The sequence below is a fragment of the Anguilla anguilla genome, chromosome 17, assembly GCF_013347855.1.
Source record: "Anguilla anguilla isolate fAngAng1 chromosome 17, fAngAng1.pri, whole genome shotgun sequence".
NCBI classification, from domain to species: domain Eukaryota; kingdom Metazoa; phylum Chordata; class Actinopteri; order Anguilliformes; family Anguillidae; genus Anguilla; species Anguilla anguilla.
In genome coordinates, this window is record NC_049217.1 from 1,586,252 (window position 1) to 1,711,168 (window position 124,917).

General features: G+C 44.2%; 2 protein-coding genes across 2 annotated transcripts in view; one reads left to right on the forward strand and one right to left on the reverse strand.

Moving 5' to 3' along the window:
- Positions 1 to 36,224: 36,224 nt before the first annotated feature.
- On the reverse strand, positions 36,225 to 94,759 carry rnd2 (Rho family GTPase 2). Its single transcript, XM_035398914.1, has 5 exons — positions 94,392 to 94,759; positions 93,529 to 93,616; positions 52,894 to 53,003; positions 45,843 to 45,977; positions 36,225 to 37,998 (listed from the first exon to the last, which is right to left on the reverse strand). The coding sequence occupies exons 1-5, from the start codon at positions 94,491 to 94,493 to the stop codon at positions 37,744 to 37,746; spliced, it is 690 nt and encodes a 229-aa protein (XP_035254805.1). The 5' UTR covers positions 94,494 to 94,759; the 3' UTR covers positions 36,225 to 37,743.
- A 15,354-nt stretch (positions 94,760 to 110,113) lies between these two features.
- vat1 (vesicle amine transport 1) overlaps positions 110,114 to 124,917 on the forward strand; it is a 48,452-nt gene continuing 33,648 nt past the window's right edge. Inside the window, exons 1-2 of the mRNA XM_035398913.1 lie at positions 110,114 to 110,812; positions 123,700 to 123,907. Coding sequence (XP_035254804.1) covers positions 110,390 to 110,812; positions 123,700 to 123,907 — 631 coding nt within the window. The 5' untranslated portion in view covers positions 110,114 to 110,389. The remainder of the gene's footprint in view (positions 110,813 to 123,699; positions 123,908 to 124,917) is intronic.

Sequence of the window (124,917 nt, forward strand, 5' to 3'; positions counted from 1 at the left end):
CATCGACTGCACAGAGGAGCCAACTCTTACCATTAACTGCACAGAGGAGTCAACTCTCACCATCGACTGCACAGAGGAGTCAACTCTCACCATAGACTGCACAGAGGAGCTAACTCTTACCATCGACTACACAGAGGAGCCAGCTGTTAACATCGACTGCACAGAGGAGCCAGCTGTTACTATCAACTGCACAGAGGAGCCAGCTCTTACTATCGACTGCACACAGGAGCCAGCTATTACCATTGACTGCACTGAGGAGCCAACAGTTACTGTCAACTGCACAGAGGAGTCAGCTGTTACCATCAACTGCACAGAGGAGCCAGCTCTTACCATCGACAGCACAGAGGAGTCAGCTGTTACCATCGACTGCACAGAGGAGTCAACTCTCACCATCGACTGCACAGAGGAGCTAACTCTTACCATCGACTGCACAGAGGAGCTAACTCTTACCATCAACTGCACAGAGGAGCCAACTCTTACCATCGACTGCACAGAGGAGCCAGCTCTTACTATCGACTGCACAGAGGAGCCAGCTGTTAGCATCAACTGCACAGAGGAGCCAACTCTTACTATCGACTGCACAGAGGAGCCAGCTGTTAGCATCAACTGCACAGAGGAGCCAGCTCTTACCATCAACTGCACAGAGGAGTCAACTCTCACCATCGACTGCACAGTGGAGTCAACTCTCACCATCGACTGCACAGAGGAGCTAACTCTTACCATCGACTACACAGAGGAGCCAGCTGTTAGCATCGGCTGCACAGAGGAGCCAGCTGTTACTATCAACTGCACAGAGGAGCCAGCTGTTACTATCAACTGCACAGAGGAGCCAGCTGTTACCATCAACTGCACACAGCCAATAATTAACCTCATCGAGTCGCACCTGCCACTGTTCTCTAATGTGCCCAATCAAACCCATCTTATCGAACACGATATTGGTGTTGGTGACTCACGCCCAATTAAACAGCTTGCTTATCATGTCAATCCTGAGAAATGTTCTGTTACAGAAGGAGGTGGATTACATGTTAGAAAACAACATTGCTGAACCTGGAGCTCTCCCTGCTTTTTGGTTAATAAACCTGGTGGCACTTTCCGGTATTGTACGGAATACAAGAAGCTTAATTCAGTCACAAAACCTGACTGTTTTCCTCTCCCGAGGATGGACGATTGTGTGGACCACGTGGGCTCAGCTGCCTTTGTGAGCAAATTCAATCTGCTTCAAGCGCGCAAAGGAAATCTCCAACGCTTTTAGTCCAGATAACTTCCACCAATATACCATCATGCCTTTCGGAATAAGGAACGCCCCAGTTGGCTGATGCCAACTTCACCATAATTCTTGCAAAATGTGAGTTCGGCCAGGCTACGGTTACATATTTGGGGAAGGTTGTTGGACGAGGACAGGTATGCCCAGTCGATTCTAAGGTAGAGGTCATTAAACAGTACCCGGTCCCAAAGAGTTGGCGTGAGCTGCGGAGGTTTCTCTGAATGGTAGGCTACTATCGTAGTTTTTGCAAGAATTTCTCCACTGTCGCCTCTCCTTTGACAAATCTACTTAGCCCCAAAACTGTTTTTGTGTGGTCGGAAAAATGTGCTTAATGTGTTCAGAACCTTTTAGTTAGCGCTCCGGTACTCATTGTCCCTGACTTTGCCCGTACTCACCGTCCCTGACTTTGCCCGTACTCACTGTCCCTGACTTTGCCCGTACTCACCGTCCCTGACTTTGCCCGTACTCACCGTCCCTGACTTTGCCCGTACTCACCGTCCCTGACTTTGCCCGTACTCACCGTCCCTGACTTTGCCCGTACTCACCGTCCCTGACTTTGCCCGTACTCACCGTCCCTGACTTTGCCCGTACTCACCGTCCCTGACTTTGCCCGTACTCACCGTCCCTGACTTTGCCCGTACTCACCGTCCCTGACTTTGCCCGTACTCACCGTCCCTGACTTTGCCCGTACTCACCGTCCCTGACTTTGCCCGTACTCACTGTCCCTGACTTCGCCCGTACTCACTGTCCCTGACTTCGCCCGTACTCACTGTCCCTGACTTCGCCCGTACTCACTGTCCCTGACTTCGCCCGTACTCACTGTCCCTGACTTCGCCCGTACTCACTGTCCCTGACTTTGCCCGTCCTCTCAAGCTTGCGCGTGACTTTGGTGCTAGAGCGGCTCTTTTACAGGACCCAAGCGGTGTTGAACGCCCAGTTTGTTACTTTTCCAGAAATTCAACCGACACCAGCGGTTATATTCCACTATTGAGAAGGAAGCACTTGCTCTGATCTTCGCTCTACAACACTTTGATGTTTGTGTGGACTCTACTTTTCATCCCATTACAGTGTTAACCAACCATAACTTGCTTGTTTTTCTTAATTGCATGCGTAACAATCAACATCTCATGCGGTGGAGTTTATTCTTACAGGGTTATGATCTGGACATTCGACACATTCGGGGTCATGATAACATTCTTGCTGATGCCTTATCAAGAATGTGCGAGACTTATAACAAATAAATTGCTGTTGTTTCATGTGGAGATATTTGACGGAATTTATTTGCTGTCCCCCCGTGCCTTTTGTGCCTTGTGATTTGTTGCCGCCGCGTTTGTTTCTGTCTCCCCTACAGACGGCGATAATGACGTCACGGTCCTGTCGCAGAGATGTGGGTCCAAGGACGCGCCTGAGAGACAACGCGTTGCCATCGCTTGGCAACCATTCAAAAGGATGCCTGTTGTGAGCGGCTGGAGGATGGACCTTTAGTCCACCAGTTTGACCACCAGCTTACTCAGCTTAACCAGGTTTGACCAGTCACAGACCAGCTATCTTAAACCATGTTAGAATTCCCAGCTGGGAAAATCTGCATAAAAGTGTAAAATAAAGTTCTGTTCTCAATTGTACTATAAATAAAATACTTTATTTTATTTAGCCATCACAATAATATTTATGGGAGTTACTGAAATGACTAGCTTCTGCCTGGGAAAACCTGTTCAAGCCCCCGAGCTGTAATTCTGAGTCGGAAATATGGGCCTTTTCTCATGGCTCCAATATCTCTGACTGGGTAGTAAAAAATATGGAAGTGTGTGGATGCAGCAAGAAAAATGTCTTCCACGGCTACAAACTTGCCTGGGCGACTAAAAATCATAATATTTTATATGTGTATATTTTGTTTTTGTACATAAGATTTTATGTTTATTTTACACATGACCGCCATAGTGAATTGGGCTGCAGTGTGGTTATAGTGTATCACTGAGTGGATACATTCTCTCTGCTGGGCAGTGGGGGAGGGGCTGCTGCTCTTCTGATTGGCTCATTTATGCAGTTAGTTTAAATTGTTACATTTAACAGAGTGGATCTGGAGTTCAACTGCTGGTAGCCCAACTGTCACTTTTTTTCTTTTTAGCCCAACTGTCACTTTGTTAGCCCTTTAGCTTATTACTTAGCGCTTAGCAATAGCTTGTAATTTAAAAATCACTAAAATTAAAACATTAAAAAAACACAACAGTTATATAGATTATGTTCTTCTGTACTTGAATATGTTTTTCTGCTGGTTCCTAATGTACTCACTCCTGCTTTTTGTGTCTGATTGTCCTCCTATTTTCTGTTGCTGTCCTGTTTGCTAGGTAGCCTATTTGCTGTATCACCTCCCTCTCCTGTGATTAGGGTGTTGTTTCTTCAGATTGTCCTTTCTTTTTCTGAATTTGTTGATTTTCCTTATCTATATGATTAACTATCTTTGTTGTAATTAAATTTAAAATACTTTATCAGTTTTTAAATGACAAACAAAGCCAAAATTTCAAGAGCTGAAGCAGAGCATGACATGTCTCTCTCTCTCCCTCTCTACATCTCTCTCACTAGTTAGCTGCCTAGCCAACGATCTCTCTATCTCCCTCACTAGCTAGCAAGTGAGCAAGTTGAAACTGCAGTCCAAGCGTCATTTTCAGACGCTTATCCCTGTACTCTTTTTGAAAAACGCTGTAGAACACTGGGTGCAATTATAATGCAGTCCCATAAATATATACTTTCCTGTCTAAATTTTAGAAAATTACACTTGATACCAATCACCATGATTAGCTAAGGGCAACTGTCCAGATATCGCTTCATGGTTTCCAACCTAACTTTCCTAGCAGCTGTCTTGCTTTTAGTTGTTAATGACTAGAATACATTTTATTAACAAAAGTACATTTCATATTAAGGCAAGACTATAGTAGGCTATTGATATACTGACCCATCTGCAGCCAATCTGGACTAACCTTGCAGCAGATGCCTAAAATACCTTATAGCCCCAAATAAGATTATTCAGTCAGTCACAGACCTTAATGTTACTTGTCATAAATTGGATTAATGTGAACCAGGTGAAAATCAATACGATCAAAAGACAAAACACACATTAGTTAAGGCTATGTATCTTACATTGCTTCACTATTCTCCATGCAGGCATGCATTGTGACCAAACACAGTGAAAATATAACAATGTCGAGCTAGCACTAGCTAGCCCTGTAGCTAACTACTGTAGCTAAATACTTGACAACCCCGTGTAACTGACATTGTGGTTGCTAATCTACACGCTCCCCTGCTAAATAAATTATTTTCACTATTCATTCTTTTGTGTCCAATGTGAAGACTACATAAAAAGTACCCTTAGTCATCATAGGTGGCCGTATTTTGTAAGGCCCATGAAAATTGTATTTAAGATGTTTAATACCTTTCAAGGCCATTCATTTAAGTAATTTAATTCATGGACTTTTAAAGGAGTAACACGGTGGTTGTTATTCAGTCATTTCAATGTACTTTAAAACGTATTTTTCTAAGCCTAAATTTTCCACTATAAAAGTTCACCCGAACCGTCTGGGCGTGGTAATGAGAACTGTCAGTTAGCTATGATTGACAGACCGTGCCCCGTTACCATAGCTACGCACTCTTTTTGGGAGACTTTTCACTAGCTTAGTAGTATATCAAGTATCGATAGATAGCTAAGGTAAGGACGTTGACTTATATCCAATTATAATTTTTGCTATCTAGCTAGCCAAGTTAAGATAAAAGCACAACTATAACGTCCTCATAAAAGCAAACTAGTTAGCTAACGTTATCGATAACATTGCCTTATGAAAGCAAACTACCTTTAACTACCTTAAATGAATATAACCAGAAATAATCTAATAGTCCTTGAAAGGCACTCTAATTTAAGTGAACCTAACGTTAGTCAAATATTTGCATTGTCTTGCCTGTAAGCCAGTGGCGCAAACTATGGGTCTCGAGTTATCCATGGGTTTACGGGCGTGGAAAGGGGAGTGGTTACTGTGTTCGTGACGCACCAAGTTGACAACTTTCTCAACCGGTTGAAAATAGGACGATAAATTTAAAACGCATATTTCTCCAAAAATACAGAACGGACATATTTAATATTTACTCATTGTGTTTCTTCAATGCCTCTTGTGCAAATAGCACATAAAAGTGAAAAAAGAAAGTGTGAAAATCACCATGGTACTCGTTTAAGACTTATTAAGGACCTGTAGGAACCCTGAGATAGAAATCCTTATTCCTAAAAAGAAATCCATGTTTAAAAAAAAAAAGAAAGAAAGAAAGAAAGAAAAAGAAATCCTTATTTCTAAACCTGTGCTTTTAAATTAGAATCCTTGTCTGTAAAAAAAAAAGCCTCTCGATTTGAAAAAGTACAAAGCTAAATGCAAAGCATATATTGGGACCACGTGCTTGAGTGTGTTTGACAGTGCTATTTTTATAGCAAGGCTAATGAGAAGCTGGTCCATTAACAGGCAGAACTAGCACGAAATTACTGAATAAGCTAAGTTAAGTCAGGTTTTCTAGCAGACATGCAAGCTTAAAGTTAAAGGGCCATTCACAGAGTGGATGGAAGACGGTAGGATGAAACCGGATGTGCATTTTTTTCAAATGAGACAATTATTGTAAGTTGGCACCCACTGAACTGTATAAGCACTAGAAGGGAATCTGCCTTCTCAAAACGGCACTTTTTGTGTTCTTGATGAACAATAGCCTACTGATTTTGTTTCTTAAATTTTGAAAATACTTTGTGTAGTTGGAAAAACAATGAAAGCTGCTTATTAAATGACAATTGGTATCGCTTAAACAGAATAGACTTCTGACCATGTCCTCGGTACTGACTGTTTGCTCGAGTTGCACTGCTACCCAGATTAGCTAGCCTAAACCTAAACTAGCCAGCAGTTTCTCGGGAGAAAACCTCTTAACAGTACACTTGGCACACTAGAGAAAATTGGTGACTTTTTTATGTACCAGACATAAAAATGTAATTCCTTAATTTTACACTAAACCTACAGCCTGGGAGTTGCCTCAAGTATGGTATTTTACCATTAAAATGAATCTAAAACAACTTAAATCTATTCAACAAAAGAAATAAAAGGAAATCAATGTTGTCAAATTGGAATAATACCTTATTTCACTGAGAAATTATGACAATATATAAGACTATTATACAGTATAAGAGCCCCTAAATGAACATGGGTAAGAAAAAACAAATTACTTTTGCAAGATCTCGCAAAACATAACTCGCTCTGGCTAGTAGTGTTGTTGAATTGACTTCATGGCTGTCTCTTGGAACAGTGACAGAACCTAGGAGGCTAAAGCAGCAACTGGCAAATGAAATCATCATCTAGCACTCACATGATTTTTTAACTTTTTATTGATTATTCAGCTGCCAATAGTCACATTAGCCACTTGGCATGCTAACTAGATAATGTTAGCTAGTTAAGAACACCTCCAAGTAAAAACCTACAGCTTGCTAATCAGCTAGCACTGATAAAGCTGGACATCTCACACGCCGGTACTGGTTAGCAGGGTTTTTGAACAGTCTTAATGGCTGTCTCCTAGAACACTGACAGAAGCTTGAAAGCTAGTTTTGACTACAAGCAAGTGAACGCATTGTTACTTTGATTCAGGACTCAAGCATTAGATAACATTAGCTAGTTAAGAACACCTCTGATTAAAAACTTAATGCTTGCTAACAAGCTAGCTAGCTGGGTAATGCAGATACTCATCCTACTCACAGTTCCTGCCCAGCAGTGTTGATGAACTGTCAGAAGCTAGGAAGCTAGTCGCTAGTTAAAACTAGCTTCCTAGCTTGTGTCAGTCTTACAGGAGACAGCCACGAACAGTAGCTAGTTTTAACTAATGACTAGCTTCTTAGGTTCTGTCACTGTTCCAGGTGACAGCCATGATCACGTTAGAGATTTGCTAGTCACTAGTTAAAGCTAGCTTCCTAGTTTCTGTATGTGTTCCAGCCGACAGCCATGGATCCAGTTCTGCAACCCTGCTAGCCAGGACCTGAAGGTGGAATGTCTAGTGACATTGTCCCCATGATGTAGCTCGCTAGCAAGCAATAGGTTTTTAATCAGAGGTATTCTTCACTAGCTAATGACAGCAGGTACCATTAGCAAGCTAGCTAACATTAAAATCAGTGAAAATGCCAAGAGCAATTTTGCTCTTGGCATTTTTACTGATTTTAATGTATACAGTCTACAGTGTAACACTGTACAGTGTTAGTATAAAGTATAATTTAAGCAATTATTTTTAATGATATTTGCAATGAAAAAGATGTTCTTTAATGTCACTGTTTGCTTTTTATTTTGAAGAAGTTTTGGCACTGGTACCATTTCAAAACTATTTTTTTAGCATCCCCAGATAGCCAGCGACTCCGGCCCGGATCTGCGCCGAGTCCGGCCCGGCAGTGCAGACATCGGGCCTGATTCGGCGCAGATCCGGCCCGGAGTCGCTGGCTATCTGGGTCGCTATTGGTGAAATCTAAATGAAACCCATTGTAAGGGTAGCAGGGTCTAGGATTTATCCAGGATTTATATGGCACATAATGGGAACACGAAAAAGGGTCCTATGTTCCCTAACTCTACATATGTGCTCTCCCAGGGTCCTATGTTCCCCAGCTCTACATATGTGCTCTCCCAGGGTCCTATGTTCCCAAGGTCCTAGGACCATGGGAACATAGGTACGCTCCCAGGGTAGCACCCGATGGCCGGAGGCAAAAGAAATGTGGCAAAGCAGAAGTGAGGTGTGCAAGAACCCTAATGTCAGTGTCCATACCAAGTTTCCTAACTCTGAAATGGTTTGGCATTTCTGTGATAAACCGTGTCTACTGCAGATTAATTGGATCATCAGTGAGCCATATTTTGACATAACCAAGATAATAATACCTGTGAGTTGAAGCAAAATACCAAATTTCATGCAAATTGTATAGGAGGAGGACCATTTTAAGTGGTTTCGGGAAATTCAAAATGGTGGAAAATCCAATGTCAGTCTTATGGTTCTTTGAGGCAAATTTGTTCTCTGTGAAGAGGGGCATCTACTGACATTCTTTTCAATTGTCTAGGTCAAACATGGCAGGATCCATCCTTATTTGAGTACAACAGTTGTAAGGTAGTTAAGAAAAAATACTGTATAGAGCTCAGGGAAGCCAAAATGTTATGTCCTCATATGAGGACACAGGGTTTCATACAGTGGCTCTCGCATTGACTGGATCATTACAGCTATGATAAAAACACAAAGGTGCCTATGAAGGCTTGGTAGATCTTCCACACAAATATTTGGCAACATCAGTGCTCTGTGAAAGACCACTCTCTCTGGACATATTTTTACAAAAGAACAGCTGCATTGTCCACTGACCAGTTACATTAGTAGTTTCAGAAACTGGCTTAAAGAAATGAATTAGGGGTGGTGACCTTACAATGTGTCTCAGGTTTTTGATGAGATGGTTTTCATGAATGTCACCACATTTTCTGCAGTGCAGTGTCCTGATATTGTCATGGTTTTGGCTGACGCCACCATTTCTTTTCCTTCCTGCGCCTTTTCTTCAGTTATTACGGCCATTGAGTTGATTGAATTATACACGTGCAAATTTCCTTTTACAATTTGCACCTGTTGGTGTTCTATTTAAACCCTGAGCAAGCCGATAAGCTTTGCTTCAGTGTCACTTATGTTGCACGAGAGCCGGTATTCTGTCAAGCGAGGTAAAAGGTAAAAGGTAAAAGGGATTGAGCTGCGATATTGGATTGTTGTGGCTATAAAATTAGCACAACAGTCTTTAGCTTTTTTAGATTGTTGGCAACAAGCTAGTGCCACAATCTAAGCTCAGTATTCTTTAGGGTTTTACTTTTTCAGCCTCGGTTTGAGGTCTGTTTTCTTTGAGTTGCCCCGTTTTCTGCTCCGGCAGTTTTGTTTTATTTTCATACTCCTTAAGCTTTAGTTCTTTTTTACCCAGTACGTGGGTTGTGTAGAGCTTTTCTTTGGGATACTCTCCCTAAGGAGTATTGTTTTCCTTTCCCTTGTCTCTTGAGACTTTGTGGCTATTTTACCTCTGGTTATTAGCTTAAAGAGAACCCCCTGTTCAGTCGCGGTTGGTCTCCCAAAACTCCAACTCCTTCACAGATATAGCTGTCCATTTTGAGGAAGACTGAGCAGTTCTTTAGTATTTACATCAAGAGTAATAAGTATAAGAATACCAAATTAATTTAATTAAAAGCTGCCAATTTAATTTAAATTTCATTTTGAAACGGCTGCGGTGAGCTCCAAAACATTTGGGACAAAGACATTTTTTTTCTTGATTTGGCGCTGTACGCCCCACCCCATTTTGAATTTGTTATCAAACAATTCACATGTGGTTAAAGTGAAGATTTTCAGCTTTTATTAAAGGGTATTATACATTTTGGTTTTTACCTTGAAGAAATTACAAAACTTTTCATGCAGTTTTTTCAGGACGCCATAACAGTTCGGACAAATCGCCTCACAGGTGTTTGTGATTAGTCAGGTGTGTTCAGTTGCTTGCTTAGTGTGTCTAGTCTTCTACTTGCCTTTGGAGTCTGTTATTGGCATTTGTCAACGCATACCTCCCACAAGTAAGTGAACACACATGGCTGTAATGCCTACATCTATCTATCGAGAATAGCAGAGGGCTTCAGGCTTGCAAGTGCAATAAAACCGATAGTAAGAGTATCAGATCACAAAACAAAGAATTTCAGATAAAATTCAGCAAAAAAAAAAAAGCTAACTATCATAATACATACCAGGCTTAACATATTTACTGGACCTTCAGTGAGAAATTCTACTTATGCTGTCTAGAGTAACCAACCCATTATTTCACTTCACTCAGGTTGACATTGCACTCAATATCAGCCTGTCATCAAGTGCTAACAAAAGACGGTGTTGATCACCCTCCTCAGATCCGCGCTACCCCAGCCTAAATGCCCATGGCCGCCTGCCTGCCAAAACTGAGCTAGCTAACCCGATATGGCAGGTTGCCCATAAAACTCTGATGAAAAGAGATACAGTACAGTGCCAGCTGCATCAAATGTTTAGTACAGTCCCCTTAATTGTACATTGGATTATCGTATAATTCGGACATTTGCACAGAATTGCCAAATCCCAAACTTTCCCGTTCATTCCACTGTAGAGATCGCATGTTTGCATAAACCATATTTTGGATTTGTATCATATTATGTCCAATTACATCACATAACAAGCAGGTGTACCTGACATATACACAGGCCTATGTGTAATGGGCTTCTCCAGCTAATCAACTCTGCTTATGTTCCAGTAACTTATATGCACACTTGCGTAAAGCAATGTCCTGAAGTTTTAAGCATGTGATGCCGTTTTATCCAATAAGGGGCTGCCCAGAAGCAGAAGGCAACAGGTTTTGTACCTGCAACCATAGACATGTCTATGCCTGCAACAGTCTTTGCTCTTACACCAGCATGTATGATACTACACAAGTATTTTGACATTTCTGGGTGACAACATCGTGCTCACGCCCACAGATTAAAGGACCATCCCAAGAATCTGACATTATCCATAATTTTAGGAAGCAAGCTTAACAAAATGTCAGTTTGTTTTTTGTGGCACATATCCAACAGATACATTTGGCAATTTAAGATGGGCAAAATGATTTATTTATTTGCTTGTACAAGAATGCTGCTTAAACAGATATGACTCATAAACATAAATAGGCCTGACAGCTACCATTATTTCACGATGTGAATATGCATGAATACATTTATTCAACCAACCATTTCCAAAGGATGTTTTTCTTACCAACACATTTGATTTCAGATGTTACAATGGGAAATAATAGTTTTTTTTAATGGGAGCACTCAACATTGTTTTATTGTTTATTAGGATCCCCATTAGGTAACGCCATGACGTCAGCTAGTCTCCCTGGGGTCCGACACAGAAATCACAAGGTTTAACAAACAATTGTATACATTATATACATTCAGACATCACATTACATACAAAAGACATGACAAACGACCATGTGTGCCCAAAGACACTACAAACAAAAACAATCAGCAAGCAAGATTAATAATTTACTGTTAGTTCATACAGTTAATTGCATTAAGTACTCTTTTATTGTTTTCTTAAAAGTGGCTCTGGTAATTGTTTTAATAACGTGATTAGGTAAAGAGTTCCATCCTGTAATGGCTCTGTAAATTACAGTAGATTTGAGGAGATTTGTCCTAGGTCTAGGTGGTAAGAGATTTCCTGAACTGGCCTTTCTGGTTATGTTCACTACTGATGTACACTACTTGGTCAGAAAAATACTGTGTCATTTAAGACATTCCTGAAGAAGACCAGAAGACTGGATTGTAATCTGTTCATGGGGAAACAATAACTCAGAAATACTATGCAGTGTCCTTTTCATTAACCTCCTTAGAGTTGGAACAGCAGCTTTTGTAGTGTCCCAATGACAATTTGTGGCAATTAAAAACAAGAAGAACCATCAGGGTTCGTACGGTCATGAAAAACCTGGAAAAGTCATTGAAATTTAAAATGCAATTTCCAGGCCCTGGAAAAGTTATGGAAAATAATATTTTTTGAAAAGTTTTGGAAAAGTAATGGAAATATAGCTAAAGTTGCATCAAATATAATTACTAATTAATCCAATCATAAAAATATGTAAAAGTATGTATAGTAATAAAATGTAAACCTTCGCGGTATTTTGGTGGTGTGAGAAGTTAATTCGGTCCGGCTCAGTCTGTTTACAGGCACGCCTCTGCTGATGTAGCAGTTAGTAAACGTAGGCCCTACTGTGCCGACAATATGCCAGGTGTGCAGCTTCAGTAATATATTAGGGCTCGAAATTAACTTTTTTACTTGGTAGCACTGGTGCTCCCAACTTCAAAAACTTAGGAACACCCACCGAAATGTAAGGAGCACCAACAATATATGCAATAGATTTTTTATTAATAAAAACGACAATATAACAGTACGGTTTACAAGGAACAGTTAAACTGTCACGCATAAAATGTGTCGACTCTTCAAGGAATTGCGTGTTATCCATTCAAACGACAAAGCGCTTCTCGTCACATTAATTCGGCTAATTAAATCAGTAAACTGCATCGGAGAAATTAGCTGTTCCAACCGGGTCGCTACACAAAACGTCCGCTTCAACTTTTCAGCTTTCGATAACGCTAATAAATTGAACATAAACTTTTGTCTTCAGGTAACATTAGTTAACGCGTTAGCTCCCTGTGTCGCGGAGTGGAGTGCAGCGAAAGGGAGTGATTGAAGGCTAATATTAACCTATTTAAAATCAGCATTAAAGGTAAGAATGTCAAGCTCGCGATTGGTTAGAAGGGTCACCGTCAGCTCACAAGGGACATGCTGAGCGTATTAGCGAATGTACAGAGAAAGAGACGTTCGACTGGAAAAAGAAAAAAAAAAGGTCGCACCAGAACAATTATTTGCACTCGCACAAATGCTCCCAATTATATTTCGAGGTCGCACAGATTCAATTTCGGGAGCATATGCGACCAAAATGGTCGCAATTTCGAGCCCTGTTTGAGACATTGACAAAAATGTTAAACTATTCGAATTAAAATATAAGAGAATGTATCTAAGTGTGTCTGTCTGGTGTTTGTTTGTTTTAGAGAGGCACCATATGTTTCAGATGCAGACCTAATTTTACTTGGTGTTATTTATTTATTTATTGACCTTTCAGCATTATTACAGGTTCATAAAGACAGTTGTCATTAAAAACACTGAATTATTTTGCTGTTGCAATAAAACATCAATACTAAGTAGACAAAAAATTTTAAATATTGCAATTATCTAAACTGAGATCTAATCTCGTATCCCAAATTTAAATTTAAAATCCGCTGTCATTTAGGAGTCTGCACATATAGGGGATTGGTGATCTCCTGTATCTCTCAGTTCGACATCTTGGGATGGCCAGTTGGTTTGAATTCCTTGCCTGACGACCTGTGAGCTCCTCCCTGAGGGGGGGTAGCCAGTCACTGAAGTTGGACTTGAGCAGCTTTCTGGCAAAGCCAAGACACAGTTGAGTGCGTCTCTTTGATAGAGTGCACAATCCGAGAGTGCAGAGAGCCTGTGGGTACCCTGAGTACCTCTGGCCAAGTATGATTTTACAAGCCCGTTTCTGCGTGCTTTCCAGCCTTTTAGCCTGGTCTGTAGTGAGGGAACTGTGCCAGACGGGGACTGCATACTCCAGCACCGGGCGTACGTAGCCTATGTAGATGGAAACCAGTTCTGGGTCTCGGACACCAAATTTCTTCAGGCGACGCAGAGCAAAAAGCTTCCTGTTCGCTGAGGTCAGCATGTGGTCCACCTGACCGTCCCAATGCAAATTACTCTGGATGGTGACCCCCAGGACCTTGACAGTGTCACAGACTTCCACGATGTTCTGGTCAATGGAGAGAGTCGGCAGGGCGGGTGGATGCCTCATGTGGGTGACTTTACATTTCTTTGGGTTGAGTTTCATTTTGTGCTCCTCTACCCAGATATCAAGACCATTCAGGGTCTGTTGGAGGGTACAAGGTAGTTGGAGCTGTTACAATAAATAATTTTAAATCGTCCCACTGAGAAAGTCATTTGTTTTGGTCATGGAAATTCAGTTAAAGGTTGTGGAGAAGTCATGGAAAAGTCATTGAAAATCATTGGTGAAAAAGTGTATGAACCCTGAACCATATTTACAATGTATTTGAGATTGGTATCAAGGACATCACTATTTTATATTGGGGAGCTGACAGTCACAAATATCTGAAGGAGGGACGTGCGGACGGGGAAGTGGGATCATCACATGTTTAGGCCAGTGTGTACCTGCTAGCCTGCAGTTTTATGACATATAGATTTATCATTATCTGCTGCATCTACCATTCAGGGAAGAAACAGGAAAAACTGTTACCCACCCAGACGTCACTGCCGCTTGCTGTGAAAAGGGCCATGGCGATAATTTACTTTTTAAATGGCATGACATTGAATAAACTACGTATGGACTTATGATAAGGAGAATAAATACATCTTGTGTATTGGTGACATGGTGACCCTATCCAAATGTCTTAACTTTCAAATGGTGTCATAATGTGAAAAACTTCAAAAACATGCATTCCAAAGTATGGAAGTCTGTAGCAAGACTATAGCTGTGAGTAAGATCAGTCCCACATAAAAATCTAGTACATCCTAAGCAATCTGCAGGTATCTGCAGTGTAAAAATATTTACATTAATTATTTAAACCACGGCAGGTTGTCCCTCGTTGAAAAGTTAACCGTGATTTTACATCTTTGGCATTGAAATTCAATGACAATCTGCAGGATGGTGGATAAGCTCCAAGCCTGTATGTCATTTCCTTCTGTCAGGCCAGACTGTCCTTTGGGGCTGTCAAGATGCGCCAAGAAGGCCCAGAGGCACAGGCTGGTGTGTATGATACAATGATACAGTGAGCATGTGTTTGGCCCCATGTGACAGAAAGGAGAAACGAGGGGAAAGGGAGTGAAAATTGGGGAGGTGGGGTCAACTGGAGGATGAAGCAGTGGGAGAGAGGGGTAGGAAGGGGTGAGTGGGAAGGAGAGAGGGGCAAGAGAAGGAGAGAGGTAGTGGAAGGGTAAGGGGGAAGTAGGCGGCTGTGAGGGCTTTAAAGCAGAGGCCATGTTGCTGAGCAGCAGGTGCTGTGCCAGTCTGGAAGCTTGCCACTTGGCCAGGGCTTTGATTGGCTGGATCCACATGACAGGCGGGAGCCGCAGCCAGGGCTAAAGCCAAAGTGCACCTGCTCCCGCATCACATGACCAGAGACCCGCCAGACCATGTCCCTGCTGCGCACTCTCGCGGCGCTCATTTCTGAAGGAAAGCAAACCCTGCCAAAATTGTGGGTTATCGTTTGTTTGCTGTGACAGCATGGAGTCTGAGCCATTAGCAGGCCTCTCCCTACGGGAGGTTTGACGTGTGGGTTGTGTCTGGGAGTGTGTAAATTACAGTTCTGGTCTGCCTTTGTTTCCCTGATTTCCTTTCATATCACATCACAGGGTGTTTGAGTCCCTGCTGAGCCAGAGCTGAAACTGTATGGTTTGGGTTAGGGTGCCTGCATGCTATCATGGGTGCTTTAAAAACATACAGTTGCCATTCATATTGAGCTGGACCTTTTCTTGCTAGCAACACATAGCACAATGCAAATGTTTCTGTGTAGCGAAAGGGTAGAAACCTTTCTATTTTCACTGTAAAGCACCATGAAGTAATGGGGCATTGACCATGGCCTCTATGAGGTGTTTTTGTCATTTTAAAATTGGAAAAAGCTGACAAATCAGCACTTATGTATTGACCTAAATCTGCAAGCACCCGTGTTTAGGAAGATATGTTTATACAACGGATAATCAGCTGATTGCTAAGTCAGTACATTCATTTCTGATACAGAAAATCAAGTGGCATAAGGGGACGTCAGGTGAAAGACACTTCATCTTCAAGATAATTACAACTGGGACACACCCCTGAATTTGATAGCTTCCCCCATTTCTAAAATTACAAAAACTCACCACCCAGGAGGTCAATGCATTTTTATTTAATGACACGTTGGAGCAAAAGTAGAAAAGTTCCTATTCGAGTAATGGATGGAAAGCAGAAAGAAAGGTTTTAATTCCTTCCTTTATGTGGTACAGTGCTTCCGTGGAAAGGAAACAGTGTACAGGTATATCTAATGCATCTGACATGCCATTGTGGAACGAAGCAACAGAGAGAGTGCTAATCTCAAAAAGCATGTTCACTGCTCAAAAAAAAAAAAAAGTATAGCAAGGCAATCACCAGCATACTACCCAACATCAGCGAAAGCATTTGATTCTCCAGGTCATTTTGGTCAGTCGTTCTTGTTTTAACACTGAAATGTGCCTGAAACGCCGCTACAAAAAATGAAGAGAAAAAATCTGTAAAAGAATGAAATTGCAGGTGTTGTACCCTGGTCTTCAGCACAAAACACTGTTGCTCTGTCCAGTTTTTTTTTTTTTTTTTTGCGCACAATGGTTCTATGCTTACAGCAGATGTTACTTTTAGCTATGATTTTATGTCATTTACAAAGCATATCTCTCAAGTCACATTTACATTCATGACCTTCTTAAACGCCTGTGGCAAGCTTCCTGTTTTACTCACATTGTTTTCTTCCTCTTCCTCTCCAGTACCTTTCCATTGTTCACCTTCAGTTACATACATAGTTTTATAAACACATAAAGACATATTTCATATTGTTAAACAAAGTAAGCAAGTTTTGTTTTTTTATCAGTTTCCTTGGGCCTAGACAGTGCAGACCTACTATGAATGATATCACTAATAGCCGTATGCCAGTTCAGGCATTGTGCTACTTGCTATTAGCACTTGCTACGGTGTTAGTTCTCACTGTCTTCTCCCTCTCTTTCTTTCTCTCTGTCACACAATCTATCCCTGACTCACTCACAATGCTATGAGCATGATTAAAGATGATAATGCCCTGCCAAGATGTTCAAGATCCAAGATCTTGCCAAAATCTCACAAACCAATTCAAGCCATTCCAGTGACCATTCACGCCAAGGTTAATGGAAATGGGAATAATTTTTCATCTTAAAAGCTAGTGAATTGGGCGTATAAGTGTGCTGGCCATTTTTTGATTGGAGAGGTAAGTTCCGGGATATTCAAAATGCATCTTGTTTGTTTTTCATGTGTGTGAACATGTACTGTAGGGTGAATAGATGTGTATGGTATATGCATGTGTGTGTACGTATATGTACGAATGTATATGTGTGTGTGTGTGCATACATATGGTGTATAGATGTGTGTGGTATGTGCATGTGTGTTTGTGAAAATGTGTGTGTGTGTGTGTGTGTGTGTTGTGTGTGTGCATTCATATGGTGTATAGATTTGTGTGGTATGTGTGTGTGTGTGTGCATGTGTGTACATACATATGGTGTATAGATGTGTGTTGTGTGTGAAAATGTGTGTGTGTTGTGTGTGTGCATGTGTGTACATACATACGGTGTATAGATGTGTGTGGTATGTGCACGCATGTCTGTTTGTGTGTGTTGTGTGTGTGTGGCTCATTTACCCTACATCTTGCAAATGAAAGAACACAGGCAGCACTCCTATAACCAGCAGTTTGGACAAAGGCCTCCTTTCACATCATCATTTCTCTATATTTAAAGCACAAGCATAAGGTTTATGCTAATCTACTGTAGCTAGTTAGCCTTCTGCAGGTTTCAGGTGCAAACCACAAAATAGCAGTCTCCGTTCACAGCACCAAAGAGCTGCACGCTCTCAGCTGTGTGTGGTAGCAGGTGCCCAGGCCACTGCCTTCACCGTGTTCAGCATGTTCAGCGGCCTTCACCGTGTTCAGCATGTTCAGTGGCGTTCACCGTGTTCAGCATGTTCAGCGGCATTCAGCGTCTTCTGCGTGTTCAGTGGCGTTCAGAGCGTTCAGCATGTTCACCCTGTTCAGAGCGTTCAGCATGTTCGCCCTGTTCAGAGCGTTCAGCATGTTCACCGTCTTCACCGTGTTCAGCGTGTTCACCCTGTTCAGAGCGTTCAGCATGTTCACCGTCTTCACCGCGTTCAGTGGCGTTGAGCTTGCGGTGGGGTAAGTCTCCGTGAACGTTCCGTGTGCTGGTCTGCAGACGTGGCTGTTGAGTTTGTGGTGTCGTGGCTGTTGAGTTTGTTGCGTCGTGGTTGTTGAGTTTGTGGTGTCGTGGCTGTTGAGTTTGTTGCGTCGTGGTTGTTGAGTTTGTGGTGTCGTGGCTGTTGAGTTTGTCGCGTCGTGGTTGTTGAGTTTGTTGCGTCGTGGCTGTTGAGTTTGTGGTGTCGTGGCTGTTGAGTTTGTCGCGTTGTGGCTGAGTTTGTTGCGTCGTGGCTGTTGAGTTTGTGGTGTCGTGGTTGTTGAGTTTGTTGCGTCGTGGCTGTTGAGTTTGTGGCGTCGTGGCTGTTGAATGTCGTGTCTTCCACATGAGTGATTCACGGCGGTTAGCGGGACAATGCCTCTGAGACGTGGTGGAGGAAAGCGGGAAAAGCAGATGCACTCTGGAGTCTGGTTTATGGCACGCGGTTCAGATACGCTGTCTTTGATTATAACACTTCACATGTATAGCTTAGTGCAGCAGTGAGAGAGAACCTTAGGGGCTTTTGGACAGTTCATTGGGCAGTGGGGTAAATAATGGACTCCTGTGTGTGTGTGTGTGAGAGAGAGAGGGAGTGTGTGTGTGTGTGTGTGTATGTGTTTGTGAAGATACAGCTGAGCTCTGCATGCTTGGGTGAAACTGCCAAATGCATCGTGGGAGCTCATGTTATGAAACTGTAGCAAAGACACGCATGTGTCTTCAGCTGTTCTGAGCCCATGGGCTGCTGCACAGACAGGTGCATAAGCTGTGCACACACACACGCACTCGTACACACACACACACATCCTCACAGACGTAGACGCACATGCATACATAGGCGTACACGAGCACTGGCACACACAAACACCCTCACAGATGTAGACACACATGCATGGATAGGCATACACACACACAGGCATACACATGCACACACACACACAGACATACAAATACACGCACACACATGCATACACATGCACACACACAGGCATTCAAATACACACACACAGGCATACACATGCACACACACAGGCATTCAAATACACACACACAGGCATACACATGCACACACAGACATACAAATAAACATACAAATAAACACACACACAGGCATACACATGCACACACTCACACACACAGAAGCATACACATGCACAGACACAAATACATGCACACACAGGCATACACATAAGTGTACACATGCACACAGGCATACACACGTACATACTCAAACACACATGCACACATACTCCAGTTCCTCCCTGCTCTGTTCACCTCTTATATGTCCTGTTTCTTACGCCCTGCTTCTCAGATCTGCTGTTCTTCTGCTTATAAAGAAACTGGTGTGAACTAACACGGGAGCACTCTCCCCATGAAACTCCATCCTCTGTCGTTTCCACAACACTGAGAGGTTTTATTTATATTTTATAACATCCCATCTGGAATGCTCACAAAATAACCAGCTAGATATGGAGTTATAAATGTAGTTATACAACTCTGCATAACCACCACTCCAGTCTCTTCTCCTCTTGGCTCTTTTAATAATTTCTGCACATTTCATATACATATAATTTTCTTCTCAGTTAGTCATTTGTACATGCATGTATGTTTTATCGGTCACATTATAGCAGGAACTAGCTGAAAGGCCAACTATTGTTCTCTCTCAGCAAGAGAGCTTAAACAAGCTAATCAAACCCAGTGGGTTTGACTGAGAGAGGGACACAGAACAAAAAACATGATGAATGTGTGTGTGGTTTATGGGAATGTTACTGCTGTGGGTGAACTGATGGCTGGACCTGATTTTATACCCATTTTACACTACATGCAACTAATTTATTTTTATTCGATGCATGAAATAAAAACCAACTGACCCTGAGACTATCCAGGATCAGGGATGCAGACCCCTGCATATATGCAATATGTCTTCTGTTCGTTGTATCGAATAGATGAAATTTAGGATAATGGTGATGCCACTAGTCATGGTAGGATCCTCGTAAGAAGGCTTGTATATACAGTCCTCCAGTGATGCTGCAGCTCTGTAGGTTCTTCGTCACTGGGCAGACTCTGACCTCTAAAGTCTCAGCTACAGGACCCAGCCTGCTCCTGTGCTCAGTGTCCTTACTGTGTGTACGTAACGATGCAGGATGAACACGTGATCTCATAATTCTTACAGGGTAGCCACCCCCCTTCACTGAGCATTCTAACCCCGATCTGACCTGGGAGCTGCAGACCCATTCAAACACCCGCTGATGCATTTCACAGGCTGCACGGTGACCTCTGAACTCTGACCTGGGAGCTACAGACCCATTCAAACACCCGCCGATGCATTTCACAGGCTGCACGGTGACCTCTGTACTCTGACCTGGGAGCTGCAGACCCATTCAAACACCCGCCGATGCATTTCACAGGCTGCACGGTGACCTCTGAACTCTGACCTGGGAGCTACAGACCCATTCAAACACCCGCCGATGCATTTCACAGGCTGCACGGTGACCTCTGAACTCTGACCTGGGAGCTGCAGACCCATTCAAACACCCTCCGATGCATTTCGCAGGCTGCACGGTGACCTCTGACCTGTGTAAGTGTCACAGATGTGTGTTCTTTTGATCCTTGGTCCAGGTCTAACATGAGATATGTAGAAGTAGGAATGGAGATCAGCACCTAAAGAGAGAGGTATACAATCTGAGAGGGTGTGGGCTAAGTAATATTTGTGTTTCTTGTACATTTGTATCCTCTTTGTTCACCCCTAAATTGTAAATTAGAATTCTGCCATAAATCCTTCAGCTCGTAGGTCGCCATTGTTATTGCCGTTGCGATGCACTCTGGGTAGCAACGTCAAATGGTTACACGGGTCTCCTGTCCATGGCACTTGTCCATTGAGCGGCATTGAAAATGTCTTCTGTTCAGGCATTTCAATTTGAGTCAGAGCGGGACATTACTCAGGAGCACTGAGGATAACCTTCATCAAATGAATCAAGACAATGAAGATCGGAGGAGAGAGAGAGGGCGTAAAACTAGAGATGGACAGCACCAGCTGTGCAGCAACTGCTTGCCTATGCCAACAGAGATGGAAAAGTTGCCTGTTGTAAAGAACTGCGCTTTCTAGCAGCCACCGTTCAAAGTCGCTTTAGCATATGAGTCAAACTCGTTTTTGGTGAAACTGAAACGTGTCATCATCCCCATTAATTTAATTGATGTAACGATATTGTATATATACGACGTGGATCAATAATAACATTACAATATGAGCATAAACCCGTGATAATACCTCCTTTAAACGCATAATCCCTAATAACACTTGCTGGTACACTAAGATGTTCTTTGAATCCTCCCTCTTCACAGATATCCTGTGGCATTGTATTGATATTTTTCACTCTTAATATCCACAACTGCTGGACAAAACAACTGAGTTCACCTCCAGTGGAACTACTCTACGTCATTACCCAAAGTGCACTGCGCATCTAAAAATGATGGCGATCCCCGTAGGTCAAAATTTCTATTAAATGCTGGGTTTAAAAAAATAAAAATCTTTTGTGTGATTTTTACAACATATTTCCATAGTTGAGGGCATTTACACCATATTAAGCCATTAAGCCAAGTCTTAACAGGCAGGGTTCCCTTTAAGGCTAATTCATCCTTCATTGTATATAACTTTCAACAAGTGTCATTTGACAGAATGACATATTTTCAACTAAAAAATGTATCGCACAACATTGTCATGCACCTCTAGAATTTTGTCATATTGTGGACACCGTCATACTTTGTTGTGCAATGTGATTGGATAGTTTACAAAAGTAAACAAATGATCAGGAGTTTGGCATCTCATTACCATACAGGCAACAGCACCCTCCCTGCAGCCTTCAACAAAGTATGAATACTGCAGGTCCCCTGAGAGATACTCTGCTGCCCCAGTGTTCAATACCACAGGTACCCTGAGAGATAACCCCAGTGTGTAATACCACAGGTACCCTGAGAGATAACCCCAGTGTGTAATACCGCAGGTACCCTGAGAGATAACCCCAGTGTGTAATACCGCAGGTACCCTGAGAGATAACCCCAGTGTGTAATACCGCAGGTACCCTGAGAGATAACCCCAGTGTGTAATACCACAGGTCCCCTGAGAGATAACCCCAGTGTGTAATACCACAGGTCCCCTGAGAGATAACCCCAGTGTGTAATACCACAGGTGCCCTGAGAGATAACCCCAGTGTGTACTTCAGGTCCCCTGGAGCAGGTGACGGAGGGACAGTCGTGCATTGGGGACTGACTGGCAGAGCGCCGTAGTGCTCCTGTCTCACCTCTGTAAATAATTAGTGTAGCTGTCATGTTCTCTCTGTCTGATCGATTTTCTCAGCCTGAATCACTGAACGCTCACATCCTCTTTCATTCTTCACCTGCCACTTTCTCACTCTCACACTCTCTCATTCTCTCTGTCTCCCTCCTATCCTCCTTTACAAAATAACACTTGTGTGGCTTTCTGGGAACTCATTCACGGCAGATTTTAATAGTTGTTACAGCAGATGCAGCACAGAGACACCAGTTACAGAATTCATGTTTTGTCAGAGCAAAAATAAAATCAGAACTTTCTTGAGAAGTCAACATCAGCAGCTGTGAGGTGGTAAATAAAGCTGGTTTCATACATTGTGCACATTTTAGTCCCCAGCTCATCTTCTGCCTCAAATTCAAGTTGAAATTTAAAATGCTTTCATGCCTTTCTTTCATATACAGTCCACATACATGTTGGCATTCACGAACATATGCACGCACACGCGCGCACACACACACAAACACACGCAGTACCAGACCATATATTTCCTTGGTGACATTGGAGTGACTGTCCAGTGAAGTCCGGATGGCAGATCCTGCAGCTGTTGCACTGCTGGTGCAGTTGAGGCAGCAGGGGGCCTCGTGGACACTGGGGCTGAGCAGACTTTAATCTCCCTGCTCTTACATGCCATATAAATGGGCCATGCATTTTTAATCACTGACTTTCTCCAACAGGCGCATTTAAAAATTCCAGCTGCACACATTTGATTTCGTTTGACAAAACCGGAGCATTAAAGATGCATGCAAGGGCCCAAACTGGGGGGGCTTTTCCAGCAGTTTCTTAAATAAGTGTAGGTAGGCATCAAATGCCTGCTGAATCCATATCATTGCTGAATCTTGAAACTGACAAGCAGGCCTGGGTGAGTGTGCATGTGTGTATAGAGGCACACTGCGTGTGTGTGTGTGTGTGTCAGGGGTGAAAGTAACAAAAATTATGAATTAAATTCTGAATTGATTAAATTGCATTTAAATTAAATGTTGAATCAAAATGCAATCCAATTAAAGACTGAATCAAACAAAATGCAATTTAATATTCAAGTGTTATGCTACCAAATTAGATAATCCCTCGGTGAGAAAATAAAATTATTTACAAATCATTTTATCATTGTATCTGATCGCCTTGACATTCATTAATTCACTAGCAGTCCAACTCTAGAAAGGCCGTGTTTTTTACTACCTTAAACCGCCAAGTTAGGATTGAACTGAAAACAGGAGAGTAGATCTCCAGGAGCAGGTTTGGTTACCACTGCAGCAACTCTGTCAATTGCTGGGGCTAGCTTACTGCTGTGTAACTACCTTAGCTAGCTAACCAGCTCAACAATCGGTCCGTATGTTGATGTTGCAAACTTGTTCTGGCTGTTTTCAAATTAATAAGAATAACAATACAATAATAATGAAAACTAAAGCCTCTTAGGGCTAAATGGCAGACACATTGAAACCACACACAAAACATATTTTCCTTGATGGAACCCTAGAAATACCATGCATATAAACAAGTAGGCACAAGAACCCACGGCTGGAGAGTCTTAATCTTGAGCCCAAACGCAAGACCTGAAGATGGCCAAGTGCATAGAGGTAGTTTATGTTGGTGGGTGGGATCATTTGATTGACACTTGGTGAAACTGTGAAACCTGTCATTGAATTTATAAAAGTAGTGTTGAAAGCAGCAGTGAACTGATAAAAGTGATGGTGATTGGAATTGCAGTGAATTGAACTGATTAAACTTTATGAATACACAAATGTTAAGGAAATCAAATACAATGATAAAGGTACTTGTAAATAATTTAATTTTATCACTGAGGCATTATTTAATTTGATACCATTGTTACACTCCAATATATGTCATATAATTGCATTTTTATTTGATTCATCATTTAATTTAATTGCAATTTAATTGATTCAGTGTTTAATTCATAGTTTTTGTTACTTCCACCGCTCACATGTGTGTGTCTGCATGTATATGCATGTGTCCAACCTGGCTCAAATGCTTCATTTTAAATTCACTAACCGTGTATACACTCCAAACAAGATTTTTCTTTCATAGGATTGTAGGATTTGCTTAGTCACATGTTTCCTAGAACATTCTGGGGTACACGTGACGCAGTACTGGGGTTCAGTCGCGGAGAAGGAGCTGTAGATTAGGGCGGCCCCTGCAGCTTTGGGATCTCACAGGTATAGTGACACAAGGCAGGCAAGCTCTGATTGGCAGCTGTGGTGATCACATGGGTGTAGTGGCTCAAGGCAGGCAAGCTGTGATTGGCAGCTGTGGTGATCACATGGGTATAGTGGCACAAGGCAGGCAAGCTGTGATTGGCAGCTGTGGTGATCACATGGGTATAGTGGCACAAGGCAGGCAAGCTGTGATTGGCAGCTGTGATTTAACCTTTTACAGGCAGTTTAAAGCTTTCAGTCTTGCCTGGGCAGCTGGTGCTGTCTGTCGATCTTTCCAGCCCTGCCGTGCTTTAGCCAGATGTGGGTGGAGCCGTGAGTGGGACAGACCACGCCCCTGGCCCCAGACATGCTGCAGAGCTGCTTCTGCACAGATGGGCTACCTCTGAGCCTGGGCAACAGCACAGACCCCCATCCCCTGCTACAACCTATCCCTGCAGAGCTGCTTCAGCACAGATGGGCTACCTCTGAGCCTGGGCAACAGCACAGACCCCCATCCCCTGCTACAGCCTATCCCTGCAGAGCTGCTTCTGCACAGATGGGCTACCTCTCTGCCTGGTCAACAGCACAGACCCCCATCCCCTGCTACAGCCTATCCCTGCAGAGCTGCTCCTGCACAGATGGGCTACCTCTCTGCCTGGTCAACAGCACAGACCCCCATCCCCTGCTACAGCCTATCCCTGCAGAGCCTGCTTCCTGTCCCTCATCCATTCTCCAGTCTTCTCTCTATTGCTTTCTCTCCTTTTCTTCCCCTGTTATTTATTGGCATGCCTCCTTTTCCCCCTGCTTTTCCATGCCTGTCCTTCTCTTTGTCAACTTCCTGACCTCTTCCTCTCTTTTCTGCGCCCTTTTGTCCCCTCCCTCCATTGCGGCCTGATAAACCTCCACCTGCACTCACAGGTGTAGAACTGATAAACCTCCACCTGCACTCACAGGTGTAGAACTGATAAACCTCCACCTGCACTCACAGGTGTAGAACTGATAAACCTCCACCTGCACTCACAGGTGTAGAACTGATAAACCCCATCTCAGAGGCTTTAAGTTATCAGGACATAATCGCACCGCACAATCCTTTTCATTGTTTACAACAGTTCAGGTTGTACTGTTTCAGTAGAACACAAAGACTGTTAACATTACGGTTTGTGTTTGCTTGTATTTCTCATATTCAAGTAGCCTACCCTCACATAGCCTAATGAGCCGTACCCTCTTCTTTAAAAGATTTTATTCATAATCTGTATGCACAAATTGAAGACTTCTAATGGTAAAATAAACTGCAGTTAATGTCAGTAATGTTTCGGGCCACCCTCGCAAAGTTTTTTTGGGTGTCTTATTTTACATCAAAGAGTTTTATCTAAAGGGGTGGGAAATGATCTGGGGCAGTCCAAGCAAGAGGAAAGGTAATCAGAGAGATCCCCTGCCTAAACTTGCAGGGACAAGTCTCTGCCTAACCAGGATTTATATTTATTCCTTATAGCAGAGTCCACTGAGCCAAAGTTAAGATCACTCATTCTTACTTGATCTTTTAATTTGGGTTCCCAAATATTACTTTATTCTTCACTGACATAATACAGAGCCCTAAGACGGATGTATGCTTCAGGGCCTATATCTGACATTTTCTTTCATTTTACTTTAACCATTGAGAACTTTTCAGCTGTCTCAAGTGCTACTGGTATTTCATTACTGTTTCTTTAGAATATGATGGTGTCATCAGCCAGCTGGAAATCTTTATTTCATTGCTATCAATTCTTATTCCACCAAAGGCTTTGGATCATCAATAAAAATAAAATGTGTGCTGTTATCAGGAAGAAGAATGGGGATATTGGACAACCTTGACAAATACCTGTGTTTACCTCATATCTAGGTTAGGTTTTGACAATTTAACACAGCGGTTAGTGCCCTTGCACAGTCTTAATAGACCTAATAAATCATCAAAATTTCAGGGTATCAAAAACAAATTATTGGCTGACAGTGTTGAAGGCTGTAAGAATAGAGGAGAAAGAGGAAGAGAGAGAAAGAGGCTTAGAATAAAAAATAATAAATGCAGCGCTTGTGTGTAGATATTGGTTACAATTAGTGTGTCTTTCTGTCAGGGAAAGAACCCACCAGTCTCAAGTAATTGTCTGAAGTCAGTGCCTAGATTCAGTTGACTGAACAGAGCCTGTTGATTCTAAACCTAACTCATATTGAACCTTAACATCAGAGTGAAGTAGTCACAATAAAGTTTCTACATGCACATTATGCCACAATCAAAGGAAATTCCAGAATCAATTTTTTAAAAATAAGTTCTTGAAATATATCAGTCTGGAAAGGGTTACAAAGCCATTTCTAAGGCTCTGGGACTCTACTGAACCACAGTGAGAGCCATTATCTCCAAATAGAGAACACTTGGAATAGTGGTGAATCTTCCCAAGAGTGGCCGGCCTGCCAAAATTTCTCTAATAAGTCAAAAGTGGGTCCCCTTATGTCTAGCGTAAAGCAAATACAGCATTTCACAGTAAGAACATGAAACGAACAGCCAAACACGGCGGTGGTGTGATGGTGTGGGGATGCTTTGCTGCCCTGGGACCTGGGCAATGTGCCATTATTGAAGGAACGATGAATTCTACTCTGTACCAGCAATTCTTAAGGAGAATGAGTCATCTGTCCATGAGCTGAAGCTGAAACGTAATTAGTTTATGCAGCAAGACAATGATCTAAAACACAAAAGCAAGTAGACATCTGAATGACAGTAAATAAACAAAATGAAAATTTTGCAGAGGACTAGTATAAGTCCTGATTTGAACCCAATAGAGATGCTGTGGCAGGACCTGAAATGAAAACCTCTGCAAAGAAGAGTGGGCTAAAGTTCCTCCACAGCAGTGTGAAAGACTGATATCAAATTACAGGAAGTGTGTTGTTGCAGTTATTGGTGGTGCAACCAATTCTTAAGTTTAAGGGGGCAATTGCTTTTTCACATGGGTGATATGGGTGTTGAACTTTTTTCATTAAAGAAATGAAATAATTTTTTTAATGAGTTTTGTGTTTACACAGGTTCTCTTTGTCAAATGTTTTCTAAATATCTAAAGCCATTCAGTGTGATAAATATGCAATAACAGAGGAACTCAGGAAGTACGCCACTGTATGCAGCAAACTTACACAGATAGCTACAATTGTTACACCAGATTCAAATAGCTAACTTCAGCCTTGCTGATGTTTGCCAAACAATGGTAACAGCTTTGCTAACCACTAACCCGGCTGGATTGTCAGGCAGCTGCACCCCATTATTTCTGTCATGAAAGCCAACTGGAGATGAAGCGACAGCCAGACATTTTAAGCCATCCCTGTCTGCTCCAGGGCTGCCGTCATCAGGGCACAGCTGGGCACTGGAGGAGAGCAGGACCTAGCGGTCTGTGAACTTGTGTTAAATGTTATTGTCCCAGGCCCACAAGTAATAATAATATTAATAATTATACAAAGCATTAAATAGAACAACCCCTAAATGGGTGGCATCTGCATGAAGGGGTTAAGGAGCCCATAGGAGATGCCTTATTAAACGTAACATTCTCATCAGTTTCAGCCAAATAAAACACAGTAATGTACCATGAGTAATCTGTTAACTGAAGCCACTTAAAGAGGGAGAGATCTTACATTCAACTGATCAAATTTAAGGAGCGATTCCTTACTAATAGTACCAGCAATGCAGTAGAATTTAACAATGACAGGCTTTTAATAGCATGGCAAGGTTTACATTTTTGCCTCCGCAGCAAGGAGGTTATGTAATGTCATCCGTCCACCCAATTGTCCATGACAGACATATCTCCAAAAGTAATGGCCAAATTGCCATGAAATCTGCTGTGCACATTTGTGTTCCCAAGAGAAAGAAACTTGTTGATTTTGCTGACTCCTTGACCTTTCCTCCAATACCACCATTAGGCCAAACAAATCCTGAAAAGTAAAGACTGGATTGCCAAGACTTTTTCTGTGCCCATTCATTCGAGGGGAGATTGTTCTGACTTGGCGGATGCCTGCACTCTACTGAGTGCATTCTTTCTAGTTCCTGCAAGCCAAGGATGGACACATTCTTGGACCGTCGTGCATATACTTACCAAAGAAAACAATCATTTGAGCCCAGGAGTATGGTTCAGTGGTGATTGAAGAGCCCAGGAGTATGGTTCAGTGGTGATTAAAGAGCCCAGGAGTATGGTTCAGTGGTGATTGAAGAGCCCAGGAGTATGGTTCAGTGGTGATTGAAGAGCCCAGGAGTATGGTTCAGTGGTGATTAAAGAGCCCAGGAGTATGGTTCAGTGGTGATTAAAGAGCCCAGGAGTGTGGTTCAGTGGTGATTGAAGAGCCCAGGAGTATGGTTCAGTGGTGATTGAAGAGCCCAGGAGTATGGTTCAGTGGTGATTAAAGAGCGCAGGAGTATGGTTCAGTGGTGATTGAAGAGCCCAGGAGTATGGTTCAGTGGTGATTGAAGAGCCCAGGAGTATGGTTCAGTGGTGATTAAGGAGCCTAGGAGTATGGTTCAGTGGTGTTTGAAGACTTTTAGTTGATAATTTCTTTTTTTAAATGGACCAAATTCCAATGTAATTGCTTGGGAGTCTTTGTGAGAGAACGGATGCAACATTCAAGAATATAAATGACAATTGTTGAGTTATCACAAAGTAATGACTTGAAAAAAGAAATCCATGCCTGAAAATGCAGACACATTCGCCAAAAACCCTGCTTGTCCAAGCACATTTCCTCCCATTTCTTCCCAGAAATACTTAAGAGATAATCTTCTCTAAATTCTATTTAAGTGTCCCTCCAATGACTTTACAAAACATTATGAACATTTGATCATATGAACTTATAATTCAGGGGTTTTTTAAATTAAATTTTGAATGAAGATTTTTTTTAAATCAAAGCATTAACCCCTTTAGACTAACAACCATGTTGGTCGCTAGTGAAATGAAAGGTGGTAATGATTCTAGGGGCCCACTGCTAAAAAATTTTTTAAATTGTTTTATTTAAAAAGGAGGCCTAGAGCAATATTCTTTCAGGGATAATAATCTTTTGATTTGCACTCCAATAAGGTCAGAGGATGCTTGTACCAAAAGAAAGTTTTGAATTTTTATTGTGGACTTCTGATATATGCATTGGGGGCTTTCAAAACCTGTTCCTGGAAAAATGCTGCAGTTTTATTGTATCTAAGGGTTGATATTATTACTGGGAAAGTGACAATCAAGAGACAGTAAAAGGTTTTAGCGGAAGGGTCTGCCACAGAACCAATTCCGAGCTGCTTTTGTAAAGATGCTCACAATGGGGCCTTCATGGGAGTATTCATGGCCAGCTGAATAGGTAGAGGCTGCAGGACGGCCTCTTCATTGGTGCTGTTATTTAGACACTAGCCTGTAGGCCCGAGGTGCTAGAGCGTCAGGAGGAATCCTCTATAACTGCAGTTTGCTGTTCAGATGCTGGGGCTTTCTGATGGATGGCCTGTATGGGGACCGGGCTGAATGGGGGTACCAAACAGGACGGCAGCCAGCAATCAGCTTGTGGGCCTTTCAGGGTATGAACACACCAAAGGAAAGACCGAAGGTAGTAAAGTTAATTATACCTCATCCACATAATAACAGCTATGAATACGAACATGCACAGCCGCACACATACGTACACATGCACACGCACACACAGTTACACACACACACACACACACACACACACGCACACACAACCACACATGCACACACATGCACACACACGTACATGCACACACACACCCACACCGACACACACGCACACACAGTTACACATGCTGTCTCTAAGGCCTGCTCAAAGCAACAAAGCTTTACTGATATCCTGTTCTGCTTCTGTGTTGTATACTGTAATCCTCTCTTTGAATTAATGATGTCAGCACTGCTCATTACCTCAGAGATGCCAAACACAGCTGAGCGAATTACCTCCCTGCAGGGTCACAGGGGGTGGGGGCTCTGAGTCTGGGTAACCACAGGCCCAGGGGAGAGAGAGCTCTGCAGAGACACTGTCTGTCTGTGCAGAGTCACTGTCTGTCTGTGCAGAGGCACTGTCTGCCTCCAGAGACACTGTCTGTCTGTGCAGAGTCACTCTGTCTGTGCAGAGACACTGTCTGTCTCCAGAGACACTGTCTGTCTGTGCAGAGTCACTGTCTGTCTCCAGAGACACTGTCTGTCTGTGCAGGGGCACTGTCTGTCTGTACAGAGACACTGTCTGTCTCCAGAGACACTGTCTGTCTGTGCAGAGTCACTGTCTGTCTCCAGAGACACTGTCTGTCTGTGCAGGGGCACTGTCAGTGCAGAGACACTGCTGAGAACTTGATGCTCCACTGCCATCTTTTGTTTGACCTTTTCCTGAACACTCCTTGCTGAATGACGTTTGGTTGAATACTCCTTGTTGAATGACCTTTTGCTGAACACTCCTTGCTAAATGACCTTTTTCTGAACACTCCTTGCTAAATGACTTTTTGGTGAAGTGCTCTCTTGTTTTGTTTTTTTTAACTGTGCCACTGTTGTAAGCCCATGATGATGATGTTTTGTCTCTTCTTATAATTGTTGGTATTGTTGATGGCAGTGTTTTGTCTTCTCTGTTTGTTTGGGTGTCTGTTGTTAGTTCCCTTCAGAGGGACTCCCCCTGCGTGGATCACAGAGCTTTTGCAAATAAACAGTAAATAGTCACTCTATATATAGTCAGAGACACCCACCCCCCTCCTTGCCCCCCAGACCCAGACAGAGCAGATGCATGGTGAGGTCATTGTGTGCCAGATTCCTTCCAGACAGCCCACCCTTTCTCCTAATTCTGTGCATGGCTGGGACCCCCCCCCCCCCTAGTGAGTGTCAGGCAACAGTCAAGCAGGTGGGGTTAATTATGCCCTGACAAAGCTTCCTGTCTGAGGTAGATGAGCCCAGGTGCACTGGGATCCAGGTAAACTTTACACACAGTGACCTGCAGGACCCAGGAGGCCAGAATGCAGTGTCCCAGCAGCACCTTTCCCTGCTCCATGTCAGAATCAGACCGCACAGGTGAAAAGGGTCCTGCTTTGGCTGGGCCGGCATTACTTTTGTCTGTGTACACCACAGCAAAGCTTAGATAGTTTTTATTCTATAGATTAAACTGCTTTCTTCTCACAGTTCTCCAATGAGATGTCTACCTTCAATCTTACATGGTCCCTCTAGCCCATTTTACCAGTTTTCTATGTTGTCATGAAATTAGGTTAGTCGCTTTGTGCACATGCCAAATCTGTCCAATCCTTACCCATTTAGGGGGTACCCTGTTTAAAGATTTATAACTTCAGATGTGAGCATCACAGAGACTTGAAAAATGGCTTAAATGAAAAAAGACATTTGTACCATTTACAATACTAACTGTAATGCAAAATCGAATAATGCAAAAGCATTGTCACACAATGTGGTACAGTACCTAAATGTGTAATCATTAACTCTCATGTTTTTGTACTCTCCAGTATGCAATGTTTCCTTGTACGGGGACGTGACAATAAATATGTGATCAGGCATAATATATAAACCTCACTGCTCTTCTTGAGTGGCTTCATGCCAATGCACTTTGACAGATACAGGCCTTTTCAGTTTACCATGAAAAAAGCACATTACACACATACCAACTAAAGGCTCTGGTAGCAGCACACGAGAGTGCATTCAAGAAGGAAATGGAAACTGACTTTCAAGACAGGAATAGACACAAAATACACATAACACATGCACTGGTACTGGGTGGGTTGTATGATAACAAGGAATATGTACGAGTGGAACATTACTAGCCAAAGTTAAGGTAGTATCAGTGTCCCCTCAAAAATATTTGCTGCCTCTTACTTCATATGGGTTGGACAAATTTGGAACATTCAAACCAATTCCCTGAAATGGAAGGATGTTTTTGTCTGTTCAGTGAAAAAAAGATGACCGACACACTCATGAAGATGGTCTTGAGTGAATGCCGCGTGCACTATAGAAAAACTGGCTGGCTATTTGGATGTAACAAGTTTGCGGTAATTTCTGCCCCAACGAAGTATTCTGGCTTACTTTTCAAAACAGTTCTATGCACACTATCATCTCTAATACTCTCAACTTTGGAACATTGGTACCCCATCCCCACCTTGATAAAATTTAATGTGTCAAATTCCATCCAATTATTTGCCCACTTCCTGATTTTCGCTATTATTGCATATTGTCACACTGAATGGTTTCAGATCTTTAGACAAAATATTAGACCAACAGAAACAGAGTAAACGCAAAACATCTATTTAATGAAAAAAGGTATCAATCACCCATATCACCCTTGTGAAAAATGAATTGCCCCCTTAGTTACTCAGTCAACCAATTAACCTAATTTAATAGATTAGATTCAGCTGATTGAACACAGCTGAATTGCAGTTTCATTGCAGCCAGCCCTCTTGAATCTAGACTTCACATATAAGAACCTTACCATCAGAGTGAAGTAATCACCACAAAGTTTCTACAAACACACCAAACCATGATCATATGAAATTCCAGAAGAGATCAGAAAAAAAGTTGTTGAAATATTAGTCTGGAATGGGGTACAAAGCCATTTCTATGGCTCTGGGACTCCACCAAACCATTAATGTGAACCATTATCTTCAAATGGAGAACACTTGGAATTGTGATGAATGGTGAATCTCCTCAGGAGTGGCTGGCCTGCCAAAATTTCACTAAGGGCACAACAACTCATCCAGGATGTCACAAAATATCCTAGAACAACAATCAAAGAACTGCAGGCCTTTCTAGCTTCAGCCAAGGTCAGTGTTCATGACTCCACAATAAGAAAGAGACGGAGTAAAAAATGGGATTCATGGGAGATTAACAATTCAGAAACTACTTCTAACCAAGAGAAGCATAAATACAAATAGGAAAATAGTATCAATAAAAACACAACAAGTAGAAAATGTTTACAGATAATTAAAAGACAATTCGTAAGTATGTTTTTTGAAGTTTTTTAAAGTTCAGAAATATAATTAGGGTCTAAACTATTTTTACCTAAGTGATTTAATATTTCTAAATTAATTCTAAAAGCCACTACAGGCGTTATATGAGTTTTGCAGATGCAGCTGTTAAATCTTGAATGACGTCCAACTGCCTCTCATATTTCTCCCTTGATGACAAATGATTTCCTCTTGCCATTGATCTTAGACCTTAATTAGGGTTTGTGTTTAATTGTTGGTCCATTGTCATCTGTTTTGCATGATTTCTTATTAAACAGCAAGCTGTGCTAAATAAATGAACCCCTCTTGTTTGGAGTTCAGCAGACAGATGTTGTTGCACTCGTTTGCACATTTCTTTTAAACTTCCATCCACGTTCCTTTCCTTCCTTTCACTCTCCCCATTATTAACTCAACTAATTGTTTTTTAAACATCACACTTTGCCACTCAGTCATATAATTAGTCTCTTGGCTGTGCTGCTTGAGAGTCTACAGGGACCACTGGAGTAAAATAATTTCAATACTGGTGTAAACCCCTGCAAGTCACATGATGAAGTTAGTACCTAGGTGGGCCAGAGAGACAGATTAAACAGGGTTAAACTGAAACAATGCAAGTGCATGTGCATGGATTTAAACTGGTAACACACTCAGCCCACACTCAGCTCACACACTCATCTCACACACAGCTCACACACTCAGCTCACACACACAGCTCACGCACTCATCTCACACACTCAGCTCACACACAGCTCACACACACAGTTTACACTCAGCTCACACAGCTCACACACACTCAGCCCACACACACAGCTCACACACTCAGCTCAGACACACAGCTTACACACGCTCAGCTCACACACAGCTCACACTCAGCTGACACACACAACTCACATACTCGTCTCACACACTCAGCTCACACACAGCTCACACACACTCAGCTGACACACACAACTCACATACTCGTCTCACACACTCAGCTCACACTCAGCTCACACACACAGCTCACACACACTCAGCTGACACACACAACTCACATACTCGTCTCACACACTCAGCTCACACACAGCTCACACTCAGCTCACACACACAGCTCACACACACAGCTCATACACACCTCACACATATAGCTCACACACACTCAGCTCACAAACTCAGCTCACACACTCAGCTCACACACACAGCTCACACACACTCAGCTCACACACTCAGCTCACACACACTCAGCCCACACACAGCTCACACACACAGCTCACACACTCTGCTCACACACACAGCTCACACACACTCAGCTCACACACACTCAGCTCACACACACAGCTCACACACAGCTCACACACACTCAGCCCACACACACAGCTCACACACTCAGCTCACACACACAGCTCACACACACTCAGTTCACACATAACTCACACACACAGCTCAGACATACAGCTCAGACACACAGCTCACACACACTCAGCTCACACACAGCTCACACTCAGCTGACACACACAACTCATACACACAGCTCATACACACCTCACACATATAGCTCACACACTCAGCACACACACATAGCTCACACACCGGCTCACACACTCAGCTCACACACACAGCTCACACACCAGCTTACACACCCATCTCACACACACAGCTCACACACACAGTTCACACACTCCGCTCACACTCAGCTCACACACAGCTCACACAAACACGCTTTCATTTCAAATTCAATTTACACTAGAATGACCAGAAATAAAAAAATCTTCACAGTTACGGACTATTAACAAGGAAGTACCAAACACAATTATGCTCCATATCAACCTCATTATTACCACTGATGCAAAAACACAAGCATTAAATTAGGTGAAGGGCATGCCTTGGCACTACTGCTGAAGAACGCTGTGGGAAAGCGACTGAGTTTCGTGTGAAGATGAGGGATAACAACATCGAACTGGCAGAAGAGGACAAACGGTCTTTGAGAATGAGGTGTATCGAAAGCCAGCAAAGAAAAAGATGAATTAATAATGAGATCCCATTACCACTGGTTTGATTTGTATTGGTTATGTTAGCTGGAACAGGGTTACTTCAAATTGAGAGTAGCCCATTCCCAAAAATAAGACTATAACTATATATATGTATATATATATATATATATATATATATATATATATATATATAATTCCAATAAATAAAAGATTAAAATTCTTAAAGCAGGTGCAGTTTCACATTTTCTGAGTTCTCATGTCAGAGGTTTGCCTGTTTTGAGAATTTCCTGTTTGGCAGAGAAAGCAGTGGTACAAAAGGCTCTCCCTGCTCTCTTATGTGTACTGTAAGGTTCTGCAACAAAGGAAGGGTCTGCACGTAAAATATCAGCCATGACTACTGACCAACCTCACCTGGTATTTTAGTTTTTTAACCCAATTTCATAATTCCAAGTTTGCCTTTTTTAATGAATGAAGGGATTTTTAGCCTCAAATCATACTTTTCCCATTGTGGAAAGGCCCTTCTAGAGCAGCAACATCCACTGCTGATTTGAGAGGGCACTGGTTAGCCTGTGTGGGGTACACTAGTCACCTCTTCTTATTCTGCAGTTCTGCAGCTGAGCAGAGCTACCCCAGAGTGCTTCTGATATACAGCTGGTAAAGACACCCAGCAGTCCAGGAGGACCAGCTGGATCTCCCAGCAGTCCAGGAGGACCAGCTGGATCTCCCAGCAGCCCAGGAGGACCAGCTGGATCTCCCAGCAGTCCAAGAGGAGCAGCTGGATCTCCCTGCAGCCCAGGAGGAGCAGCTGGATCTCCCAGCAGCGCAGAGAGGACTTTCAATTCTGAAAACTTGGCCATCAGGAACTAAAATAAATGGAGAACTATAACCCGAGGACTCTTTTTACATATCCTATAAAATGAGCTGCACTGCTGTACCAGGGGACACTGTTTTATTTCCACTCTGCACAGATACAGTGAAAATACTGCAAAAAACAGCCCTCAAAATAAAACTTTATAAATTCATAACAATAATGATTCCAACAAATTAAATAGACATGGTCTAAAATTTTTTTAAAGTTAACACATAAATAACCAAAAAATGAGATATACTAAGAACTATCAGGAAAGCACCCGCGGTTTCCAGAACCATTTTTGACACTAATCCCACCACATCCTCCAGGGTGCACAATTAATATTCTTCACAAAGATAATCTTTATGTGCGAATTTCACTTGAATAGACACAAGCAGTCCTTTCTTTTTTATTCTTAAACCTTTTTTCACATTTCGGTGAAATTACAGTACAGTCTGTAAGTATTTGAACAGTGACACATTTTCGTTTGTTTTGACACTCCTGCACATTGGATTTAAAATGAAAAAATTAATTGCGAGGATAAAGTGCCAACTGTCAGTTTTAATTTGAGTGTATTTGCATACTTATTTGGTGAATCCATGAAGGAATTACAGCCCTTTTTATACAAACGCCCCCAAAACAAAAAGAATATGACTGAACTGATGATGAAGATGGCTACTGTACAGGCCTGGCAGAGCATCAGTAATTACTTAATATTTACCAGTAATTATTGTATAATTAGCAGCCTGTAATTTAAAGGGTGAGCCTGGCAGTGCAGGCCTGGCAAAGCATCACCAGGGAAGATGCCCAGCTGGTCCTCTTCAGGCAGTCATCAAATGTAAAGGATTTGCAACCAAGAACTAAATATGATGACTTTATTAATGGTAACGTTAACTTGTCAAATTACTTTTACTCGCACAAAATGGGGGAACTATATTTATACATATGTGATATATATGTAAAGCATTGCACTTCCAGCATGGTTCACCCAATAAAGACATAAATACCTTCAAATTAAAAACCTGCACTTTAACGTCATTGCTTCATCCAATCCAATGAACTGGAGTATAAAGCCAAATACCACTGTAAGACATTTCTCTGCTTTTTACACAGATTTTCCCTTCATAGAGTCACTTCTACCCCTCTCTGGATTCCACATATTCCGTCCACTTCGGTCATAATCCCAAAAATTAAAGCCTTCGCGTTTTACCCCCCTCCCAATGTCTGCTTCACTTTCACCCAAATGCCAGCCAGTCAGCCCAAGGGGGCTGTAAAAACAGCACAGGATTTCATCCAATGAAAAACCAAAAAAAATCCAGCATCCATCCAATGAGAACTCAGAAGAGGCCTAGGCATCCAGTTTCACCAGCCCGTCTCTGGGGCTTGGTCATTCCAGCCTCCATAGAACAGTGTAAACAGTAAAGAATGAACCGCACAAAAAGAACACTCTAGAACACGCTTGGCCGCAGCCTTCCGTTCCTCCTCAGCAGTGCAAGGACAAGGTTGAGATGAGCAATAAATAGACCTTCTCAGTAGCACATCTATATACATCTGTACATGTACGTATCCACATGTGAGAGCGCGTTTCCCAGCAGGGGGCGCTCTACATGAGCGTGCAGCTCTTGGCGCGGTCCTTCCGCATGGCGGGCGTGTCGTCCAGCTGCTCAGTCCGGACGGACAGGTGTGACGCCCTCTTCAGGCCGTGGCGGGACTCGCTGCGTTTGAGCTGCGGCCGGTGTGCGCGGGAGATGGACGCCAGCGTGGTGATGTGGAACACGTCCCGCACGCTGTTCTCCGAAACCTTGGACGAGCACTCGGTGTACGCCACCGCGCCCATCTGCCTGGCAAGGGTGCTGCCCTGTAGGGCACATAAGGGGGGGGGGGAGGGTTTTAGGGTAATTCCTGCCAAAAATTACGCAATATGTTGGCCCTCACCTTAACAATAATTTATTTCTCATTTGTTATGTGTGGCCAAGTTCTAAGACTACAGACGGTGATGTCACCCCTGGAGATGAGGGCAGTGTGTGATCCATTTCTTTGGATGGGTACCCTGGCCTTCAGCTCAGCAGGCAGAACTAATCGCTTGCTGTGCTGGAGCCATGGCTCAACCTGCAGTAGACCCACCCCCCTTTACCCACTCAACACTTCAGCTCGCAATGACATGTACAGAGCTCCGCCTCCAAATATGTCATATGGGTATAACTCCACCCTGTTTCCCCAGTATAGTGAATAGATTGAAAAAATTGAACAAAGGCTGCAGTTCAACAGAAACTAGAATGAGACTCCAAACCTTCAGGCTCTTAAATATGAGTGTGACTTCTGAAATGCAGATAGAACTGCCATTGGCACCATTGCACAATATTCTCAAAATAAAATAACCCCCCCATCTGCTTAAGTAAGAGCAGTAAGAGAGTTAAATTCTAATCACATAATCGCTTCAAATGGTCAGATAAATTACAAATACAGATCAAAGATTTGTTATTCCTGAACGAAATGTAGCTCACACTGATAATTCTGAAAGGATGGCCTCAGTTGCCCTTTAATCCTCATTGAAATGCAGTGCTCCTACAGAGAATTTCCAACTGTCCTACAAAGACTGTGGTGCCTCTTCATGATTGCAAGACACGTGTACCGTACATCCTACGGACATTTCTTGTATGAATTGTTTGGTACACAGATGGTCCTATCAATCTTTAGACAGTAATACAAGTCTTGCAAATTACTATTTTAAAGGAGATATTTATCTTCACTAACATTCAGGACTAATACTTTCCTTGAAATCATTGTATATTTTGTTTAATAACTACAGGTTTTGTTGACAATTCCGTGAGATCTGATTAAGAATATTCAAATTTTACCAGCAGCTAAACAGTTAAAAGTTATGTTCAAACATAATTCTCAGAGCTTATCGCACTTGTTGCCAGGTAAGGGTGAAAACCCACAGCATGGACACCCAGGATTTGGACCACCTGCCTGTCCAGCACCAGTCATTACACCCACAAACTGTACCCCACGGGTTATAGCCAATACACAATATTATCATCAGTGATGCTGTGTGCTCTCATTCTGCAGTACCACTGCATTCAAACAGGAGCCGAGGCACGCAGGAGAGAGACAGCTGAGCCGTAGCTTTCAGAAACACAGAAATATTAAACGCGCATCTGTCGCCATAAAACTGGAACAGAAAGATAAGCACGTTGGGTTCACTGGGTCAGGCTCCCCACAGGTCTGGGTCACTAGCCCACTGCTACAGGAGACACTCCTGCTTTGTTGCCACGTGAACGACAGGACTGCTCGGTGCTGAGAAACAGTTCCCATGGAGAAACGGAATTGACCAGATCCAAATGTCAAACTTCCCAATCAGGACCTCAACTACAGCTTAAGGAAAATGTCCAAACAGGAAGGGCCAAATCTCTGCTTGCCGTTCTGAGCTGAGTGAGTGAGTGAGAGGCAGGCAGTAACTGTAGAGGTACAGCAGTAAGGATAACCTCCTGTAATCAGAACCGCCAGCCAGCACTGCTAATGCTATTTAAAACTGTCACATTGTCTTTGTGTGAAAAATGAATGGGCAAAATTAGCTACACCTTCGGCAGGAGTAATTCTTTAAATTCCTCATTCAGCAAGCAAGCAATGTAGACTGGATGAGATGTTATGGCTTAACATAATGAGTGGCAGAGTAATCTTGTTGATCTGATTGGAGAATGTCCGCATGTTCTGAGAAATGAATAGACCGGAATTGAATGGCCTCTGAAAGCCAAGCAGCAAACAATATTAAAATCCCTCTCTCTCTCTCTCTCTCTATCTCTCTCTCTCAAATTCAAATTCAAATTCAAATGCTTTATTGGCATGACATATTTAAAAATATATATTGCCAAAGCGTAGTGATAACAGTAATTAACTACAATAAGAATATATAATTAAAAAGAAAAAAGAAGACAAGCAGAAGACACGCATATATATATATATATACATACACACACACATATACACATATATATATATATATATATATACACATACATGTACATACATACATACACACACACACACACATATATACATACACACACATATATATATACATATACATACAAACACACTCTCTCTCTCTCTCTCTCCCTCTCTCTCTCTCTCTCTCTCTCTTTTGTTTCTTTCACTGTGGTCAGGTAATCTGCCACAGTGTACTCTCTTTTTAGGGCCCGATAGCATTCTAATTTGCTTTGTGTTTTTGTTTGTGTGTCCCAATTGGTGATGTAATTTTCTTTATTTTTTGCTATAATTTGGTTGACTCTAATTAATTGTATAGAGCTGTCTTGATGCTGCTTTGCATTAGGGGTGGGTAGTGAACTAAGCCTCAAGACTAGCTGGCTGAGGTGGCTCTTCTCTGGGCTCATCTCTTGGTATTTCAGGGCCTTGTAATGATATGAGTGGGGGTCGCTGTTTTTGAGGTGATTCCAAAATTTAACTGTCCTTTTTTGGATGTTAATCAATAGTGGATATTGGCCTAATTCTGCCCTGCATGCATTGTTTGGTACTTTTCTCAGGACCTAGAGGACATTTTAGTTCTGCATGCAGGGTTTCTATGGGGTGTTTGTCCCATTTTGCAAAGTCTTGTTCTGTGAGCGGACCCCACACTTCACTGCCATATAATGCAGTTGGTTGAATTACTGATTGGAATATTTTAAGCCAAATTTTGATTGGCAATATAATTTGGGCATTTCTCTTTATGGCATAGAATGCCCTGCGTGCTTTCTTCTTCAGTTAATTTACCGCCAAGTTATATCTTCCTGTTGAGCTTATTTTCAGGCCTAAATAAGTGTAACTGTTAGTGTTTTCTATTGTTTTATTTGCTAATGTGAATCTGTATTTGTTTCCCCGAGGTCTGGATCTTCTTTGAAATATCAGAATTTTGGTTTTAGTCATATTCACTGTCAGGGCCCAGGCTTGACAGTGTTTCTCTACCAGGTCCAGGCTCTGCTGTAGTCCATGCACAGAGGGCGTTAGCAGGACCAAGTCATCTGCATAGAGAAGGAATTTGATTTCTTTATCGTCAAGGGTGAGTCTAGGTGCTGCAGATTGTTCCACCCACCGTCGCCAATTCATTGAAATAAATGAATAGCATTTATCTCTCTCTCGCTCTCTCTCTCTCCCTCTCTCTCTCTCTCTCACACACACACATTTTAATTAAACACAGATTTCTATTAATTTACTAATTTCTGATAAATATCGGGTTCCATAACATGAGTAATAGTTCAGAGTTAGCTCCTTAGAATATGCTGCAGTAATAATTAATAATTATTAATAACTAAATTATACAACATTAAAAATGAATTACTGACAGTTACGCAACATTAATAAATGTTATAAATGTTAGTAAATGTGTTAAGATGTAGGTCAGGGTTGCCAGATTGAGAAATCTATACGAGGAACAGTAGGATCTGTGAAAATGGGTGGATAACAGTCACTACAGTAACCTTGTGTGGGATTTCAACAAATAGAAAGAAACCCTTACCTCCACAGGTGTCCTATTTATCAATATGTATTCATTTCTGATGGAAAAAAGCATTCTCTGGCTTTTATTAAAGTAGTAATTAAATTTAAAGTACTGCCTTTACAGCCTTAAAATGATGTCATATGGTCATTTTTGTAACACTAAATTTGTGCTTAAAAACAAAACTTACTTTTAATTGAACCCTTTACTGTGTATGTACAGCTCAGAATGAAACGTGCATATATCTGTAGTTAAGACCTGGATAGTCTGAGGGGAATATTAATTTACCATGTTTGGAATGAACTGCTGATATTAGGTGTACATTTACAGTGAGTTTAGGTCTCAGACCAAGCGGCCAAAACCACGAGAAAAAGTAGTCACAATAGGTGTTTTCCCTTTGTCTGCTGTCTCCCCAAGACAGTAATATTTCGTGGGTGAATCAGGGACAGTTTACGTCAGTACCGAGTCTCACGTGCTTAATGGACGACTGGACTTCATGTCCCTACTGCGCATTCTCTGGCACCAATTTGTACAACATGGCGGTGTGCATGAATTACACTTCCCAGACTTCAAAACCCTTTTCACCAAACCCATGGAGAGTCAATGGGTGATGTCACAGTGACCTTGTCCATTTTTTCTACTGGCTCAACCAGTGTTAGGCCTAACACTTCCATAACGCACCTGTGCGCAGCATGAGGGGGAATAAAAGCCTGAGTTTATATTTGAGCTCAATTCAGACTTCACTGTTTGTAGGATTTATGCTTCAGACTATTTAATATGATAAGAATTCAATTTGAGGCTGACTGAAAACAAATAGCTTGCACTAGCTTTACACATGATCGGTATCCAGTGGAGAACCTTATGCAATGGAACAGTTTACCAAGGCATATGCCAAAACAATGGCCTTAATGTAGCACAATACAATTCCAGGAAATTTGGCTGAAGGTGCCACAGTAAACTGTCCTTAACTTGCTTATTTTCCAGCTACAGCTTCCTCTAAAATGGCAAGCCTGCTAAATGGAGTGTGAACATCTTTTTTGTTTTTGAGGCTTTTGAGAAGGAGGGAAAAGCTGGTCGGCTTTGCAGCTAATAATCGGTGTCAGACGGCGCCCAAAACAGAGATCCAAAAAGCTGATTAAAATTCATGAAATGAGAGAACGGCTGTTCTCCCTCTAGATTATAGACACAGAGGCAAATGATAAACTCACACCACAGTCCATTTTGCTGTTTGTTTATAACTGAAATTGCCCACATACTAATTAAATTTGCATATTTGGAGGAATTTTCCACTTTACACTTTTGATGCTCATTCCCCAGGGACAACATTACGCCGAGTGTGCAGCAATAGCACAGGAACACACAGGATGTGTATAAACACACAGGATGTGTATAAACACACAGGACGTGTATAAACACACAGGACGTGTAGGAACACACAGGACATGTATAAACACACAGGACATGTATAAACACACAGGACGTGTAGGAACACACAGGACGTGTATAAACACACAGGATGTGTATAAACACACAGGACGTGTATAAACACACAGGATGTGTAGGAACACACAGGACGTGTATAAACACACAGGACGTGTAGGAACACACAGGACGTGTATAAACACACAGGACATGTATAAACACACAGGACGTGTAGGAACACACAGGACGTGTATAAACACACAGGATGTGTATAAACACACAGGACGTGTATAAACACACAGGATGTGTAGGAACACACAGGACGTGTATAAACACACAGGACGTGTATAAACACACAGGATGTGTAGGAACACACAGGACGTGTATAAACACACAGGACGTGTATAAACACACAGGACGTGTAGGAACACACAGGACGTGTAGGAACACACAGGACGTGTAGGAACACACAGGACGTGTATAAACACACAGGACGGGTACAAACACACAGGATGGGTACAAACACACAGGACGTGTACAAACACACAGGATGGGTACAAACACACAGGATGGGTACAAACAGACTTTGTTTTAGAAACAGGAAACTATTTCATATAAAGTTCACAGAAGCATCATTTACAGAATCCATCCATAAACTCTAATGTTGACATCACGTTCTTGACAGCTGACAGTTGTATCGGGACTTGGTCTGAGGTCTGATCTCGAGCCATGCCTACAGGTACATCGCACGCCCACCTGTGTGAGCCACGCCTACAGGCACATGGCACACCCACCTGTGTGAGCCACGCCTACAGGCACATGGCACGCCCACCTGTGTGAGCCATGCCTACAGGTACATCGCACGCCCACCTGTGTGAGCCACGCCTACAGGCACATGGCACGCCCACCTGTGTGAGCCACGCCTACAGGCACATGGCGCACCCACCTGTGTGAGCCACACCTACAGGCACATGGCGCACCCACCTGTGCTATTTTTGCAGCAGAGCCAAGGAAGGAGAGACTGGAGGAGCCATTGGAGAAAATCACAACAGTAAAACCCCAGAAAAACACTGACTGTCGTGCCAAAATAAGGAATTTACATTATTTTAGAAATGAAAGAGGAGCTAAAGGCAAGCCCCAGAAAAAAAATGAAATTTTGAAAGAATACTCCTTACCAGTTATTAGACAGCATCCTACTGCACCACAGCACTGAAAGTTATAGATTTTACAGCTTCCTGTACATAAATAATCACTCGAATTTAGACTGGACTCGAACCCCACTCCTAGATTTGTGTACTACCACTCTCTTTACATCAGGAAATATATCTATGAACAAAAATGTTATTAAAAATTTATTACAGATATTATCTTGGACCTCCACCCAGGACACAAACAAGTATGAAAAGCAGCTCAAACCTTCACCCCCCACCCCCCCAAAAAAAAAAAAAAAAAAACTAAAAAGGTAATCCTGTAGATCTCTACTCAGCCTCCCTGGATAAACCTTCACTGATGCAGTGTGTTAATAATCTTTTCTTCTCTACTCGTCTGTTCAGACTGCCCTTAGGGTACTGCACAGCAAGGAGCAACTGCATAATTCAGGCCAAATAAAAAAAACACTAATCAAATGAATAACCAAACCCTGGCCCTGTTCCTTAACAGCGATTCATGTGATGAATATCAGTCCTCTGGTTAAAGGTTTTTAACGGCTTAATACCTGTATAGAAAATAAGTATTTAATCACATCCATAATTTAAATGGTAGTCCTACTATAAATAATGCAATTATAACCTACACACATTTTGGGGTTATGAAAGTGATTTGTTAGAGGAATAAAGATGCATATACCATTCTTGGCTGGGTCCCCCAGATACACGTTTGCATTGTTTATCTCTCAGCTTAGGACTGTACAGCCCTTCCTGCCTGCAGTCACACAATATTTATACCATATACATGAAATCAAAGTCTTCGGCACATTACAATGTCCCTGTATATCCAATTCCCTTTGATGGTTCCTCCCCTCTCTGTATCACAGAATCCGTCTCACCTGCTCGTTAGTGAAAGGATGTGTCTCACCTGCTCATTAGTGAAAGGATGTGTCTCACCTGCTCATTAGTGAAAGGATGTGACTCACCTGCTTGTTAGTGAAAGGATGTGACTCACCTGCTCATTAGCGAAAGGATCTGTCTCACCTTCTCGTTAGTGAAAGGATGTGTCTCACCTGCTCATTAGTGAAACAATCTGTCTTACCTGCTCGTTAGTGAAAGGATGTGTCTCACCTGCTCGATAGTGAAAGGATGTGTCTCACCTCATTAGTGAAACGATCTGTCTTACCTGCTCGTTAGTGAAAAGATGTGTCTCACCTGCTCGATAGTGAAAGGATGTGTCTCACCTCATTAGTGAGAGGATGTGTCTCACCTGTTCATTAGTGAGAGGATGTGTCTCACCTGCTCGTTAGTGAAAGGATGTGTCTCACCTGCTCATTATTGTCAGGATGTCTCACCTGTTCATTAAAGGTAAGATGTGACTCACCTGTTCATTAAAGGTAGGATGTGACTCACCTGTTCATAAAAGGCAGGATGTGACTCACCTGTTCATTAAAGGTAGGATGTGACTCACCTGTTCATAAAAGGCAGGATGTGACTCCCTGTTCATTAAAGGTAGGATGTGACTCACCTGTTCATAAAAGGCAGGATGTGACTCACCTGTTCATTAAAGGTAGGATGTGACTCACCTGTTCATAAAAGGCAGGATGTGTCTCACCTGTTCATTAAAGGCAGGATGTGACTCACCTGTTCGTGAGTGACGGGGATCAGCCTCTGTTTGGACAGCTCCCGCAGGGTGCTCACATCCGTCCGCATGTCCAGCTTGCAGCCCACCAGGACCACCTTGGCGTTGGGGCAGAACTCCTGAGTCTCACCCTGCCACTGCAGATGGACAGACAGACAGACACAGAGGAGGCACCACACTCTGGGTTAAACACTGATCCACTTCAAAGCACAAGCTCGACCTCACATGAACCACGATCCCTGTGCAGTCCAGTCCCTCTCAGAAAGGATATAAGCACACATCCAAAATGAACCTCATTAAAAGCACACATCAGCAGACATTTCACCAGCGCTAGCTGTCACTCCAATATATTTTTGTTACACTGAACAAAAGAGCAGGTGGCAATAGATTTTTGGATCCTGAAATCCAGGGCTGTACGCAGTGCTAATACGGTCACTGGCAAAGGACCAACTCTGCTGGATCAGCAACCGATCGATTCATCAGCCAGCGCAGGCCCAGTAATGGCACCCTACGTTTCCCCAACGGCGCGTCCTCGCTCAGCGGCTAATGTCCCAGAGGCTCTCCATCCATTTCCGCCAGCAGCTGTTCCAGCAGCTGCCGCCCAGCGTGGCTAACACACGGCAGGGTCACACGGCCCCTATGCCAACTGCCATCCCCTGGCACACGGTCGGGTACACTTAATATGACCAGACACGCGGCTGTAGCTCTACATTAGAAAACTGCTACATGTGGCCAGTTTGGATGGCTGGTGTTGGCCATTGACGGAGGAGTATTCTTGCTGAGCAACACTGAGCCAACTGAGCTTTTTTGCCTTAAAACGTCTGTATCTTGTAATGCTCTGCTAAAGGACCATGAAGAGACACCATCTCTAGATTTTAAAGAGCACACAGAAAAATACTTTAAGACTGCCTTTGAATGACTTGTTGTTTTTATGTTGTTTATGTTGCTTTTTATTGTTAATCATGTTTTCACTACTTGTTTCAGCATTTTGCTATTTTTATGGCTGTTGTAAGTTATATTTTACTCTTTTAATTATAGCACTGTTTTTATCACTGGAATGCAGTTTCAGTGTGTATATGGTTTTATTTATTCATTCATTCTTTCATCTTGGGTTGCAAACCCTGGTATGAAATTAATTCTATAAATCTATACCCGCTTATCCTGAGCAGGGTCGCGGGCGGTGCTGGAGCCTATCCCAGCATGCATTTGGTGAGAGGCAGGAATGCACCCTGGACAGGCCACCAGTCTATCATAGGGCACACACACCATTCCACCATTCACTCACACACTCATACCTATGGGCAATTTAGGGTCTCCAATTAGCCTACCTCCACACAGAAAGGCCCAGGCCCAGGTCCTTCTTGCTGTGAGGCAACAGTGCTGTCAACTACACCACCATGAATTAATTCTAAATATGATTATTATGATTATTATGATTATTATGATTATTATTATTATTATTATTATTATTATTAATAACTATTCCTGTAGTAGGAGTTGCCAACCCTGGCCATGGAGAAGTTCCTAAATGGAAATCCATGACTATACAATTTAATTAATAATTGTATATAATAATTAATAATGTTCCTTTGAGCCAGTGTGGACAGAAAGAGACCTCACGATATAGGTGTGTTAGCAACCACGCCTAAAGACTAATCTAACAAAGGATGTTGCCATTTCTTCCTAATACTGTAAAATTGCCTTTGGTTCCCAACTGGATCTCTGTACTGTCACATTTAAATCGCCCGTCATTCAAGTTTAACACAATCACGTCTTTTATTACTTGCAACCCGCCTTCTCAAAATTTTCATGTTTCTTTGCCAAACTGTCACAACTTCAGCAGAAGTCAACAAAACAACAACTACATGTTGAAATAAACAAGAAAATTAAAGTTATACCAAACCATTATTAAAATGCTTTTTGTGAAATGGAAATGCATTAGTATTATGAAAGCTGTCAAGCCGAGATTATGTCTATATAATGGGTTTGAAATGTCATGTTTCAGAGAATATCCAGGCCCTTGCAGATATGTTAAAAGGATGCAATTGTGTTGAGTAAACACATTGCATGCTGAATACCCTGGGTCCCACAGAACCCCATCCCAACCCCCATCTCTCCCGACCCTCTGTGTCAGGTGGGGTCACGGGGTCAATGGCCTGATCAGCAGGGCCGACTGTGTGACTGCAGGTCTCTGAGGCCAGAGGGGACGGCAGATCTCGGGCCCGGGAGTTACAGGTGGAAGTGCTCCTCACCTACCAGGACGAATGCCAAGGAAGGAAAGAGGCCAGGGTTAGATCTGCAAAGCAGGCCTGTGTCACATGCGTGTTTCAAATACTTTAATGTACTGCCATCTCTAGATGGCAGTACATTAAAAACAACTGAATACTTGAAAATTTTCAACAAAATGGTCTCCCATCCAAGTACTAACTAAGCCCACACTTGCTTAGCTTCAGCCATTCGGCAGGAGCAGGATGCATGGTGGAATGGCTGATGGCCACAAAAAGAGAATTCCCCAGTTTCATATCCCCTCAAAGCCTGAGAGGAGATTAAAGCACCGCCTCCAACCGCTAAGCCTCAAAGGTAATATACAGATCCTGCAAAATCAGAAACCTGCACTCCTACCCTACAGATAGAGTATGCCTGCACAAACCAGTAACAATATTGACCTTGCACATCTTGTCTGTTTTAACTATTTGCGCTGTGGAATATTAATAGACTTTTTGCCTTTGATGCTGCAGCGCTAACATACGTAAGCTCGCTAGCTACTGTGCATGAACTGTGCTGCTGTGGAACACTGATATGCTGCTTCCCTCCTACAAGGGTGATCGACAGTTAACTACCAAAATACAGAAAACACCAACCTTGCTATCCCTCTCTGTGAAGTTCCCGAAATGATGTACTTGATGAAACTACCTCTGCTCACGCCCTAGACTGATATTTTCCGCCACCTGAATCGGACTCACTCATCCCTCAGACTTCTGTGCCTTAGTTACTATTCCTCGCAACACATGAGCAAGTTCCACAGTCTCCGTCCGTGAAGCTCCTGCTCATGCCCCAACAACCACCCCTCTTTCATAGTCACTCAGATCTCTTCTTCTAGCCATTGTTGACAATGGTTAATGAGGCCTGCCCAGCATTTTAATATGGCTCATGTTACCTCAATCCTCAAGAAACCTACCTTAGACCCCTCTGATGTTAAGAACTATAGACCAGTATCACTTTTACCTTATCTGTCCAAAACTCTTGAACAAGCAGTGTTTAACTAACTATTATCTTTTCTCCATCAGAACAACCAGCCTGACCCTCACCAATCTGGCTTTCAAACCAGGCACTCAGCAGAGACTGCCCTCCTGACTATGACAGAGGCACTAGCCACTGCAAGAGCCTCATCCCACTCCTCTGTCCTGATCCTGCTAGACCTGTCTGCATCATTCGACAGTCAACTACAAACTACTCATCTCCACTTTGGCTGAGTTGGGCATTTCTAGGACTTCTCTATCTTGGTTTGCTTCCTATCTTGCAGATAGGTCCTACCAGGTCACGTGGATGAGGTCTGTCTCAGCACACCATCCCCCTTGTTACAGGAGTCCCACAGGGATCTGCACTGGAGTCTCTGCTGGTCTCTATTTACACCAAATCTCTTGGTTCAGTCATTAATTCACATGGCTTCTCTTATCACTGTTATGTGATAAGAGAACTCAACTCTTCTTCTCTTTCCCTCCCTCTGCCAATGAGGTGAGTGAGAGAATATCTGCCTGCTTGGCTGACATCACAGCATGGATGACCTGGTGTTACGGCTGCTCTCAAGCCCCCGCAAACATACAGAAGCCAAAACCAAGGCTTCCCAAAAACAACCAATAACTTTATTCAACTACCCATAAGAGATACTAAAATAGCTGCAAAACACAAGATAAAATCAAGACCCGGCCGTGGTCGAGAGGTGAGGAGAAAAAGCCCCCATCTTCCTGAGAAGCCAACTCCAGGCTTCTTAAAAGGGCACCGCCACAGGTGCTCTCAATTAACTCTAACAAGACACACGCATGTGTCCAAACGGCCAGCGCCCCCACCTGAGGCGGAGGGACGTAACACCCCCACCACCAGCTGGGGACACCAGTCCCCAAAACAAAACAAAGTGAACAAGGGGAGACAAACAAGGGGAGACAGACAGAGAGAAACGCTGCAGGAACTCTACGCGCATCGCACGCATGCGACGCCGCAGGAACTCTACGCGCGTCGCACGCATGCGACGCCGCAGGAACTCTACGCGCGTCGCACGCATGCGACGCCGCAGGAACTCTACGCGCGCTGCACGCATGTGACGCCGCAGGAACTCTACGCACGCCGCACGCATGCGACGCCGCAGGAACTCTACGCGCGCCACACGCATGCGACGCCGCAGGAACTCTACGCGCGCCGCACGCATGCGACGCCACAGGAACTTTTTCACTTGCCAGCCATACAATTGATGCACATCCAGATACCACATCTAGCTGACTGAATTCAAATAGTAATTACTCGAATCCAGACTCAGCCATAGCATAAATGGCAATTCAATTAAATACTGGTAGTGAAAGGATGTTCAGTAAAAGCAAGGGACTATTAGTCTATAGTACCATGTGCAAGTACACACACATTCGAGCAAACTGAACGTTACATCTCGAGGCTCGAGCAGTTTATTGAAGGGTTCCGCAATATAATCGTCTAGGACCGAAGCCGAAGCACTACCAGGCTAACACGAAACGGACAAGGTCAGAGACTTAATATTCGGAAGCCGACAAATGCACGATAGTATACTCCACAATACGGAACGAGAAAGCAATAGACGCGAAGTTCGGAAATCGAAAGACCGTCTGGGCTAAACCAGTCTAACGTGGCCGAACACTAAGCAAAACACCGTGCAGGAGGATCAGCTGACAGACAATTATCACGAAGCAGCGATAACAATAGACTAACCAAAACTTTACGTAGCCTAAATGTTTAGGCGTCCATGTTACTCACAGTTATCAAACTGAACAGCGCTATCAAAAAAAAACCATGCAAGTCAAACGACTCTCTCCTTTTCCCAGATCAATTGGCCCAGCTGGACGAAACAGCTGATACAAATCCAGAGTGATTAAACCAATCAGGGGCGCTACCATTCAACTCTATTGTGGGCTTCCCCGATCCTATCTAACCAAATAAAAAAAATAAAAAATCCTAACACCGTAAACTAGTCTTCAGTGGTTTTCTGCGCTCGGGGCGACTTTGAACGCTAAACTCGTGAGCACTATCAGCAGACCACTTAACTAGTCGACCTCAGTGCCCCGAAGCGTACCCCCACTCATATTAACCACCAAAAACAACAAAGGCAAAACAATAAAGTGACAAGTCCCTTGGACCCGCCCGGCGGCTAAGCTAACCGGGCTAAGAACAGAAAGTTTAAAACTCCAAAGGGTAAAATCCCGGACGAGCTCCCATTTATGTTATGGCTGCTCTCAAACCCCCGCAAACATAACAAAGCCAAAACCAAGGCTTCCCAAAAACAACCAATAACTTTATTCAACTACCCATGAGAGATACTAAAATAGCTGCAAAACACAAGATAAAATCAAGACCCAGCCGTGGTCGAGAGGTGAGGAGAAAAAGCCCCCATCTTCCTGAGAAGCCAACTCCAGGCTTCTTAAAAGGGCACCGCCACAGGTGCTCTCAATTAACTCTAACAAGACACACGCATGTGTCCAAACGGCCAGCGCCCCCACCTGAGGCGGAGGGACGTAACACCTGGTATCACCTAAAGCTCAACAAGACCTCCCTACTATGGGAGCTCTCAATTACTGTCGATCGATGGCACCACAGTGACTGAATCTCTCTCTGCAAAGAGCCTGGGGGTGGTCCTGGATGACCAGCTGGACCTCAGGGAGCATGTCAAGGCAACATCACAGTCCTGCAGATTCCTCCTGTACAACATCAGGAGGATTCGACCACACCTGACTACGTACTCCACCCAGCTATTTGTCCAGGCTATGGAGACCACCCGCCTTGATTACTGCAACTCCCTCATTGCAAGCCATTCTACCATTCTGCTGCCCAACTTGTCTTCAACCTTCCTAAGTTCTCTTACATCACTCCCCTGCTGAGGTTTCTCCATTGGTCACCTGTAGCCGCCAGGATCAGGTTCAAAGTCCTGCAGTCCCACACATACACTGCAGCCAACAGGACAGCCCCCGCCTACTTACAGGACATGATTCAATCCTACACGCCAGCTCGACCACTCTGCTCTGCTGCAGCAGGGCGACTCGCACCCCCTGCCATCCGGGTGAATGGCTCTTGCTCATTTGGTTATTGGTTATTGAATAATAAGCAAGTGATTTGGGCTCACAGTACAAAGGGTATGCATTTGCAGTACTTAGCAGTGGATGTTTGGATGTGTTTCAGCTTAAACTACTGCATATCAGCATGTAGTGAAAACTGACTGACCGTGGGACAGTCGTGGGCTAAACGTGTTTAAAGTACTCTTTAGGTCCCAGTACATTTGAACCACACTGCTGCAGGCCCCTGTGTGTGTGTGTATGCGTGTGTAAAAGAAGAGAAAGAAGAGAAAGAGAATGTGTACATTTGCATGTGTGTAGTGTGTGTGTGTATGTGTGTGTATGTGAGTGTGTGTAGTGTGTGTATGTGTGTGTGTGTGTGTGTGCATGTGTAATGTGTGTGTGTGTGTGCATGTGTGTGTGTGTGTGTGCGTGTACATGTGCGTTTAAGTGTGTGCGCGTGTGTGTGCGCGCGTGTAGTGTGTGTGCGTGTGTGCATGCGCGTGTGTGTCTGTGAGCATGCGCGTGCGTGTGTGTGTAGTGTGTGTGCGTGTGTGCATGCGCGTGCGTGTGTGTGTGTACATGTGTGTGTGTGTGCGTGTGTACATGTGCGTTTAAGTGTGTGCGTGTGTGCCTGTGCGCGTGTGTAGTGTGTGTGTGTGTGTGCATGCGCGTGCGTATGTGTGTGTGTGTGTGTGTGTGCGTGTGTGTGTGTGCGTGCGTGTGCGTGTGTGTGTGTGTGTGTGTGCGTGTAGTGTGAGAGTACCTTCTTGAGCACGCTGTCCAGGGTCTCGGGGCGGCTGATGTCGAAGCAGATGAGCACAGCGTCAGAGTCGGGGTACGCCAGCGGCCGCACGTTATCGTAGTATGAGGATCCTGCAGAGACAGACACCATCTTTAGCAGCCAGCTCCCGCTCTCTGACAGCACTGCGCACAGCCCACTGACTCTGCACAGCCCACTGACTGCACAGCACACTGACACTGCACAGCCCACTGACTGCACATTACACTGACTCTGCACAGCCCACTGACTGCACAGCACACTGACTCTACACAGCCCACTGGCTGCACAGCACACTGACTCTACACAGCCCACTGACTCTGCACAGCACACTGACTCTACACAGCCCACTGACTGCACATTACACTGACTCTGCACAGCCCACTGACTGCACAGCACACCGACTCTGCACAGCCCACTGACTGCACAACGCACTGACTGCACAGCCCACTGACTCTGCACAGCCCACTGACTGCACAGCACACTGACTGCACAGCACACTGACTCTGCACAGCCCACTGACTGCACATTACACTGACTCTGCACAGCACACTGACTGCACAGCACACTGACTCTGCACAGCCCACTGACTGCACAGCCCACTGACTGCACAGCACACTGACTGCACATTACACTGACTCTGCACAGCACACTGACTCTGCACAGCCCACTGACTGCACAGCCCACTGACTGCACAGCACACTGACTCTGCACAGCCCACTGACTGCACAGCACACTGACTCTGCACAGCCCACTGACTGCACAGCCCACTGGTTCTACATATCCCACTGACTCTGCACAACGCACTGACTCTACACAGCCCACTGATTCTACACAACGCACTCATTGCACTGCCCACTGACTGCACAGCACACTGACTCTGCACATCACACTGACTCTGCACAGTCCACTGACTCTGCACACAGCCCACTGACTGCACAACCCACTGACTACACAGCCCACTGACTGCACACAGCCCAGTCACTCTGCACATCACAAGCTCATTTAAAAGGCTCATTCAGACCCCTGTGTGCCCCGCTCTTACAGATACAGTGTAAAGGTCTTCAGCTCTTTTCTGGAGGGCAGAGCAGGGGGTGGGTCAGCTCTTCCGGGGTCAGCTCGGCCGGGCTCAGGCCCAGTTCAAGCCCATCTATCCACTGTTCAGCTAAAATATCAGCTCCGCTTCAGTTCCAAACCCATACCCCTAAATGTGTGCTGAAATCTGGGGGGGCTCTTCCTCCCCACCCCCTGAGTTTTTTTTCTCCCCACTGGGGAGCATTCACCTTGTTCTCCTGCTCCTCAGTAGCAAAGCGTCTTTGTGACAGCGTTTCTGTGAAGAGCGCTGTACTCATAAAAGTGAATTGAATTCAACTTCATTTATGGACGCACAGCTCCTACACAGTAACATGTACAGTGTTAAGATGCACAGCTCCTACACAGTAACATGTACAGTGTTAAGACGCACAGCTCCTACACAGTAATATGTCCAGTGTTAAGACGCACAGCTCCTACACAGTAACATGTCCAGTGTTAAGACGCACAGCTCCTACACAGTAACATGTACAGTGTTAATACCATATGTGCTCTGGGCGAGTTGACTGAACACTGAACATGTTACTGTGCATGGGGCTGGGCTGTTCCTTGGAGGAAGTGGAACCTGTCGTAGAAACTTTAGCAGAAGAGTTTGGGTAATCCCTCAGAGGGGGGAGGGCTCACGCTGACCTTTCCCCCCGCAGTTAAAGAAAGAACCCGCTTCGGCACAATCAGCACACGTATCGATCCGAGGGGGATTAGTCCCACAAGAAGAGCAAAGGGGTGAGAATTCACCGTGTTATCAGACGGGGCGCTGGAAAAGGCACAGACAGCCATTTAACCAGGGCAATGCACCCAATCCAAAATGGAGGCACACAAGATTTTTAGAGATACCTTCACTGAGAAGCCGAGGATCTAAAAAATCCATTCACAATAAGCTATGGCAAAAAGTAATGAAAGTCTTAAAAGATTAAAGTGTGAAGTGTAGATTTAAAGGTTTTTCTCAGAAAGACTGTCAAACATGGATAAGCATTTCCCTCCTACACACATGCACATACACGCACACACTCAGACACATATATACACACACACACATAGGACCACACACACACACATGCACATACACGCACACACTCAGACACAGACACATATATACACACACACATAGGACCACACACACACACATATATTTACATACACACATGTGCGCGCACACACACATTCAGACACACATACACAGGCACACACACATCATAGGGACACTGTATTTTCCACATTTTGTGAGGAAATGATGGTCTGTCTCCACCTCCTAAATATTACACAGAGATACAACCTGTCCTCTCTCTGGGCAGCCAGGTCTGCCGGTCTCAATGGCCAGGTTGTGATCACTGAGTCTCTCTCTCCCTTTCTCTCCCTCTCTCTCTCTCTCTCTCTCTCTCCCTCTCTCTCTCTCTCTGTCTCTCTCTAATGATTGGCTGAGTAAATAAGGATGACTCACAGCACTGGTGCCGTGCCGCTTGGCAAGCGTAACCAGCACCATCCTCCTCTGCTCACTTCTGTTTATCGCACTGAGCGCTGCGCTATGGATGTACACACCCCCCCCCCCCACACACACACCCTTTCGTTAGTGGCAGAGACAGTCCGAGCTCTGACGCAGGCTCAGCCTCCGAGGGCCACCCGCGCCAGCTGCAGCAGCTGTTTCCATTACAGGCATCTGTCACCGCGGCAACCTTGCGCGAACCTGTCGCACGGCTGTGGGAGATGACACGCGTCACCAGCCCCCCCCCCGGTTCTGTCTGGTTACGCACACTGACAGGGGTGCACAGTTCGGTAAGGCCGGTGCGTGTACGGGTTACGGGTTTCGTTCCGATCAATTATTCATGCTTCGGTTTCTAAACCGCTGTATACACCAGCACTGGTTTGTCCCATTATCACTCCACCAAAGATATGCTTCCAGTCTGCAGCTGTAGCTTATGACTCCATAAAAAATGTCAGATCCAATAAATGATTGGCCTCATGAAACAGTTAAGAGCAGAAGCTGGCATCCAATCGCAAGCAAACTGAGACTTTGTTGTACACCCCTGGTAAATGTGATCGATCTCATTAAAAACAGCTCATCAAGGTCCCTGGCTGGTCCATGCACATCAAAGTCTGTTTGAGGAAGAACCAGAGATAACTGCTGAAAGGGGACTTTGATGAAAAATGATGTTAAATTCAACCACTTACCCAGAGAGAATCTTTACAGAAGCATTTGAGCCCAACTCCCTAAACACTGCACTGCACTGCTGCCAGATCAACAGGCAGCACAGCTGATCAGACCCAGCTGATAAGCAGCAGCACAGCTGATCAGACCCAGCTGATGAGCAGCAGCACAGCTGATCAGACCCAGCTGATGAGCAGCAGCACAGCTGATCAGACCCAGCTGATGAGCAGCAGCTTTGATTTCAGGCAGAAGCCACCAGGTCAAACTACTGCCGTGGGCCTTCAGCGTGGGCTCCTTCAGCGTGGGGCTGCTTCGCCGTGGGGCTCCTTCACCGTGGGCTCCTTCGCCGTGGGGCTGTTTCGCCGTGGGGCTCCTTCACTGTGGGCTCCTTCGCCGTGGGGCTGCTTCGCCGTGGGGCTCTTTCGCCGTGGGGTCCTTCGTCGTGGGGCTGCTTCGCCTGCGTTCCCCGGCTCAGCCCTCAGCAGCAGCTCCGTGGCGGTAGCTGAGGATGTGTGCCGCGCGTCCCCCAGTGACCCGGCAGATCTCGACCTCGCTCCTTAACAACACCGCGGCGAAGCAACAGCGATGAAAGACACGCGGTTCAGCGATTAAACGCTCGGCCACAGCAGCCGCTGACCCCTCTCTTTCAATCGCTTTTTCTTCTATTTCAACCCGTTTTTCTTCTCTTTAAATCACTTTTTCTTCTTTTTCAATCGCTTTTTCTTCTCTTTCAGCTGTGGATTTCCAGGTGGGAGACACAGAGAACATTTCTGTAAGTCTTTTCACACTGCACACGCTGCGCGTATAAATCCTTCTCCCTAATGTAGTTACTCAGGCCGGGTGCCGCTGCCTCGCACTGCTCATAACAGCCCGTATTTCAATGGCCGCGTGCCTTTGAGAGCGCAGCACATTGTTTATGAAACACAATATACCAGGGCTGCACCATCCCCAGGTCCTTTCTGAACAGCCAGTGTGTGGAAAACCAGCTTTCAGATCACTCAGGACCCTGAAAGACTCTGAAATGAATGATGGCCCTTCACTGTCTCTCACTTCAATGCGAAGGTCCATCTACCCGTTCTTTTAATAGAAGTATTTGAAATTTCTGTATATATTTCGTATGGCTTTATAGTGAAAGGTGTGCACTGGTAATTTGCTCTTGCACACAGTGCAAAATGGTTTTATCGTATGTTAGAGACAGGTGGCTGAATAAAAAACATCTTCATGGCAACCCACTCCTTTTTATTCTGGAAGTTTACTAATCTGGATCTAGTGACTAAAGATATTCCCAATTTTAGAGAGGGAGAAAATGTTTGATAATTTCATGGTCAGATGTGTCAGCTGCAGTCTACAACATTAGCAAGCAATTCCAACAGGACCATACGCAACTTTTGCCTTACACTTACAGAAACGTTTTGAAGAAGGGCACCCATGTTCCCTCATGCTAGCATTGCTGAGCAGCCAAAATAGAACTTAAAACCACTGCTTTGACTCCTAGTTCTGCACACCTCTAACCAGACTGGGATCAAATGGGAAAAAGTGCTGAAATATCACAGAAGCCAGAATAAATTGTCCATAAGTCATTAAAAAATATATATATTAAAAATTAATATTGCATATACTTTGTCTTTTGCTGGCTGAGCAGCACCAGGGAAGTGTATTCTTATAAACTAGATTTGCACACACTTATTCAAAATGGCCACCGTCTGTCAGAACACACACACGATACAGCAAACATCATCACATTTAATGGAGCACAATCGTAAAAAAAATGACCCCAGTCAAATCATGCAGCAGGTATCTACTAACCAACTAGCAGGCTCACTGTGGGATGCAATCAAACGACGGAATGGGCCCAGTATAATGGTCTAAATAAGGTTCTAATTAATGGATTGACTGGCGTTTAAAAACCTGGAAAACATAGTTAATATAATTTCCCCTTTTCTTTCATTGAGGTAAGGCAAACTTCCAAGGAAAATCTTTTGCTGGCATTAGATTTTATGGTAATGTGATGTTATACTGTTCGGCATACTCATACTGTACCCATTCAATCATTTCTTTATGATTGGGCCCCGTTAAATGGAATGACATTAGCAGAGTTGGGTGCATAAGAAGTGTTTAGGCCGAATGGGTGGGGGCACTGTAGACCCAAGGGGGCTGACGCAATGCTGCCCAGTGCCCACGCTGTTCAGGAGCAGTGTACTGTCACAGCCAATCAAACGGCTGATTTTCAGACCCTCTGGTTGGACAATGCTAAAGGAGCCTTGTCTGTCAGCACTAGAGGGGGCTCCATGGAACTACCAGGTCAGTATTCACTTCTTCAGGTCTCATGGCAATAAATCGTCATACTGCATGTGCACGTCTGCGTGTGCACGTCTGCGTGTGCCCACGTTTCCACTGCGCTACTGACAGCTCCAGTGATGTGGGGTCAGGGCAAACGTGCTAGCAATGCCTGCCCTGTGAAAATCCAGACAGACAACAAAGCTGTGCATGACTGCTCATCAACCTATATTTTCATAATATGTGTTCTGTGCGGTGGGAACCTTCTTTGGTCATATAACGAGCAGCACCTTGCAGTGAGATAAGTGGTTTGGAAGGCAGTGGGTACGGCTCAGCCTTAATTTCTGTGCCTTTCAATCAGCCATTCCCCTTCAATCAGGTTTATCCCTGCTAGCATGCATGTGCAGCATTATCTGTGTGAGAAGAGGTGAGGGGAGGGGGGCAGGGGAGGTGGGGTGAGGGGAGGTGAGGGGAGGGGGGCAGGGGAGGTGGGATGAGGGGAGGTGAGGGGAGGGGGTGAGGGGAGGGGGGCAGGGGAGGTGGGGTGAGGGGAGGGTGAGAGGGGAGGGGAGAGGAGGGGAGGCGAGGGGAGAAAGTGAAAGCCGCTTTGTCTGGTGACAGCACTGCCCATCCTGGCAGTAGGTGCCTGCTATCGGGCCTCTATCACCTGGTGCATGACCCATATCACTGGGGCCTAACTCTCACAAGTGAAGCCAGCTTATCTCTCTGAGAGTCCAGTATGGTAGCGACGTGTGTAGGTCTAATGCCCAGCTACAGTGCCATGAAAAGTATTAGCTCCCTTTCTGATTTCCTCTATTATTGCATACGTGTCACTCTGAATGGTTTCAGATCTTTAGACAAATGTAATATTAAACAAAGGGAAACGGAGTAAACGCAAAACACATTTAAAAAATGTATTATTTCATGTCTGTAATTATAAAGGTTATCAAACACCCATATCACCCAAGTGGGTAAATAATTGCCCACTTATTTACTTAATCAACCAATTAACCTAATTTAATTGATAATTAGATTCAGCTGATTGAACACAGACCAGCCAACCTTGTTGAATCTAAACCTCACTCATATTTAACCAGAGTGAAGTAGTCACCACAAAGTTTCTACATGAACAATATGCCACAATCAAAAGAAATCTGCTGAAATATATCAGTCTAGAAAGGGTTATAAAATCAAGCTCTGGGACCCCACTGAACCACAATGAGAGCCATTATCTTCAAATGGAGAACACTTGGAACTGTGGTGAATCTTCCCAGAAATGGCCAACCAGCCAAAATGACTCTAAGAGCGCAGCAACAAGTCATCCAGGAAGTTACAAATCAGCCTGAAAAAACATCCAAAGCACGGCAGGCCTTTCTAGGCTCAGGTGTATATAGCGACGTGGCCAAAATTGGATTCATGGGAGAATCGCAAGGCAGAAACCACTGCTAACCAAGACAAACATCAATGGTCATCTCATATTTGCAAAAAAAGCACCTGGATGATCCCCACGCCTTTTTGGGATAATGTTCTATGAACAGATGCGTCAAAAGTGGAACTTTTTGGACGATACGGTCCGATTATGTGTGACATAAATCAAATACAGTATTTCACAGTAAGAACATCATACCAACAGTCAAACATGGTGGTGGTAGTGTGATGGAGAAAGCAGTTCTATAAGGAAGATATATTTTGTCCAGCGATGTTAATGACTGATATAAAATTATAGGAAGGCTTTGGTTGCAGTTATCACTGCTAAAGTTGTTGCAACCAGTTATTAAGTTTAAGGGGGCAATTCCCTTTTTCACATGAGTGATACGGGTGTTTGAGAACGTTTCATAATGAAATAAATTAAACAATAATTTTAAAATGTGTTTTGTGTTCACTCAGGTTCCCTTCGTATAATATTGCATTTTGTCTGGAGGTCATGAAAGCATTAAGTGTGACAAATATGCAATAATAGAGGAAATCAGGAAGGGGGCAAATACTATTTCACAGCACCCCAAAACGTGTCTGACTCCCCAGCGGAAGGGAGAAAGGGCACAGCCCCCTCCCTCACACTAAACCGCTGGCCACCAGGAAGCAGAGCTCTGCCAGGGGGCTTCTGGCCGGGTCTCAAACTCCACACAGGCCCGGCGGCCTCTCCCCGTGCCAGCCTTACGCCTGCACCTTCAAACCCACCACTCTGGCGCCCCCCCCTTTCCCCCCACCCCCTCTTTAAGGGAAGGCTTGTGATTGGCTCCGCAGCATGCCTGTGACAGCCTGGGTACTCTTTAAAATGTATCACACAACTGTAGCCTAGGGGGAGAAGCCAAAACCTCCTGTGAAATGGAGAGGGAGGCTGAGAAGCTGGCCAGAAAAGAAATGAATTAAAACAGATGGGTGCAGAGCAGAAGGGAGGGGTGGGCCGAGTGAAAGAAAAGAAAGAGAGTGGCTTAGGCAAAGGCACACAAACAATCCCTCTATAAAACAGAAGATAAGAGGACAGGTTGCACAACCTTCCCAGTGGGGGGCTATGGGTTCTTTACAGGCTGAAACTGCGCAGACCAGCCGCAGGAGAAGGCAGACTTATCGGCATGCTGCAGAGCTGGGGCCGACTCACAGCTCTGGATCCCATTCCAAATCCATTCATGAATAGGAAGTGGAATTTGAATTTGAAATGGAATTACAAGAAGTGCAATTTCATTTAAATTAAAAAAAAAATTCTACCCACTTATGAGGCATTGAAAGTAGTTAGTTTATGCGAATATGTCTCGATCTATATAGCAGTTTCTCCAATATAAATTAAGCCATAGGGACACTTGATCGAATAAACGAAGTCAGAATTACAGGTAACAAAACCCCTCAGTCAAATTTTATCTGAATATGGATGAGAGCTTTCAATTCTGAATTTGTTAAATTATTGCAATAATGTAACTCCTTTTCAGGACTTCCTTAACATCACTGTTAATCAAATCATTCCAAGTATGTACGGCAGGGTGAAGGACAACGGGACTGAATTTAGATTTAAAATAACAAAATAAGATTTAATTAAATTCATTTTAATCTAACAAAATCAGAATTGAAAGCTCTGAAATCATACAGAAATGTGATTATATTGTGATAAAGCCAGATGATAAAGGGGCACTATAGTAATTCCGAATCGGGATGCTTATGTTAAAGAATGACTAAACCAATTGAATGATAGGCTAGACATTGCTACTACAAATTACACGGTGACCCCACATTGGATTTTAAAACTGAAATTGAGATCGGGAGGATTTTCTGATAAAAAATTCCCAAGACGACCAGTGTTTTACATACTGCCCAACATTCACAAGTCATTAAGCAGTCCAATGGGCTGGCCCATTATTTCTGGAATTGGATTATTATCACAACCAATATTCCTCCCAATTTAGAGATTTCCACATACTTTCTCCAGTGAAACATTTGCCTTCATACTAAAATGATGCCAATGACTTTTTGAATCATCTTAATTAGGTGAACAATTTAACTGAGGTAACATTTATTGTGAGCCGGGATGTGTCTAATCTGTATACCAATATTCCACATAATGGGGGATTAGATAGTTTGAGATACTACCTTTCCCAGAGCACAACCGAAATATCCACTGATTATTTGTTGAACTTGCACACAATTACTGTTCATTTCCTGCGGAGCATTACATGCAAAAACAAGGCACAGCAATGGGTAGTAATATGGCCTCTTCTTATGCAAATTTATTCATTGGTAGATTAGAAGAGATTGGGAAGGCAGGTATGCCATCCAGCCAAGTTACGCCTTGGGGGGGGGGGGGGGGGGGGGGGCAGGTTCAGCATGCCCCATACCTATACAGCACAGAGGGTTTGGCATTTTTCCACAGTTCCACAGACTCTCAGCCCATAAAAACATTCATTTCTGTACCTTTCAACAGATAAAATTCACAAACAACGCCACACGTCCCCACACTGAAGCCCCAAACTAAGGTGATTTGGCATTTTCTCCTTCTTTCACTTCATCTTTTTCCTGCCTGATTACATCATCACAAATGCTGCAGGCCCACAAATAATATGTCTCCCTATTGTACATTGAAGATACATCAGCCAATAAAAACATCAGATGCACACGTAAAATTACATATACACTAATTTAAAACAGCAAAACATTCACATATATATTTCTTCTTCACTAGTAGCTGACCAGATAGCACGTCTGCCTGTGACACTTTTGTATTTGTGACAGCCCAGGTTCGAGCCCCCCTCAGACTCATGAAAACCTCTCAATCATTACATTGCCTTCCTGGGTTACTACAAATTAAACATATAAACTATTGCTTTTGCATCTGTATAATCTTTATGGGGAACTCGTTCATATTTCTGAAATACAAATATAATACACCCACACTTGAGACAGTTCCGCTTTTGGCATTTTTACCGTGTTTAACGTTAGCTACCTTGCTAACGACACGACAGACTGACTGTATAACAGTACACAAGGCTGTCAAATTAAACGCTATAATCAGCGTTGCACTTTGGTCCAATTCAGAACTGATCCCAATCCTGCTCATGCATGCGTCATCAAAGACCTTGTTAGTGTACAACCACAGACAACTACAGATAACATTTAAACCATTAAGGACTGGCCCAAAAGCATCACCACCAGTAATCAAGAACAGTAATCAGGAACACCTGCTCTCAAAAGGCCTACCAGAAATCTCATGACTTCTGTCTAGTGAAACCAGTTCCATGCTTTTATTTTCTGGTTCTGCACACAAATGATTAAAGTAATGCACTCATGTAACATACATATTAAGGGCGTTACAAAAATGTACGTACTATGCACATTTCAGAATACAACTAAATAGCATCTCTTTCAGTAAAAATTTCATTCAGAATTTTCTTCAACATCAAAGTGACCACCTTACCCCCTGGAGATTCATGACTACAACAAAGGCATCACTTCTCCGGATTTAAAAAAAAAGATCTAGCAGTCTGTAAGACAAACTGTGCAGAAAAGAAATGAATGCACTTACTCATCCAGGACAGAAGCACAGGAGCCTTAATAAGCATTGCACAGCCTGCCACCCAAACTGCCTCACTTCCCAAAGCACCGAGCACACGTCTGTGTTTTATGGCTTTTAGAAACAAGAACGAATGTAACGGAAGTTCAGGGCAGATCAAATAAAGTATAGTCATCTCAGAACGTACAGTCCGTACATCACGGACAACTCTGCAGGGTCTGCAGTGGCGCAGAACAAAAGGTCATGGAATTCAGAGAGTGGGGGGGGGGGGAATTCAGAGAGTGGGTAGAATTCAGAGTGGGGGGGAGAATTCAGAGAGGGGATAATTCAGAGGGAGGAGGAGAATTCAGAGACGGGGGAGAATTCAGAGAGAGGGTGAGAATTCAGAAAAAGGGGGAGAATTCAGAGAGAGGAGGAGAATTAAGATAGGGGGCAGAATTCAGAGAGAGGGGTTTGGAGAGGGGATGAGAATTCAGAGAGAGAGGGATAATTAAGAGAGGGTGAGAATTCAGAGGGAGGCAGAGAATTCAGATAGAAGGGAGAAATTCAGAGAGAGGGGGAGAATTCAGAGAGAGGGGTAAAAATCCAGAGAGATGATGAGAATTCAGAGAGAGGGTCAGAATTCAGAGACAGGGTGGAGAATTCAGAGAGAGGATGAGAATTCAGAGAGCAAGGGGAAAATCCAGAGAGAGGATGAGAATTCTGAGAGAGGGGGGAGAATTCAGAAAGATCAGGAGAATTCAGAGAGAGGGGGAGAATTCAGAGAGAGGGGAAGAATTCAGAGAAAGGGGGGGAGAATTCAGAGAAAGGGGGAAAATTCAGAGAGAGAATGATAATTCAGAGCAGGGGGGAGAATTCAGAAACAGGAGGAGAATTCAGAGAGCAAGGAGAAAATTCAGAGAGAGGAGGAGAATTCCAAGAGAGGGGGGGGAATTCAGAGAGAGAAGAAGAATTCAGAGAAAGGGGGAAAATTCAGAGAGAGAATGATAATTCAGAGAGAGGGGGAGAATTCAGAAAGAGGAGGAAAATTCAGAGATCGGGGAGAATTCAGAAAGAGGAGGGAAATTCAGAGAGAGAATGATCATCCAGATAAAGGGGAGAATTCAGAGAGAAGAGGATAATACAGAAAGAGGGGGAAAATTCAGAAAGAGGATGAGAATTCAGAGAGAGGGGGGAAAATTCTGAAAGAGGAGGAAAATTCAGAGAAAGGGGGAGAATTCAGAGAGAGGACAGGAATTCAGAGAGGAGGATAATTCAGAGTGGGGAAGAATCCAAAGAGAGCGTGGAGAACTCCGAGAGAGGGGGGGAATTCAGAGAGAGGGGAAAATTCAGAGAGAGGCGAACAATTCAGAGAGAGGGGGAGAATTCAGAGAAAGGAGGAGAATTCAGAGAGAGGGGAGAATTCAGAGAGCGGGGGTAATTCAAAGAGAGAAGGATAATTCAGAGAGAGGGGAAGAATTCAGAGAGGGGGAGAAATCAGAGAAAGGGGGAGAAATTCAGAGAGATGATATATTTCAGAGAGAGGGGTGATAATTCAGAGAGAGAAGGAGAATTCAGACAGAGGGGGCTGAAATCAGAGAGGAGGAGAATTCAGAGAAAGGGGGAGAATTCAGAGAGAGGGTGGATAATTCAAAGTGAGGAGGATAATTCAGAGGGAGGGAAAGAATTCAGAGAGGGGGGGGAGAATTCTGAGAGTGTGGGAGAATGCAGAGAGAGGGGGAGATGGATCTAGAGAATGTGTCTCAGCAAACAGCCTTTTTACCACCGACCCTCCGGAGCCTGAGTGCCAGACAGGACCAGCCCAATCAGAGATCACAGCTCCCTGATGCCAAGGGCCTGTATAAAGTACTTAACACAATGCAGTTAATGTCATATTACTAATTATTACTCACTTTAGCCAGCCAGCAGCCTAAGATTAGGGCAAAGGGGGCTTATTGCAGTGGGCGCTAAGGTGATGCTCTGGAATTTTCGCATTTTCAGCATCTCAGAGGGGGCAGATATCTCACAATTATCACTGGTTCCAAGGCTCCAGAGATTCTTTCATGCATCATGACTGACTTTACTGCTCCCTTCAGGGAGTTTTGATGAGGCATAATCAAGTTAAAGTCATAACTACCAATATAACCACAACAAGACATAAAATATAAATACAAAAAGACCCAATACAAACATAACAAGGGTTATATCAACAATGTCAAATGCACTGAGACAGTATACCCTGGGAGACCTACCTACCATTCCTGTTAATGCACTATGGTAGTGAAAAGGGGCCTACCTACCACTCCTGTTAATGCGCTATGGTAGTGAAAAGGGGCCTACCTACTGCTCCTGCCAATGTGCTATGGTAGGGTAAAGCGGCCTACCTACTACTCCTGCTAATGTGCTATGGTAGTGAAAAGGGGCCTACCTACCACTCCTGCTAATGTGCTATGGTAGTGAAAAGGGGCCTACCTACTTCTCCTGCTAATGTGCTATGGTAGTGAAAAGGGGCCTACCTACCATTCCTGTTAATGCGCTATGGTAGTGAAAAGGGGCCTACCTACTGCTCCTGCTAATGTGCTATGGTAGTGAAAAGGGGCCTACCTACCATTCCTGTTAATGCGCTATGGTAGTGAAAAGGGGCCTACCTACTACTCCTGCTAATGTGCTATGGTAGTGAAAAGGGGCCTACCTACCACTCCTGCTAATGCGCTATGGTAGTGAAAAGGGGCCTACCTACTTCTCCTGCTAATGTGCTATGGTAGTGAAAAGGGGCCTACCTACTTCTCCTGCTAATGTGCTATGGTAGTGAAAAGGGGCCTACCTACCATTCCTGTTAATGCGCTATGGTAGTGAAAAGGGGCCTACCTACCATTCCTGTTAATGCGCTATGGTAGTGAAAAGGGGCCTACCTACTACTCCTGCTAATGTGCTATGGTAGTGAAAAGGGGCCTACCTACCACTCCTGCTAATGTGCTATGGTAGTGAAAAGGGGCCTACCTACTTCTCCTGCTAATGTGCTATGGTAGTGAAAAGGGGCCTACCTACCACTCCTGCTAATGTGCTATGGTAGTGAAAAGGGGCCTACCTACCATTCCTGTTAATGCGCTATGGTAGTGAAAAGGGGCCTACCTACTGCTCCTGCTAATGTGCTATGGTAGAGAAAAGTGACTTTTCATATCACTTATCTGGCGTGACACTTGCGCTTTCAGCCATAATCTTACACTCTCACACGCCTGAAATCTCACGGGAGATCTACGTGATGTCATCACAGAGCTACCCCGCCCCACCCCCATCTCCCCCCAGCATCTGTAACCCTGCTCCACGACCCTGTAGTCACAATATGTCCCCTCGTCTGCAATCATAATCCGCCCCCCGACGCTCCTGCCCCCTGGTCCGTGATCGCGCTCCCAGCCCCCATCCCCCCCAGCACATGCCCTACAGACACTCTGTGCACTGCCTCACACACCACACAGTCTCAGACTGAAAACCATTCCAGCCAGCTGTCCAAAGTTGGCAACCCTGATATAATTTCAAAGAAATATTGAATAGGGTACAAAAGTCAGCTAGTCTTCCTGCGCCCAATATCAGTCCTCTACATAGAGCTGCATGCTGATTACCAAGTTTAGCGGGTCTTTATAGACCCCTGCCTCGATGGAAACAATCAGGACACATTAAACACACTGTGATACGTAGAGCTTGACGTCTACGGAAAGAGCACTTAGCGATCTATACCTGATCAGGAGGAGGGGGAATTGAACTCCAGGTGGGTGTACCCCGGAGAGAGGTACTTCACCTGAATAAGTCAATGCGTAAATAAATAACCCACTGTCCTGGCCCATATGCTCAACCCTAGTACCCGCTGACTTAGTCACAACAGTACCTTTTATCGATACTGGAAACGTAATGACATTGCCTGATTACATTTTCTGCTTTAAGGGAAAAGAATTTCAACACATATTTTCAACAATCTTCACTGATCAACAATTTCATTGCTGGGGGCTCAACTTGCACGGACCCATCCTGCACTGGGCAATACCACAGTGTCACCCTCTCCATCTGGAATCTCGGAGTGGCACTGGACAACTGACTGTCTGAATTACTACCTATTTCCTGGCCTCCCTACCTCCTCCATCAGACCTCTGCAGCTCACCCAGAATGCTGCTGATCGCCTGATCAACAGCCTCCCCAGACTCAGCCATGTCACTCCCCTTTTCATCTCCCTCCACTGGCTACCTATATCAGCACACATAAAATTCTAAATATTCATAAAATTTCACGTCACTCCCTTGCTGAGGTCACTCCACTGGCTACCGGTCACCACCAGGATCAGGTTCAAAGTCCTGACCCTCACCTACACTGCAGCCAACAGGACAGCCCCTGCCTCCTTACAGGACATGATTCAATCCTACATGCCAGCTCGACCACTCCGCTCTGCTGCAGCAGGGCAACTTGCACTCCCTCCCATCTGGGTGAATGGTTCTCGCTCATCGTTACTACAGAGCTTCTCCCCCCTAGCTCCCCAGTGGTGGAACAAACTCCCTGTTCCTCTACGGACCACTCAGTCATTGCCCATCTTCTGCCGTGGTCTTAAGACGCATCTCTACAGACTATACCTGGAATAACTATCACCACACTGCGGGGCAGTCCCAATCTGGGATCACTTATCACTTGTAGCCTTCTACCTTATTCTTGTACCACTGTCATGTTACACATGTACCTCCATCCAGCACTTATATTGCACTTGTATCGTTATCCTGATGTAGCTCATTGTTATACCTCCTAGTTCGACTTAACATTACTTTCTGACCAAGCCTATGCTTACTGTGTGAACTGGACTTAATGTGTTCATGGCTATGAATAACTGTTACATAATGAGTATAGTACTTTTTCGGACCTGTGTTTTGTAGTTGTTCCAATGACCTTCAGTACGCACTTACAAGTAGTTAGATAAAAGCGTCTGCCAAATAAATGTAATGTAATGTCAAAACCTTGGTGCTAGCTTATCAAGCAGCTAAAGGGACAGCTCTGTTAAATCTTCAGAAGATCACCAAACCCTACACCCCTGCTACCTCTGGGCACCAAGTCCCTCTATCCACATGCCTGCACAGTCTTTACGGGCTCCTGGTAGTGGAATGAGCTTCCCACTGCAGTCAGGACGGCAGAAACCCTGGCCATCATCAGTGGTGAGGAAAAGAGAGAGAAGATGCTATTTGTGGTGTGTTTTTGTCAATCACGTAAAAGCTGCAAGGCCTTGCTGCTGATTGGCTCTTTCATCAACACCTAACAGATACTGTAATAGAGGTGGCATGTTTTCTGGAAGCATTTCACAAGGCCCCTAAAGTTTGGATGTTTGCTACCGCATCAGGTATAATTAAAGAGAAAAAGATGAAAAGAAAGGCAATACACCACATGGAAGATGCAATGACCATTATTGCTTTCAACAGTTATTACTGTGGTATATCACCTACCCTTCTATTCCATTCCAGCTCAGCCTACTGTGACCTCTGCGTTGCAGTGAATATAGCTGAAAGGGTTAAAATGGTTCTTGTGGTTGAGTTAGAAAGGTGCTCAGGTCCGTGGTGGAGGCACGGCTCCTCATTACGTTCCGTCACACCTGAGCATGCCTGATTAACACTCAGATACAACCATGAACTGCCTCATACACTTCAACCGATGCTAACGTGAGATCAGAAATATGGACCACACAACACGACTACAGGCAGGAAGAAGCACACAGCCTGCCTCAATGCCCTTCCACTTCAATTCAGTGGCTTTTCCCAATAACGAGTCACCACAGAACGCACAGACCGACACCAGAGTAACAAAGTAGAAAAAATAAATAGAAATAAAATTAATTTCTCCCGTTCACCATTTACACCCAATGTACAACCACTTTATCCTGAGGGTACAACTTTGAGCTTGGGATGTCTGTCTTTGCTGTTTTTAAAAGGGCTAAATAAGCAGGCTCTATGGACTGAAATGTGCCATTGGCTTTCTAAATATGAAGCTTTCATCTTCCTAAATGTGAGGTGAGGACACAAACACAAACATCCTAATTCAGTCCAGCATGCCCCCTGTCAGTCCTCTCCTGTGAAATGTATATTTATCTGCTTCTGTTTCACAGGCCATGGGCTTTTTTTCTCCTCAAAGAGCAGTTAAACATTTTGGGTTACGACAGCCGTATCGTAGCAACACAGAGAGACTAAAGGACTCCTTTGTGTGGTCCTGAATAGAGGGGCTGGGAGGGAGTCAGAAAGTGGGGTGCCAAAAGCTGCATTAGGGAGGAGGTGTAAAGGGAGAGAAGGATGGAGATTTGGACTCTCGCCCCAGTTTCCAGAACTTTCTGTCGGCATCAAGTCCCAAAGCAGGAATGTGTTTCCACAGGCCTTGAGGACTCCAGCTTCTGCGTGTCATTAATTATAAAAGGGTAAATACAAAAGTGGGCGGAAAGAAAAGAAAATTGGGCAGCTGAGCGGCTCCTCCCATTAGGGGAGCAGTGTGCCCCATGATTGGGTATCAAATCCTGACCCTTCCATTGGCCATTGCTTTTCTCATAGGGAAGGAAGGTTTAGTTGCTGGGACTGTCCACATCTCAATGCACGAGAGCAACACCTCTTGGGGTTTGGATGAAGGCTGTTCATCTGATTGGCTCTGCATGTGTTCAACATAATCTTGAGTTCTATAGTTACATTATGAACCCAGATACCATTAGGGTGTCTGCAGTGTCATATGACTCGCATGCTCCTGAAGACTGGATTTGATCCATAAAGAGGTTTAACGGCAGACAGAATTACCAGGTTATTAATGATTCAAAAAGATTGTGCTCTTTCGCAAGCCTGTCCCCCAGTTAAGCCTCGATATGACTCATGTGGGCTACAGTACGTTGGAATAGAGCTACAGAGGGACTTTGAGATATGCATACATCAGGACTGAATGTCAATTATCACTTTGAAATTGCCACAACTTAGAAAATCTAAAAACAACAATTTTAAGAATGGGATTCCTTTAATTATTGGAACGTTTACTTTTGTGTATCCTAATTTATAATTATGATACTCTCACTTTTATGAACCACAACAAGAGGAAAATCCAGGTTCAGTAAGTAAAAGTCCCCAGTATATTGTTCCAATCACCTGGATTTGCTAATTAGCACAGTTCTTCAGCCAGGAGGTTTCTGGTTCCACGAATTAGTGAAATCAGCTGGCTGATTTCATGGGTGGAAGAAACACATGACAGGACTTTTACTGTCTGACCCCTGGACTTTCCACCTCTGCTATAAACCTTAGTTTAAAGTGGCCAACAATCAATCCATTGGTAATCAGGATCATATTACAGCATTCATTCTTTGTTTCTAAAGCTTGCATTCTTCTTTGGTCTCTTTTGCAAACTATTTTGTTTGAGCACTTTTGACACTGTTGATTCTCCCACATTCTATTATTTAGCAAGACATACCCCTTTGGCAAATTCTGATACTATTTAAAAAATCTTATGAATGGAAAGTGCAGCCGATTTTAGATTTATGCAGGCTATTTTCCATCAGTGATAATAATGAGCATGATCATGTGTATTTGCGTATGCCATTTCATACCAGTTTTGACTGACCGGCCAGTCTGTAACTCTGTTTCTCCCAGTTTATGCTGTGCTTTAACCTGGAAAGACAGTATATCATACTCTCGTGTGCACCTTAGACTACTGAACTGAAAGTAGGACAGTGTCCTCCCCTCTGATGAAAAATCATTTGCAGTGAAACTAAGTTTTTTTTTTTGCTGACTTGTGGAAAATTGTAGAGACACAACACCAAAGTGCTGTATGTTGAATTTCCCCATCACATTACTTTACCATCAATGCTATTTTTCTGTGCCCAATTCCAATGCCTGCTAAGAGAAAGAACCATTACCAAGTATTGACACAAATGCTTTTTTAAAAGGAGACATTCAGTGCCTTCAAACAGTATGGTAATGATAGAGCAACACAAAAACATCTCTTTCTGTAAAATTGTAAAACATATAAGCATGTAAATACAATAAATAAAAGCTGATTATCTGTACTTTTGTCTCATTTTCTTCTTTTGATCTCCAAGTATATAGCTAAAATAACACATTTCACTCTACCTACTCTTCCATACTTTGAGGGCACTGTAAAATTAGAATAATGTTTGGCGAAAATGCTGTAGAATTTCTGCAATGTTGCTCTAAAGCAGGGGTGTCCAATCTTATCCGGAAAGGGCCAGTGTGGCTGCAGGTGTTTGCTTTAGCCCAGCACTACATCATGTGATTTAACTGTTTAACTAATCATGGTATTCAATCAAGACCTCGATAAGAAGAATCAGGTGTCTTATTGCTGGGCTACAACAAAAACTGGAAACCCTGATCAGAGCTGTCATGTGTGCATTACCTACAGCCCAAAGAGCAGTTACATCTGGATACCCAGATCAGAGCTGTCCTGAGTGTGTTAGCTACAGCCCAAAGAGCAGTCACATCTGGAAACCCTGATCAGAGCTGTCCTGAGTGTGTTAGCTACAGCCCAAAGAGCAGTCACATCTGGAAACCCTGATCAGAGCTGTCCTGTGTGCGTTAGCTACAGCCCAAAGAGCAGTCACATCTGGATATCCTGATCAGAGCTGTCCTGTGTGTGTTAGCTACAGCCCAAAGAGCAGTCACATCTGGAAACCCTGATCAGAGCTGTCCTGTGTGTGTTAGCTACAGCCCAAAGAGCAGTTACATCTGGATATCCTGATCAGAGCTGTCCTGAGTGTGTTAGCTACAGCCCAAAGAGCAGTTACATCTGGAAACCCTGATCAGAGCTGTCCTGTGTGTGTTAGCTACAGCCCAAAGAGCAGTCACATCTGGAAACCCTGATCAGAGCTGTCCTGTGTGTGTTAGCTACAGCCCAAAGAGCAGTTACATCTGGAAACCCTGATCAGAGCTGTCCTGTGTGTGTTAGCTACAGCCCAAAGAGCAGTCACATCTGGATACCCTGATCAGAGCTGGTAACAGGGCGGTGCTGAGCTGGAGGTTATATGGGGACAGGAAACAGAGGAACATGTCCTAGAATTCTGCGGTTAACGTTAAAAACAGCCGATGTCTGCCTGTCTGAGTTGTTATACTGAGATCTGACAGGACAATCTCTGTTCTATTCCGATCCAAACATCTGTTTTAATTATACTGTCAACCCTTCCAGTCTGAGCAGTAACATAACTTCACAGAAAGCAGAGCTGAATTGCTACAAAATACGTGTCATATTTGAAAACTCTGCCTGATGCTCATCTCATAACAGTGTGACAGTGTCAGAAACGGTCTTAATAATTTATCATCCTTATTTCAAATGAATAAAATCTGCGGTGGCTTAACATCCATCTTGCTATCTGATCAAAACCAATGCCTTAGCTTATTTCAAATAATTGATGTCCCTCTCTTTGGATTCTACACTAATTTTGTCTTCACTAATATACCCAGCAGGTGAAGACTCTGTAAATGCAGGCAGCTAAATGGAGGACAGCACTCAAATGTAGAGGACCCGGCCGTGCTCTAAGCCACTGGCTCTGTGGCGAAGCTGCTCGTCCCATCACTCCCCCAGGGTACAGTCTCTCCATCACGGGGCTGGCTGTGAGCGGGGCACGGAGGAATGGGCAGAACACCCAGCATCCTTTTGGTCTTTCACAGTTCGCTTTCAACCCTGTACCCTCTCACACTTACAAACCACGTGTTCAAAAACCACTTGTGAACACCCAACATGTGAGGAGATTAAATATAACATTAACTATAAAAATAATTTCATTTATGAGAGTGGGAAAATAGCCAATGCTATTTCACATGCTTTGTTTCCACATGAAAACTGTATTTCACTTTTCTGTGCTTGAACATGCAGTACACTGAAGCACATGTACGCGCAATAGAACTCCAATGTTTCTAGTGCAATGCTCTCAGAGCTGTAGAACTCTAAGGCTCCTGTCCATGAGATTCTTAATGTTCACATGGTCTCCCTCTATCCCATCCCATCCCATTCCATCCAGGAAGAACTGATTTTACAAAAGGTGCATCGTCCAGTCCAGCCTCTGAGTAATTTCAGCAGAGGAGAGATGCACAACCAACCAATGGGGAAGATCCTGCAGCCTTCTGCACCTTCCACTGTTGCATTGTGGGATATGTAGTGCTGCTGATACACAGCTTGGCCCCAATCAGGAATGATGAGTCCTTTTGGAGTAACAGACATGGCAAAAATAGTCATACTGGTGTGCATTGTGAACACTCACTGTTTGATTGGTCTTACATGAATCAAAGCCTGTGCTGCTTAATTTTCTTTATGATTGATAATCAAGAGGGAAGCAGCTAACAGATTAGCCTGTCAGAACACAGGATGTGAAGGGAGGTGACAGAGGAGCACTCTGGAAGGCCGTTTGGCTGGCTATGACACCAGCTGGGCTCTAGGAGCTTTTAGGATGTTGACCAGAAACAGACAGGATGACCCATATTCAACTGTACAGAGCAGCCAGCCAGCCAGCCTAGCCTGGCAGTGAGTGTGTAAGCTGATGCATCCAAATTTGTGTGGACAAACACTTAATTATGCCCATTAGGGAGACTGAGCAGCTTCTGTTGTGCGTGTGTGTGTGTCTGTGTCTGGGTGTGTGTGTGTGTGTTGCCACAGAATATAGGCTAGAGGCGACCTAATCTACAATGAAGAGAGTCAGAGGAGAAAGCTCTACCATGAAGCTCTAAGAGTCATCATGTTTGAGTTTTTCTGGCATGGAAAATGATGGCGGTGAGTAGATAAATAGGTATTTAAAGTCTAGATGAATTCTTCAGGTAAAATACACCAGTATAAGCTGTGGTCCCAGATAGCAAGCGACTCCAGACTGGATCTGCGCAGGCTGTGCTAACTTCAGGCCAGAATTAGCTCAGATCCGGCCTGTAGTTGCTTTATATCTGGGATAAAACACAGCAAGTTGTTAGTTAGTTCGCTGGCGTTAAAATAAGTTTCTAGGTACAGGAAATGAGGGCATTATTAAAAATTAAATACTATCAGCTGATTTCTCGTCACCACAATGTGATCAACCCCAGATTATTAACATATGCTAGGTATGCTAGCGCTGTTTATTGTTGTTAATAGATCTAGCTCCAGCAATACTGTAGCTACTTAGCCACAACTTTCTTTTAAATTCATGCACTTTTCTTATACCTGGTGTGGAAGACAATGAAGCTGAATGTTCTGTTCAACGTGAATTGATCAGGTTTGCGTTTTACATACAAGTATAAAACGGAGCATTGTATTAGTTAGCTACCATGTAGGCCACCAGGTCAGTTCCAGTTAGTTACTGCAAAATTGCAGTTGACTAGCCACAAAATGCATTTATACCCTTGCGTGTAACCCAAAAGTCAGATAGTTGTACTTTGTACTGTCTTAGTTTGCTATCTGGGTTAGATTATTTTAAGTACCAAGTCAGCAAGACTTGCTATCATGACATGAGATTTGCTTCTACCAGTCAGCCTGCTACACATGAATGTTCATTGTGTGGTTAGCTTAAGTTTTTGTCATTTCCTCCAAAAGCTAATACATACTTGCTGGTTGACTATTTGGTAATTCATTAAAAATGACAATTTATTTATTTTCCTTAATTCTGCATTGATAAATTGATGTGGCGAGAGATGATCAATCTCTGGGACGAATTGTTACTGATAACCATATCAGCCCCAACTGTAAAATTAAAAAACTTTAATGGAAGGAAAACCCCACTTATGCCTCTTTGAGACATATCCCCCGGCGAGGAGGTGACATACAATTATGGAGATGGTGACTGGCCTTGGAGGAATAAGGTTAGAATTTTATTTAAACATAACACTGTTTGTCGGGCTACAGCACATTTTAATGTTTTCCCTGCTCTAACACAGCTTATTGAACTCAAAGGTGTGATGATTAGGCTAGCTGATTTGTTGAACAAGGTGTGTTAGAGCAGGAAAAACCCAAACATGTTCAGTCCTGTGAGCTGTCCACACACGGTTCAGCATGGTGCTGTCACCAGTGCTTACTTATTTAGAACTGTGTTGCTACTTCTGCTACATTTACATTAACATTAGGAATGCAGCAGAGACACTCTTATCCAGTGTGTCTTACAAAAGTGTATGCAAAAAGTTAGGTTACCCTGACAATAGTGGCATTATATAAACTTATCACAAACGGTGATAAGTGCCTCAGTGGGTCCACGAGAAGTTTTAACACTTTTACCTTAGACCTGCAAGAATGGACAATTTGACCGCAAATTTAAGATATTGGTCATAGTGTCAACAGTTAATAATACTTTCATTGTATTGGGGTAGGCTAAAAGAGGCATGATGACACCAATTGTTTGTATGTCAATGGATGCAATGTTTATTTATTTATTTGTTTATTTAGCAGAGAGCCTGTGTCGTAAAAAGAAACTGAAAATCAAAATTTCTCATTCTTTTAAATGTCATATTGCTTTTCACATGCTTTGACAATCTAAGGGCATCTAGTGACAGCAGGAGGTAATTTCTATTCTGTTTCAAGGTGGTAGAAGCCAGCACTCTTTCTACAGAAAAAGTACAGGAAACATCTACTGAATGCAATACTGAACGCATTTCAGAGCAGACCTCTCCTCCCACCACTCAGGTAAGAGTCACTCCTCTGTTCCGTTTTGGTGCACAACTCATCATATGTCCCCACACCGGACTGTCCTAGAACAGGGAAATAACCTCAGTATAATAATTATTGGAAGTGTACTTTGTTAGTGTGTAGTTACTGAAGGTATCTATCATTAAGAATGTATCATCTTCCAATATTTTCTTTATTCAGATTTTCCACTATCGTTCTATGTACTATTAGCCCTTGGAAGCTGTTATAAGAAGTCCATATTTGCAGGTAGTAGTCAAAGGTTGGAGAAAATTTAAATAAATAAATGAATGCTTTGTAAGTACTGAAAGCAGCTTATTCCATGCGGGTCAAAACATAAATCAAGAAACACTTGGATGAGGTGTTGTGACTGTTGTTATGCCTTTAATGTAAGTTCTTTACTACAGTACATACTGTAGTACCATGAGGACTTCAGGTCCGTGTTACACTTTTGTAGGTAGGCTACATTATGTAACAAAGAAAATTCAGTGAGTAGCTACACGATAACAATGTGTCATTGCAATGCTCATTATACTATAGGTATACAAGTTGCACTGTAATAAGGGCACTGTAAAGTGTTACTTACTGTTCCACTCTTTATATTTCATAATTATATTTTTAGGATATGTTCACCATTTAGGCTATTATTTTGTTCTTGTAGTTGATGAGGGAGTGGTCTCTGACAGACGCTCCATCAGTAGCATTGATAACTGCTAGGACGACTATGTTCCTGACTCAGCCGGTGAGAGTAGAGCATGTATTGGGGAGATATTACCAAGAGGACAAAAAGGCAAGCTTGAGAGAACTATGGACGAGAATCTCTTCCCTGATCTTGAGAGTTCTTGTGCTAAAGAAACTGACAAATCTGAAGTACCAGGCCAAAGCAAACTGATTTCTGTCCAAGCATTTTCCAAGAAATCCAACGGTGCTAGACTGTACAATAAGCGACAGTTTTGCATTTTTTGCAAGAAATCATTATCAAAAATAGCAAGGCATTTTGAGCAAGTTCACAGAAAGAGCCTGATGTTGCAAAAGCTAACGCTTCCAAAAGGGTCTAGTGAGTGGAAAGAGGAAAGCAACACTAGAATATCTCAGAAACAGGAAATTTTGCTCATGACATTGAAGTTTTTCAGAGTGGAAGTGGAGCTCTGGTTCCCTACAAGAAACCACGCAGTTTCAGATTCTAAAGACTTCTTACACTTCACGCATTGTCAAGGCCTGGTCTCCAGGAGGTTTTTGCGGCGCCACATGAAACACTGCAGACGTAAACCCAGCGGTAAATCAACCAATCCAGGAAAGAGCAGGGTGCAGTCCCTATCTGCTTTTGCAGGTTCTGTGCCCCATGGTGTTAGTACCGGATTGTGGAAGCTGTTGAATGTCATGATGCAAGATGAGGTTCTGCAGGCAATTAAAACTGACGCATACATCATTAAGTTGGGAGAGCATTTTTACAACAAGATGGGCTCAGATCCTAGCAAACACGAGTATGTCCGTTGGAAGATTGTTGCTATAAGCCAAGAAAGATACTCTGCTGCGCAAAATGGAAGATTTTATCAACCCGTCAAACGTTATGCACATTGTAACTGCTGTTAGTGGTTATGTTGAGGAGAAATACACATTCCGGACTCCATCCCTTGCAATGAAGCTGGGCCACAGTTTGCAGAAAATGCCAGGCTGGTGTTATTACAAGCAATGGAGGATGGTGATGATGGGAAGGCACACAATTTCAAAGAGATGTACCAGTCAAGGTGGAATGAAGTGGTATCAGCAAATGTCCTCAAAACGAGAAGATAAGTGGAATGCCCCGCAAATTCTTCCCTTCACTGAAGATGTGAAAAGCCTCCACTTGTTATCCAGACAAAAAACAAGATGAGTCTCATCACATCCTTTCGGTAGAGGCCTCTTCTAAGAACTGGACATCTCTTACGAAGGCGATCCTCACTCAGATTATTCTCTTTAATCGAAGAAGAGAAGGTGAAGCTTCTAAGATGCTGCAGTCCACATTTATTTCTACAGACACAACGGATCTGCATGAAGACATTGCTCTGGCACTTTCAGAGCTTGAAAAGAAGCTGTGTCTTCACTTTACTCAAATTGAAATAAGGGGAAAGGGGGGGAGGAAAGTCCCTATCTTAACTCCAGCAATGCAGAAAGTGATGGAGCTCCTTAAAGAAAAAAGAGAAGACTTCTGGTTTAGCGTGACATGGAGTAACCACGTTTTTCTAAAGCTCCCACTCCTCCGTTCTGCTTTTTACACTTATTGGAATTTAATCAGAGCTATAAGTGAAAATTTGTTGTTAAATCAAGAAACCGGAAATAACTATAATCATGCCGAAGCAGCTCAAGAACAGAAACACGGAAAAAACAAATTAAAACGAAGACGGTGATGCTAGGAGCAACCCCAACGAACAGACGCCATTTTCTTCTGGGCCTGAGCCTCCGAATACAACGGACATAATGAAAGCGATTGATAACCTCAACAAAAACATGGATGTCAAACTTGGTTTAATCAAAGAAACTATTGCTGGATTTGCTCAGACTCTGAGGGAAGTGTATATAATAGTGACCTCCACGGAACAAGCCCTTAACGAGAAGGAGAATCGCTTTGAAGCACTTGAGAGAGTGTGCTGCCCTGACAACCGAGGTGCAGCAGCTCAGGGGAAAAACAGAAGACTTAGAGTCTCATTCAAGAAGGCAGAATATTCGGATTATTGGAGTTCAGGAAAATGAAGAAAAATGGAAACCCAACAGATTTTGTCTCACAGCTCATCCCATCACTGCTCGGGGAGAACAATTTTAACAACAAATCGGTGAAGGTGGACCGCACACACCGTACTCTGCGCTCCCCCCCTACAGCAGGAGGCCGTCCGAGACCCATTAGTGCCCACATACACCACGACTCGGTCAAAGACCTGATTCTACGTCTCGCCAGGCAGAAGTTCCCACTAAAATACAATGGGTCGAACATCTTCATCTACCCTGACCTAGGCCCAGCAATCATGAAGAAGCGACAGCGGTTCGATAAAGTCAGGGAGAGAGGCAAAGCGAAGAACGTGAGATGTGGTTTCCGACACCCGGCACGCTTTGTAGTGTCTGTGGGAGAGGACATGCGCCTGTTTGAGGATCCAGTAGAAGCAGACAAATACCTGGATGAGAAGGGGATACCACGCTGACTTGAGTATGTGTGTATGCCTATGGTTTTTCTCCTCTTTTTTTCTTTCCCTGGTATAAACTCAACCAAAAAGCAAAGGTACTTGTGTCCCTCTCGCTCTAACTTGTTTGACAGGATAGTCAACTTAACTGAAATAATTTCTGCGGCCACTGCTATTGTTTATATGTCTCTTGAATCGTTCAGAAAGGAGGACACATTTGAAACGTTTCTGGAAAGACAATTTGCTCTGGAATCAGGGGGGAGATGGGGGCTTTTATACTGAATGCTACACCATGAAAGCACGGAAAGTCACACTGAAGTTAAGGGGAGGCCGTTGGGTATGTTTATGGGCTCTGCTTTGTTTTTTTTGCTTTTATTTTGGGGGGGGGGGGGGGGGGGGGGGGGGGGGGGCGGGGGTGGTTCTTTTTTTTTTTTTCTATGTTCAAGTTGTTTACACATAGGCTATCAGTTTGTAGTGGAAAGGGAGATTGTAGTTATTCACTTATTTAATTACTTTGCTCGCTACATTAAAAATGTCAAATAATAATAACAATGATATTAAGACCACATCCACAAGGTTTCTGAGCTGGAACACTGGAGGATTAAACAATCCAGTAAAGCAATGAAAAGTGTTTGCACATCTTAAAACTTTAAAAGCATCATATTCTTACAGGAGACTCATATTAAACAGATTGCAAGCACCAAATTATTACGCATAAATTGGGCTTCACATATTTTTCAATCAAACTTTGGGGCTAAGGCTAGAGGGCTAGCAATTATAATACACAAAAATGTAGCCTTTGATCACCGGTGCACTATTTCAGATCCTAATGTGAGATACCGCATTGTGTCGGGTGTGATGACAGTATACCAGTCACATTAATAAACGTGTATGGTCCAAACTTTGAAGACCCATTGTTGTACCAGACTCTCATAAATAAAATCCCTTACATTGAAAATACTAATATCATGATGGGAGGAGATTTCAATTTCATGCTAGATCCCATTTTAGATAACCAATCCTCCTGCTCTACAGTTGTTAGTAAATCCAGCACTGTATTGATTAATGTCTTGACTAGTTTGAATCTAGTGGACATTTGGAGGCTGTTAAATCCCTTGGGTAGAGATTACTCTTTTTTTCCCCGGTTCATAAATCGTATTCTAGGATTGATTTTTTCATTTTGGACTCTAAATTGATACCCAATGTAGTGTCATGTCAATACCAGAATATTTTAATTAGTGATCATGCCCCAATGTCACTTGACATTCAACTAAATAATGTCAGCAATAGCTATACATGGCGATTCGACAACTCTTTTCTAAGTGACAAGAGTTTTCTAAAATACATGTCTGATCAAATAACATGTTTTGTCAACAGCAATGACACAGGCGATGTGAACGACTCAATATTATGGGAATCTATGAAGGCTGTTTTAAGAGGAAACAAATTCATTTAGTGCTACAAAGAGGAAGCAAGGCAAATTAAGACTAAAGGAGATTAATGAGACAATATCTAAGTTAGAACAGACACATAGAACTACTTCAAACCCTGATACTCTGAACTCTATTGTGGCACTGAGACATGAATATAACACAATCCTTTCAGCTCAGATACTGAGGCAGCTACATAGGATTAAGCTAAAATAATTTGAGATTGGGGATAAACCCCATGAACTACTTGCTCGACAGTTAAGACAAGCTCAAGCCTCACGTGAAATATTAAAGATAAAATCTGAAAAAGGTGATATTCTAACAAATCCCAAAGAAATTAACAAACAATTTATGGAATTTTATCCTACATTATATGAGTTGAAATGTAACCACAACCCTGAAATTATTAATGAATTCATGGCCGATCTGAATCTCCCTCAACTTAGTATTGAAGCCCAGGAAGACTTAAGGGTCAGAAATTACACTAGAGGAGATAGAAGGGGTGATCAAACAGTTCCCCAATAATAAAAAATCGGTTACCAGAAGTGTTCTTCGAAGTAGTGCATCACCTCTTCCGGTTTTTGCTAGCAGCGTGTTCAACATGGCACCGGGATATCGCTTCTCAAGTTCACTTTTGACTTGGCAAAATTTGGCCAAGACGATGTGGTGCGATTAGTGAAGGAGCATTCACAAGTCAAGGGTTCCAAGCTGGACAAAGAAGTTGTTCTTTGAGCAGTTTATTTTTAACTATAGAGGTAAGTTAATTGCAAACTTAACCTAGTCTGATAGCTAGTTAACTTGTAACAAATCTGCACGCTAACGCTAATTATAGCCAGTAACTACGGGCTATTTATCTAACATTAATGTAGCCGACATAAATACAGTTTAATAGGAAGCTGTTTTTTAGTTTTAAGCTCTAATAGAGTATGCTGATTCGCAGTATTTGGGTAGATAAATGAGTTATGTCTGCAGAAAGCCGCTTCCATTCAGTGTGCGCAACGTTAGACACTTATTTCATGTTAACTCAGAATAACTTTTTAGCTTGTAAGTTATCAGTTGTCAGTAAGCTGTGATAACCCCCCCCCCCCTCCCTTATATGCAGTGTCAGATTTAGTGAATGAGGAAGTGGTAGTACAGGCAGGCTGCTACCGGTCAATGAGAAAGAATGAGGAGCCCCAGACACTACAGAAAGAAAGAGTTGCTCTTTTGTTTTTCTTTACACATCATAAATACTAATACACCAGCATCACAGTCATAGAATGTGTGCTTTCGACCGCAATTTTCGGCCCTATTTACTGATGTCTTTCCTATAGATCTAAATGCGGATGTCGCTGTAGTCTCCGGTCCTACTGAAACACTAGCCAGTTGAGCAGTCTGACTGAAGCTCCTGCCACCCACGCCCCAATAATGAACCCTCTTTCGCAGGGCCAGCCCTAGGATTTTGGTGGCCCTAAACAGTTCTGTGGGATGCGTTGGGGGGGGGGGGGGGGGGGGGGGGGGGGGGGGGGGGGGGGGGGATGCCGTTAGATTCTGTCGATCGGGGTGGGGGGGCAGGGTGGGTGGGTGATGTTGGATTCTGTAGGACGTTATTTACCTTAGCATTTGATCGTGTGGCCCCCCCCCCTAGTGGTTGTGGCCCAAAACAACCGCATAGAGCGTTTATGCCACGGGCTGGCCCTGCTCTTTCTTGATCTTTTCCTCGTGCCGGCCTGATCCAAAATGGAGGGCATCTGCCTGCTCAGCAGTTTTTAATCGATGCCACAGAGCATGATAGGATGTTATTTGCTAAATTATATCATGCAGCACACCTGTATGGAAGCGTCTGCATTCGTTATGTTTCTCCACTCATTTATTCAAGTTTTTCCTTTAATTTGTCACCCGTATGTATATTTTTGAAGTTCAATAAAGTGCTTGAGCAAAGTGGGAATTGGCTAGCTGCATGCACATGGAGCTATGAAATGAGGTTTCAGTGGCATTTCATGCGATATACATTTTTAAATGGCTCATCTCTGAAAAGTCTGATGTTGTGATCTGAAGTGATGTATCACATTTCTGTAGCAAAGTGATAGATGTCTGTTCAATCTCTCAGCTGGCTTTCCAACTGATCCCAAAGGTGCTGGATGAGGTTGAGGTCAGGGCTCTGTTCAGACCAGTCAAGTTCCATACCGTTCTCTACAAAACCATCTCTATATGGACCTCACTGTGTGCCCGGGGGTATTTTCATGCTGTAAAAGGAAAGGACTTTCCCCAAACTTGGGGAAGCACAGAATCATCTACCATGTAATTGTATGCAGTAGCATTAAGATTTGCTTTTAGGAACTAAGGGGCCTAGACTGCTCCCTCCTGGAGTTCGGCACCAAATGTCACATGCCAGCGTGACACCCCTTGGAGGGAGATGCGGCAGTCCCGAGGGACACTGTTGGAGAGAGGGAGAGCACACCCACACAAAATAAAATAAACGCCATCTTCACCCTTCCCCCTCATGGGTTCCAGGCAAAAACAATAAATTGAAACAACAAGCTAAAATTACAAAGACAAAAGAAATTAAAACCAAGTGGCAACTTTTCTTGCTTGCAAAACACTCCAAAATTTAATGAAACGAAAATCATGTTCTCGGTATGTGCTCCTGGTCTCGGCCTCGAACTGTGGAGAGCAGCACACCTATAAGCACCTGGACTGATTAGCTAGCGCAGCCCAGGTGCGTGTGCTCTCTCCACCAGCCGGCGCAGCTGAGACCAATCCGCTTCTCCGGCAGACCCAATGCTACAAGGGGATTTCATATTTATGACACAATAGAGTCAACAGGGCAATCTAATTTTTGTATAATTGGTCATTTTCTTGTTTTGTGTCCTTTTGTTTAATATGAACAATGTATGTCCTGCAATGTTTACACTTGCTTTCAGTTATATACTGAAATACTCCCAACAAGGCCAGGTCAGCTCTGCCTTTGGACTGTTTGGACTTGTTTGCATTGTTTCATATGGTATTTAATTAATGTGATAAGTACTGCTGCCTGTTGGTGTTCATTGGCCAGGCTTTCAAAGCCAACTTGGATTTTCTTTGTTTTTTAATTGGTCAAGTGGTTAGTGGCAGTGTATGTGGGGACTGATATATTAATTTTTAATTGAACGTTTAAAAAAAAAAAAATAATACTGTTGTATTGTAATGATTTCATACAGTTTGTAACAAGGCTGTAGTGTGTTAGTCTTGTCACTTTTGTAGTAATAATTGCTCAAAGGAATGTGGTGCCATGGGTAATAAATATGCTGAAAAGCTGATAGTTTGATTAATTCTATTGTGTAATATAAAGAATATACAACTTGTTATTCTGGACAATAGACTGCTTAAGTTAACCCCACCCCCTCCCATGACTAGGACATGGAGGCAAGACAAAATGTTATATAAAAAAATTATATAATGACAGGTCAGAATTTGTTTCTCATGTATCAGGCTGGTATCAAATATTAGATTAAAATAAAAACATAATTTCTGTAATAGCTTGCTAGTAACCTGGGTACAGTCTTGCAAATGGGCATTCTATCCACATTTTATGCCTTTTGAATGTGTGATTCAGCACACATTTTCCACCTTTGAATAGATGTATGGGATTTATCTAAATAAGCTAAATCCATCGATCCATCCATTATCTATACCTGTTTATCCTGAGCAGGGTCGCGGGGGTGAGAGGCAGGAATACACCCTGGACAGGCCTCCAATCTATCTCAGGTCACACACCATTCATTCTCCATTCACTCACACACTCATACCTATAGGCAATGTCTTTGGACTGTGGTAGGAAACCAGAGCACTGGTCAATAGCATCAAAGGCAGCACTTAGGTCAAGTATGATAAGAATGGGTATACAGCACCAATCCAGAGAGAGAAATAAATCCTTACTAAGGGAAGGGCTGTCTCAGTGCTGTGGTGCTTTTGAAACCCAGACTGAAACATGTCATATACACTGTTAGCCTGTAAAGAAGAAAGCTGTTGAGCTGCACATTTCTCAAGGATCTTTGATAAAACAAATGGGAGGTTTGAAAAAGGTCTACATTTTGCCAGGTCAGTAGGATCCAAATTTGGTTTCTTGGGTGGTGGCCTTAGTTCTGCAATTTTAAAGGATGAAGAAACATGAATAACAACGAAGAATGAATTATGGGAAGAATAGGTTTGCCAAGAACAGGCAATAGCTTCTTCAGTAGCTTAGTGTTTATGGGGTCTACATGACAGGTGGATGATTTGGAAGAAAGAACTAATTTTAGTAATTTGACTAGAATTCAAATCATTCTGTGTGTCTAAGAGGCAGTTCTATATTGTTAATACAGCTGTTGGTAAAGACGATGTCTCAGTAACATAGTCCCTACCCTTGGGGAAGTGATGAAATCTACAGATAATACATTTCCAAGTGAATAACAATTTTGGAAAAATTACATTTAGCCTTAGCCAGCACTTTCATATGCCACTCTTCTTTTTTTCAGATCAAATAAAAAAATTTGACATGGGCCTTTAGTTGATGGGATGATGGGAAATGTGGGTCCCTGTAAACCATGATAGTGCAGGTTGTCCTCACGAACACTATATGCCTGTATGTGTGTGTGTGTGTGTGTGTGTATATAGAGTGTTTGTGCATGTCTGTGTGTGTGTATTGTGTGTGAGAGCGAGAGAGAAGCAGAGGTAGTTATTCAGCCTGCCGGTCTCTGAGTGAGGGGAGTGACAGTGCAGTTAATTACAGCCTCTACCTGTCAGCAGGGCTGGATCTCACACAGAGCTGCATCCCTGCCCTCTGCTACACAGGGCCCCATCCTGCTCACATTCCCGCTCACATTCACACACTGCTCACATTCCGCTCGCATTCCCCCTCACATCCACACACTGCTCACAGCAGCCTCCTACACAGGGCCCCATCCCGCTCACATCCACACACTGCTCACATTCCGCTCACATCCACACACTGCTCACATTCCGCTCGCATTCCCGCTCACATCCACACACTGCTCACAGCAGCCTCCTACACAGGGCCCCATCCCGCTCACATCCACACACTGCTCACATTCCCGCTCACATCCGCACACTGCTCACATTCCCGCTCACATCCACACACTGCTCACATTCCCGCTCACATCCACACACTGCTCACATTCCCGCTCACATCCGCACACTGCTCACATTCCCGCTCACATCCGCACACTGCTCATATTCCCGCTCACATCCACACACTTCTCACATTCCCGCTCACATCCGCACACCGCTCACAGCGGCCTCGTACACGGGGCCTCCTACGAGTGTTGCACGCCACTTTTTCTCAATGTCCCCTCAAGAATTTTGTTCTGTCGCACACACAGTCATACTTTGTTGTGCAGTGTAATTGGACAGGTACAAACGTAAACAAATCATCAGGAGTTTGGTGTCACGTTACCATAGAAACAACATAGCCCTCCCTGCAGGCTTTCACCAAAGTATAAATGCTAAACATCGTGTGACACCTTTATTTTTGTCGCACAACACTTGTAAAAAGTGTTATGAGACAAAGTATAAATTAGGATTACATTCGCCAGCAGACATGTCAATACTTGCATCAACTCAATGACACACACTGATGTGCTGCTGCACACTAACAAACACTTTTACTTTCTCTTCAGTACACACAGTCCACTGACACACACTGATGTGCTGCTTCACACTGACAAACACTTTTACTTTCTCTTCTGTACACACACTCCACTGACACACACAGTCATTCAGTTTCCCACACACACACACACACACACACACACACCATTCACACAAACTACTTCACCGCAAGTCCCCAAGCGATAATGATTTTTTTGTACCCACTTTGGTAAGTGTAGTCCTATGTGACTACCCTGGTCAGGATGGTTTCCTGGCATCACCCAAGAGAATTGTGGCAGCCAGTTTTCCCTGTTTTTCAGAGCATCGCACAGGTATTTAGCTTAGCTGAGCTTCCTGCAACGTGTGATTCACATCTGAAGCCATTTACTTTGAAAACAGATTTAAGTCCAACTTCAGAGAAATGTGAACTACTTTCAAAACTCAGACACATTCCTTAAAATAGTGCAGGAATGTAATGCTAAAAAGTAAGTGTGGTAGTTTAGCCTCTGCTCACATTGCTGAACATTAACTTGTTAAGCCTCCATATCCCAGAAAGCAGTGTATTGAGACGCGTGCCAAGCGTGTGAATATGTGTAACAACTTAATCCTGGAGTGTGAAGATTCCTAGCACAGAACATCAGAATAAAATAGATAAAATACCCTGAGGAATGTCAGAAAAGGCAGCTCTGTGTAAACATTGTTATGCACATGTATACACAAACCTGCATTCTCACATCCAAATGTTTACTGTAGCTTTTCATCAAATAGACTACCCATAGAGCCAGAACATCCTGTTCCTAATAATAATTTGTTGAACAATGGCAATCAGACCTGGGCCAAAACATGAAAATGTCACTGTGAATATTGGTGAAAACAGCAGTCTATTTTATTTGACCCCAGTGTTAAATGCAAGTATGGTACAGTACTGTACAGTACTGCATGTATACACATATGCACCCCTGCTCAAATTTCAGGTTTAGTTGATTTGTGAAAGGAAGTTAATAAAACCCTGGGGGGGCCAAACTTAAATTAGTTAGTTTAATGCACAATTACTTCTTAATTGCTGAATTTAACAGATTGAAAAAATAAAACAGTAAATTTGGCATGTGCAAAAGTTTCAGCACCCTGTCAGTCAGTACTTAGTAACACCTCCTTTGGCAGAAATCAAAGCTTTAAAACATTTTTTGTAGCCAGCTTACAGCTTTTCTATTCTTGCTTTAGGATTTTTTCCCCACGCATTCTTGCAGAAACCTATTTCATAAATATCCTCAGGTCTTCCTTCATGCGCTGCATGTGAGAGATCTCCCCTCAGATCAATAATGTTCAAGTTTGGGGACTGCGAAGGCCACTCCAGAACCTTACTCTTTCTCTCCTTTAAGCAGTTCATGGTTGATTTTCAGGTATGTTTTGGATCACTGACTTGCTAAAATACCCAAACTCAGCTTCAGCTCCTTGACTCACTGGGACATTACGGCATCCCAGGGTTTGTTGATATTTACTTGAATCCATCTGTCCTTCCTCCTGTGGCACTGGCTGCCACACAAGCACAAAGCAGAGGTTCGAAGGGTCCAGTGTATTTATTAAGCTCACCTGGCTTCATTTAAGGCCTATTGAGTTAATCAAGTTTTCAGGCCTTTTTTTAAAGAAACAAGCGCGAATCCGCAATAGCTGCGACCGCACACGCGCACGCATCCATGTGTGCATGCATCCACGCACACACCCTCACGCAAACACATGACCTCTTCTTTGGCTCATGACCAACCTTTCCACAAAATCTTGTGCAAATGTGTGAACCCATTCGGGAGTTATGCGCCTTTTTGTGATAGCCACGCCCATCACCATGCCCTCTCTTGGTCAGTCGGCCTTGAAAGTTACTCAGCTCTACTTTCGGTCATGACCAACCTCCAGGCCAAATTTCAGCTTCCTGGGGCGAAAACTGTGGCCGCTACGGGGTGGGACACTTTTGTGGACCAACCGACCAACCAACCGACCGACCAACAGACAGAGCTATAGAGCTGCGGTCGCAGCTAAAAAAATAATGGATAAACTAGAAGTGTACCTAAGCTTTTGCACATTCCACATTTACTGTTTTGTTTTTCCAATCTGTTAAATAGTAATTGTAAAAAAATTACAGAAATATGTCTTGTTTATGTATGTACGTTGCAGAGGCTATTAACATCTCTTCACTTCACAATTCAACGTGGACTTAACTATGACTTCATGATCCAGAATAAAAAATTTACACTGAAAACACAGGTTAAATAGAACATGTAAAACATGTATATCACATCCGAACTGAACTGAATCAGAGCTAAACTGAACTGTCACAAGCCAGCGTGACACCCCTGGGAGGGAGATGCGGCAGTACCGGGGGAACACTTGTCTGTCGCAGAGAGAGAGAGAGAGAGAGCACACCCACACAAACATGAAATCAAATAAACGCCATCTTCACCCTTCCCCCTCACGGGATCCAGGCAAAAACAATAATCTAAAATAACAAACTAAAGTAACAAAGACAAAAGAAAGCAAAACCGAGCGGAAACTTTTCAGTTCCCCACTCGTAGCTGGCCAGATTTTGACTTGGTCAGCTCCTCCCACTTTTCAGCAGTGGATTACTTTCCCCCACCTTTTTAAAAGAAACAAAATGGAAATTAAACTAAACTCAAATAAAGAAACTAGCTCTCGGTGCTAGCAAAAAAGATTGATTCAAATTTCATCATTTTTTACACAATTTTTCCTCACATTTTTAAAATTACAGTGACCATGTTTGCATACTATCAGCAATTAGAACACATTTCATCTGGTACGCCATAACTGGACAAAATGACTTTAAAGGAGTAACATGGTGGTTGAACGTGACACTTCCCAGTTGTCTTTAGGCAACAACAAAACAAATGTGCATAATTTTTTTATTATTCAGTCATTTCAATGGACTTTAAAATGTGTTTTTCTAAGCCTAAATTTCCCACTATAAAAGTTCACCCGAACCGTCTGGGCGTGGTAATGAGAACTGTCAGTTAGCTATGATTGACAGACCGTGCCCCGTTATCATAGCTACCCCCATGATACGCGCTCTTTTTGGGAGACTTTTCACAAGCTAGCTAGCTTAGTAGTATATCAAGTATCGATAGATAGCTAAGGTAAGGATGTTGACTTATATCCAATTATAATTTTTGCTATCTAGCTAGCCAAGTTAAGATAAAAGCACAACTATAACGTCCTCATAAAAGCAAACTAGCTAGCTAACGTTATCGATAACATTGCCTTATGAAAGCAAACTACCTAGCTAGCTAACGTTAGCTAGCTGGCTAAATGAATATAACTAGAAATAATCTAATAGTCCTTAAAAGGCACTCTAATTTAAGTGAACATAACGTTAGTCAAATATTTGCATTGTCTTGCCAGTAAGCCAGCGGCGCAAACTATGGGTCTCGAGTTATCCATGGGTTTACGGGGCGTGGAAAGGGGAGTGGTTACTGTGTTCGTGACGCACCAAGTTGACAACTTTCTCAACCAGTTGAAAATAGGACGATAAATTTAAAAAGCATATTTCTCCAAAAATACAGAACGGACATATTTAATACTTTACTCATTGTGTTTCTTCAATGCCTCTTGTGCAAATAGCACATAAAACCGAGAAAGTGTGAAAATCACCATGGTACTCCTTTAAGGAGAACTAAAAGTATAATTGAGAAAAATAAACCTTTTCAAAAATCAGGAACAAAAACATCACCACTTTACATTGCATTAATTCTGAGAATTTTAATAGACCATAAATTGTTCTAATATTTTAATATACTCGCTGCTAACGCGCTTTAGCCTTATGCACAAGCAGGTGTTAAAGCCAGCAGTGTAGCAGCAAAACGCTCTGAGGCAGGGTTGGGGGTGGCCACTGCTCACATGGTGAACAGACAGGAAAAACACAAAGAGAAGTGTTTGGCTCACTGCCTTTTATTGATCCAAAACCCTAACACAGCTGAAATCATAGAAAGGCCAATCGGGCAACCAAACAGCCGACAAGTGAAAGATTAGCAATTACCAAAAAAACTTGCACCAACACATGACACGGTGCATAGCCCAGCTTACAAACACCATCTAAAAGCACCCTCCCCTAGGCCTGGAAGCTAGGCCTCTTATAGAGCCCATGGTTAGGTAATGGGCTGCAGCTGACTTGATTACAATGAACCACAGCTGCAACCATACCTGTCTGTAGGGTCAATGCTGCCCCCTGGTGGGCAGCACAGTGCAAACACAGGTGGTTTTTAAAGGGAGATAACACTAATTGTTTTATTGCATGTTACACTCAAGACACACCTATTAAGAGATCACATTCAGCCCATTTGAACCTTGTGCCTTACTTTCTGCTCAGATTATCCGCTGTTAAACTGGTATAGTTTAAATGCCCTAAATGCCCTAAATGCACTTGTGCCACGTGCTTCAGACTGTGCGCTAAGATCATTAAAATAGAGCCCAGTACAGCTTGCGTAATTTCCAATTAAGGAACTTGCGTGTGAGAATACCAGCATGTACACGTCACTAGAAAGTGAGATGTACGTCTTCGAAAAACACACTTTTTTTTCTTTGCCATGGTATATAAGAAAGCATTGACCGGTAACAAAGACCTTGTCACGTCGCCATAGATCAGCCTTTCTAAATGTACAAAAGCTGATTCACGCCATCGTTACACTTTCAAGATACAGTGCTGGCGAGAATCACTTCTAAACCAGATGCAATTTATTTTCCTTGCAGAACAAGTAAAATGTACAAAATAACACTTTTTTGTGTTTGACATTCCTTTCATGTCACATTCCTTCCTACACCTGGCGTATTGTCAGCTGAGCGCTTTTATGAGGTCAGTACTTATCACTGGCTGTAATTAGTCATGTGACTGTGACAATCCAATGCCTACAGTGCCCTTTGGGGATTCAGATGGTAATGCAAGTAGAAATTATTTTGGGCCATATGTCCTATAAACTGGTGTCCCCAAGCATACTATGCAATGAAATAAATGATTCCCTAAAAAATCATTCATAGGGAAATTTCTTTTATTTATTTGACCTTCATTTAACCAGGGAGATCAACTCAATTTTTGCAGTGACAACCTACTGAATCAATGTGGGTATGGATTTAAGGGATTGTGTAGCCAATCAGATTAGACAGCCAGATGTTTTTAGTGGGAATTTGAAAAAGTCACAGGGATAAAACAGCCCTACTGTTTTGAAAGGTGTCAAGTGTCTTCAGTAGCCATATGAATGATCTCCAAAGACCAGGGCCAGGCATTATTGGGATGGCAGGTATGCCATCCCGCCAAGTTACGCCTTGGTGGGGGCATTATATTATACTGGAGAAACAAAACAAAACTAATGACATACATAAATGAAAACATAAAGCATTAAATGGTTATTAAAGGGTATTAAATATCCCTGTATGAACACGTATCTGACACGGATTTCGCAAACAGCCACAGGATTTGGCACACAGCTAGATGTTGCCCTGGGTCAGGCCTTGCGCGGGAGAAAGTTCCGGACTCAGAATCAGAGGGTTATTCTGATGCTCCAGTGCTGCCGTGGAAACAGAGCAGGGGGCTGGTTTGCTTTGAGTGGCGCATCGTCAGTGTTCCTTTTACACAAACACCCCAGATTGACAGGTTGCGATCCTTCCCCAGAATATCATTTGGCTGCTCAGTGATTGGATAAAGACAGCAGACAGTGCCCATGTCACTGGGAGGCTAACCAATCCTGGCTCAAGGGCACTGAGGGAACACTGATACTCTGTTTCCACATCGTCAGTCACTACTTTCCTTTACACATCAGCAGGAGCGGCAAGAACAACTAGACACAAATATTCACCCGCACACACACATATGCACACACGCATATATACACACACACAAACGCAAATGCACGCACATACAGGATATATACTCACACATACACGCACACACACGCACATATACGCACATACAGGATATATACACGCACGCACACACGCACGTACATACACGCACGCACATACACGCAAACGCACGCACATAAACGCACACACACATATGCACACACACACGCACGCACAAAAAGGATATATACACTCACACATACATGCACACACGTGCATGCACATACAGGATATACACACTCACACATATATGCACGCATACACGCAGGCACACACACAGACAGGGTATATACACACATACACATGTAAGACATACACACATTCACACACAGACACACACTCACTCACACACACTCTCACACACACACACACAGAAAGAAAGAGAAGTGCCCAGCTCAAAGCTGACATGATGTTATTTTCAGAGGTAGGGAGGGGGTCCTTTTTTATCATCACAAAAAAAGAGGCTAATCACAGACTCCTTACCACGGGCAGTTAGATTTGCTTTCAGGGTCAGAAAAAGGTCTATCCCATTTCCCTGGAAACCCCGAGCACCTCACATCTGAACGCAAGCTGATAACAATGCCACATCAAATGGAACCAATTTACGAACAAGAAATCCTTGAGAAAATCATGAATCACGTTTGAAATTCTACCGCAATACAAAAACCGCCACTATGATAAGGTCAGAACAGACAAAACGGTACCACCAGATCACAGGTCTCAACAACCAACCAAAATAATCCTGACAGCTGAAAAACGGGAAGCGCTATCTTTTTCAGTAGGGCCATTTGGTCTATTCTCAGACTGAGTGCAACAGTACAGTTAACACTTCAGAGTCCCACTAAACTATGCTCCGCTCGCAATCTAGAATGCTCCCGTCCAAAGTAGCAGCTAATAGAAGAGTGCTTTCAGAGTGGTTTGTGTGAAGGCATAGCCGGCACAATTTTTTCAAAACAAAGGGTCACTGAGCTAATGAAACGGGAGCTGCACGCGATTACGCAGGTGATGATTTACATATGCTAGCCCAGGTGCCTATGTAGCGGCCTAGCCATGTAACAGCGCGGTCCCAAGGCCAATGAGCCAATGAGGAATGGAAACAAACACTACGGTCATTTAAAACCTGTAAACAATAAAGAGCTGGCAAAAGAGAAAAGTGTTCCTGAAGTCCACGATGACGACCATAAAAATACAAACTTGTGCACGTGCAATTCCAAGGGGTAGTACGGGAATAAACCTGGGGACAAGGAAATCACTAACTACATTTTTTAACGCACACGTACGTGCTCCCATGAACTCTGTATCTGCATCATGGCCTTTTCTTATTTGTTCACCAAATTCAGTTTATCAGGAGAACCTTGGTTCCGTGGCACGGCGTACCACGACCTTTTAATTTGAAAAAAAGAACCGCAAAATAGTTCTTACCTGATGTGTCCCACATGTTAAGCTCAATCCTCTGTTTATCGATTTCAAAACTGGCCGTGTAATTCTCGAAGACCGTGGGAACGTAATTCTGAAAGGAGACATTTTCACAGGATTAAAGGTCATCCATGGCTTCCAAATAACACCATTTCCCATTAAGTTGAAATCAGTTACGGATGATTAGTGGGACAACTGGGGGCAATTGCGGTAATTATTGAATACTACAGAACGCACTGTAATGACACGTTGCGTTGGCCAACAATTACACGTCGATATACATAGAAAGTATGCGCAAAAAAGGTCCAGAAAAGTATTACAATTGTTATAGCTGTAAAGGGGTAACGTATTTGTGCACTGTGAAACAGGTGTTTGTATATTTGAATAATTATGTGCCAACATAAATTCAAGTAAAACCGACTTCGAATGAGTTCGTACTGCAGCAGATGTTCACCACAGCGAAAGATATCGGTGCACACACTGTCATTGTAATGTACAATATTCATGTCATTACTACTGCGTGGTGGCACTCCACCGCTTCATAGGCGCTTAGCTTCGACCAGAGCGCACGCGCTTGGTTGATTCTTGTTTTAACTGGAAACTTGGTGTCCTGCGAGAATCTGATCACTGTGCTCTCGACCAAGCAGCTCAACTAAACTGGAGTTAGTGGTGAGATTATTGTGACCGTTTCCCAACTTGTTTAGCCATTCTGTACTAATGTATATGTATGAATTCAAGACGGTCATCTCTGTACGCTCCGATTTACTCAGACTTGACTATGCAGGTCAATGTCAGAGTGGATATTAGTGGATACGGCTGTATTTTAAATGCACCTAGTAATACCTCACATTAATGCCATTACAACTTACCTCTGGGTAGCAGTCCTTCGCGAAAACGTGTAAAAGCGCCGTTTTGCCACATTGCGTGTCTCCTACCACCACGATCTTGCAACGGCTGCCCTGGCTCTCCATGGTTTTCCGTCAATGTCTGGGCTCCACGCGGCGCGGGCTCTTCATTTACCGACAGACGGAGATGGTTAAAAGCTGAGAATGTGAACCCAACAAAGTACGCGCTTGTCCCAGCCTCCTTCGGTCTGTGAGGTCCGCCGCCGTAACCCGCGAGCCTCCGGTGCTGACTGACACTATGCACCACGCTGCTGCATCCTCGCCTCCTGAGCACGCGGCTTGAATTTCAGCAAAACTCAAAATTTCGCATGGCCACGCCCAACGGCCACTTACGCCCAACGAGAGGACGAGTTGGCATATGTTTATTCATTAATTCATTCATTCATTTCGACGTTCACTTGGCACATGGCAGTTTTTTTTAATTTTTTTTACTTGGCACATGGCAGTGTTACAATTGCTCACCCACAAATGACGTTCACTGTTATCGCTGCTGGTGCATATTGGGGAGACATGGATTTACAGAGAAATAAAACAATGCGGTATTCTGAAAATATGTTATAGAATTTATATTTATTTATATGTATATGTGTTGTAGAAGAAACGATCTTGTTCGTCAAAAACAAAAATGTTAACATCACCACCACCGCAACTATCATTATCGATGTTACATTTCTAAAATGAAATGCTAAATTGCTTAATTTCCATAATGATTCATGCGTCATCATGATCAGTTACCATGATCACGTTTAGTCACCTGTTGCTCTTAACCTATTGAGCGAAAATGACTGCAGTTGCAAACCGAGATAAAGCAAATAAGAACCAACAACAGATAAAAACCAAACGGATAAGCTACTATATTGGCATTTTGTGAATCTTAAGAAATCTACACACCATGACCACCGATATACTGAAACATTACGGTTAAATCAAGGCAAAATGCCTCCCATCTTAAGTATTGCTCACAGAACATTACCGTAGTAAATAACTGCATAAAATATGTGGTTGGACTGCTTGTTGATATTTGGCCAAAATCTCCTACATTGTTTCAGCAATTCTCACTTGACCAGAGACTTATACAAATAATAAAGAATAAAGACAGATACCATGTTCACATCGGAGGGCTCCAAACAGCTGCCAGATAATATCAGTGTAGACCTCAAAACTATCCCATTCTCAAAAAATACCAGATGTCTTGTTTCAACCCTTACCTTATTCCACCATCTACTGGTCAGCACCAGTAAGTACCCTAATGTCAGCACAGAGTGCGTCATTAGAATGCGTGAACCGTTTGGAAAACATAATAGGCTAACAGAAAACCCAGTACTGACAGGTCTGTGAATGCACACTAAATAAAGGTACTGTGTTCGTGTAAAATGTGCTACACCATATATACTTTTAGACTAAGCCTGTTTCTGCGTATATCAGAATTCAATTAACAGGGGTGTCCGTACATAAAGAAAATTAGAAATTCTGTAAAAATGTTATGTTGTAGTTTCATATGCTTTATCCGACTGACAGTCCTCTGACTTACATGAATGTATGTAAAACTGCTTTAAAATTCTCTTAATATCTCAGTGATGATTAAGTTTGAAATCCCCGCAGTCAGATCTGAATGTCATAGATGATGCTAGGTTAATAAGTTTGGATGCCTAATTCCATCACATGAAATTACAGAATTTATGGGATTTTTGTGTTGTAGCTCTGTGGATTGGAGGGATTCATGTATTAGGAATTATTGTGCATTGTGCAGGTTACCACAGATTAACTCTGCTTCTGCCAGTCCGTGTAAACCATGTAGAAATGTACATCACACACAGTGACATTAGTAGAGTGTGGAGGATGAGAACCACTGGTGCTCTACAGAAAGTGTTTAGTGTGTATTATTATTGTGGCTTTCAAATCTCAGAGACCCATAGATTTTGAGAGAGATGAGCCTTCAGGGATGGGAGGGGGGAGACATGGAACAACTGATACTGAGAAAAGGGAAAGGAGATTTTTGCATAATGTTCAATGGGGGGTGATGACGCAAAAAGCTCATCCTGTACCTCGCTAGCAGAGGTGAGAAAGTATGACTCTTTGCAGTCAAATTCTCCCAGGTGAATGAGTCGAGATCTTGATATATGAATGATATGAGTTATTTCTTCCCTTATCCAGTTACATTAGAAACAGCTTCTTATCTCACGCATGCTTAAAATCTTTTCTTTAAGCGGCAGGTGTGCAGAGTAAAGCAGGCCGAAAGGGGTGTGGCTTAGATACAGTTCCTCCAATGGTTTCACCTCAGCTTTGGCCCCTGGCGAAGAACAGGTCATGTGACCACCAAAGGAGCAAACATGGAAGAGTTTTAGTAATCCTGCAAGACCCGCATTAGATGTCCGACCTTTTTCTTTTTCTAATAATTAAAAATTAGCATGCTCATAGAAATGAACAAAATATCTTAGCCAGAGAATTAGTCTTAAAACAAACATGTGCATGTGCATTGTGTATGTGGCACAGTGTGCATGCGCATTGTGTACATGTGGCACATTGTGCATGCGCATTGCGTACATGTGGCACAGTGTGCATGCGCATTGTGTACATGTGGCACAGTGTGCATGCGCATTGTGTACATGTGGCACAGTGTGCATGCGCATTGTGTACATGTGGCACAGTGTGCATGCGCATTGTGTATATGTGGCACAGTTCTTCAGCGTCTTCTGAAGGTCAGCTTATCTTGCACTGTTACATGTTCCCCCTGAAAGAAATGGTGAAAGTGGGTGGGGTGGGTACCCTTTTATGCATATCTGTCAGTCATTCTGTTCCGCTGCAGGTGACCCCCCTCCTCCTGCCCCAGTCACCTCCTCCTCTCCCCCCTACCCCCGCCCCAGACCCAGTCACCTCCTCCTCTCCACCCTACCCCCACCCCAGACTGTCACCTCCTCCTCTCCCCCCTACCCCCGCCCCAGACTCAGTCACCTCCTCCTCTCCACCCTCCCCCCACCCCAGACTCAGTCACCTCCTCCTCTCCTCCCCCCGCCCCAGACTGTCACCTCCTCCTCTCCACCCTCCCCCACCCCAGACCCAGTCACCTCCTCCTCTCCTCCCCCCGCCCCAGACTCAGTCACCTCTTCCTCTCCTCCCCCCACCCCAGACTCAGTCACCTCCTCCTCTCCAACCTCCCACTGTCACCTCCTCCTCTCCAACCTCCCACTGTCACCTCCTCCTCTCCCCCCTCCCCAGACTCAGTCACCTCCTCCTCTCCTCCCCCCGCCCCAGACTCAGTCACCTCCTCCTCTCATCCTCCCACCCCAGACCCAGTCACCTCCTCCTCTCCTCCCCCCGCCCCAGACTCAGTCACCTCTTCCTCTCCTCCCCCCACCCCAGACTCAGTCACCTCCTCCTCTCCAACCTCCCACTGTCACCTCCTCCTCTCCAACCTCCCACTGTCACCTCCTCCTCTCCCCCCTCCCCAGACTCAGTCACCTCCTCCTCTCCACCTTCCCCCTGCCCCAGTCACCTCCTCCTCTCCACCCTCCCCCCGCCCCAGACTCAGTCACCTCCTCCTCTCCACCCTACCCCCACCCCAGACTCAGTCACCTCCTCCTCTCCGCCCACCCCAGACCCAGTCACCTCCTCCTCTCCACCCTCCCCCCGCCCCAGACTCAGTCACCTCCTCCTCTCATCCCCCCGCCCCAGACTCAGTCACCTCCTCCTCTCCACCCTCCCCCACCCCAGACTCAGTCACCTCCTCCTCTCCACCCTCCCCCTGCCCCAGTCACCTCCTCCTCTCCACCCTACCCCCACCCCAGACTCAGTCACCTCCTCCTCTCCAACCTCCAACCTCCCACTGTCACCTCCTCCTCTCCCCCCTCCCCAGACTCAGTCACCACCTCCTCTCATCCCCCCGCCCCAGACTCAGTCACCTCCTCCTCTCCCCTGACCTTCAGCAGATTCAACGCTCGTTACAAAACACCTCCCACACAAAACGCCTCCTACACAAAATGCCTCCCACACAAATATGTCCTTCAATCAAAAATGTGGAGGCGCAGGTTGCTTTGCAGATGGTGAACAGGTACGGGTGTAAACTGATCATTGCCTCTGACTCCCCAGTCGCTGATGTCACCTTTTCATCACGCCACATCAAAACTAATGAAGAAGAGACATGAAACCCATAAGAAATACATACATGTAATGGTTTGCATATGATTTGGTTGTGTGTATTGAACACATAATTTGAACATTGAACGTAGAAACATACACATGTTCATCTCCAGGTCAAACTCAAACTTAAAACTATTACTAGAACTCCACCAGCATTATGTCCCTACAGTCTGACATCACACTTCAATAAATCCTTATTGTCATTGTCTTGGGACACTGGTTTTGCAGGAGTCTAACACTATGCACTTGTTGCCTTACATCTCCTGGGTTAAAATCCTGGCATGGGCCTTTCTGTGTGGAGTTTGCATGTTCTCCCTGTGTCCGCGTGGGTTTCCAGTTTTCTCCCACAGTCTCCAAAGACATGCAGTATACTAACTGGTGTGCGCCTTGCAATGAACTGGCGACCCATCCAGAGTATATTCCTGCGTCTCACCCAATGCATGCTGGGATAGGCTCCAGCACCCCCCTGCGACTCTGACCAGGAATAAGCAGGTTAGATAAAAGATGGATGGATTATAATAATATTTAATTGTTAATAATTTAAAAAATAATCATAAGTGCATCTAAGTTACTCCTAGAGGGGCATAGTGTCTGCATTCATTTTTTTAATTTCTTTTTTGTGGTTTCCGGTTGACCAGTAAGCAATTTAGGCCTCCAGATGAAGTGGTGTGGACCCCTTAGCCAATTAATGGCGTACAGTTAGCTATTAAGTGCTGCTTTTAGCCTGAAACACTCCAAAAGGCAGCTGGCACTGCACTTCTCCAGAACTGCAGTCAGGCACCCCTAGTATACAGAAGTTTCGTATGCTGTGTGTATTCAGTATAGTTACTGTGCATATGCCCTGAGCAGGTAAATTAGCTGTGTACACCAACACTGGTTCACTAGTAAAATCAGACCCCAGCAGGGGGTTTCATATAGAGACACATGAAATCTTCGCCATTAATTCATGAGCTTATCGAGAAGCTAAAATATCATATCATGCAACTTATTTAGCTAAAAAAGTCATTAACAGCAGTAGTGGATGTGAAATCTGGAAGTGGACATCGCCATCCTGCCTATCCCTGGACTACTGAAACACCATCTTGGAGGACTGAGATATAGCTAGGCAGTTCAAGCCCAGCACCATCACAACACACCAACTCAAATATCGACATAAATCAAAGCTTATATAGTGTCAAACACAGTGACTGAAAATTTGTAAATTGTCACTCTAATTGTGAATATACATTTCCACAGAGGTTCTTGAACAAGACCAATTACAGGACCTTTCTAGAAACTGTGCCATTCTGTGTCCAATTAAATTTTTGAGCATACTTTTTATGTAACTTCAATAAAAAAAAACAACTATGACTGACAAGTTTGTACAATGTGCAACAGCAGGAACTTGGCCAACCGTTGTATTTAGCAGGTCGACAACACTGGGAAGTGGCAACAATGTGTGGTGTGTACGAGCAGGGTTCCGGAGCGGTGTGGTAGAATGGGGGTTATAAACAGGCTCTTCCTCTGGGTCTTGCCTACAGGTCCACCTTCCACAGCCCAGGCCTTCAGCACAGCAGGGAGGAGGGAAAGAAGAAGGATTTATTACAGCTTCACTTCCTGCTGTACACTTCTCAGCTGTGTCAGTGTTGGTATATGTGAATGTGTGTACACATGCATGGCTGTGTGTGTGTGTGTGTGTGTGTACACATACATGCCTGTGTGTGTGTGTGTGTGTGTGTGTGTACACATGCATGCCTGTGTGTGTGCGTACACATGCATGCCTGTGTGTGTGTGTGTGTACACATGTATGCCTGTGTGTGTGTGTGTGTGTGTGTACACATGCATGCCTGTGTGTGTGCGTGTGTGTGTTTACGTATGTGCATGCCTACGAGTATGCGTATGCAAGTAGCTGCATGCATAGCAGTGTGTCTGTGTGCATGCCTGTGGTTGTACATGCATGAATGCCTGTGTGTCCACCTGTTTGCATGCAGGTGTGTGTATGCTTATGTGCATGCGTATATGTACGTGCATGCATATGTATGCAAGTATGTGTGTGTGTGTGTGTGTGTGCATGTGTATGTGTGTGTGAGTGTGGGTGTGTTTGCATGTGGGTGTGTTTGCATATGTGTGTGTGCATACCTTTGTGTATGTCTTAGCATGTGCACATTAATTTGTTTTTGAAAAATATAAAATATGTACTTCTAATTTACAACAGCCTTTATACAAATCTCCAGGCAAAAAGGTGTGTTCATTAGAAATGATTCATTATTGAACAGAGATGGAAATCAAAGAGATAATGGACTTGTACATTTCAAACAATTTTGTGATTATGTGATTTTATCTCTGGAAAATACTGTTGCATAGGAACCACTGGCACAGATCAATAACCACAGTTATATTCATAATTTTATGCACGCCATGTACAACCAATGCAAAAGGCCAACAGTAGCTCCATTATTAGGAGCCTTTAATGACTGGACTAGCCTACTCTGGAACGCAGCATCTGCGTGCATCGTGAAGATTAATCAGTTCTTATCTACAGCGCACACCTTTTAGAACATTTACTTTATTCTCCTCCATCACCAGGCCTGACGCATTGTCCTGTTGCCAGTAGCCTTGATCTCACGTAGAAATTACACCAAATTTCCTGTGTTTGTATTTTCCTACCCACTCACCATTTAATATAAATGATACGAAGCTTGCGGAGAAAGTTCGGGCAGACAGCTTGAGAAGAGCCTAATCACCGTCAGCTCACATGATGCTAACACCTTAAAGAGAGGGCTATTTAAATCACCGGCCCTACCTGTTCGTGCCATTGTTCGTTCTGCATGGCTGTTTGTGCGCTATTCCTGCTGCTACCAACGGGCGTGCCGTGGCAGTTTCATCGGTTTCAAATGAAAGGCCCCCGCCCAGCAGAGGTCCCCCAACGCCCACGAGAATAAAAAGCTAATAGTACGATTTACATTTTTTAAAGGTTGCCTTAAAAACAGCTGTGTATTTGACATTTGCGATTAAATAGCAGCACGTCGGGGTACTTTCCTTAACTTTTCCATGATGACAACCATAGTTGCTGGTTTCAACTTTAACTTCTGTTAAGTTTACATCCATCTATAGTTGCTACCTAGCCTATGTGGCTACCACCAGAAAGTAAATAAAATAATTAAACATCACGGTTTTCTGATGTACCACTGTAGGGATGCACGTAGGCTAGTCCCTGATACAAACACTGACAGGCCTTCACTTCATGACTATAGCTAGCTGGCTTGCGCTAATGTTAGAAACTCTATTAAAATAGTTGGAGTTAGCGGTACTTTATAACAAACCATGCGAACGCCAACCGACTCGCGTAACTCTTCGTGCTGTCGGATTGCAAAGGCTGTCGAGAAGTACTACCCATTTGGCGCCTGTGACCTCTGTCATTAGCAGGCTAGCTTGTGGCATTTCCTAGTTCTCTTATCATTTTGGCTGGTTTATGTAAACGGGGAGTGATAAGAGGCAGAGCCTTGATGTCAATTTTCCATTCATATTAAACCTCAATAAATATTGCATTATTCAAATCATGATTTGTCAGACAGAACTATTTCTTGCATTCGGTGTGAACCCCGCTGCAATATTTTCTCCTGTGGTGTTGTAGACAGTGAACAATTGATGACATTTTTATGGACTCGTCCCTTGTTGACAATTGCTGTTACATAATTAGCTCCTCTTTGTTTCACATCTGAAAAAGAATTAGCATATGTCATTAAAAACTATTTTTTCACAACTGCATAGAAATAGAGAAAATGGATAATCCAGCAATTTGCTCAAGGGGGACCAATTTGCTGCCTTTCCGAAATGCTTGCCCTACTGGTGGCTACATTAGGGTTCATTATTCTACCCTAATGGCTGCATATAGTAAGGTGGATACATGCAGGAACATACAGTAAGGTGGGCCCATACAGGTACATACAGTAAGGTGGGTACTGTTGTAGTCTGTATTTCCCGGTCACTTGTCTCCCCAGTACTGTCTCTGTGTCTGTGTTCCCTGAGCTGCTTCACTCCCCTGTACTTGTGTGATTTCACTATTCGGGTGGTTCCGGGTTTTCGTGGTTTCCCCCCTTCTTTCCAGTCTCGCTTTACTTTCTTCCTGCTGATTTCTAGTTTTACTAATTTCTACTAATCCCTACTAACTTATAGATTGTAAAGTACTAACCTCGCTAATATACTAACATGTGAATATTACTAATGGACTAACACACACTAGTTTTGGGTTTTTGATAGTTTAGATCACTATACTAATACATTAACCAGTCTCCCCTTTTCCATGCTGCGCTGTAGCTCCGCCCCTTTTCTTTCTAGCCTGCTCTAACGCTGAGTTTTGCAATTGCCTGCACCTGTCTCTTGCTCTAACTGCACCTCTCTCTCTCTGCACGTGTTTTACCTGCTAAACCCAGGCCGTCTGTTATCATTGTTGTCTATGTGATTCCAGTCCGCGTTTTGTCAGTCCCCTGTCATTTAATTAGTTATCCTAATGTTCTTCACCTGGATGTTGTTTGTTACTCCGCCCTCACTCACGTAACCCCTCCTTGATTGTTACCTTCCCCAGTGTATAAATGTCAGTCTTTTCCACCATGTCCCTGTCAGAACGTTGATCAAATTCATTGTGCCGATTATTTGTAAGCCTTTGTTTATTGAGATTCTTGCGACACCCCTTTGCCCGACTTCGAGTTTGCCTGCCCCTTTTGGTTTTGTTTGATCTGGTTCGACCTTCGCTTTTCTTTGACTTCTCTTTTGCCTGCCCCTTTGTACCTTCGCTATTTCTGATCTCCTGGTTTTTGACTTTTTGCCTGTCTTTTTACTTTTCTTTTGGAAACTCGATTCTGTACCGCACTCTCTCTGATCACCTGGCTTCGAACTTCGCACTGATTAAAGACAACGTTTTTTGGATTTCCCTGGTCTGCGTGTGGGTCCTTACACAGAACATCACAGTACGTTCTGACCAGGATGGACCCAGCGGACCCTGCCCAGGTACAATTTGTACTTGGGCAGCAGGGAGCCATGTTGGGACGCCACCAGTCCCACTTGGAGTCGGTCTCTCACCAGCTGCAGACCCTAACCTCCTGCGTGGCGGAGCTGATATCTGCACTCCGGGCTTCCTCGCCTGGCTTCGCTCCCCAGCAACCTGCGGCTCCCGCTACGCCTGACATCCCACCTGTACGTGCTCGTGAGCCCGACCTTCCTCCTCCGGAGAAGTATGACGGAGAACCTGGTGGCTGCCGCCCATTCCTTACCCAGTGCCGGCTGATCTTCCAGCTACAGCCAGCTACCTTCCCCACTGAGCAGGCCCGAGTTGCCTACATCATCACGCAGCTCACCGGGCGAGCTAGGAAGTGGGGAACGGCTGCCTGGGAGGAGGGGCTTCCCTGCGTGCAGACCTCCACGCTGCTCGCAGAAGAGATGAAACGGGTCTTCGACCGCTCCAAGCACGGCCATGATGCGGCGCAAGAACTCCTGCGCATGCGCCAAGGGGGAATGACGGTGTCGGACTTCGCCATCGACTTTCGTACTCTGGCTACCGCCAGTGGCTGGGAGGAGAGATCTCAGTACGACACCTTCCTCAATGGCCTGTCTGAGAGCGTGAAGGACGAGCTGCTGACCCGGGACCTGCCCGAGGACCTAAACGATCTCATTGCCCTGGCTATCCGCGTGGATTCACGCATCCGAGAGCGCCAACGGGCTCGCAGTCAAGGGGTCTACAACCGAGCAGTCACTGAGAGGTCCAGAACCACTGCTGCACCTTCTACCAATCTCAAACCTCCTCCAGTCATGATGTCGGACCCGGAGCCGATGCAAGTCAACCGTGCTCGCCTGACTAAGGAGGAGAGGGATAGAAGGATGCACACCAGGTCATGCCTCTACTGTGGGAAACCAGGCCACTATGTCGCAGCCTGCCCGCTAAAAAGACAACGCCCGCTAGTGTGTCGAGAAGCACTAGTGGGTATGGTTCCAACCGAATCCTCCTCCAAACACCGGACTTGCCTGCCTGTCAACATTGAGTGGGATGGACGAACCAAGGGGACCACCGCCCTCATCGACTCCGGGGCCGAGGAGAACTTCCTGGACGCTGGGGCCGCCGAGAGATGGGGGATCCCCTTGGAGAAGATGTCATGCCCCCTAGTGGCCAACTCGCTCAATGGTCAAAGGTTGGCGAATGTTACTCACACCAGCGTTCCTCTCAAGGTTCGGCTCTCCGGCAACCATCAAGAGGAGCTTCGGCTCCACATCATTGAATCTCCCCACTCACCCATCATTCTCGGGCATCCCTGGCTTGAGAAGCACAACCCCACCTTGGAGTGGAACTCGCACAAGATTTTGGGCTGGAGCCCATTCTGTTTAGCATCTTGTCTGCGAGAGGCCCATTCTTCTGTTCCTGAGTCACCTCCTCCCGAGAAGCCGACGGACCTGTCGGCGGTTCCTCCCGAGTACCTGGACCTTGAAGAGGTCTTCAGCAAGTCCCGAGCCACCTCTCTGCCTCCTCACCGCCCTTACGACTGCACCATTGACCTGAAGCCCGGCACCACTCCCACCAGAGGTCGATTGTTCTCTCTGTCTCGGCCGGAGACGGAAGCTATGAATAAATACCTCCAGGAGTCCTTGACTGCCGGCATCATCCGTCCTTCATCCTCACCAGCAGGGGCCGGATTCTTCTTTGTGGGGAAGAAGGATGGCTCACTCCGGCCTTGCGTCGACTACCGAGCCCTCAATGACATTACGATCAAGAACCGTTACCCACTCCCCCTCATGGCTTCCGCCTTTGAACTCCTGCAAGGAGCCACCATATTCACCAAGCTGGACCTGCGCAACGCCTATCACCTGGTGCGCATTCGAGAGGGCGATGAATGGAAGACAGCCTTCAACACTCCTACCGGACACTGGGAGTATTTGGTGATGCCCTTCGGGCTCACAAACGCACCAGCTATTTTCCAGACACTGGTGAATGATGTTCTGAGGGACTGGATAAATAAGTTTGTTTTTGTATACCTGGATGACATCCTGATCTTTTCCAAAACTAAGGAGGAACATATCATCCAGGTCCGCAAGGTGCTCCAGAGACTGTTGGAGAACCGCTTATTTGTCAAGGCGGAGAAATGTGAGTTTAGTTGCAACACCACTTCTTTCCTGGGATACATCATCTCCGCCGGCAGCATTCAGATGGACCCCCAGAAGATCCGGGCGGTTGTGGAATGGCCTCAGCCAGACTGTCGTCGGGAACTGCAACGTTTCCTGGGCTTCGCCAACTTTTACCGCCGTTTCATCCGTAATTACAGTTCTCTGGCAGCCCCACTCACCGCCCTCACATCCATTAAGACCCGATTCCAGTGGAACGCCCAGGCTGAAACAGCCTTCCGAGCCCTCAAAAACCACTTCACCTCTGCACCCATCCTTGTTCATCCTGACTCTGCGGCTCAGTTCATCGTAGAGGTTGATGCCTCCAACATTGGGGTGGGAGCCGTTCTCTCTCAGCGTTCCTCCAGGGACAATAAGATCCATCCCTGTGCCTACTTCTCTCACCGCCTGACACCCACAGAACAGAACTATGACATTGGGAACCGTGAGCTGTTGGCGGTGAGGATGGCTTTGGGAGAATGGCGCCATTGGCTTGAGGGCTCTCAAACACCTTTCCTGGTGTGGACTGATCATAAGAACCTGGAGTACCTTCACACAGCCAAACGCCTCAACTCTCGCCAGGCTCGATGGGCACTATTCTTCTCCAGATTTGACTTTACCCTTGCTTACCGCCCCGGGTCAAAGAATACCAAGCCTGACGCCCTCTCCCGCCGGTTTGAACCACCCACCAAAGATCCTTCACCTGACACCATCCTCCCGCGGAGCTGTTTCATCAATGCCATTCACTTGGACATCGAGGAGATGGTTCGTAAGGCCCAGGAGGATGAGGCTGGTCCAAGTAATTGCCCAGCGGATCGTCTCTACGTTCCTGCCCAAGTCCGCTCTCAAGTTCTCCTTTGGGGCCACGCTTCGCAACTCTCATGCCACCCGGGGGCCACCAGAACCAGGACATTTATTCAGAGACGTTTTTGGTGGCCCTCCATGAAACAAGAGATCTTGGACTTTGTGGCTGCCTGCTTGGTCTGTGCCCAGAACAAACCCTCTCACCACCCACCCTCAGGTCTGTTACAGCCCCTCCCCATCCCACACCGCCCCTGGTCTCACATAGCATTAGATTTCATCACAGGCTTACCCCCATCCAACACTTTCACCACTATCCTCACCATAGTTGATAGGTTCTCTAAAGCTGTTCACTTCGTTCCCCTCACCAAGCTTCCCTCTGCCAAAGAAACTGCCAACTTACTCATTCATCACGTTATTAGATTACACGGCATCCCCACTAATATAGTTTCCGATAGAGGCCCCCAGTTCACTGCACGTTTCTGGAAAGCTTTCTGCTCACTGTTGGGTTCCTCCATTAGCCTATCCTCAGGGTTTCACCCCCAGACCAATGGCCAGACCGAGCGGGCCAATCAAGTGATCAAAACTGTCCTTAGATGCCTCTGCTCCAAGAACCCCACCTCATGGTCTTATCAACTACCCTGGGCAGAGTATGCCATTAACTCACACACCTCCGCTTCCAAACTTTCTCCGTTCGAGTGCTGCCTAGGGTACCAGCCGCCTCTATTCCCTAGTCAGGAGGAGGAGGTGGGGGTCCCCTCAGCTGAAGCCTTCATCCGGCGCTGCAGGAGAACATGGAAGACCGCTCGCCTCAACTTGCTTCGCGCCAGCGCCAGGATGAAGGTGACGGCCGATCGCCGCCGCTCTAAAGCCCCCTCCTACAGAGTTGGACAGCGTGTTTGGCTCACCACCAGAGACATTCCCCTACGTGTTGAGTCCCAGAAGTTAGCTCCTCGTTTATTGGCCCCTTCCCTATTGTTAAAATCCTCAGCCCCACTGCTGTTATATTAAAGTTACCCTCCACCATGCGCAGAATTCACCCCACTTTTCATGTTTCCCGCTTAAAACCCGTTGTTACCCATCCCCTCTGCCCTGCCCCTGAGCCCCCCCCTCCCCCCCGACTCATTGATGGTGGTGATGCCTACACCGTGAACAAACTGTTGGATGTTCGTCGTCGGGGTCGCGGCCTTCAGTACCTGGTGGACTGGGAAGGCTACGGCCCCGAGGAAAGAAGCTGGATCCCCTCTCGCTTCATTTTGGATAAGCAGATGGTTAAGGACTTTCATGTCAAACACCCTGTACCACCGGTGAAAACGCCAAGAGGCGTTTCCTAGGGGGGGGGGTACTGTTGTAGTCTGTATTTCCCGGTCACTTGTCTCCCCAGTACTGTCTCTGTGTCTGTGTTCCCTGAGCTGCTTCACTCCCCTGTACTTGTGTGATTTCACTATTCGGGTGGTTCCGGGTTTTCGTGGTTTCCCCCCTTCTTTCCAGTCTCGCTTTACTTTCTTCCTGCTGATTTCTAGTTTTACTAATTTCTACTAATCCCTACTAACTTATAGATTGTAAAGTACTAACCTCGCTAATATACTAACATGTGAATATTACTAATGGACTAACACACACTAGTTTTGGGTTTTTGATAGTTTAGATCACTATACTAATACATTAACCAGTCTCCCCTTTTCCATGCTGCGCTGTAGCTCCGCCCCTTTTCTTTCTAGCCTGCTCTAACGCTGAGTTCTGCAATTGCCTGCACCTGTCTCTTGCTCTAACTGCACCTCTCTCTCTCTGCACGTGTTTTACCTGCTAAACCCAGGCCGTCTGTTATCATTGTTGTCTATGTGATTCCAGTCCGCGTTTTGTCAGTCCCCTGTCATTTAATTAGTTATCCTAATGTTCTTCACCTGGATGTTGTTTGTTACTCCGCCCTCACTCACGTAACCCCTCCTTGATTGTTACCTTCCCCAGTGTATAAATGTCAGTCTTTTCCACCATGTCCCTGTCAGAACGTTGATCAAATTCATTGTGCCGATTATTTGTAAGCCTTTGTTTATTGAGATTCTTGCGACACCCCTTTGCCCGACTTCGAGTTTGCCTGCCCCTTTTGGTTTTGTTTGATCTGGTTCGACCTTCGCTTTTCTTTGACTTCTCTTTTGCCTGCCCCTTTGTACCTTCGCTATTTCTGATCTCCTGGTTTTTGACTTTTTGCCTGTCTTTTTACTTTTCTTTTGGAAACTCGATTCTGTACCGCACTCTCTCTGATCACCTGGCTTCGAACTTCGCACTGATTAAAGACAACGTTTTTTGGATTTCCCTGGTCTGCGTGTGGGTCCTTACACAGAACATCACAGGTACATACAAGTACATACAGTAAGGTGGGTACATACAGGTACATACAGTAAGGTGGGTACATACATGTACATACAGTAAGGTGGGTACATACATGTACATACAGTAAGGTGGGTACATACATGTACATACAGTAAGGTGGGTACATACATGTACATACAGTAAGGTGGGTACATACATGTACATACAGTAAGGTGGGTACAGCTAGATCTCCCAGTGACACACCACGACAGCTAAATCCTCATTCTCCAGTGACAGGACCTCCCCACAATAAGAGAAGGCATGCAGAGATTCGGGGAATGATGGTGGCTATGGGGACCTGGTGAAGAGGGGAACTGAGAGATCAGAAAGATAGAATTTAACCCAACTGAAGAGCGCACCAAGCTGATGTTGCTCAGGTCGCCTACTGGAAGCACTCTTGAAAGATGCAAAGGCTGCGTTTTCTGAAGAATTTTGAACATTTGAATTTTTTGTATTGCATTATTTGAGTTATCCTGTGGGACTTTGGGTTTTGTTTATAAGTTATCTTATGCATTTTTTATTTACTGATACAGATGAGTCAGCAAAAGTAACATAGACTTTCCATTTTCCTCTGGTTTGTCATGTCTTTTTGGCTTGGGAAAATGCTGTAACATTATTTGTCCAACAGATGGCAAGATAGAGGCTCATTCCAAGAATAAAATTCCATATTCTGTAATCTTGATCTTGTGGTGTCTGGATCATACATTTCAGACTGATAAATGTCTGGAAAAACTGACTCAGTGGGATCAGTCTGATCATTGGGTTGTAAGAAAGGGATCTGCGCTAACTGAAAAAACTAATGGTGGGAGAATGAGGTCTAATAACAGAAATGCATAGAGTAATAATTACCTGTAAATCACTGACATTCTTGCACTATTCGGGAGGTTTTCCTCTTCACAACAAAACACAATGACTGGCTCAAATTAGTCAGCCACTGGTAAAATATGGTAGCCCTATTTTTGGTGTCCTGATAGACGAGTGGTCTCCAACCCTGGTCCTGGAGAGCAACAGGGTCTGCTGGTTTTCATAGTGACTCTGCACTTCATGAATCAATTAGAGCAGTTGATTACACACCTGGCGCACTTGTTTTCCATGTTTGCTCTGTACAACCGGAGGTTAACTCGGGTGCCTATGGCTTTAAAATCTGCTGTTATTCCACTTTCTCAATACTTCGTTTTCAATGATTTGGAGCTCTCTTCCCCCTCCCTCTCCCTCTCCCCACCCCTCCCCTTCCTTCCCCTCCCGTCCAGCTGCCAGCGTTCGGCTACACCGCGAAGCTGTCAATCTCCGAGCAGCTGAGCGCCGCTAATGGTTTTTCCTCCCATCTCCAGGAACCTGCGCAGTACCCGTGTCGCGTGTTGCTCTGCTATTTAGTTTCTGCGCATAAGTTTTCATTCTATCTGTCTGCCGTAGCGAGAGGCAAAACGCCTTCCGTTTCTCAAAGATACGTACAAACGAAAAAGAGCAGCAGCACAAGAAATCTAAAGAACCTTCGCACGTCTGCGTTCGAGCGATCAGAACCCGTTACGATGTCTGGCGAAGACGCACCTGCTCAGCAGCAGAAAGCTGAGGATCAGAAGCAAGAAACAAAAACTAGCGAAGAGCCTAAAGCCGAGTCTAAACCGGAGTCCAAGCCGCCCGCCGATGCTCCAGCTGCATCGGCTGCGGCGGCAGCAGCAGAGAACCCTCCCCAGGAGGAGGTCTTCACCTACCGGTCCCTAGTGCTCTCCGGCCACGGGGGCTACGACAAAGTAAAGCTGCAGGTGAAGAAGGGCAAGCCGACTCCGAAGAATGGAGAGGTCCTGGTTCGAGTGATGGCATGCGGACTTAACTTTGCAGATCTGCTGGGTAGACAGGGCTTGTACGACCGGCTGCCGTCTCCGCCCGTCACGCCCGGAATGGAGTGCGCCGGGGTGATTGAGGCTGTAGGAGAAGAAGTAACAGACAGAAAAGTGAGTGCATCCTTTCATCATCATCTTTTTTAAATTGCTTGTTCATCTGTTGTATCTTCATTTAGCCTACATCTTCGGATGTTGTGTGTTCTGGTTTATCAATGTGAGCATGTGCGCTCTGCTTCACAGAAAATGGCATAGCCTATTATGACTGATGGTGGCAGTTTAAAAAAAATGTTTTTTTTTTTTAAATTAAAGATATTTTCCCCAGCCAATTGCCTTATTGCGGTTTTGGCTTTATGTCGCAGTCAAGTTAGTTAGCAAAATATCCACTCCGCATAGTACAGTACAATTACGAAATATTAATATAATAATCAACTCAGTGCTCAGTGTTCCTCTTTCCTCGCTTTATTTTTATTTCAAAACCGAGAGTTCAACTAGACTTGGAGAGGTTTGCCGACTTATAAATCTCATTGGTTAAACGAAGTCCCTGTCTGTGCCTGCCCGCCTACGCTCTGCGCACGTAAAATGTGTTTCTGTGCGGGTTTCATTGACGGGCTACCAAGTTGGGATTTTCTTGGCTGTGAAAATACCGAGTGTCCGTTTGTACACCTCCCTTCATTTCCCCCGCTATTTAAAATAGTAACTGAATCAAATAAGACCCAGTGCGAATCATTGTGGGTTACTAATTATATATTGATGGTGTAAAAGTGCAAATGCAGCGCACGGCGGCTGCCTGGCACCATTGTCTTTATTAAGAATCTCTTCGCAGAAAGCGTATAGGGCGAGGCGCGCAGCGACGGTTGAAAAATGTAATTTTCACATTTTTCTTTTTGTAAACAGCTTGCTATTGTGAAAGGGAAACGCCTATCGAAATTTTACAGCCACATAGCTAATGGTAATTTTAGGTTTCCTACTGCAACATCCACGTCATCCCCTTTCTCTGTAAATTAAGTATGGTTCCACTTAAGACGTGCTTGTGTCAGTTCATAAGTAAAGCACACTGTTAAAATAAGCATAAAATGGTGTATCTATATTTAACATGTGACCTACTCCCCCACGCATAGCTTAAAAAGTGGTGGATGACTCATACATGTGTTCGCCACTTGGCATTTTCTGATACTTGGCGACGCCAACAGTTGAGCACACGCATGCGTACATGCTGGAGCATTCGGCGTCGGCATAAAACGAGTCAGACGCCCTTTCAGTTTACCGGTGTCGGGTCATTTTTTTTTTTTTACTTCATCTGTCAATTTTTGCTAAACGGCCAGCAGCGCCCGAGTGCCTGCCTTTTGGACCCGGTTACAGCCGCTGCAGAGTCTAAAATATGCTAAAATATTTAATTTGATTGAAAATGAATTTAAATCATTTGAGAAATGGTATGGGTTCCCTAACAACACAGTGAAGTACCAGACCTATTTTATATCGTTATTTTGTGGAAAGTGTTATCACACCAGTGTTCTTTCGTGACTTTTCATTTCACTAATAATCTAATTAAATATATCTTGCTTTTTATCAGCCCGTTCTTTGAATATGTGATGCCTTATCCTGTGATGCAGTGTGAAGTGTTCATTAGTTATTGCTTAGACCAGCGGTCACCCGTCCCGAACTTCGAATGGTATAAATGGCTTAAAGGCATGATATGCAGGGTTTTTTTAATTTGAAAATATTATAAAATAACTATACGAAGCATATCTATGATGCACTGGAAATCTCAGTTTTTGCATAGTTTTGCTGAATTTGTGCAGCACTACCTGTATTTGTTATTCTACAATGTGTTTGGGACATTTCTGGGCGTGGCGCTCTTTTCTGTGTGGGGAGGGGTGGGCGTGGCTACAGAGCCTGTGGTTTGGGGTCAGATTCCAACCAAGTATTTGTTGCTAGTTTGTAGTGGTGGGCGGACCGATTCTTTCCACAGTGTCGGTTCCTTCGAGTTAATACATGTAAATGTATCGAACCTTTCAAACCTCTTGAGTCGAGTTTTGATACTTTTTCTAAAAAATGGCGTCAGTTTCTCTGTGACACTCCGTTATTGTACATGCACGTTCAACAACTAGTGCTGCACGCCCCACCAAACTTCTCTTCAATGCATTACCATTCATTATGTATAAGTTTACATTAATAAAGATAAAATATTCATTTTAATACATTGATTCTGCATCCTACTTGTATGTAGGTAGGCTATGTAAGCTCAATATGATGTTACAGAAATGTGACAGACCAACGATTTGTCGTTCTTTTCAAGGGGCAAGTAGCAGATGTCCTAGTTAGAGAGAACGGTTCATTCGATCTCGTTCAGTGAGTGCAGGCTGTCTGTCTCGAGTCAAGTTTGATTCAACTCGCTCATTCATTGACGTCCTATAGTTCGAGAGAACGGTTCATTCGATCTCGCTCATTCATTGGTTGTTCCGCTTGCTATGCTTTGAGCGCTGCACAACCATAGCAGGCAGCAGTTTTGAGTGGAGAAATGCAGGGAGAGGCCGATTCATGAGCACTTGGACGTTCGAGTTCGAGGCTGACCCGGTACGTACCAGACACTGAAAAGAGTCGTTCACAAAGATTTGTTCGTTCATTTTCGCCCATCACTGCTAGTTTGCTGCAATGGCAGATACTAAGAAGCCTAGATACAGCGAAGCAAAAAGGCAAGCCAACAGGGTTTGTTCAAAAACTAGAGTGAACCTTGGAATTACTTTTCGTTGTGGCGTCTGCTGAAGTTCGCTGAGGGGAGGAAAAGCAACGCAGAGTTAGCCTGTTTCCGTTTGGACCAGTAAGTCACGTTACTTTTAGCTAGTTACCTTATGCAGCTAGATGCCTGAGAATGGGTAGGTTTTGTATCGAATTCTGTTCTGCTATCAGGATGTCTTCCCCCCCCCTATGGGAACTGATGTTACAGTTTATAGTTGCAATTTAACTAGCTTGGTAGATCACCTGTATTTATTTCAATCAGGGGAAGTTAATTTGGTACAGCATGCATGCTCTCTAGCTAATGTTATGTGCAGCCAACTTCACTAACAAAGCTAGCAAAGTTGCTAACAACTTTGAAAAGGCTACAGATAACTTCATGAAAAAGTCATTCATTTTACAAGTATATTAGCTACCTATAGCCGCGTTTCCACCAAAATTACCTGGAACTTTCAGTCCCAGGAACTACTTTACCAGGAACTAAAAGGTTCCTTCAGCCAATGGTTGTCTGCGTTTCCACCGGGGTCTAAAGTACCGCGAAGATTAGGCAAATTAGCCCACTGACGTTGTCGTCGGTCCATCTGTCATATGATTTCTTCTGTAACCCCATACTACCACCGGAGTAGCCTACATTATTTTCTAATAACCGGGACAGCCCGGGGGGGTTTATTCCACTTATATACAACGGGTTACCAACAATGACTATATATGGTTACTTTTGTATTTATTGATTTTCATATATCCTCTCAAACACATTCATTAACAGCAGAAAACATGCACACGTTGTAAACAATTTGCTGTTTTATTACTTTCTCGTCGTCAATTCCATATAGGCTAATCGCAAAATGACAAGAATAGAACGAAAACTCGGACTTGCGTGAAAATGTAAATTAGTAGTGGTACAGCCACCGTTTGCTTTCCTTCGAAGTTACTGCTAGCCGAGCAGCGAAGTGTGCCCTCCAGATGCGAACCATGCACCATAAATGAGTCCATAGTCTTCCTGGTCTTTTCGTGGAATTGAAAAATGGCAGTAAAATTGAGTAAAATTACGGCAGTCTGAAAAAGCTAAAGGGAAGATTACTAGAATTAACCTGTTATTTTACCCGGATAAAAAGTACGGAAGGTGATTTCCAGTTTGCTTGTACTGTATCACCAATGTTAATTATGCAGAACTACCGCATACCTCACATAACTGTATCAAACGTTTTGAGTCAATTACAACGGGCTAACAAAGAAAATCCGGAAGAAAATATTCAGAAACCGAATTAATCCGTTTGAATGTTTTGGTAGCCTACGTAATATGCTGTCCCAGCACGAATGCTTAGCATTTTATAAAACGAATACTAAAGCAAGAAAAGAACAGAAGAGCACACGTTATAATTCCAAGACGTTGACAGGCTATAACCAAAAGTAGGCTACTGCGCCGCATAACATACAAGTTTGATTTGAAGTTATTATGAAAATAAATTGGTTTGCCGCTGCATATTTTCAAACATGGCGGGTAATGGCGGAAAATAAATACAACACAAATGCTACGAGTACTCGACCAATCAGAAATGTTCAGCGCTGCAAGCTCCACCCAAAAGGTTCCTGTACTTTCGGAAAGTACTACCCCCCGAGCAGGAACGTTTTGGGGGGTAAAACAAAGCCCCCAGAACTAAATTTAGACCCTAGTTCCTGCAGTGGAAACGCACTGAGTTCCTCAAAAGGTTCCTAGTTCCGGGGTATAGTTCCTGCGGTGGAAACGCGGCTTATGATAGACCTGTGGCCTGCTAATGTTATTTATTCCACACGATTCGGTGTTTACATCCAAATTCTAACTAGATGTCCAGGGGGGTATTTCAGGAAGCAGGATTACTGAGTTAGCTGGATAACTGGACGGGTTCCGAGTTTTACTCAGTGCAGTTATCCAGCTATGTCAGTAATCCTGCTTCATGAAACAGGGCCTGGAGTAGCTAAATACCAAACGAGGAGAAACACAAAATGGCTGCATCGGCACTATGGAGTAACTGCTGTACGATGTTCCCACACACTAAGGGGTGCACTCAGTATAGGGATCATTATAACACTGCCTAATTACTGTTACCATCAACATGGAATCATTCATGGTGCTAAAAGAGCTATGTTCAATACCTGTTACCGCTTCACCTGTGGGTGGAGTTTACAAACAGAGTCTACAAGGGCCGTAAAATCCAGTATAGCTTTAACTTGTCAAATATAAAAAACGAACATGGCAAACATGGAGTAGGAGTTGCCCCCTCTTGACTGCTCACATTAAGTTCACATCACTAGTCAGGCCTGCACACCTGTGTGTGCTGTATGCACGATGCATATTCTGCCCCTGTACTAATCAGATGGGGGTGAAAGGCGCATTTGTGGAATAGGGTAGCCATATAAACCACTAGGACTGTCAAGGGCAGATTTATTGGGTGTAGGGGGGTTACAACTCCCCCCTATTACGAAACAAACCAAATAACTCCAACCCCCCCCCCATAATATAGCACAATGAAAAAAACAAACAATAATTTCATATAATAATGATGGGGATTTTATGTTGTCATTGGGATCAACTGATCTGTAGTCTGAAGTATTTAGCCTTTAGATTTCATTAGAAATGATCATTTCACAGCTGTTCTTTTAGAACATTTCTTCTGGGGGGCATCCCACAGATCCCCCAAAAGGGTTTTGGTTCTCGGGATCTCTGCATTTTAACCCCCCCAATGTTCAAACTAAAGTTACACCCTTGATAACTGAAGACAGTATCAGTATTCTCTGTTGTCTATTATTATATTGCTGTTATGCATCTCATACATCCTCCAGTATTATTTTTTGTTCTCTTCTATTTTTGTGAAGGCATAATGTGACCAAACATCACCAGAACCTGTGATATATAGTAGAATGGTGGCAAGAGCAAATTGGCCTGATTATGTGAATGGTAGAGATAAACACACACACACACACACACACCCACACACATACACACTGACACACACACACACACACACACACACACATACACATACACACATGCACTCGCACACTGACACACACAGGCACAAACCCAAGCACAGACACAGACACGCACACAAACACACAGAATAATGGTAGGATAAAATGTAGGCTGTGACACTTTGTGTCACCAGAGTTGTGTTGCTGTGCTACAAATGCACTGACTGTGGAACCATTAGTGAGCAGAAGCATTCTTATTGGCTGCTGAATCTCTACTGGAAAGCCTGTTAGCACTGCACCGACATCACCCTAAATGAACTCTTGACCAAGTGCAAGGAGGAAATGGGGGAGGGGGAGGGGGAGGGGAGGCAGAGAGAGAAATGGAAATTTCCAAATGCTGTGCTCGGGGGGGGCGCACTGTGCCTAACTTTAACATCAGCACTTTGTTTAGGCCCTGGGTCCAAGAGTGCACTATGTTCTCTTTTAGCTTCTTTTAGGATCTGGACTGGCCCATATGTTCTCAATTATATTCCTCTGTCCCACATTGTCAGTCTGGTATTTCCGTTCCCCCGCACTCCCCCCCTTTCTGGAGGGGGAGCACATTCTGTGTGTGTGTGTGTATTCTGACAGCTGGCCATAAAGCGGGCGAGAAAGACGTGGTTCAGATGGTTCTGTGCCAACTTCCCGTTCCTGCTGGGCACACTCACAGTACCCATCGTAATACCAGTACCACTGGGCACACTCACAGTACCCATCGTAATACCAGTACCACTGGGCACACTCACAGTACCCATCGTAATACCAGTACCACTGGGCACACTCGCAGTACCCATCGTAATACCAGTACCGCTGGGCACACTCGCAGTACCCATCGTAATACCAGTACCGCTGGGCACACTCGCAGTACCCATCGTAATACCAGTACCACTGGGCACACTCGCATTACCAGCGCACGTCTCCAGTGCACGTATTAGCAGTGCACGTGTTACCAGTGCACGACTCCAGTGGACTGTCTAGCTGTGGTATTCAGGCCCTGTAGCTGTGTTAGACAGCCCAGTAGCTGTGTTAGACAGCCCTGTAGCTGTGGTATTCAGGCCCTGTAGCTATGTTATACAGCCCTGTAGCTGTGGTATTCAGGCCCTGTAGCTGTGTTAGACAGCCCTGTAGCTGTGGTATTCTGGCCCTGTAGCTGTGTTAGACAGCCCAGTAGCTGTGGTATTCAGGCCCTTTAGCTTTGTTAGACAGCCCTGTAGCTTTGTTAGACAGCCCTGTAGCTGTGTTATACAGCCCTGTAGCTTTGTTAGACAGCCCCGTAGCTGTGTTAGCTGGGCCCTGTAGCTGTGTTAGCTGGGCCCTGTAGCTGTGATATTCAGGCCTTGTAGCTGTGTCAGACAGCCCTGTAGCTGTGATATTCAGGCCCTGTAGCTGTGTTAGACACCCCTGTAGCTGTGGTATTCAGGCCCTGTAGCTGTGATATTCAGGCCCTGTAGCTGTGTCAGACAGCCCTGTAGCTGTGATATTCAGGCCCTTTAGCTTTGTTAGACAGCCCCGTAGCTGTGTTAGCTGGGCCCTGTAGCTGTGTTAGCTGGGCCCTGTAGCTGTGATATTCAGGCCTTGTAGCTGTGTCAGACAGCCCTGTAGCTGTGATATTCAGGCCCTGTAGCTGTGTTAGACACCCCTGTAGCTGTGGTATTCAGGCCCTGTAGCTGTGATATTCAGGCCCTGTAGCTGTGTCAGACAGCCCTGTAGCTGTGATATTCAGGCCCTGTAGCTTTGTTAGACAGCCCTGTAGCTGTGATATTCAGGCCCTTTAGCTTTGTTAGACAGCCCTGTAGCTGTGTCAGACAGCCCTGTAGCTGTGATATTCAGGCCCTTTAGCTTTGTTAGACAGCCCTGTAGCTGTGTTATACAGCCCTGTAGCTGTGTTAGCTGGGCCCTGTAGCTGTGATATTCAGGCCTTGTAGCTGTGTCAGACAGCCCTGTAGCTGTGATATTCAGGCCCTGTAGCTGTGTTAGACAGCCCTGTAGCTGTGGTATTCAGGCCCTGTAGCTGTGTTAATAAACCCTGTAGCTGTGTTAGACGGGTGTCAGTGATTTTAGCCTGTGCAACGTCAGCACATATTTCTTCCAATGCTGACAAACGTGATCCATGAGTCATCTAGTTAGACTCATGCCCTGCAGAACTCCTGCCTGTCGATTATTGAGTTGTTATGTATCCACGATCGAACACTGAGTGCCCTGACTGTGTGTAGACAAAATGAGGAGAGATTCTGGATTTAAAGCTGCCTTTGTGGGCTCAGTTCAGACCTGAGAACCGCTAATTACAGATGGCTTGTTTTCAGATGGAACGCAGCTCAACACACGCAATGCATGCTGAACACAGCTACCCCTCCCCCTGCTAAAGTAATGACATAACCAAAAGCTCAAATAAAATCCACAACAACAAAAAACCAAGACCTTACAAATGAAACCCCAGCTGTCCATCATCACTAACTTGGCAAGCCCCCCGCAACACATGTGTCTGAAAGAGAGACGGGGAGCGAGAGGGAGAGAGATGATGAAAGAGGGAGAGGTGGACAGAGAGAAGGGGAAATGGAAACTGAGAGAGGGAGGGCATAGACATGGAAAGTGACCTGTGCAAATGAAGTGGTTAGACATTTTTCCACCCATTAAAAAAAGTTTAGCTTTCTGTTGTTCACTAGCAAGAGAAAGTTTGTCTTGTGTTTCTGGTGGGGAGGTGATTGGTAGGGTTTCCTGTGAGTGGACGGCCTGTTATCTCTGCAAGGAGGAAGAGGAGAAAGTCAGAGCTTAAAACAGAACAGGAAAAGGCTTCAGATTATGGAGGTTGCGCCGTTTCCTGTGTCCTCAACGGTCTGCCCCTTCGTCAAGGCCTCTTTGATGCAATTTGCTCAGCACCAAGTATCTCAATTTAGATACACACACACACACACAACTGCAGAGAGTGAGAGTGTCCCTTAACACTGGATAGGTCAGAGCAACGCCATCAGGCTTTAGGGACTTTAAAATAAAAATTCCTGCAATTGTAAATGCTATATTTTCCTCATTTCACAGCTTTCCTAAATATTTGGGCGTAAAATAACTGTGTTTATTATTATTATTATTATTAATAATAATAATAATAATAATAATAATAATAATGATAACAATGATAATAATAATAATAATAACAATAATAATAATAATAATTTTTATTATTATAATCGCCTCAGTATAGAAATAATGGCATTTTGTAACCCCACCCCCACCAGACAATCGACAACAGGTGCTTTTACTCAGGTGCGAAAGTGTTGCTGTCAACTCCAGCACGCTGTTCAGCAATGAATGACCGGTGCTTTGATACGAGTTTCCCAATCAAGCGCTATCGAAACTAATTTACATTTATAATCTCACACAATTCCTTCACTGCAGTCGTGTAATGAAGTTGATAAAGCATTTAGGGTGGGGAGGAATGATTCTGGATGCTGTCGTTACAGAAATGATGGCTTCGAACTCCGCGGAGATAACGCCACCGACATGTTTTCAGCTTTTCATTGAAATGGTGACTTTGAATAAACTGAATGGAGCAGCTACATGACAACTGCGTGAAATGTAACCGATTTGTGTTCGTGCGGTCCCAACAAACCACCAAAGCTGCGCGTTCTCTGTGGAATTGATAAGAGGAGAGGGACAGTGCATAGGCTATGTAAAAGTTTACTCTAAGGAGAAGGAGGGGGAAATGTGCTGAATTTGTTTTAACCAAAGAAATTGCTTTTTAAAATATAGTGCTTTGTATTTCTTCAACTACTTTTTCCATTTTGTGTTTTGTTGTGCACATTTTGGCGCTTTTCTCAGTGTTCCTGTAATGTGCCTCTATACATTTTGCCTCAGCCAATATAACAAAACCGCCATAATTTAGAAATACAAATGTTGAAACTGATTCAGTTCTGTCCTTTATTTCAAGAAAATACTTTTGCAATATATGGTTTTGTAGTCTATATGAAATCACGTTGTTGCTGGTGCAGAAATCGGTGCTGTAATGTAGGATGCGCCGACAGCGCTGGACATCAGCATGGCAGTAGTAGGTAGTAAAAAAGGTTGTTGGCTAATGACGCACCCAACACTGGCTCATGTGGTTCTAAAAAACTTGCCCCACAATGAGTGTTTACTCCAAGCAACTTTTTAGCATAGCAGGGGATGTTGTGTCTCCCCATCGCTCTAGCAGGGTTTCTGCTGTTCTGACTGCAGTGGAAGATGGGCAGGGTTTCTGCTGTTCTGACTGCAGTGGAAGATGGGCAGGGTTTCTGCTCTTCTGACTGCAGTGGAAGATGGGCAGGGTTTCTGCTGTTCTGACTGCAGTGGAAGATGGGCAGGGTTTCTGCTGTTCTGACTGCAGTGGAAGATGGGCAGGGTTTCTGCTGTTCTGACTGCAGTGGAAGATGGGCAGGGTTTCTGCTGTTCTGACTGCAGTGGGAAGATGGGCAGAGTTTCTGCTGTTCTGACTGCAGTGGGAAGATGGGCAGGGTTTCTGCTGTTCTGACTGCAGTGGAAGATGGGCAGGGTTTCTGCTGTTCTGACTGCAGTGGGAAGATGGGCAGGGTTTCTGCTGTTCTGACTGCAGTGGAAGATGGGCAGGGTTTCTGCTGTTCTGACTGCAGTGGGAAGATGGGCAGAGTTTCTGCTGTTCTGACTGCAGTGGGAAGATGGGCAGGGTTTCTGCTGTTCTGACTGCAGTGGGAAGATGGGCAGGGTTTCTGCTGTTCTGACTACAGTGGAAGATGGGCAGGGTTTCTGCTGTTCTGACTGCAGTGGGAAGATGAGCAGGGTTTCTGCTGTTCTGACTGCAGTGGGGAGATGGGCAGGGATTCATTCCAGAAGCTCATTCCACCACCAGGAGCCCGAACTGACAAGAAACCTGGAGATGCAGGCTTGTGTAGAGAGCCGGGTACCCAGCGGTGTCAGAACAGAGCAGTTTGGTCGGTGTGTACGGTCCAATGATCTTTTGGACACATGACAGAGCTGTCGCTCTAGCTGGCCAATAGGCTAGCATCATCGTTTTTAATTTTATGTGAACTGTAAGTTAGATGCATAAGCATTGGCTCTGTACTCCAGCACATTGGATTTGAAATAAAATAATTAATTCAAGGTGCAGATTGCGCAGACTGTAAATTTAATTTCATGGTATTTACATCCATATCGGGGATCTGTGTCTGAATCACAGCGTTTTTAGACATAGCCCCCATAAGAAGATCAGTAAAAAAATTTTAGGACATTTTAAAAATATGCTTTTCTAACAGAAAAACAATACATTTAAAAATCTAGGTAATGGAAAAAATGCAGCTCTGGAGCCTCGTCCTGGGGGCTGTGGCTGCTGCAGCTCTGGAGCCTCGTCCTGGGGGCTCTGGCTCCTGCAGCTCTGGAGCCTCGTCCTGGGGGCTGTGGCTGCTGCAGCTCTGGAGCCTCGTCCTGGGGGCTCTGGCTCCTGCAGCTCTGGAGCCTCGTCCTGGGGGCTCTGGCTGCTGCAGCTCTGGAGCCTCGTCCTGGGGGCTCTGGCTCCTGCAGCTCTGGAGCCTCGTCCTGGGGGCTCTGGCTGCTGCAGCTCTGGAGCCTCGTCCTGGGGGCTCTGGCTGCTGCAGCTCTGGAGCCTCGTCCTGGGGTCTTGGTGAGTGTCATGGTCTCTGGAGATGTGACCCTCCTGGTTCCAAGAAAACAACAGCCTTTCCAGCCTGGAGATGATGAGCCCAGCCTCAAGGGGCAGTAGAGATCATTTAATTAATCAGTATTTCAATAGTGTGATTTACAGAAACCTCATACAATGCTTAACAATCGACCTGGTGACTACAGTCATTTTCATGCTGTGGATAGGTTAGGCTAAAGATATGTAATGCAGGGGACAGGTAGGATCAAAAGCTGATAAGGTACTGTAACTTGAGTCTTGATTTTAAAAAACCTGAAATTGTGGGTGAAGGAAAAGCCTACATATTGTGGTTATTGGGTCCTGTTTGGGAGATATGGAGAAATAAATATGACTCAGACAGTCTGGTCCAAATCCATCTGGTGCTTTACAGGTTACAAACAAGACATTTAAACAGCTTGCTATTTAATCAGGAGCCAGTGGAGAGAAGTGAGAGAGGGTACAGAGAGGGTACCGCTTGGAGTAACGATTAGACAGTGGTGTGCTCAGGTGTTCAAGGTCATATGTTTGGACCAAAGACATAAGGGCTGTACATTTGGGGCTTGTTTTTGGCTACTGGTTGGATCCTTATCACCAGGGCACGACCATGGGCAGGCCCCTGGATAACCGACTGTGTCCAGTTTGTTTAGACAGGCGATCACCTCAAAGTTTACTGCATACGGCCGTCGCGTAACCTTTCCCAGCGCGGGATTGGTCCTCTGGCGGCCCGTTATGTATCTGCTGCGTGACCTTTAATTAGATGCAGGATGGAAGTGTCCATGGCTGTGACCTACATGTTTAGCTGACAGATTTTAATTAAACAAAATGAATTGGGCGTCTGTTTGAATGGTCTGATCTGATGCTTGTTCATAACAAGCTGGCCTGTGTGTAGGCCACCATTAGACCTTCAGCTTTGTAGTGTTGCTACTGTACAGTGCAGCAGAACCTCTCCCAGAATGCACTGGGAATGGGGGCCATTCAGAGTATCCAGAAATGAAAGTAATGTTTAAAAAACAGTGTTTGAAATGGTTTGAATCCTTTATTGATTAGAACTCTTTTTTGTAGATATAAATCTTTGTTTAAATCATCTGATAATGAAACTAGAGGTGATCAGACTTTTATTATGACTTGAGTTATTTTTAAGACAGTGCCAGTTTCTTTTATCTTTGGACTGTGTTGCACATTATATTTTGTCCTGGCTTTCCTTCACATCAAACACTTTTGATTTTCCTATTTGGTGTTCTTTAGCTATAGTGCTCAGTGACCTTTTTCAGTGAAAAGTGGTTGTTTCACTTTAAGCCTTTTTGCATGGGTGCTAATTAAGAGCTTGATATGTATAAGGCCCTGCGGTGTATAAGGCGACCAGTCCAGGGTGTATTCCAGCCTTTTGTGCTGGGACAGGCTCGAGCACCTCCCCCCCACCCCCGACCTTGACCAAGAATAAGCGGGTTAGATAATGGATGGATATTTATAAGGCGTAATTGCATATCTTGCTGCCGATATGCTACACATGTTTGCTAGTTGCTGCTACTAATGGTTTCAAACGCTGTTGGGTTGAGCGGTCAGCTTGTACGTCTGAGGTGTGTGTAGGTTCGCTGTGTCCTGTTTTGAGTTGAACTGGGGTGCCCTGTGTCCTCTCTTACAGGTTGGCGACAGGGTGATGGTGCTAAACCGGTTCGGGATGTGGCAGGAGGTGGTGGTGGTGCTGGCCAACCACACCTTCCTCATGCCGGAGGGGATGAGCTTCCAGGATGGGGCCGCCCTGCCCGTCAACTACATCACCGCCTACATGATGCTGTTCGACTTCGGCAACCTGCGGCCCAACCAGAGCGTGCTGGTCCACATGGCAGCAGGTAGGGGGCGTGGCCAATTCAGCAGGCATTCTTACCCTGATAGAGCTTATACTGTTTACACTGTCCAATTATACACCTGCATTTATCTACAACTCTCTCAAATGTGAATTGTGAAGGCCTGCATACACTGCAGTCTGGAGTTAAACCTGCAGACACTGCAGGCTGGAGTTAAACCTGCAGACACTGCAGGCTGGAGTTAAACCTGCAGACACTGCAGTCTGGAGTTAAACCTGCAGACACTGCAGTCTGGAGTTAAACCTGCAGACACTGCAGGCTGGAGTTAAACCTGCAGACACTGCAGTCTGGAGTTAAACCTGCAGACACTGCAGGCTGGAGTTAAACCTGCATACACTGCAGTCTGGAGTTAAACCTGCAGACACTGCAGTCTGGAGTTAAACCTGCAGACCCTGCAGGCTGGAGTTAAACCTGCATACACTGCAGTCTGGAGTTAAACCTGCAGACACTGCAGTCTGGAGTTAAACCTGCATACCCTGCAGGCTGGAGTTAAACCTGCAGGTACCTCAGCCCTCGAGGAGTCATTTTGCTCCTGAATTTCCATGCATATCAGCTAAAGTAGAGAGGGAGGGTTTTATTGATCCTGGTATACTGCTGGGATAATTAAATATGCAGGTTTAGAGTCTGAGCTGCATCTTCAGAGTGTTCCTAGGCCATGACGGGGCTAAACAACCAGCTCAGGTGGAGATACTGTATGGTGAATCGCTTCATTAAGTGTCTCCTCCTTCCACTTGGGATCAATTCCATTTCAGTTCCTTCAGTTCATGAATTGTAAAATACCCGTTGTGATAATTTTTCAATTCATTTATTTTGTTAATGATTTGTACTGACTGAACTGAACGGAGTTGACCCCACTCTCTCATGCTGACTCCTCCCTCTGTCATGCTGACTCCTCCCTCTCTCATTCTGACTCCTCCCTCTCTCATTCTGACCCCTCCCTCTGTCATGCTGACTCCTCCCTCTGTGAGCAGACCCAGTATGGAGTGAATGTTCTA

What these genes read in the sequence shown, in the direction of transcription:
- rnd2 (XM_035398914.1), bottom strand. Translation starts at nt 94,493, where the DNA reads ATGGAGAGCCAGGGCAGCCGTTGCAAGATCGTGGTGGTAGGAGACACG. An exon ending in CGAAGGACTGCTACCCAGAG is followed by an intron (nt 93,617 to 94,391) that starts GTAAGTTGTAAT and finishes GTCTCCTTTCAG; the next exon opens with AATTACGTTCCCACGGTCTT. An exon ending in TGGACAGCGTGCTCAAGAAG is followed by an intron (nt 45,978 to 52,893) that starts GTACTCTCACAC and finishes GTCCATCTGCAG; the next exon opens with TGGCAGGGTGAGACTCAGGA.